Here is a 144,179-nt window from a genome sequence, read left to right on the forward strand (position 1 = left end):
ACTGTCAATTGGCCCTTTCTCTATTGCTTTTTCCCTCTCTTCCACTGATTCTTCTTGCCTCGCTTTTCCTGCCCGTGTTTGCGATTTGTGGCTCCTGCTTCCCACCTCCAACAAGCCCTGCCCACCACCACCAAGCACCCCTCCCTCCTCCCACAACCTACTTAATGGAGGCCGCAGTGTGACCCCCATTGAGCAGGCCCTGAACCAGCTCTGCTTGCTGCCTGGGTAGCACACTTCTCCACTGCTTTCAGCTCCGTTTTCCATTGCCTTTTGCCTCTTTTTTACTGACTGCTGTCATTTCTCTGTTTCTTTCTGTCTCTTGCCACACTGCTTTGTGCTCCGCTTTATGTTGCCTTTTGCCTCTTTTTGTACTGATTGCTGCTATTTCTCTGTTTCTTGTTCTCCTTTTCCCCACTGCTTTCTTCTTCATTTTCATTTGCCTTTTTTCTCTCTTTTTAATAATTGCTGATGTTTCTCTGTTTGCTTCTATCTCTTTCCCCACTGCTTTCAACTTCATATTCTGTAGCCTTTTTTGCCTCTTGTTACTGACTTCTGGCCCTTTCTGTATTGCTTTTTAACTCTCTTCCTCTGATTCTTCTTGCCTCACTTTTCCCACCCATTTTCAGCCACCTCTCTATGGCTCCTACTACCCACCTCCTGCAAGCCCTACCCACCACCATCAAGGATCCCTCCATCCTCCCAGGACCTTCTTATGGACGCAAAAAGCAAGTCCATTTAAGCCCATCCACACCTGCACAGCACCCAGCACCAGGACCCCGGTTCTCCTGCCTACCGCATATACACCGCCACTTAGCTCTGAGCCCTAAACAGCAGGCTCTGCAACAATAACTGCTGCTGCACCCCTCCTCAGTCAATACTTGGACAACACCGAAGGATCCGTGTGTACATCAACCACTGCTACCATGCAGACCATGATATTAGACCAAATTGACTGCCTCCTGGTCAATGCCCGATCACTCTGCAAGCACACCACCCAGATCTGGGACACCATCAGCTCCCTCACCTCTGACATCACATTCCTTACCAAGGCCTGGCTCAACCTTGTTTCCGCACCTGACATTGCTTCAGCAACCCTCGTCAGATACAAAATAACACACTGGGATTGAATCATCAAACACAGAGGTAGAATTGGCATCATCCACAAAGAAACCATCCTTGCAGACTAATCCACCCTGATCATGAAACACCTCAACTTTCAGCTCTGAACTGACTGCAAAACCACCATATAAGGCACCCTTGCCTACAGACCTCCTGGACCGCACCCTAGTTTCTGTGACGCTAACCCCAAATTCATCACCTCACCCGCCATTCACTCCAAACACTACATCTTTCTCCGAGACCTCAACTTTCACATCAAAGACCACAAGGACGCCAATACTGCGAACCTCCTCGAACGCATGAACAACATCGGGCTCACCCAGCTGGTTACCTACCCCACGCACTATGCATGACACAGGCTCAACCACATCTTCACGGCCAGCAACTGAGTCAAGTACAGCCATGTCACTGAGCTCACCTGGACAGACCACACCATAGCCCACTTCACCAATACAGATTCCCCAGGCACCACCACCAAGGCCCCCAGCAGTTCACTCCGCTGCTGGAACAAAGTATCAGAGTACTAGTGGACTGGTGACCTCACCTTATCCCACCAGGACACCTCAAACAACCTTGAACAGGCTGTCAAGAATTTTGCCATCTGGATCACGGATTGCCCTGACAGAGTCACTCCTGTCAAACCCACCAAACCCAAGTGATCCACCAAGCAGGCCAGCTGGTACTCCACAGAACTGAGAGATGTGCAATGGAACTGCAAGAGACTAGAAAGAAAATGTTGTTGAAGCAAAGAGCCTGCAGATGGAACTGCCTTCAAGACATCCCTTAACCAATACCACCCTCTCCAAAAAGAGATGCAAAGAAGCACCTAAGCTATCCGCATCAAAGCCAGTGCTAACCATAACAAAGAACTCTTCAACATCATCACAGATTTTTCCAACGTCGCGACCACCGAAAATATCATCACCTCTTCCAATGAACTCTGCGATACCCTGGCGGACTTCCTCCACAACAAGATCACGACCATCTACTAAAAATTTGAACCCCAACTCAACGCCAACAACTGTCTTCAATGCATCTATCACCTCAGCCACTTCCCCAAAAACTGGAAGTACGCAGAAGTCAAACCCCTTCTCAAGTAACCTTCCACCGACTCCAGCAAACTCAAGAATTACTGTACCATCTCTCTACTCCCATTCCCCGCAAAAGTTATTGAGAATGCCGTCAACCGCCAACTCACGGAAAACCTGGGGAACAACAGTGCTCTGGACTCCTCCCAATCCAGATTCAGCTCAAACCATAGCACCGAAACCGCCCTGCTTGCTGCCACCAATGACATTAGAACCCTCCTGAACCGGGAGAAATAGCAGCCCTAATCCTCCGTGACTTCTCAGCAGCATTCAACTCCGTATCACACCACACCATCATGAAATGGCTTCATCACATTGGAATCTAAGAAGATGCCCTCAAATGGATTGCTGCCTCCTTCCTCATTGGAAGAACCCGGAGATTCCACCTGCCACCATTCACTTCAGAATGTAAGAACATCACTTGGGGCATTCCCCAAGGTTTGTCCCTCAGCCCCACGCTGTTCAACATCTACATAACCCCCCACCCTGCCCAACACTGTCAGAACACACAGACTAAATATCATATCCTATGCAGACAGCACCAAACTTGTGGTCTCGCAATCAGAAGACCCCTCCACCTCAAGAGCCAACATCCACAGGTGCATATGAGCATCACTGACAGGATAAAGCACAACAGTCTAAAACTTAACACCAGCAAAACAGAAGTACTGGTCTTTAGGAACAACACCTCCCCATGGAAAACCTCATAGTGGCCTTCCGAACTAGGACCCTCTCTAACACCACCAGACCACGCCTGTAACCTTGGCATATCTTGGACAACAAACGCACCATGAAGAACCAGATCAATGCAGTTTTCTCGGGCAGCTTCCTCACTTTTCACATGCTCTGTAAGATCTTCAGATGGCTCCCCATCAACACCAGATGAACAGTCATGCATGACCTGATCACCAACCGGCTGGACTACGGAAACGCACTTTACATAAGGATGTCCATGTACCTACTGAAGAGACTGCAGATAATACAGAATGCAGCAACTAGACTCATCCTCGACTTCCCCAGATGGACGAACATCACCCACCACCTTAGGAAGCTTCACCGGCTCCCAATTCAGTAAAGATTTCAATTCAAGATGTTGAGCCATACCTACAAAGCCAATCAAGAACAAGCTTACATTAACCACCGCAAGAACTTCCACCAGCCACCCAGACTCCAGAGCTCTACCTCTTTTCCCCAACACGTACCCCCAAATCCGCTGAAGCAACAGTGGAGGATGCTTCTTCTTCCACCTCACTGCTAAGGCCCACAACAACCTTCCCATGCATCTCAGGACCTCAACTTCTTTTCAGGAATTCAGGAAAGGACTCAAGCCCTGGCTGTTCAACTGAAACTCCCTGGAAGCAGCATACCTTGCAGCACTTGGATATCCTCAGGAGTGATTAGCCATGCTTTACAAATCCTGATTTATTGATTACCACCCATTATGTACCTTTTGTTGGCTTCATTGTCATGCTCATTTCCTTGCTTCTCATTGGTCAGCACCTGCTGGTTTAATTTTCTCTTTCCATGTGCTTGTTCCTTTGACGGAATAGACTGCAAGTGTTGATTAATGTCTTTATTACTGTTCTCTTGCTCCGATTCAGATATGTTTTACTATATCTTTTATTTGCAGCACTGTATTTGCAGGCCTTCTCCTCCCCTCCTGCTGCTCTTCACCCGTGTTCCAGCATACACCCATCCTTCCTAATAATGGGGCTCCTGCCCACTTCATTCAGACTCCTGGTGGGCGTTTGCCAGCCCAACTCCCCCCCCTTCTATTCCCATGGTTCTCTCTGAATACAGTGGGCGGGATTCTGAAACATTTCACAGTACTCCTAGTAACTACCACACCCTCATGGCACTTTGCCTGCCACTACCCCTAAGGAAATAACATATTTTTTCTTAAGAGGATTTGGTTATTGAAGGTTCGTCATGAAGACCCATGGGCATAGCTGTAGTTGCACATTTCTGTCTTAAAGCCCTGAACATGTAAGGTCCAGAGATCCATTTCTATTTGCACCTGTGTTGCCCGTGAAAACAGCTGCCGTTACCAGAGAACCTCTAAAATGTCATTTTTTATTCAAGCTGCTGTGAACACGTCATGTCTGTGAGCATCAGTGAAGGGAGGGAGTTATCACGCTGGCCACATGCGGATTCATGCACATTACCTCCTTGTTAGCCTTCCTTGCCACATCCATTACGCAGTAAGCTTTAGCTCCCCCACAGAACCATTGAAGCAAAAATTAGTGCTCCAGCCTTTCCCATCCCTCGCCAATATGGCCGACCTCCCCTATCTCTGAACACATTCATAAAAGGAGGCTTGACCCACTCCACTTCCTGTTTTTCTAAGTTCTGCTATGCAGAATCTTCAAGCAAGTTTGAAGGTAAGTGGGATGAAGTTGCGCTTTAGTGGGCCCTAATACTCAGTTTGGAGGTCCAGCATGTCGGACTCACTGCTTTCCAGCATTGTCTATATGCAATTGTGCGGGAATGCAATATTTACTCCCTGTGAAGCCCTGTGGTAGCAGGCTCTTACCGGTGGCAGAAGGCCTTCCTGTAGCTCGCTCAAAATTGTCTGATGCTGTGCACCTACTGCCTTAGGCGGGCTCCTGGGCGGTGAGTGTAGTATGCAGCTGTGAGTTCAACAGCCCCTGGGATTGTTTATTCATGGGACTTGCAGATAATCGGTGATCGCCTGCAGCAGTAGCAGAGTGGGTTGGTGAGAGTGGATGAGCAGCAGCTTTCAGCTGTCAGAGCAGCGGCCCACAAGAAAGACGCATTGCTGATGTATTCCGAGTGATTTGGACGGCGGCGCAGCACAGGGAAAAGCAGCTTGCATGCCATCTGTATTTTTTTTTATATTGCGTGGCAAAGGGGGAGCTGATTTGGTTCCCGGCGTCCTTGTTGCTAGAGGTCTCTTTAAGCCAACAAACTGGGTAGTTTGGCTATTGTTTATGCAGTTGGCATTATGGAGACTTTGGGTCAGAACCCCACACGAGGTAGCCCCTTTCTGGAGCAAGAGGCCTCACACACCCCAAGGGGTGCCATGCTTCATCATCGGGCAGCTCCATGTTGGCCCAATGCTGAAATGCCCAATGGTCCCCACTGGGGGACTCCTTGTCGGAGATCTTTTCTGGTTGCTGATGTGAATGGTGAGGTGCAGTAGAGGTGTGGTGTTATGAGAGTGAGTAGATTGGTGCTGAAAAGGTAAATTAAAAATGACTAGAGGAGATGCAAAATCATTTTATTGTGTAGGAGCCCCTGTCATGATTAAAAGCAACAGAGTGAGTCAGTAATGGGAGCAATGATCCTTCTGACTCTGGTGTATGAATGGAATAAGGTCGAAATGTTTCTTGCATGGCAAGACCCTCTATAGGGCTCAAGAGAGTATCTCCCCTTGTGGGACAGGCAGTGAGAATGACTGCCGTTTTAGATTCTTTAAGCCTTGGGAATAGTTTTCTTTGTTTCTCTCTGATTACCTTTCCTTTCAAACTTTTTAGGTGAAACACACAAGGGCGTCCCTTATGCCACTAGATTGAACTTTTTAAGCAATCAAGTTGATAAGCTAGATTTAGCCTTGTTAATATACTGGCTGCTGTTGTTTTCATGACTGCACTGCATGAGGATTTATTTGCTGTATGTTACTACTGTGTCTGTGTGCTTTCTATGAGAGCATTTCCTCATTTGATTGTTTGTGTGCTTCTTTGCAGGTCAGCTATTTACAGAACAGTTATACACTACACACTTGTTTTGCAAGCATGGGATTACATAGGGATATCCATTAAACATAACCCACTCCCCCTCCACCCCCCCAGAGAATAGGTTAGGTTCCTGGCCCCGAAGAATTGCCATGATCCATGTGGGACATTAAATAGGCAAGAAACATGTCGACCTTATTCCATTCATACACCTGAGTCAGAGGGATCATTGCCACTCAGACCAATCCTGGCACTGCTTTAATGCTATGTTTAGCATAAAAGTAGTGTCAGGATTGCTGGGGAACCTGTGCTGATGCTCCAGCATTCAGACACCAACCATTAGGAGCAGAGAAGCGAGGCGGCAGGAGTCCGCGGGAACAGCGGAAAAGGTACGTTTTAATTTTTTATTGTTTCTCATGTCCCCCACACCCTCTTGACATTTGCGGCAGCCGTCGCTGGGACAAGTGTACCTTAATTATGGGCCATGGCTTTTTTGATTTACTCAGATGGGGCATAATGGGCTTGTTTTCATTGATTGTGTTAGGGATCTAAACATTCTTCTTACTCATAAGGCTGGGCCTCCCTTTTCAGGTAACAACAAGATATTGTGCACACACGTCCAGCTTGCTAGTGTTGGGAGCACTCAGGTGATTGAAATGTGAGAGCCTTAGCGAGGAAGCACGCTTACTGCAGATAGCTGTACAAAGCCACGCTGGAGCCGAATGTGCGCTAAAAGAGCTGGGGCATTTTGTGATAGGGAAATTTGGTAAAGTGGATCAGCGGCCTAATGCGCTTATTGCAGTGGTTATTCAGTAATGGAAAGGTTCTGCCCTTAATGAAGCTGTCACAGCATGCTACCTTTCCACGCCCGGTAATGTATTTCCATGTGCTCTAGGTTACTTCCATCTGTAATTTGCGTTTTGGTAACGTCGTGCTCGGACAAAATAGTGTATTTTCACCAATTTAATGAAGCTATTTGAATGGAGCGAGTGCTAGGAATATGACAAAAGGAGGCCTCAAACTTAGCACTGCCAGGTTTTCTAACTCTGTTTGTGATGTGCTGCTCCAGTCCATCAGTTTTCTTCGAATTCTAGGATTTGTAGCATTTTCACTTCACAAAACAGGACTACAACTCCCAGAATTCAAAGAAAAAGCATGGACTAGAGCAGCTCATCGTAATTGAGTCTAGGAAACTTGAACCCTATGCGTATTTTAACGTGATCAATGGCCAGCTTCAGAAGGCGAATGGGGTTCAGTGTTACTCTTTCCCATCTTACGAGATACCACTGACCTGTTCAAATGCGGGGTCTTTGATGGTCACTGAACCTAGTGTCCTGTGCCGAGGTGCACCATGTGCGGCACAAAGCAACCAACCCCGAGAAGCAGGAGTGTCTCGTGAACCACAATGTGCATAATTGTCTGGTAGGCGCTATGCACGATGTTACCAACTGTCCTGATGGGACATGGCTTATGTGACACCGTAAGGACTGTTTTTTTTCCAGTAGCAATTTGAATTCTGGGACTTGTGGTTGTCTTACTATCCATGATAAATGTGCACCTACGGTGGGCAGAAATGCAACGAAAAGTAGGTAAACAGCTGCATTTGTCATACATACAATGAGGCCCTTGGCAACGACATTTGCATTGCGAAAGGGAAAGACATATGTTCAACGGTGTGAATTGTATTAATTTTGTGCTATACACATAGCATTTGCTGCCTCTGGTTTGCAGCTCCAATGCATTGTATTAGTTGGCATTGCTATTCTCTAACTCACTTTATTATCCTTTTGGGGAGCGTGCCTTTCTAATTTTTTCCCACCGTGGATTTGTACCTGTGGCCTGCAGGGTGCGTTCAAACCTCTGCTGCAGATGTTTCATAGTGAAATATGTGTATTAATAATTAGTGATTGTGCACTTTGGGTTCCATAGTGAGTTTTGTAATAACTAGCATCAGGCGCTGACGTGCCGGTGTTGGCTTACTCTGCAGTGATGGGAATGTTTATTGCAGACAGCGGCAAGCCCGTCCAATCTCCTCTTCCAGGTACTGTATTGTATTGTATTGTATTGTAATCGTATTTATATAGCGCTTACTACCCCTGACGAGGCGTCGAAGCGCTTTTCGATGAGTAGCACGCTACTCCGGTACCCAACAAGAATTAGTGATGGATTAGTATAATTTAATAAGGAGTACAGTTTTAGTATTATTATGAGTTAATTTGAGTTGCGGATATGAGAGTTTGTTAGTTAGATTGACTGGAGTAATGGAGGGGTGGAGGAGGAAAGAAATCCAGAAGTGTTAATTGGGAGTTTATCCTTCATTTACTCAATCCAAAGGCTTGAGATGAATAAAAGGGGGGCGGAGGGGAAAGAGGATGTGGAAGGGTTAGGGAGAGCATAGTAGCAGGGTGAGATGAATGCAGGAGAATTTAGTAGGGTTGTGTGGGAGGTCACAGAGGTAGAGTGAGGTTTGGTGAGTTAGATGTGGAGGTGGAGGGAAGAGCTTAGGCAGAGATATTTAGGAGATGAAAGTGGTCGAAGGGATTTGGGATGAGTCCGAGTGAGAATGGAGGATAGTTTGATAGAGACATGACATAAGAGTGATGAGTAGATAAGTGTGATAAAAGGAGAGCAGAAATTCATAGATATCTAGTATAACAACCCAAAAAAATAAAAATAAAAACCAGGAGCCATGCAATGATCCACAAACATGCCAGGCACAGAAACAACATATACACATACATACACATATATATATATATATTTATACACACACACACACATGACTACACACACATATGCACATACAATACATAATTAGAATCATGGGTAAAAATACTTAGTCATCCATCCATCATCCTGGTAAAAGGCGGGAATTCCTTTACCTACTTCGAGGGTGGACGGGGTGTGGCTCAGCGGGCGGAGCTTACAGGTGCTTTATAAAGGGAGAACCTTCTACTCTGTGTCTCCAGCAGAGGAAGATAGAACCCGCGCGTCTCAGTCAGATACAGATTATGCTCCAGTACATCATCAGTTCACCTCCAGGAAGGATTCTAGATCTTTTCTGCTATGGGATCTCTGAGCGCACAGCCTTGCTTTATCTTTGCCAAGCCCAAGAGTTAGGGTGGCTTGTCCTTTCCAGAAGGTGAGCTTCATCTTTGGTTCACACGTATTTGTGCTTCTCAGTAAAACGTTTCCACAGAAATAACCCCGCGAGGCTCTGTTACAAAGAGCGAGAAGAAAGTGAAACAAAGGAGGCACAGAGAGAGGGAGGTTCAGCTGCGGTTATCACAGCTGTGGGCAACCGTGTATAAAAACATACTTCATATAGCGTGCACTTACCAATATCAAACATAAATTTATAGCTCGGAAACGTGAATTAGTATTTCAAACAGCATGTGCACAAACAACATTTTATTTTAGATAAACTGAAATGGTTTGGGGTGGTTTCCTTTTTCAACTCTTCAGGGCGTTCTGCAGACACAGGCCTCGTTGCCGGGTTATGCTGCTCTCGGCATGGTAGTCCTGGAGTGCGCACAACAGAGGCACAAATAGATGTGAACCTTCCACAGCTGGATATCAACAGCCACAAAGACATCCCCTAAAAGCAGCGGCAACCACCACATGTGTCAAGGAGGGGGGTGGGAGACGCGACGACTAACGACACGGATATATATATATTTTTTTAAAGAAAAGAAACCGTTTACCTTGCGCTGCCCGTCTGGTGCACCAGCACAGGTTTCCCAGCAATCTTGGCGCTGCTTACATGCTAAACATAGCATGTAAGCACCGTCAGCATTGGTCTGAGTGGCAGTCACTCCACTCACGCACAAGCCTGGGGTCTGTGCTGTTTCTCCAGCCCGGCTGTATATATAGCTGGATTGGAGAGACTTAAGTGCGCATGTGTGTTTGGCAGGCCTGAATCTGCTGGGAATGCTAGCATTTTTCCACATGTTCATGCATTCAGGAACCTGCTTCTGACAAACAGAAACAGACAAACATACTGGCGACCAGTCCTCGGTCCGCAGTGCACAGCCATGCTGCTGCGTCTGCGTAGAGATTGCGTTGGGCTTATGTAGGATGCCTGCACAGCTACTGTATTACAACCTGCTCTGCGTGGGTGATGTAAGCTCCCTGTGCTTCTGAATAAGCTGCAGTAGTTGTCTGTATGTGAGCAGGGGCGTAACAAAGACCACCTGCGGTGTGTGTGTGGGGGGCTGAGCCCCAGGGGCCCCTCTCAGCACAGCCCCAGGCCTGAGTGAGTCCGGAGTGGGGCCCTGTCCATGTTATTTTCAGGGGTGAGGGGAGGCTCCAGCTTCTTTACGCCCCAGTGTGTGAGCAATAAATGCATGCCTTATCATGCCCTACTTCTGCTTGCTCCTTGTGTGATGGAGTGGTACTCTTTTGCTGACTAGTTTGTAACCGGAGTGTGTATCGCTGATCACTTAAGTATGTCTTCATCTTCAGTCTAGAACTACAAGATTGCAAATTAGTTCTTTACCCTTTGTGGTTCTGTCCTCCTAACTGGGACCCTCGTAAAGAGTCGCGTTCCACCCTTCACTTATACTGTTCAGTGCAGGGTGGCACCTTGGTTGCAGGGAGGAGTCACCTTCTCCTTGTGAAGTGATGAAGGGGACCCACCAGACCTCAGCTTCTAGTCACTGATAGTCAAACAGCAGCTTCATGGGTCTCATGCACATGGTCAGGACACAGTGGTAACAGAGTTTTCACACAGTGTTGGCATGGCCTGGTCCCCTCTCAAAAGTGAGTGTGTGACCCTGAAGCATCCTTGTAGATACTAGCAAGAGCCTATATTAAACTCAGATTACTGTGCTGCTGAAAGCTTGCATATGTATGATTTCTGTAACCTGAGTGATACTTCCTTTTTGTAAAGTAAGAACCCCATTCTCTAAAATCAGAACCTGTGAAACATGTATCGACTCCAACAAGCTCTATATATAAAAGGTTTAGACTAACCAGTACATTTATGAAATAAGTACGCTTCACTAACATGTTGAAATATAATCCACATTTTGCTGCAGTGAATTAAATAAAATCATAAATATCCACCATGTTACTCACCTTTTTATTTTGAGGGGCATTCTAGAGTGACTTCTTTGTCTGTTGACCTGTGTTTGTCACCTTTTTCTTTCAGTGGCCTTGAACCTCAAAATAAGGCCAGGGCCTTCTTGCACAGCAGGATGTTCACATAATCCAGAATTACTTTATGTTTAGAGGGCCCTGCCGTATTTTTAATTCAGACCAAAAACACATGCTGCAGAATTGCTGTAAAGTTATCAGACTGCCCAATGTTATTGCTAATGCAACACCTAAAATCCACGTTCCACGCAGTTGTCTCTTGTATTGGTTAGGCCAGTGGTTCCCAACCTGTGGTCCGGGGACCCCTGGGGGTCCGCGAAGCCTCCTCAGGGGGTCCGCGACTGCTTAGAAAATTAAACAATACTAAGAGATTAGGTCCCCAATTTACGGTAATGAGTCAGTGGGGGTCCCCGGTTCCAGTTATTATAAATTGGGGGTCCACAGAAGTCAAAAGGTTGGGGGCCACTGGGTTAGGCTCTTACCTATCCTCTATGTATGTGTATATTGGCCATTGATAAACAATGCATAACACATAATGATGGCCACAGCTCTTCACACTGGGTACTCACAGAGGGAACATTTTACGGGTCACAAAGGCACTGTGGTCCAATATTCAGAGACAGAGCTCCATTATATAGCTGAGAGGCATGGACGTACCCAAGCACGGTTGAATCGAAAGGCCTTCTAGTTATACTGGATGGCACAGGATGGTGGGTGGCAGTTTTTGAAGTTTTTGGACAATGGAGAGAGCTAGCTTTAGCAGATGGGTAGATAATGCTGGTTTGGGAGCACAGGGACAGGTTCTGCTGACCCTGCATGAGACAAGGATGACAGCTGCTGCTTTTCTTTTTTTCCAGGAGCAGTAGATTGTAGGGAAGAGAAGTGATAAGTGCATCTCAGACTGGCCAGCGCAAGACAAACAGCTAAAGTGACATGCACACTTTAAACTGAAGTGCCCACCACTCCTCCCTGCTGCTGCCATTTGCAGCAATAGCCCCTCCCCGCCCTGATGCTGGGCTCGAGAGTAGTGAAAAATAAAATGGTAATACATTTACTTTATTACCATTTTATTTTTTTACTTTGCAGACTTAATGGAGGAGCCGCTGCTGTTTGAGTCATGATGCAGTTTATGAAGAGTATTGCTGATGGGTCACTGTTTTATAAGGTTCGATGGGTTATTCACACTATTATTGTTCCAATTATGAGTTTATTGACTCGTTAAAAGGCATGGTGCAACTGACTGCAACATAATATGTCAGAACGAACATCATAAAGAAAAATCAGTACATCGAACATTTTGCAACAATTATTATCTTCTAGGCATGGGTCTAGAAGCTGAGTTTCGATTAATACATAGGCATTCATTGGGACGTATGCAACACAGAAACAATGGGAATGAAGGGTGTAGAAAAAAGCAGACTGTAGGATGAGGAACAGGGGTAACAGCAATCACAGTACTCCAAAGCAACACGTCCTGTCTTAACATGGAGAAAGTCCACAGAGCAGTTGCAGAGTGTTCTTCTGTGCTGATGCAGGCAGTGAGGATTGCTCACAAATGCATTTATGCTTCTTCTTTGGTAGGCACCAAACTGTGTCAGGACAGTTCGGGTTTTGGGACCATATATTTCTGAGCTTTATCACTGGAATGATAGCAATGTTCATGCATATGAAATTTAGTCAATGGTTCAACTGGAGGAGACAATTGACCAATAGACGTTTCCCAAGGAAACAAAAAATCAATTTCTTGCCGTCCACCAAACAGCTGGGCGGTGGCATCCACTTTTAGGTGACACTTGCTTCTTGGTGTGAATAAGAAAGGCGACGAATCAAACCATAGAGCTCACCAATAATAACTTCAGCACTAACACTGAATTCATGAATGATTCCCATGTTTAATCTCTACTGATCACCTCTGTATAGGTCAGGCATATAGCCATCTGTGTATTCAGGTGAAGGTGTGACCTGGTGTGGCGCAGGTATTAATGCTACCAGGCAGGAGTCACCGTAACCTGTCAGCTGGAGTTGGCACATAGGGCTGGTATGGCTTATTGTTGGCTCGTCGAGGGGTCATGTTCATGTAATCACTCTGAATGGTTTTGCTAATTTTGCTCTTCCGCTAAAGATAAAAACAAGCAGACAAAGGTTAATAAGAGTTAAAATGGAGTAAGAAATAATAGTTAAATAAGTGCAATAGTAACGAATGAAAGAAACACAGTTCTATTTACATAGTGCTCCTCTATGGGAAATAAACTATCATTACTGAGAAGCCACTACATCATCAGCTACTACCATATCTCATCCATTAAATCTACATGAAGAGCACACTGTCAGGGAAGAGCCAGAGTAAGAGTAGGAGGAAACGCGTTAGGCTGAGTTTCAAGCAAGGGGTTCTGTAAGGATGGGGTAGACTCAAGTTTAAGGGTAGGCATTTGGTTTAGTTAAAGGGTGTGTTTTACCCCAAGTTGATAGTTAAGGAAACCTTTAGGGATAGGCCTAGGGCTACCCTTAGGTTTAAGAAAACAATATCGTTAGGTTTAGGGTTAGATCTAGAATATGGCTAGGTTTGGGACTAGAGTAGTATTCATAGGTAGTCCCAAGTTTTGGCTTTCTGTAAGCCTTAAGGTTGGTGGTAGAGCAGCATATTAGTGTTAGGAACAGTATTCATGTGTGGAAAAAGTTTAGGCTAGGGTCAGGTTTAGCTAGCAGAAAGGTTTGTTTCAGTTTAGCGTCTACTGATCATGTATGTATTTATACCAATATGATGCCCTGATTTTTGAACTAGTGATGTTCTATATAATCTTGCACAACCAAAGCGTCATGGCTTTTGCATATGAGGAACTTCTTATCAATCTCTTTGTTACAAATTGTTTTTGTGGTGTGTTTAGAGTGAGAAATGGCTGTTCTTCAGAAGATTAGCATTGTAGACTTGTTTTTCTTCTGAATAAATGAATGATTGATTTATAAACCTCACAGCTACTCAATGAGTGTCTCAGAGCAATGGCAGAAGACTGAACAGGGAGAAAGACTTAAAGAATAAGCAAGTAGGCTTTCAGTGCTTTTCAGAAGTTCGCTTCATCTGTGAGGGTTCTTAGTTGAAGTGGGAGAGGGTTCGAAATCTTGGCAACACCAACCAGAAAGGAGACACTACCTCAGCGCTTTCTTCTAAAATGGGGGACAGAAATCATTCGAGCATTCTTAGAGCACAGGGCCCTTGCCGGACAATATTCAATGATCCTCTCATTAAGATATTTGGTACCTGTGTTGTAGAAAGCTTAATGCGCAATTGCTAAGGCTTTGAAAGTCACTCTCTTATGGACTGGCAACCAGTGTAGTTGTTCCCGGAGTTGGGACACCGAGGAACATATAGACAGTTTGAACAGCAGGCAAATTCCTGTGTTGTGCGCTGTCTGCATCCGGTTCAATAGAAAGTCTGGAATTCTCAGGATGTTGACATAGTCCAATCTTGACAGCATTAGCGCTCTGACTACTGTTATATGTGCATTCATTTCTTCAGCATCCTTAGAATCCAAAAACAGGATTTCACTGCTGCTGCTATCTGGGCTTCTTCAGAGTGTGGTAGGTGGCTATACTTTCCCTATGGTTCCAAAGCAATCTACACTACTAGGACAAGGCCCCTGGGATGATGATGATGCAAACCTGTGTGTGTCTGTGTGTGCCCTTCAGCATGTGGAATATGAGATATAATGTAAAGGATAATATTGTGCCTGTCTGGGGCCAGGGTTCAATTTGTTTAGAGAACCAGATAACAGAGTTACTGCTAAAAAAAACCAAAGTTGTGAAAAGGCAGGAAAGTGTTTGTAGTAGACTGGGGAAATATTTCCTAAGTCGAACTTTCAGAGACCCTTCTGGACAAAGCATGTGTGTGATGGAATGGTATGTTACCTTGTGAATCAATGACAGGTAGCTGTTGTTCACTTTATATGAGGTTATATTACATGGCATGATGATGCCCAGCTCAAAGGTGTTCAATGATTTTTTGGAGATCTTTGTACCTATGGTAGAATGAGGGGAAGGTTTCAAATAAAAGAATACTGGATGTAGGTTCAAAGACAAAAGTCTGCCGTACAAGAGTATGATGCAGCCTAGGGAACAAGTCCAATCCAATCCAATCAGTGTGAAGAAGAGGAAACTATGGCTCATATTTAAGAAAAAGTGGAGCATCAGAGCTGATACAACACTTTTTCTGCAACTGCTACCGGCACCTAACAACACCATGCTTGCACCGTGTTTATAATACAGCACACCATGGTGGTATTTAGCATAATAGCGTCACCATTTTTTACACTATTGTGGTACTTTGCTACCCTGGGGTCAAAACATTTTACGCCAGTGTAGCACAGTGCAAGTAGGCCCATAGGTTTCAATGGGAGGATCATTTTAGCACCTGCTCTGAGCAGGAGTTAAAAATGGGGCCAAAAATGGTGCAGTGAAATTTGTTAAATTTCACTGCACCGTTTTTGTGGTCCTCCTAGCGCCGGAATGCCCACTTGCATACATTATGCCTGGCACAGGCATAATGTGGTGCAAGGGTTCACAAAGGTGCGCAATGCATGCATTGCGCCACTATGTAAATATGGCGTGTTGAAAAAGCCACATTAGCACCGCCTTAGCACCAAAAAAATGATGCTATGGCAGCGCTAAGGTGGCGATAGGAGCTCTTAAATATGCCCCTATGTTTTCACAGTGAGACATGGTCCTGGTCTCATTATTTGCCACAGAAGTATTTGACTACTGCCAAACCTAAGGGCAAGGGCGCAGTAAGAAGACAGCATGCAAGGATCCTAGGTACCCAGCAGACGAGGAAGAGAGGAAGATGGCGGACAGATGCACATCTTTTAAAAAGCCAATCTTTCAATGGGGTCGTTTTACATCAATTCTGACCCAGCCTGAAATTTCAATTGATATGCAGTAGACAGAATATATGCTTAGCAGGACTGAAAGGAGTGAAGAGATGTTGAAAGAGGTTCGGCCCCTTGAAATGAGAATCCGATAGACAGGCAGCTGGGTGCAAAGATACAACCAGGGTGGAGTAAGGAGGCAAGCTGTTGCTCATGTCAGCTTATTAAGAAGCAATGTGGTGTGCTAAAGATACAAAAAACAGGCTTATGATCAGGAACAATGGATAAGGAATCACACAAAGGGGCATAAAACTATTACAATCCAGTGGTATGGACAGGTTATTTCAGATTCAGGCTGGTATTCTACAGCTTATCGAGAGCATATAACAGAAAAAGGAAGCCTCTTACCCAGAAGTAAAATAAAGCTACAGTCACTACTATGGTGTAACCAGCTAAAATCCCAACAAATGCGTGCATGATCCAAGTGGTGGGCTCCAACGTTGGGTAAAGTAGGTTTTCTGGAATAGAAAAAAAACACAAAATTACTGTCAATTACAAGACAAAAGTTAAATCAATCATCATCTTCCCATTCGGGTTCTATAGATTTCAAAGACTGTTGAAATAAGTTATTTCAACGAATATATATTTATGGCTCGTGAAAGCCTCTAGGTGTAGCTATTATTATAAGAAAATTATTTCTTCAAGCTACCCTACTAGAGAACTTTTTGTGGTCTACAACTCTCTAGTGAAAAGTACTCAGTCTCTACCCGGTCCCTCCAAAACAACTGTTTTGCTTAGAAATGGCAGATTTCTTTCATAATAAAATGTCTTAAATTTTATCATCATTCACCCCGACAGTGGAATCGGAAGAGAGTCTGCTCAGTATTTTAATATTTGGTTAGATTTTAGACTTATCACAGAGAAGGAGATTATATCAACACTTTCCATAATTCAAGTCTGGCTCTCCTCTTGACCCTTGTCCTGTTTAGGATTTTGAAAGAGCTAGCCTCTTGTTTTCTCTCCTATTATGACTATTATGTGTAATAACTCCTTAGAAAGGGGTGTAGTGCCTCCTTTTTGTAACTCACAATTAGTTACGCCTCTCTTAAAAAAGGAGACCCTAGACCATAGTATTTCCTCTAATTATCGACCAATTTCTCCTCTTCCATTTTTGCAAAAATCCTGAAGAGCTGGGTAAATACACAGCACACTTCTTACAGTGAGGAAAATGGTGGATTAAATAGCACCAGTCTGGATTCAGATCTTCCCTTAGCACTGAAACTGTATTTACAGCGGAACTAATGACATCCGTATAATCTTGGATAGAAGTTCGGTGGCACTCATCCTCTTTGATTTGTCAGCCGCCTTCGATACGGTTTCTCATGCTATTTTACTGAATAGGTTATTTGCTTTTGGCCTGAGAGACAAGCCACTGAGATGGTTTGAATCCTGTCTGGAAAATAGAACTTAGGCAGGTCAAATGGCGACTTTTTTTTTGTCAAATTTTTAAGATATTGCCTGTGTCTGTCCTCAGGGGTCTGCACTCAGCCCCACTCTTTTTAAAATATATGTTGCTCACCTGACAGATTTGATTGCCTTTTTTGACCTTCAATTTTATGGCTATGGGGATGATACCCAAGTAATCATCCGCATAGAGAGCAACATTCCCAAACTCCAGGAGAACTTCAAAGGCTGTTTGATCAAGGTATCTGGCTGGATGAATGTCAATTATCTCTGGCTAAATTCACCTAAAACTGAGTTTTTGGTACTCAGTAAATACTTCATCTGGTCCTCTATGTGGTGGCCCCAATTGCTAGGAGAATGTCTGGAACCAACATCAACTGCCCATAATCTGAATGTGCTATTTGATAACAGTTGTTAGGGCAAGCTTTGATTTTAAGCAGACTGGACTATTGTAATGCTCTGTATGTTGGACATCCAGATTACCCTATAATGAGGTTACAACTTATACAGAATGCAACAACTACGTTGATTTTTGGGAGGAGTAAGTTTGACAGCATTTTGTCTTCACTTGGCCACTTACGTTCTTTTACCCAGTAGCACAATTTTTGTATATATCTGATATGTTCAAAAACGACATTCCGCCCAGACTACTTCACTCGACGTCCACCTGTCTGATCATGGTACCTAAATACTGCAGAGTGAGATTGAGAGAAAAGGCTCTTTACAGATTGTCGCCTGAGTTACGCCTAAAGCCAAATATCTAAAAAGCTTTCTGTATAGACAGGCTTTGCCTGGAGCCGTTGAATATGCAAGTTGCTGTATAGTGTATTAGTTTGCTAGCGGCAGGACACCCTCAGGTAATTGCACCCTGTATAAAACTAATAAATGAATAAATACATCCCATAATCATGTAGAAAAGTCTACCAACACTCTACATTAATGTCCAAGAACCCTGATGAGTGATCAAATGAACACCAACAAAGAGAACATATGTTATACTGGGGGAAATGCAAAACATCTCAGAGTAAACACTCCGTTCTGTTTCAAGACCCTTCAAAAGCCCGTGCCTGGAAGGGAACTGTGCCTGTATGCTGAGTACCGGCAGTAACAAGCACAAATTACAAGGTAGTCACTTAATAAAGGGGAAGATGCTATGGAGTAGCTAGATATCAGCACTTAAGACTCCACCTTCTGGCCACTCCTTCCATTTCCATTAAATTACCTCCTGCACCTCCCAGATGATCAGCCTAAATCACAATAACTGCATTTCTTTGTAAGCATGGGGGAGCAATATGGTTTTTGAATTTCACTACTGTTGCAATTGCACTAGCAACTCTTATGTGTGTACTGTAGCAGCAAACAAATATGTCAACAACTCAGTTAATCAACTGTTTAACCCCTTCGCTGCCAGGCCTTTTCCCCCTCAGGTGCCAGGCCTTTTTTTGGCTATTTGTGGTAGTTCTCGCTTAGGCCCTCATAACTTTGTCCACATAAGCTACCCAGGCCAAATTTGTGTCCTTTTTTTCCAACATCCTAGGGATTCTAGAAGTACCCAGAGTTTGTGGGTTCCCCTGAAGGAAAGCAAGCCATTAGCCAAAATACAGCAAAAATTTTGTTAAAAAAAAAAAAAAAAGGAAAAAAGGGCTGCAGAAGGTTTGTGGTTTTTCCCCCTGAAAAATAGCGTCAACAAAGGGTTTGCAGTGCTAAAATCACCATCTTCCTAGCTTTCAGGAACAGGCAGACTTGAATCAGAAAACCCAATTTTTCCACACAATTTTAGCATTTTACTGGGACATACCCCATTTTTACTATTTTTCGTGCCTTAAGCCTCCTCCCAGTTATTGACAGAAATGGGTATGGAACCAATGCGTCATACCAGAAAGCTAAACATTTCTGAAAAGTAGACAAAATTCTGAATTCAGCAAGGGGTAATTTGTGTAGATCCTACAAGGGTTTCCTACAGAAAACAACAGCTGAAATGAACAAAATATTGAAATTGAGGTAAAAAAAAACCAGCAATTTTTCTCCACGTTTTACTCTGTAACTTTTTCCTGCAATGTCAGATTTTTTAAGCAATATACCGTTACGTCTGCTGGACTCTTCTGGTTGCGGGGATATATATACAGTGCTTGTAGGTTCATCAAGAACCCTAGGTACCCAGAGCCAATAAATGAGCTGCACCTTTCAATGGGTTTTCATTCTATACTGGGTATACAGCAATTAATTTGCTGAAATATAAAGAGTGAAAAATAAGTATCAAGAAAACCTTTGTATTTCCAAAATGGGCACAAGATAAGGTGTTGAGAAGCAGTGGTTATTTGCACATCTCTGAATTCCGGGGTGCCCATACTAGCATTGTAAATTACAGGGCATTTCTCAAATAGACATCTTTTTTACACATTGTCTTACATTTGGAAGGACAAAATGTAGAGAAAGACAAGAGGCAATAACACTTGTTATGCTATTCTGTGTTCCCCCAAGTCTCCTAATAAAAATGGTACCTCACTTGCATGGGTAGGCCTAATGCTCGCGACAGAAAACGCAACATGGACACATCACATTTTTACATTGAAATCTGATGTGCTTTTATGCAAAGTGCCTAGCTGTAGATTTTTGCCTCTAGCTCTGCTGGCACCTAGGGAAACCTACCAAACCTGGCCATTTTTGAAAACTAGACACCTAGGTGAATCCAAGATGGGGTGACTTGTGGGGCTCTCACCAGGTTCTGTTACCCAGAATCCTTTGCAAACCACAAAATTTGGCCAAAAAAACACTTTGTCACATTTCGGTGGCAGAAAGTTCTGGACTCTGAGAGGAGCCACACATTTCCTTCAACCCTGCATTCCCCCAAGTCTCCTGATAAAAATGGTACCTCACTTGTGTGGGTAGGCCTAGTGCTTGTGACAGGAAATGCCCCAAAACACCATCTGGACACATCAATATTATCAAATACAAAACTACCTGTGTAATGGATCCCCCAATATTTTTTTACCCAGAATCCTCAGCAAACCTCAAATTTAGCTAAAAAAATAACATTTTCCCACAATTCTGTGTGGGATCACTGCACCAGGACAAATTTCCTACCACACAACTTTCCCCTCAGTCTCCCGGTAAAAATGATACCTCACTTGTGTAGGTGGGCCAAGTGCCTGTGATAGGGAAGAGCCAAAAACATGTTGAAATTGGGGGGAACCAAAGCAGGTCCCAAAGGGCAGTTTGAAAAAAAAAATGTTTAGGCTGACAAGTGCAGCAGAATTTTTATCGGCATAGATGAGACAATGTTGGGTGGTAGGAAGTTTGTGGATTCCTGCAAATTCGTGAAGGTTCCATCACAAAAATGTGATTTCCAGCAAAGTTGGAGGTTTGCAGGGCATTGTGGGTAAGAAAATGGTGCGGTGTGCATGTGAAGCACACCACCCTGGATTCAACCAGATGTTTAGTTTTCAGATGTGTCTAGGTCTTGTGGATTTCTCGACATGGCAGCGTCCCAAAGTCCAAAAAGTGCAGCCCTCACTATTCCAAGTGGGACGATTTTGAGAGTTACCAAGCTCTCATGGCCCAAATGTAAAACCAAAACCCAGAATAATCAAATGTCCTCTTGCTTGCTGTGGGACAAGATGTTTTAGTGTGTGGGGGAGAGCTGAAAGACTGTTACCCCCTTCAGTTGGTGTGGAGGCATAACCAAGCCCATACTGGTTGGTAGCCACCACCACACTATTTTTTTTTTTAATTCAATGGCATATAGTAGACTTTCTGCCCCCCTGTGGTGTGGATCGGGGGTAGTTGCCCAACCTGCCCACTGGTGGGCAGAACACCTTTAGCCCCATTTATTTGGGGTGGGGGTATGGCCATTCCCCCACCCTCTTGTTTTGAAAAAAAAATCTTCCTTGGTCTCTGTTGGGCTTTCTGCCCCCCTTGGGGGCAGATGGGCCTTCCAAAAATAGGCTGATCTGCCCCCGAGGGGGGCAGATATGACCAAAACTAATGTGCCCCCATTGGGAGCGACCCTTGCCCAAGAGTCTGCCCCCCCAAACAAAACACACAAATACACACACACCAATCCCTGGTGTCTAGTGGTTTCTGCCCCCCTTGGGGGCAGATTAGCCTAACAACAATAGGCCGATTGGCCCCCAAGGGGGGCAGAAATGGCCTAAACACAATTTGCCCCCAAGGGAGCAACCCTTGGCTATGGGGTCACTCCCCATACATAAAAACATAAAGGAATTAAATATATATATATATATATATATATGTCCCTGCTGTCTAGAAGTTTCTGCCCGCCCCTGGGGGCAGAAAAGGCCTAAAAATAATTTGGCCCCCCGGGGAGCGACCCTTGCCTAAGGGGTCACTCCCCACATATAAAAAATAAATAAATAAACAACAAAAAAATATCCCTGGTGTCTAGGGGTTTTCTTCCCCCCCCCCCCGGGAGCATATTGGCCTAATTATATTAGGCCGATCTGCTCTCACAGGGGGGCAGAAATGGCATAAAAAATAATATGGACCCCTAAGGAGTGACCCTTGCCCAATGGGCCGCTCCCCTTATGTGTCAGCATGATAAAAAAGAAAATTCCCTGGTGTCTAGTGGTTTCTGCCCCCCCCGGGGGCAGATCAGCCTAATTATATTGGGCCAATCCACCCCCAGGGGGAACAGAAATGGCCTAAAAATAATTTGGCCCTCCGGGAGAGAGACCCTTGCCTAAGGGGTCGCTTCCCACATATAAAAAAAATATATATATTTTCCCTGGTGTCTAGGGGTTTTCGGTCCCCCCACCGGGCGGAAATGGCCCCAAAGGGAGCGACCCTTGCCCAAGGGGCCACTCCCTTTATTAAAAATACTGAGAAAAAAACAATTCCCTGGTGTCTAGTGGGCATTTCTGCTGATCGGGCAGCAGAAATGCTGTGAGGCAAGAGAGGAAAGGAAAGGCATTTCCTTTCCTTTCTTGTCTCTCCCGCCCCACCTCCCAGTCGGAAGAGAAACGCAAAAGCATTTCTCTTCCGGGATCGCGCTGGAAGCATGCTTTCAGAGCGATCTGATTTGCGTGCTGACGTCATCAGACGTCATTGGGCGTGTGGGGAGATCGGGGGTGGGAGGGGAAGCGATTCCCCTTCCATCCACGACTGGGGAGTGTAGGAGGGAGGCCCACAGGGGAGCGCTAGCGCTCTCCTCATGGGTCAGGTGCAGGACGAGCTGGTCTCATCCCACGCACATGGCAACTGTGTGCTTGAACGAGACCAGCTTGTCCCGGGCATGGGAGGGGTTAAGCAAGTCAATATCCCAATTAATGATAAAATTATTAAATACCTGTGTTCTTTCAAATTAGCTTTAATGTACATGTTCAGCTCAAAACACATACGATCGTTCTAAACCATTTGGCCAATATGCCAAAGAAACACGTCTGAAGCAGCATGTCTGCTCCATTGGGTTAATATTATTTAACATAATGACCCTCATTATGACATTGGCGGTAAATCCCACTTACTGCCACGCTGACTGCTGCCTAAATTCCGCAGCTGCGTCGGATATCTGTTCACCATATTATGACACACATACACCAATCCGTCAGTATTCAGCCACATACACAATTCCGCCACACCAAAGGTCAGTGATAAAATGTCAGTATCAAAATCCACACCGTTACGCCTACCACATTATGACCCACGAATCACCACAGCGGACATTCAACGGCGGTAAACCATTGGCGGTGCATACCGCCGCACTCAAAGCTCAAAATACACACACGCACACAAACAAAACAACTCCACATTGGACAATTCAAACAACACACACCTGACACCCATACACACACCACACCCACCCACTCACACGACTATAAAACACACACCCACAGTACCCATAACCCTTTACCATTACAAACAATTGCCACCAGAGAAAGACAGCAAGACCACAGACACAACCAGAGCCACACACTACTCACACCTATACATCACTCACACATCGCAACACATTACCCAACACACCCTCACCTACACACCTCACACAACACCCGTTGCACCACAAAGACACCCCTGATTCACGGAGGAGGAGCTACAGGTCATGGTGGAGGAAATCATCAGGGTAGAACCTCGGCTATTTGGAGCAAAGGTGCAGCAGATATCGATAGCTAGGAAGATGGAGCCATGGCGGAGAATCGTGGACAGGGTCAACGCTGTGGGACAGCACCCAAGAACTAGGGATGACATTAGGAAGAGGTGAAATGACCTACAGGGGAAGGTACTTTTCATAGCAGCAAGACCCCAGTTCGCTATACAGAAGACTGGCAGTGGACCCCCACCTCCTCCCCCACAACTAACTAACGGTCTTGGCAATCCTGCATCCTGAGGGCCTGGTCGGAGTAGGAAGAGGACTGGACCCTGGTAAATCAATTCCCCAGTATTATCACCCCCCCACACCAACGTACACAAGTGAAAGCTGCCAGGGCTAATATAACCAAAGAGACAAGTCACGGATGCACAATATGTCAGACACAGAAACACATCATTTACATCCCGACAGGTACCCCAGCCAATGTCACCGGAGAGGAGGTGCCAGCACTATCCAGTCCCCCAACTGAAGAGGTCCACAGTGATGACAGCAACTCTGGTCTTCAGGATCTGGATGACCTACCTGGCCCATCAGGGACCTCTGGACAGTCGGTTACCCAGGCCCAGTCACACACCACCACAGAGCCTCCCCCATCAGGAAACACCACCACAGCACCCACCCAGCGGACCCATACCTCTGTCCCCAGGAAACATCAATCAGCAGTGTGCCCACCTCTACAGGGTCCCCAGGGCACACCTCCAACCCATGACAATCAGGGACCTGGGGTCAGTGGCAGTGGGCAGGCGGTTCAGGGGACAGAGGCACAGGCCAACAGGGACACTGGGAGGACCTCTGTATGCCAGGGGGAGGACAGGACCAGGGAACCGACTCTCTAGGAGGCACTTGCAGAGATCCTGGGAGAATATCAACATTCTCAGGACACGATGGGCCAGAGCTTGGACAATGTTCAGGAGAACAGGCGGCTGCAGAGGGCAGTACCAGGGTATCAGTGAGGACTTGCAGGCCATCAACAACACCCTCTTTTCTCCATAGTAGGGGTGCTGGCAGACATGGCCAATATTATGAGGGAGGCATGAGGGAGGCAGTCAAACAACAGCGGGCCCCTGCCACTAGCCAGACATCGGAACAGCCTTCCACCTCCGCTGCCGCTAGTGGACAGGAGGCCCTACCACAGGACTTACAGGCCACCAGCACTCCTCCCCCTGCAAAAGGAGAACCACCCCGCAAACATTCCATGCGATCCAGACAGAAGCCGGAGGCTATTGCCAAGAACCCCACCAGGAAATTAGACTCTCCTGATTGTCACCCTTGTGTCCCACCCTGTCACACTGTCCACCTTGAACTGCCACTGCTCCCCTTCCTATGTCCCCTTGGACAATGCATCTGTGCTACACACAGACTGGAACAATACCCTGGACTTTCCTCCATCATCACCCCATCCCATTGCACCTGCCCCTCAAAATGTAAGCACTTCAATAAACACCCTTGCAAAAAAAAAAAAAAAAAAAATTGGGGAGTATGTCAAATGTTTCAAGTATATTCATTCAAACAGGTACAAACATTGCAATTCAATTGTACAGATACTGAGCATAGATTAATGACTTGTAGCTGGCTGCAGTGATCACACCAGGAGCATATGTGAGGTCACCAACATCTGCAAAATAAATTGCCAAAGGGTACAGTAAGTGGGCATAGAAGTGGGAAATAGCAGCATGCCAGTGCCACAGAAATTTCAACAAATACAATAGAAATTCGAAGTAACACTGTCTTACCTGTGGAAGTATTGTCTGATCCCTGATATTCTGTTGTCCTCATCCTCTGCCTCCTCATCCTCACTGTCCACAGGGTCCACTGCTGCCACACGGGCATCTCCAGCCTCCTCCTCCTGCAGAAAAGGCACATGGCGTCTCAGGGCAAGGTTGTGCAACATGCAGCATGCCACTACTATCTGGCAGACCTTTTTGGGTGAGTCACACAGGGATCCACCTGTCAGATGGAGGCATCTGAACCTAGCCTTCAGGAGGCCAAAGGCCTTTCTATTGTCCTTCTGGTTCGACCATGTGCCTCATTATAAAGTTCTTCTGTCCTTGTCCTGGCATTCCTCACAGGGGTCAGCAGCCATGAAAGTTTGGAGTAATCAGAGTCGCCTGCAAATATTGAGGGACAACGTTTAGCCACACACTATCCCATATGGCCAACACCATACCCATACACCAACATCTACTGGGTGGGAACCAAGGCTCACCTATTATCCACACTCTGTGCCTCTGTAGTTGGCCCATCACATTTGGGATGCTGCTGTTCCTCAGGACAAAGGCATCATGCACCGACCCAGGATACTTAGCATTGTGAATGTCATCCAGGGGCTGGCAGCCCAGATGCCACAGACTAATACATTTCTAGAGGACATTCACACTGGATTGGCGGCCCAACAGAGATCGATCCAGGTTCTGGCCTCCTCTCTGATGGCAGGCATTGTCTTTGTTTCTACCCTCCCCCTCCAACTTCCTCTTCCCAGTCCCATTCTCCTCAACCCCAATCCATCCCAAGCACACAGGCAGAGGAGCATGCACACAGGACAACACCCAAGAGTGTCACAGGCTAACACAAGCACTGCACTTCATCCCACAGGCTCTCACACAAACACCAGCCAGATGCAGACACACCAACATCCACTATTTCCACTGTCTCCCCCTCCTCCTCCTCCTCCTCCTCTACCTCCCTCCCAGTTCCATCTACACTCACACCTGCATGTATTACATCATCTTCCACTTACAGCATCATCACCACACCAAGCAGAACATACACCTCACTGGCAGTCACCTCTACAACAGCCATGCACTCGTCCTCTGTGTTCTCTCCCACTGTGTCTGCACCCCCTCCTAAGGTACACAAAAGCAAGCACTCAGACACTCAACAGCCATCCACCTCACTACAGCATTCAGGCCATGCACCTGCACCCAAAATCAGCAGACAGACACCTCCAACAACTACTCCCTCTTCCTCCACTCACTTCCTTCTCCCTCTTCCCACCCCAATATCCCTAAAAAACTGTTCCTATCAACCACTGACCTCTTCCCTACCCCTCCCCCGTCCTGCATGTATGGCTAGGGTGGGAAGAACCCAGCCAAGCACCTCAGCCACCAACTCCACAGGCCCAGTCGTTACCACACCCACTTGAGGTGGAAAAGGATCCAGGCCACATGTCCTGAAGGTAAAAGAGCCTGCACTAGGCAGCCTCAAGGGAAAGGAGTCTGCCCCAGCTGCCAGAAAGACCAGGGAGCCTGCCCCAGCAGGCAAGAAGGGAAAGGAGCCTGCCCCAGCTGGCAGAAAGAGCAAGGAGCCTGCCCCAGCAGCTGCTAAGACGGTAAAGGAGCCTGCCACAGCTGCCAGAAAAAGCAAGGAGCCTGCCCCATCAGCTACTAAGAAGGTAAAGGAGCCTGCCCCAGCTGCAAGGAAGAGCAGGGAGCCTGCACCAGCAGGCAGGAAGAGCAAGGGGCCTGGGACAGGAACTTTGACGAAACCCCCACCACCAACCATGGCTGTGCAGCCGTCCGAGGCTACAGGGGATGGGCAGGCACCTTCCCCCACCAGCAGCACCACCACCTCCAATGGGCAGCCGTCAGAGGCTGCAGGGGATGGGCAGAAGCCTCCCCCCACCAGCAGCACCACCAACTCCAGTGGGCAGCCGTCCTAGGCTGCAGGGGATGGGCAGGAGCCTCCCCCCACCAGCAGCACTACCACCACTGAGCAGCCATCATCACCGGCGGACAGTATGTAATCCTGCTTCCATGGGCTGCTGTGCGGCCTGCCCCCTGTAAATCCAGTGGGTATGACACCCACCTGAGAGACTGTGACCTTGCACTCCACAGGATCAAGAGCACAGGGCATGAGGCCCCTCCAGAACCAGTGGGTAAGACACCTACATAGCCAAGATACCCCAGGATCAAGAGCACAGGGCACGAGGCCCCCTCAAGAAGCAGTGGGTAAGACACCCACATAGCCAAGATACCGCAGGATCAAGAGCACAGGGCACAATGCCCCTTCCAGAACGAGTGAGTAAGACACCTACATAGCCAAGATACCCCAGGATCAAGAGCACAGGGCATGAGGCCCCCTCCAGAACCAGTGGGCAAGTGACCCACTTAAGAGACTGTGGCCTTGCACTCCCCAGGACCAAGCACAGGGCATGTTGCCCCCTCCATATCAGGTGGGCAAGTCACCCACTCAAGAGACTGTGGCCTTGCACTCCCCAGGACCAAGCACATGGCATGATGCCCCCTCCAGAACCAGTGGTGTTGTTCCATCTCCCGGCTGAGGTGCCCCCCAGTCTGCCGCCCCCCTGAGGTGCCTGCCTATTTACCAACTGATGCCCCTGCATTTATCTCTCCGTGTTGATGCAGGTGGCATGTGTGGCCTTGGACTTTGGCCTGTGGCCATTTGGCCTACCAACATTGTGGACTGGGCTGTGTCCCTTTTTGTGTACATATGTATATATTTATTCTCTTGCCTAAAATATTTTTCTAGATGTGTTGCTCTCATTACATTCACTTTTTCAAAATAGTTTTGTCCTTGCATTATTCATTGGAGTTGCGGGGTAAAATGTTTTAGTAATGCAGCTGATTGTGTGTATGGTGTTGGGGGGGGGGTTGCATGTGTGTGTCAATGTCGTTTTCCTCCCCCCCCTTGTGTGCTAGGCGGCTGTATTACCGTTGTCTTCACCGGCGTTGATGTTCATGGTGGAGCAGCACGTAGAAGATCATGGGGAAGGCTTGCATCTCCGGCTCCATGGCGGCGTGGTTGTTCGCTGTGTCTCCAGTGGCGAGTCCTTTCCCTTCTGAGCTCTGTTTCCGCCAGGCTTTTGATGTCATTGGCACCGCCCCAGAAAAGGTGGGGGATTGATGTGTCTTAATATGGTGGGTGAAACATTGACTTCCGCCTGGCTGTAGGCGGCTACCGCCGTGGTGGCTGTTGTTTCCCCCCTGGCGGTTGGTGTGGTACATTGGCTGTCTATTGGAGATCTTTCTGCCATGGTCATAATTTGGTGGTAATTACCGTCGGCCTGTTGACGGTATTACCACCACTTTAACACCAACCGCCAGGGTTGTAATGAGGGCCTATGTGTTTTAGTAAATCGATTCATATAGCCAGCTGTTTCAAATGGGATTGCATTGGTTACCTTTTCCAAATGCTCCATGTGCAGCATTTGTTTGGGCCAGTTTACTGGGGGCCCTGGGCACCATCATTGTGAAGGGTGAGCCATTGTGTGTTTTTTACCGGTGTAGCTACTGGAATAGTCAGGTTTCATCTCTGTACCCCAGGGCTGTGCTCAAATCTGGTGAGGACTTGCTCTCACTGAGGTATTTTTTACTGTTATGGTGCAGGTGTGGTGTGGATGCTGCACAGTCATTGCTTGAGTGGTTTTAATCCAGGGCTGGAAGGAGACATGAAAGTGGATGTGCTGATCCAGGACTTTTAATTTTGTTTTATGTATGTTAGCATGAATAACTGAATTCTAAATCCGTTAATCCACTGCTGTGATTTAGCAACGGTGGGTATCTACGTCATAAAGGAATTCCTGGCTTCTCTGGCTGGGCTCTGGGAGAAAAACACCTTTATTAATCAGTCCAAAAGGATGCAACTAAACACAAACAGGACCGAGAGCAACTGCAGAGCTGTCACAGGAGGTTGGGGGGGGGGGGGGATGGGAACAGCCGGAGATTTGCCCCAGTTCCTGCTCTTGGCAGGGCACTCCTCTGCCACTGCTATATGCATTTATTTGACATAAAAATAAGGTAGGTGATGGCGACCACCACTATATGGCACCATAAACTGGTCCTGCTCGAAATATATTCGAGGACATTGTTTTCCTTTTGAAAACAGTCTTCATGCACCAGAGAGGTCATGCCTTTCAAGGAACTTCAACTGGGCCCAGAGGAGTAGTCTCATAAGTACATGTTTGTCACTGCTGCAACACACTGCGTAAACCCACACTTTACTATGCCCATCCCCCCCATGTCTGCTCATGATTATACATTGCGCATCTTCCTTTTGGTCAAGTAGCCTCGAAATGTCCATCGAGATTTGCTTAAAAAATCTTCTTTCCTAATTTGAAAGGTGGAACAAACTTTTCTCATTTCAAAATAATACAATTTTCAAAGGATAGCTCCTGCCCCATCTCCCAGTTTGGCTGCAATCTCTGTTCCAGTGATTTCTTAGTAAGTTATCCTAAAATAGTGGATTTACCTAACTTGTCAAGTAACTCTTCCTTACTTATGGTCTCCGACTACTGTTTTTCTAAAATACAAAATCTTCCTCCATCTGTGACATCCACAGCAGCCACTCGGCAGTCCTCATTGTCATCCAAATCGAGCACACTCGCATCACCCTTAAATAGCATCTTGGACAAAATACTTCCACTGATACCTTCCACTTACAATGTATTGTACACAAAATTCAAATCTCAATAATATAAAATATAAGCAGATATTCATACCTCAATGCGTTGTCCACACACTAAAGGATGATGATCTGCTCTCAAGTAAAATATATACAAACTGTCTGATCTTACCCACCAACAATACACGCGCTAGCAACTCTTTTTTACCACAGAGTACACTTTCTTGGTTTGAGTTAAGTTATGTGAAGCAAACCCAACTGTGTATTCTTTGCTGCCATCAAATTGGAACAAAACTGCTCCCAAACTACAGCAGCTGGCACACTCTGTAAAACATTCCAGGTTTCCATGCTACACTTGCACCGCTGGGTGCTCACTATCTCCTTCACCCATCAAAACATTCTTAGTGTACTGTTGTCCACTCAAAGCCCTGGCTATTGTCCAGTTAGCGTCGTTGTGACCCTCTTAACAAGACCTTTGGATCATTGAACTGGCTCCCTATGGAGCAACAAATCAATGTTACAGCAATATGTGTCTTTCACAGGGGTATTTGCAGTGCAGCAACCCTCACACTTTTTTGAATGCCAAGCTCATTCCTAATGTTCCAAGCCAGGTATTATGGTCAGCTTCTAAGCATTTTATGAGGGATCCCTGGTAGCCAGAGCAGTGATCAATGGATGGCCTTTTATCTTCCAAGCAGCAAACTCTGTAACTCATATTCAGATCCTATGAGAAGGAATCAGTGTTTTCTGAAGACCGGGCATCATTTGCCACTGCCATTTCCATCCTGCTCTCAAAGCGGCCCATGGTTCAGCAGTCACGCACAATAAATTCATTAAAATGTATTAAAAAAATATTTTAAAGGAAGACGTTTTAGGAGCTGGGTCATTAGTATCCCAGGTGGTATTGGAAAATGAAAAGGTGTTTGGACAAAATATCGTTTTAAAAATATTGAGTTGCAGAAATATCGAGTTTTAGATATCGTGACACAGAAATATTGTGAACAAAAATATAATTGACCAAAGTGTTTTAAGGTAAGAAATAACGTTTTTTAAGTTACTTTATGTGTTTAATTGTCTATGTTTTATACTGTTTGTATAATTGTTGTTATTGGTTTTAAATATAGTTTGTATTTCTAAGTTATTTATATTTTTAATTTAATTGATAGTAATTTACAGTGTCCTAGCGGGTTGTGAGGTTTGTAGGGGTACAGGGTGGGAAGTTAAGTTTACTAAAATTATATATATTTTTATGAATATTATTTATTTGATTATTAAGTATGTAAATTGTGTAAATAATATTTTTAAGTTATATTTTAGGTGCAGGTCGTTGGGTTTGTAGGGGCATAGGGTGGGAAGTTAATTAATTATTTACAAATAATTAATTAATTGGGGGGCATGGCCAACAGCCCAACATGGCAGACATGTAGTTTGCAAGCTCCCAGACCCAATATACTGTGTCCCTCATGTACTTGCAGACAGCATCAGACCCTCCTCGGCTCACCACACTGAGCCTTGGTCACAAGGTGGTACCCACGCCCGCCGTGATACCCAGGCAAGCTAGCAAAGGTGCCAAAGCCTCTCACGCCAACACCTGGACTTAACATGGTGGCTGGGGCCTGAGGCGGTGAGCAAGAGATGGACCCAGAGGTGGAGGGGGCAGTCAGCCCCAATGGCCAGGCACCACCGTGGCCTGTGGCAGAGGACGGCACTGCTGAGGGCAGGACCTACCTGACTGAGGACAGTTGTAGTGAGTGCCTCGTTCGCTCAGCCATACAGAGGCCTGGAGGCTGCCAGCCGGGATGGCGGGCCGCAATGGGCCTGAGCACGCCTAATACACCCGACGGACTATAATCAGACTGCGAGGGGACACTCCACTGAGCGGAACTGCCACTGGGGAAGCTGCTCCCCCCTAAGCCAGTATGAACAACCACGTTCCAGGTGCCAGGGCATAGAAGCATGAGCAGCCTTCACTGGTACTGCAAAGACCCAACCTGCATGACTGGCAATCGCGCCTGCATTCTTGCGACAGTGGATGCCCCTCAAGCCCTGGTGAACCTACAAACTCCTAAGCTCGGAACTGCATAACATAAATGGGACACACTAAGTCAAGGGGTGACAGACAGGCGGCCCGGTCATGCCCCCGCTCCCCACCCTCAAACTGCTCACCAGCCCTAACACCAAAAGACTGGAAGCCTTCAACTCCTGTGAACTCTGCCATGGATGAACTGGACCTTATCCTGCTGGAAATTATGGAATCCATGGCAGCAATCGAGCAAAAGTTAGGGGCCATAACTACAGACATCAGCCTGCTAAAGGATGATCAACGCAAGCTTGCGGATAGGGTCAAGCCCAATGACCAGGCGCTCTCCGTCCTCTCTCCCGGCCATCAGGAACACACTACTCAAATTGCTCAGCTGAGGTGGCAGGTGGAGCATTTCCAAGAACAAGCCGAGGACGTGGCAGGAAGTGCCTGCAGGAACAAGTTAAGGATTGTGGGAGTCCCGGAGGGAAAGGAAGGCCCCCGCACCTTGCAGTACGTGGAAGACTGCCTTTGAGATATGGTAGCCCCAGCTAGACTCTCTGAATTGTTTACTGTTGAAAGGGCGCACCAAATCCCCACAAGAAAGCCCATTCAACAAGCACCCCCACAACCCCTAGTGGCCAAAGTCCTCAACTTCAAGGACCAGGATGTCTTGCTTCAAACTGCTCGTGAAAAAGCCCCTATTCTGATAGACAATTCGAGGATTTCACACTTTCCTGGCTACACAATCGCAGTACAATGTAAGTGTGTATCTTTTCAGGAGGTCAAGCTGCAACTGGCCTCATGCATGCCTTACTGTTCCCAGCCAACTTTAAAATAATCCATGACCATGCTAGTCACTTTGTTGAAACTCCTGAACAGGTGTGGGAATGTCAGGAAAAACATTTCCCAAACTCCCACAGCCGAGGGTCAGGGGGCCCACTCTCACCTAAAGTGTACCATGTTCTGCATCCTGGCCGGTGTAGAACAACCAGCCAGGCTGTCATGGAAGGAATTCCCTCCCCACAACAAGCACTGGAAGGACAATTGGAAGCCATCCAGTTGTCGACCAATTTGAGAGTAACTAAACCGTCCATCAGTTCGAGTTCATTGCAGGGCAGCACCTCGTACTCCAAACCAAGGGCAGCATGCCACTGTTCCCAGAAATTACTCCACAGACTGCCAATGATCTACTGGGGTGACTGGTGCAGCCATTCCAAAAACTTATCACCTACTGCTACTGGTGAGCTGCCACTACTCACACACCATACAGGGCTATGTTGTGCTCCCCACACTGGATTGGGATCCTGACAGAAGCCTAAATTATTACTTAATCAAACTAAATGCTACTACCATTGAAAGCTGGATTATCTGGGGAACGAATCTTTATTCATCAGCTGTACATAGGCTTAGATCATATTCTCCCAAAGTAGAGGTCCCAGCTCCATGCGGACCACATTGGCCGAAATATGCACAATGCACGATTGCATATCCATTGCGGTCCTAGTGATAATTCCCTTATTGGTGAACGCACATGATTTGTAATGTTCCAGTTGTTTTTGTTAATGTTTCAGTTTGGTCAAACGATGAAGCATCATTGGATCCAGAATTAGGAGGGGAAAATTTATCAAAAGTTCAATGTTTTCAACTGGTGTGTGGTTGGTTAGGGAGGAAGCGGGGTGAGAATGCATGAAATGTCTAATAATCTCCAATTTCATTTATATTGGCCGTAGCAAAGGCGTATAACATAATCACCTGGAATGTACATGGTATGGGGTCTGTAAATAAAAGACACAAAATATTAATACAATTCCATAGATGCCGTGCCCAACTCATCTTCCTCCACGAAACTCATCTTGTAGCTTCTGAGGCACACAAACTTCACAAGCAGTTGCAAGGACAATTATTTCATATGTCCTATTCTGTCTACTCAATAGGGGCAGCTTTTTGGCTCAAGGCTGGGGTCCCATTGCAGGCACTGCATACTAATATAAATACACAGGGCTGTTATGTTTTGCTCAGGGGCACTCTAGACGGGTCACAACTAGTGTTGAGGTGTATTTATGCCCCCAACACAGAACAGGATGCTTTCTTCAGTCACCTATCTACGGTCCTATCAGAATGGGCTTCATACCCCTGGATCCTGGGGGGAGACTTTAACACAGTCTTAGACACAACTTTGGACAAATCACACCCCGCTACCAGGCACAGGTTTGGAACGGCAGGCTTGAGAACTGCAGTGTTGGGTGGAAGGCTGGGACCTAGTAGATATATGGAGAAAGGGCAACATGGGCATGAGAGAATATTCCTTTGACTCACACCCACATGCACTTCACTCCCTCCTTGATAGATTCCTGGGTCCTCCACGACTGCAACCTCTCATTACACATGCCAAGTATCTAGGGAAAACAATCTTAGAGCATTGCCCGCTTCAGGTCACACTGTCCTAAGGTGCTGTGCCAGCCCCAATCCCAACATGGCGTCTGCAACCCCACCTATTGGAAGATGCAGCGTTTAGCGAAACACTGGCCACAACCATTGATGAGTAATGCTGGAACTGCCTGTACACCTTTAGTGGAATAGGACGCAATCAAGGTGATAGTATGTTGTACCTCGATTGGTGAAGTGGTGGGTGCGAGGCAGGTAGCGCATTGAGAACTCAAGCAAATAGAAGATACTCTGGGACCCTTGGAGAAGGAAGCAGTTGGGGATGAAGACGCAGCAACCAAATTACAAGATGACCAAATAACATAAGAGGAATTATGAGAACACCTCCGAGTGGTAGATTACAGGGCTTATATGCCGAAAATACACACAGAGGCAGACAAGTGTTGCGCACTTTTGGCACATTTAATATGTCCAGATCCATCTCCCACACCTATCTTTACAATCAACACACCAAACCAACAACCTACAATAACGAGGCAGGGGATTAACTTAGCTTTTCATGAATTTTACTCTGAATTATATACAAACCCCCGCCTCCAAACCTAGCCGAAATTGAGCAGTTTGTAGGACAGGTGGCACAGCCAAATGTGTCTACTACTGAGGCAGAGGCTCACGCTGCCTCCATTGTCACTGCTGAAATTAAAGGAGCCATTAGGGAATTGGCCTGAAATTTAAAAAAACGGGCTTGGATAGGATCCCAGTGGAATTCTATTACACATAGGCTACTAGACTAGTGCCACAATTAGAGAAACTGTACAACATCTCTTTAAAATAAGGTAGACTACCCCTCTTCACTAGAGAATCATCACTGACCTCTGTGTTCAAGCCAAGTAAACACCCTACAGAATTATATTCATACAGACCATTTTCCCTGCTCAATACTGGATATAAAATACTCAATAAAATTCTAGCCAACAGGTTACTCCCATTGCTACCGCACTTGGTACACATAGACCAATGCAGTTTTATTCCTCGCCGTAACACATCCCTGAATATACGGTGATTGTTTAGTGTCATGGATGGAGCTCAAGATCAACACCCTCATGCAGGATGTCTCTCCCTACACATGCGGCAAACCTTCGACACCATAGGGTGGGACTACATGTTCTCTGTCGGGCTATACCACCCCAGACACCTATATCCAATGGGTGAATATGCTGTATACAACACCTACTGTGAGGGCCAGAACAGTCTCATACTTGTCTGACTCCTATGCAGAAAAAGGCTGCTCCCTCCCCCACTCCTCTTTATTCTAGCAGTCGAACCCAAAGCACAACAGATACTTCAGGAGGCTAAACATAGAGGGCTCTCAGCACATACTTCAATACACACCATTTCATTCTACGCAGGTGACATGATATTATACTTCAAGGATATCATGGAGGGACAAGTAGAGATAGCACAATTATTGGAAACATTTGAGACCCCGTCTGGAGTCAGATTTACCTCAGATAAATCACAGGACTATTCTTTCATTGGCACTTATACAGAACCCATGCTACACTTTGGAGATTTACAGATTCCACTGGCCCCACACACATTCTGCTACCTAGGAATACAAATATACAGAGATGGCCAAGATCTCTTAGACGGTAATCGAATACATGCAATTAATGCCATTAAATCCCAAGTTGTTTTCTGGACAACATTACCCATATCAGCTGCGGGCCGCCTAGCTTTGGCAAAAATGGTAATACTGACACTCTTTTACTATTTTGTACATTTGCCAATCTTAATATGAACATGGGTGTTCAAACTGCTAAACACTATACTGCTTGACCATATTTGGGGCAGGGGACCCCATTGGGTTAGTTTTGCGAAACTGCAATTGCTAGCAGAAGGGGGTAGCATGTCAGCACCTTACTTCAAATCCTATTGTATAGCTGGACAACTACAGTGGCTAGCATACTGACTGACAGCGATGGATTACATGACAGTCCAACTCAATAAAGGCCTACTACATAGATCAAGGTCAGGTGCCACACCTCTGCCCACAGGCCCGCTTCTATTGCGTGTAACCATAACATATTGGAAGATTGCAATAAAATATACTGCCTCCGCGACGCCTTATGCGCCATATATACCATTATGTGGCCTAGGTACATCTGCTGGTCCCCTTCAATGCGGAGGCAGGTCCAACGGAAACAGGCAGGGATGACCACAGTGGGCGTGTTTTTTAAGTAGGGCATGCTACTACCACATATATATTTTGTACAAGAGCATGATTTAACAGACAGATTCTTTTTAACACATGCCAGTTTACTTAGATATGACTGTACCCACTGGGCCCTGGATGGCCGGGTACCTAAAACACATGAGTTCCTCCAGTCATTTCCCACCATGGGACAAGTTAGGCATCTATTACGATGGCTTTACCGGGGACTACAGGCCCATCTTACGACATCACTTGCTCCTCACGGATAAAGAATGGGCCAGTGTATTAGAATAACCCCCGCAAAATCTCACGTAATTTGAGATTTAAATTCATCCAATTATCTATCTTACATAGAGCCTACCTAATACCACACAGGCTCCAAAAATGTTTCCCATGTTATTGACTGCCTATCCCTGATGCCAACCCCAGAAGCTGAGCTACTCCACATACTGAGGTATTGTCCTTCACTATACAACTACTGGAAGGGGATCTCAGAAGCACTGGTGTAATTGATGGGTCTACGACACTGGGACATGCCTGATCTATGCATATTGAGATTATATCTGAGGCCCAAATGCCCGAAGACAGCTGCTTGCTTTGCAAATTTAGGGCCTGATTGGGAGTTCGGCGGATGGGATGACACATCTGCTGAACTTTCAACGGGGAGCTTGCCGCCATACTGGCTACCTCCCCGCCAGACCCATTACGACTTTCCCGCTGGGCTGATGGGCAGAAACAAAGGTTTCCGCCCATCAGCCCCTGGGAAAGTGGCAGCAGCATTGTCCCTGGCTCGTAATAGAGCCGGCAGCAGTGCTGCCGCCACCGCAGGGAGCACTAGCACCCACGCAATGCTCATTGTCTGCACAGCAGACAGTGAGCATTGCAAGGGTGCTGAACTGGGGGACCCCTGCACTGCCCATGCAAAGTGCATGGGCAGTGCAGACCCCCCCCATCATCCCTGCACCTGTTCCCAGCCAGTAATTTCAAGGTGGTGAAACTGCCATGAAAAGGCTGGAGGAGAACCAGGTCATAATCAGCAAGGAAACCCTGGCAATCTGATTGCCAGGATTGTAACGTGGCGGTCGGCCCGTGACAGCGAGGCTGGCAGTCTTAAGACTGCCAGACTCTTAATGAAGTCCTTAGTGCTGTTACTGGTGAAAAGATTACACGTGAGATTCTGGAAATCCCCAACACCCCCCACAGTAGATATATGACGCAAAGAGGTATCACATAGGGGTCAGGCAGACTGCGAAGCAATACGGCAAGATGATTATAGGAGACTATGTAAAAAACCCATCTCAATTGAATGAGGCACACTCCTAGAGCGGTTCAAAGCACAAACATTAGAAAATAAGACAGAGGGACAAAAAACACTGCATGTGAGCCTGCGCTGCTTTGAACCCACCGATGCAATCACACACTTTTGTAATGCTGTATACGCCACACCCCGAATTGTCAGTACATATCTACCATGCACATAAACCACAAGCCAACCACACACAAACATGCTTCTCCATGGTGCCAACCCCGTCTGTGCACTAGGTGTTACATGGAAGGGAGTGGTGGGGGAAGTTTATAGTTATTCTAATTGTAAGCGGCAGGCAATGTTTCTCACCATTGATAGTATATATCCAGGCATTGGATGCAAAGGAGTCATTCATAATGCAACGTTTATTGCTGTAATTCTTTGATGAAAAGCAATCAAGTTTGTGTTAAAAAATAATAATAATTACTCAATCATTGTGTAAATTGTGTAATTATTATAATTTTACATTTTAGTATGTTTAATGTGCTACTTTAGTGTGGGAATTTATTGAAATAATTATTAAATAACATTTTTTACTCATTAATTATTTAAACAATTGCTCATTATTTTAATTGTTTAAATGCTTTTTAAATCTATTTATTTAATTTTATGTTAATAGTTTTATAATTGTATGAAAATAATACTTGTATTAAAATAAGGTTTGTGTTTAAAGTGAAGTACTTTCCCTACTGTTGCACCGACTGGAGTGAGAATGGTAAATTTTACCCCTCTTGAGTCCAATGCTTTCCTTACTGTTGCACACACTGGAGTGGGAATAGTAAATGTTACCCCTCCTGGGTCCAATGTATTCCCTACTGTTGCACACACAGGAGTATGAATATGAGATTTTACCCCTCCTGGGTCCAATGCTTTCCCTACTGTTGCACAGACTGGAATGGGAATAGTACATTTTACCCTCCTGAGTCCAATGCTTTCCCTTTGGTTGCACAGAGTGGAGTGGGAATATTATATGTATTATTCCTAGAGCTGTATAGTTTTGTTTATATTGTTTAAACTATTGTTATTATTATTATTATTAATATGTTTCTGTGTATTTTTAATTATTTTTAATTAGTATTGTTTGTAATATAAAATAATTTTAGTAAAATGTATTTTTTAATATTGTTCACTTTATATGTTACAATAGTATATAAATTAAAATGATTATTTTAATAATAGTTCTACATTATATGTGTAAATAAACTTACATATATATGTATGTATGTTTGTTTAAATAAGTATATATTCATATATGTTATATTTAAATATATTTTTAATTGGCATTATATCACTGTTACATGTTAATGTTTTTAATGTTTACTATTTTTAAATATATATATATATATATATATATATATATATTTTTAAAATGGGATGTTTGCCTATATTTTTCGATATTAGTGTAAAGCAAAATTTTTCCGATAATTTTGTATTTTGAGTTATAAGTATAGCAAAATTATATTTTTGTGCTAGATATTTTTGACACAATATTTCTGTATCCCGATATTTATGGTTTCGATATTTTGACAGTGAACCAAATGAAAAAGCCTTATTGAGAAACTCACAAGTTGTTCCTGGAAAACCAATCAGGCAAGAAGAAAATGGAATACTTAGCCAACACTGAATAATAAAAGGCGGCTTGAACACATGATCTAGGGATGAAAAGGTGGTAAAAAAAAACCTACCGACTTGCAGAAACTGGGACATAATTAGTTTGCATTTTTGTGTGATGGAATGTGTTTACTGGGAAGAAATGTTTTTATGATTTTGTAGTGAAAATGACTGGAACATTGGAAATCTTCAGAGAAAAGGGTTCAGGTTGTGGGACTACATGTGAGAGAATTTATCACCAATTTTGTATGTATGGCTGTATGACTGAATGTATACGGCATTTCTGTAGCGCAAACCTAGCCAAAAGGTGGCTTAAAAACAACAACATATGGGACAAAAATAGGACAGAGGATGAAGAGAAGAAAAGTAATAATGTTCCAACAGAATTTCCGTACATTTGAATGTCAGGACTTTATCTTCAGTCTTGCAACCATGTAGCCTTGTCCTTTACAAAGTTCCTCGTCATCTGAAGTTATTACATCAAGTTTATTGCATGCAGGGGATTCACATGCTACACAATAATGTTCAGGTGGCATGTGAAAAGGTGCATAATTGTTGAGCCTCTGTGCTGGGTTGCTTGGTGAATTTCGCACGCGGCTCAAGCTATTTGATTGGATGAAGTTGCGCATAGCTCTTCTCCTCCTTGCATGGATAGAGCACACACCGGTGATGGTGGCAGTGCTGCAATAAATGCCAACTCTTCTTTCAAGCCAGTAGCCTGGAAATGGCTCAAAAGGCAATGCAGGCTTTCCAAAATCTTTCATGCTACCAAAGCTTAGTCAGGTAGTTTGCTGAATAGTTCTATTTAGGATTACCGTCTCCCTGAGTATTATGCATGCTCTGAATAGGGCTTCTTTACCTTGTATTTACCAATATTTGTATGCAATATACTTTTTTATGCCTATATTTTCCTTTCAATAATCATAACCCTGAATGTTAATTTGTCTATTAAATTCAGCATAATAATTGAGTTTAGTGCTTGTCATTATGGCCCTCATTACGAGGCTGGTGGTCATAAGACTGCCAGCCTTACCGTGGCAGTCCCACCACATTAAGAGTTGTGAGGCTTGTCAGACGCCAAGCCTCCACAACCCCGCCAGGCCCGCCGGTGTGGTCGCACCCCCGCAGCTGGGGGAAAGCACCTCCAACCCGGTGGCAGGCCTCAGCGTGCCGTCCGGATTACGAGGCTGCAAACCGCCAGGCTTTCCGTGGTGGTCACACCCCCATGAAAACCCTGACGGTCACACACCCAGTGACAGGAATCTTCATTCCTGTCGCCGGCACACACATACACACATATCCACACACATCCCCCCCACCCGTCCACACACTTGCATACACCCCCCACACCTATTCATGCACGCATGCATACACATGCACACCCATTCAGCATACATGCACTCAGACACACCCACTCGCTCATTCATCAACACTGACACCACATTCACATGCACATACATGCACACACACACTCACATTCACTTGCATACACGCATGCATTCAGCATCCCCGTCCCCCTCCGCAAACATGCCCACACGCACTCAAACACACAGACTCCCTCCCCCCATTCGGATGCCCACTTTCCCTCTCAGTCCAGGGAGACGTCCGGAAGGGGATGGGTTCTGGCGGTCTTCCCTCGCTGCCACCACCACACCAGCAGGACCCACCTCTACAGCGCCGACCTCCAGCACAACTGCTGGCTGCTTTTCACCTCAATAATGGTGGAAAGCAACCAGCACTCGTAATATGGCGGTCTGCTGATCACCAGCACTGGCGGTCATCTGGCGGGTTGGGGTTTGGTGGTCAGTGAAATTGACCGCCAAAGTCCAAATGAGGGCCTATGTTCTTTCGAACTGCCTCAACCTTTTGTTTGTAATAGAAAGTATAGGGATATGTGTTCACCATTAAAATAGGAACATTTCTTCATGTGCTTTGGAGTGCTGCCTGCAGAGGGCATTATGCAGTGTTTCACACTAGTTCTGCGAAGGTAATAGTGTGCTTAGTGATGATAACAATAGATGTCTTTAAAATTATACTCATTTAAATAAGGATCTTCATTATCAAGGGTGGTATGAAAGTTAGACATCATACTCTAGTGTTTCTATATCCAAAATCATCTGAGATGGAACCAGTAGTTATAATATCATCCAGTGACATTTTTATAGCATATAGTAATTACAAGATTTGCTCTGGATTTTGAGGCTTGATATTCTGTTTGTCTGAACAAAAACACAAAAAGGCCACTGTCACTTAATTTAAAACAAAAACCTCTTGTTTCTAGCACTTCATCTGACAGCCAGTCATGGTGCGTTTCAGTAATCTCACCTATTAAATAGTCCGCTCAAACTGTGCAGAGAAAACAAAGAAATGACATAGAGGAATGTAAGTCATTATTAGGGCTCCCGGATTTGTGGTATTTATTTTTTAAACATTTCTGTCTTTATTTCTCCATATTTATTTTTTGCCCATCTTATTGGTATTTATCCATATTTATTTTGTGTTTTGTGAACAGATGAGGTCATAACTCGTATTTTTATGCATTAAATGGATAAGCATGCCCTCATACTTTGAAGCCAGTGAGATTTTAGCGCATTATACAGCCAAAAATAATAAAATAATAAACCCACTTCAACAAAAATAGTATAACAGTATAGCACATATACATGTTGAGATATGTAGTCATTTAAGCAAATCTCATTGAGCTTTGTAACTTTCCATGCTCCCAAAATGTACAGCTATTGGCCTGAAAGTCATTAATCTCAGCTTGGTGAGTCACTCAAAATATGCCAAAGATTCTGTATTTTTTTGCTTTTAAAAATCAATACAGACAGGAAAGACAATGTCTGTATTTATCTGTAAAAATGGAAAACAGGGAGCCCTAGTCATTATTAATAAGTATAACTGGTTCCTTGGGTTCTCAGCGTTATTTTTATCGATTGTACTTGTTTTGAAGACTTGTGCCCATTCTAAGACTATTTTTTGTGTTGCTGTCTCAGGTCTCCTTTCTTCCTTCAACACACCCTGTCCTCTGGGCTGGTGTTTCAGGATGCTCCGCATCATCTGGCCACCTTACGTCCTATTGTTGGTCCTTCCTTCCATACCTTCACTTCTCTAGGCTGGTGCTATCAGCTGCTCTGCTATCTTCTGGTCACTGCATATCCTGTGCATGCAGCATTTTACAGAAGAACCCACCAGGTGGTCCCTTGGCATTGTGGGACCTGTAGTTTTTGTCTCCTTGACAAGCGAAGAACACCAACTTCCCCACTATTGTATGACCATCATACGTGCAGTGTATTCCAGAATGCTATCACATGATTGCCTGGTCCTGTGGGGCCTGTAGTCGCTTATTTATTTATTTTTCCTTTTTGCGATATCATATTGATAAGGGGAGCTATATCTCTTTGTTTTGAAGTAATACCACTGCAATCATACTGTTTTTTTTCCATTGAAGTTTATGAGTTTCAGGTGTGAAGTTTTACATTGATTATACACCACTCCAGACCCTCTATGGTCAGTTTGCACACCGCACAGTTACGATGATTGCAATGCCCCTTAATATGGGGTAGGCAAGCATTGTAAGTAACGTAGTTGGTGCCTTCTGTTTTTTTCAACCATGCACCTGAGATTTTTGTTGCGTTTGAGTGCAAAAAGAGGGTTCCTATTGTGGGACATTGATTCTTTATCACATGGCAGTTTTTTCAGATGATTTTCTTGATTTAGTTTGCATGGAAGTTATACATTTTTACACACATCAATCTGTCTTTGTTTGGTTTATTTTTCTCCTCCAACAGAATCTCCCTTTGGAGTATGCTATGCACTTTTTTAATGATTTTGGTATGTGTAGATGTTTATAAGGGTGGTTTCTAACCTGCCGTTTTCTACGTAGTTAATTTGCATTTATGAAATAATCTTTGTTATAACAGTTTCTTCACATCCTGAGAAACTGGCTGTATGGTAAATTATATTTAAGATTGTGCTGATGAAAGCCTGAGTAGTGGAGAAAGTAATTCCTATCAGCTGCTTTGTGTACCATGATAAAGATTCTCACATCCTAGTGCTTTATGGATAGGTCCATGACGTTTATTTCATATTTGCTCAAGTTGATTGGGAATTTGATGTCAGGAGGCAGTAATATATTCCAGTGTTGAACATTATTTAATTACTCTGTGGTGCCCTTCCAAATTAGCAAGATGTTATCTACATGTCTTTTCTAAAGGGTAGTACACTCTTTGTTGATAGTACATACTCATTTATCCTCGTATTGTGCCATAAAGTCCACTGACACCTTTGGTGCGAAGGGGTATCCCATTGCTGTCCCCTTTACTTGGATGTAATATTCTTGACTGAATCTAAAATTATTTTTTTAGACAAATTCTCACCAGATGAAATAGGAATTCTATTGGGACTGGGTGAGCACACGTCCTACTTTCCAGGTACCACTCCAATGTTTTGAGTGTCCTGCGGTATGTTAATACATATGTTTTTCACTTTCATAGTTACTAGGGTATCAAGTTCTTCGTTATATTCCAGCACTTCAACCTTAATAATGGTATCTGTTGTGTATTTGTTATAAGATGTTACCTCTTATAAATAGTTTCAGGGAGATGTTAATATGTTTAACAAGGGTTTCTGAGATAGAGTTTACCCCTGATATGATTGGTCTTCCATGGGTAGACCAATCATATCAGGGGTAGGCTGGTGTACTTGGGTTGCTATTACCTGGTAGTTTGCTTCCTTCTTTGAGATTCATCTTTTTTTAGAGGCTTTATCAATAATGGTTTTAATCTCTTCTTGGATTTCCTTTGTGGAATCATGATCAATTTCCCGGTAATGAGCTGGATTGCCCAGTTGTTTTATTGTCTCTGCTTTATAGTCCTGTCGACCCTGTACTACAATGACACCTCCTTTGTCTGCTGATTATATTATAATCTCTTCCAACACCTTTAAGTTGTGTAGGGCCCCTGTCTCTGACTTCGTTAGATTGAATTTAGAGTACTTCTCTGTGGCTTCCAATTAATCCCCCTCTTTAATCTCTGCTTGCATCTTATTAGTGGGTGAGCAGAATCTCAAGGGTTTCCTTAGGTCCATGTAGTTTATTCCATGAGGTAGGTCCACATTTCACAAAATCTAATCTTTCAAAAGAACCTGTGTGAAGTCTGTGAGTTGAACTGGGACGAATGATAACCCTTCTTCATGTACCTTCCTTTCATGTTCCTCCAAGATTCTACTGGAGATAATATACATGGGAGTTAAGTCTCTGTCCCCCATCTGTACGTTTTTTCCCTTTTTCCTCACCCTCTCCTTGTGCCTCGTCCTGAAAACTCCTTCCTGAGGGGCTGAATGCAGTTCATTGTGTGTCCTAATCACAATTTGAGTCCAAAGACGATGAACTCTTAGAGAAGTTGATAAAAATGTCTTTGATTTCGGCCTTGGTATTGATGCAATGCCTGAGTGTTTCTATTTGTATTTGTAAAGGTCCTTTTGCAGGTACCAATATAACTTCTCTATGCTGAAGTTTGCAATGTCATTTTCGAGTGTTTTCAAATTGTAGCCCTAGGTATTTAGCCTGAACTCCCCTACTTCCTTTTCAATCTTCGCAAGCGGGGCTTTGGAGTGTTTGATTGCTGTATTAGTTCTAATCAGTTCTTCCAGTTTATTTGTAGCTTCCATTTCCTTTTTGGCCAGATGTTCTGCCATTTTTATTGAAAGGAACATGCAATCACGGGAGCATTTTATGAAAGTTCAACTGAAGTCTTCTATGTATCCAGTCATCAGTGACAATTGCCTAGATACTTCGAACTTGTATACTCTGAGGGATAGTATTAGCTCTCAAGTGTGCCAACAGAACCTCACCATGTAGTACTGTTGGAATCTGTTTCTTCTTTAACAACAATTTATCAGCTTCGATTTGTTAGTGTTTGTTAGTGATCACTGTATTGTTTTTCAGTACAGAGGGGCAACTACGTAATTCTTCAATGGCTTTCTCTGAATAATTTATATTTTTAAGTTCTATCATTTCCTCTACGAGTTCCGTTATTTTAGGGTGCCTTGCTCAAATCTGTTATTTTGAGTGTTTTCTTTTTATACACAAGTAGCAAGCAGCCTTTAGTTTCTACTTCTATTTTTGTATGTACTAGGTCTCGTTTGCCATTGCACACCATAGAATTACTGCTACTAAAATGAAAATATTTCAGCTCACTGATACGAAGATGTCATATTTGCACTTGTTCAATTCAAATGTCATTTGTGCACTGGTCAATCATCGCAAATGTTTGTGAAACTTCTAGAGTACTTCAGGGCTTTGTAGCTAAGACTGACCCTGAGATAAACGAGCCAGTCACACATTTTTGCTTCCCGACCTGAACTGACATATGTTGCTGTTCTCCCTTGGCAATAGGGCAACGTTTGCTACTTTTATTTGGAATCTCATCCCACCCTCGTTGATGACACAATTGGTGTCTAAATAGCAGTGCTTTGCCCAAGAACTAGCCTTAAAGCTGACTGAGCCTGGCCCGGAGCCAGGACATTGTTCACTGTGCCTTGCTGTGTCCGTGTCCCTGACCCCCGCCCACGCCGCTGCTAGCGTGTTCGAGGCCCTCCTCCTTCTGCCGCGTTTCCCCGCCGCTGCCTCCCTGCGGCCCTGCGCCCCTCGCGCCCCCATTTGCCGCTCCCTCCCGCCTCCCAGCTGCTCCTCCCTCCCCCCTCCCTTCTTAATGGCTGTCGCTGCGTGGACGCGCCGCTGGCGCGCCGGAGGCAAGCCCGTCTGCGCCCGTCCGCGCCTGGACCACGCCCAGCGCCACCCCCCCCTGGTTCGCACGACCCCCGCACCACCAGACGCCGCTACTCGGCCAACCAGCTCATCCCCCTCAAACCCGGTTGCTCCACAACATGCTACCAGGCCTCACCAAAGTACACCAAAGGACCCTTCTCCTGCCGCGCCTGCAACTTCACCTGCGACAGAACAAGGAAAACTGCAACAACCGGCACAAACCACCTCCACTGCATACTCCTCAACACACGCTCCTCACGCAAGCACGCCATCGAGCTTTGGGACCTGCTCGACACCACCTCCCCAGACGTAGCCTTCCTGACCGAAACCTGGTGGAATGACTCCTCAGCACCTGACATCCCGGACGGCTACAAGATCATCAGAAGGGATCGCCCCAATGGAATCGGAGGAGGAGTAGCCATCGCCCACAAATCCACCCTCAAAATTCACACCCACACGGACGACACCCTCAAGACCGATGAACACCTACACTTCCGGATCCACATCGACCCCAACACCACTCTCAGGGGAACTCTCATCTACAGACCCCCAGGACCACCAGCACCCTTCAGCGACTCCATCGCTGACCTCACGAGCACCCACGCGCTCTCTTCTACGGACTACATCCTCCTTGGAGACCTCAATTTCCACTTGGAGAACAACAACGACTCCAACACCGCATCTCTGATTGACAACCTCTCCAACCTTGGCCTCAGACAACTGGTCAACACACCCACCCACACCGCCGGCCACACGCTTGACCCGATCTTCTCCGCAAGCAACCACGTCACCTTTAACCACACCACCGAACTTCACTGGACCGACCACCACTGCATCCACTTCACATTCAAGAAGCACACCGAGCACCACCGCACCCAACAACCACCACACCGTCGCTGGACCAAAGTCACCGATGACCAGCTGACCAGCACCCTCACCCAGAACCCACCCACCGACTCCACCGACCCAGACACCGCCGCACTCAACCTACGACGGTGGATCAACAACTGCGCCAACACCCTCGCACCACTCAAGAGGTCCACAGACAATCAAGAAAGAAAAAAAGCCGCCTGGTTCACTGACGAACTCCTATCCCCCAAACGTGTCTGCCAGAAACTAAAGAAGAAATGGCTCCTTGAACACACACCCGACAGCCTGTCAGCCCACAAGGAGGCCACCCGCAAGCACCACCAGCTAATCAGACTCGCCAAACGATCCCACTTCACAGAACGCCTGAACAACAACGCACACGACAGCAAAGAACTCTTCTGCATCGTGAAAGAGCTCTCCAACCCCAGCGCCAACGTCAACGACATTCCACCATCCCAAGAACTCTGCGACGCCCTGTCCACCTTTTTCTATCAAAAGATCACCGACATCCACGACAGCCTCAACACCACACCTCCGTCAGACCCCACCCCCAGAAACTCCACCTGCACCAACCGCCTGACCACCTGGACCTACGTAGACGACACTGAAACACGCAGGATCATGAACTCCATCCACTCAGGATCCCCTTCGGACCCATGCCCCCACCACGTTTACAACAAAGCCGACTATACCATCGCCCCCCAACTTCGAAAGGTCATCAACTTATCCTTCGAAACCGCAACTTTCCCGGAAAGCTGGAAGCACGCCGAAATCCACGCTCTCCTTAAGAAGCCCAAGGCAGACCCCAACGACCTCAAAAACTTCCGACCGATCTCCCCGCTCCCTTTCCCGGCGAAGGTCATCGAGAAGATTGTCAACGCTCAGCTTACCCACCACCTCGAGGACAACTCCATCCTGGACTCCTCCCAGTCCGGTTTCAGACGCAACCACAGCACCGAGACAGCACTCCTCGCCGCCACAGATGACATCAGACAGCAAATGGACAATGGCGAAACATCAGCCCTCATCCTCCTTGACCTATCCGCAGCCTTCGACGCGGCCTACCATCGCACCCTATTAACACGCGTCCACGAAGCCGGAATACAAGAAAAAGCCCTCAACTGGATCTCCTCATTCCTCTCCGGCAGAACCCAGAGAGTCCGCCTCCCACCCTTCCGCTCCAAAGCCACCAACATCATCTGCGGTGTACCCCAAGGCTCCTCACTGAGCCCGACGCTGTTCAACATCTACATGGCCCCCCTCGCACAACTGGCCCGTCAACACAACCTCAACATTCTCTCTTACGCCGACGACACACAGCTCATCCTCTCCCTCACCAAAGACCCACACACCACCAAAGCCAACCTCCACGAGGGAATGAAGTCCATCGCCGAGTGGATGAGACACAGCCGCCTGAAATTGAACTCCGACAAGACGGAGGTCCTCATCCTCGGACGCAACCCCTCCGCCTGGGATGACTCCTGGTGGCCCACTTCGCTGGGAGCCCCGCCAACGCCAGCCAACCACGCACGCAACCTGGGTTTCGTCCTCGACTCCGCCCTCACCATGTCCAACAGGTCAACGCAGTTTCCTCCTTCTGCTACAACACCCTCTGCATGCTCCGTAGAATCTACAAATGGATCCCGATTGGAAACCAGACGAACGTGACCCAGGCCCTCATCAGCAGCAGACTAGACTACGGCAACGCTCTCTACACAGGCATCCCAGAAAAAGACATCCGACGCCTCCAACGCATCCAAAACGCCTCCGCCCGACTGGTCCTTGACATACCCCGCCGCTGCCACATCTCCCACCACCTGAGAGACCTCCACTGGCTCCCCGTGGACAAGAGGATCACCTTCAAGCTCCTCACCCACGCTCACAAGGCACTCCACAACGCCGGACCAGCCTACCTGAACTACAGACTCAACTTCTACGCCCCCACCCGCCAACTCCGCTCTGCCAACCTCGCCCTCGCCATCGTTCCCCGCATCCAGCGCAAGACCTCTGGTGGCAGATCCTTCTCCTACCTTGCCGCCAAGACCTGGAACACCCTCCCGACCCCCCTGCGACAGACCCAGGACCTTCTCACCTTCAGGAGACTTCTTAAGACCTGGCTCTTCGACCAGTAGCAGCACCCACCCCCCCTTTTTCTTCAGAGCCTTGAAACCCTAACGGGTACGTAGTGCGCTCTGTAGAAATGTTGTGATTGATTGATTGATTGAAAGGGATACTGGCAGGGCCAGACAGCTCTATAAAAAAGTCCCTGGCAGCAAAATAAAAGTTACCCCCTTTAGTGGATTAGATAGCTAATAAGAAACCCATGTTTGCAAACAGGGACAGTTTTGACAGTGTGACCCTAAGGATTTTGGGGGCCTTGGGCAAGACATACTTTAGAGCCCCATGTGTGAAACGGCTTTGTATTTTCCCACCTATTTTCTGCTAATTCAAGCCCCATGATGCCCAACAATACTGAATAATAAATATGTTAACGGTTGAGATGGACAGATAGAAAAGTGTGACCTAGAGAGAACTTTTACTTTCCCAGGGAGCCCAGTGGGAAGTGGGGTTCATGGGCAATTGCCCTATTTGTCAATTTCTTAAAACGTCTCTGAGTTTTGAACTTCTAAAGAAATGCTGTACAGATGTTTTGCAAGTAATGGAAGGCTGCATGGATTTGAGATTACAACAGGCAATGTTTCCATTAATATTAGCTAAATCAACATTACAAAATGGCCGAGCAGACTATAAAACAGCACTTAAACAGCCCAAAAAACGCCCGCACATTAACCTGCCATACTAGCCCATCAGGCATTCCCTGATTGCCCTGTAGACCAGTCTGACACTAGATATTGGTGGAAGACACGCAGCTTATAATAGAACATACATATGACCTGTGAATAGACTTGTCTCGATTTTTTATATTTACCTTTCACGTGAATGATTGTCCCATTATCAACGCTGCAGGAGTAAGGAGGTGGCGACATGAACTCAGTGTAGCAAAAATAAATATCTGTGTGGTTCACCTTGAGATCCGAGAGTCGAAAGGTAACATTGGTTTCACTCGGAGTACCCAAACAGTTAATTCCCAATAGTGACTGATTAAATGGTTTATAGGTCCCGTTAGAAAAGTATCCAGAGCACACAACCTCGCTGATCCCTCTGTGCAGTGACACCCGGATATCCGTCGCCTTCCCACCTTCCCTGGTGTTGCATTTGTACTGACAGGTGAGTGTCGCGCTCTTCTTAACAACCAGGAGAGAAGGTTGCTTAGCTGAACTACATGGTTCTGGAAAGGAGAAAGGTCACTATTATTTCATTGCAGTACATAAAATATCATTAATGCATAATTAACAGACACATTGATCAGTAGGGGTTTTGAAAAAGTACTACAATAATGCTTAGTCCTGATATTTAAAAGCTGTGGAAGATGAGCGTGAGGTTTGATTCTTAGTTTATGCTGAATTGCAAGCTGCCCATTAAGTACTTACAAATGCACCAAGAAATGGCACAATTCAGTTAGTTTTGCTTCACAAAAAGGCGCAGCATGGCAGATGTTTTTGCGGGTCCTGGTCAACAGCTTCAGTGGGCCCTCCCATTGAACCAACCCCTATTTCTAAGTTTAACACAAACATATCCTTAAGGGAAAGTCAAGACCCGGCAGATACAGCATCTGGCGCCTTCTAGTGTTATTAACTCCTTCATCATTATAGAGCAGGTTAGGGTTACAGTAAAAAACAAAAATACATTTTGCAGATTGAGTATGAAGTCTTGACAAACCACCGACCTGGGGAATGAGAGCCCCCTCTACCCGCGCTTCTGATGACCCTGAGAAGGTGTGTCTTACTCCTGCAAACATCCAAATAAGTCAGGAGTATGTGACACCTCCTACAGTAAATATTCCTTGGGAATCAAAACTGTGAAGTATTTTCTAGTTTACTCCTGAATTTCCAGGTGTAAAACAATTGGGAGACTCTAATATATTTTTTGGGGGAATATTTTTTGTTTGGTTTTAGACAGTCATTACAAAAAAAGAGCACCAACTTGTGTCCACACATACAAAAAAGCGTGCGGAAGGGCAATTGCAAGTCAGGTATCCCCACAGTAGTGGAGGATAACATCTTACTAATACACAGTATAAAAAGAACAATTAGGCAGGCACAGTAAATCATGATACATGGGTCAGGAATGGCAAGGCAACAAGACTTCAGTCGCATTCTCATACACATCTAAATCACCGCATGGAATCCAGCCGCTCCAAATTTGGAGAGTCCAACATTTAACAATCGAAAGTTCTGAGAAGTCCCATAAAAACATATAAACAAATGTGCATACGATTTCACCTTCTCCCGATATTTGAAGTAGTAAGAGCTTGGAATGGTCCTTCCCATGTAAAGTGTTTGGGTCGTTTGAGTCATCCTTGAGCTAGTGATATTGACTCCTTGGATCATTTATTAAGGTTTTGTAATTCTATACATTTTCTATGAAATGAAATATTTATCCTTTCTCAAAGGAAAATTGGTTTTGTTGTTTGGACGTATTCAATCCAAGTTTTTTTTTTTATTGAAATCATCTTACATTTCTTCTTGAAGGTCTACTGGGTATTAATATGTTTTATTAGATATTTTAGAACTCAATTACTTTGCACGTTTACAGTATTTTAAAAATAAAAATAAAACACATTTTAAATAAAAATTAAATGAAATGGAAAGTTTGAGAACTGTGGCAGTAACATTTAAGCACAGTTAGCTGACTTTAGCAGATGGCTTAGTTACTAAGTTTGAAAAAACAAAATAGATTTATTATGAATTAAATAATAGAATTCCAGTAGACCTGGAAACATGGACTAATCTAATGTATCGGTATATGTTTCTTGGAAAGTATTATACATGTTTTTAATCTGGTGTTATAGAAGGCATGTATACCATGTCCAGTGTCTGTCTGGTCTGTAGAGCAATCAGGGAGCACCTGATGGGCTAGTCTCGCAGGACAAGGCAAACGTTGTGGTGTGGCTAGCTCATGTATATTAGATAAGCACTAGAAATCTTACTATTCCTGCTTCATGGAAGGAATGATGCATTGTCTCAATTGTTACAAAAACAGGATGACTCTAGAGAAGTCACCCACATGCTAATTACCTTGAGTACAGCATTTCATTGGGCAGGGACACGTGTTTCAGATGAAGACAGAGTGCTTCTATTGTACTTTTGCTTTGTGTGAAAGCCCAGACTAAGTACAACAGGATTGAGCTGATTATGATGCCGGTTGAATGATAAAAGGAATAGACCGGATTCCTTTTTTATTTGAAATAGCAACAAAGGCATTAGGCTTGGTGTATTTATAGTGAAAAGTGGATGTGAAAGTCAATAGGCTTTAAGGCTTGTAAAGATTTTTTTTTTAATGGAATCCCACAGGTTACCTTAGTAGGCGAATGTTTTGATGTTGGTTACACACCAAACCCTTTGTAGAAGATATGTACTGTGATAATTCATGTGAGGCCACCTTAGGAAGTTTGACTCTATTTTTGTATATATTTATGATGTTTTTACTGTATTTTTAATGGCTGTTTGTGGAACAGTGTAGGCTCAGTGTAGTGTTGTGAGACTGTGCGCTAGGACTCTTGCAGTTCTAGGCGGACTCAACAGAGGAATTATGTAACTTGCGGTAAGATATTAAGATGTGTGTTAGAAATAGGGCCTCTAGTTGGCAGTGGTGTGTATCCTGTCAAAGTGGGGATCCTCACTCTAGTCACAGTGAGGGAACCACACAGCTAAAATAACCTCTTTTCACTCCCTTGGTAGCTTGGCTCGAGCAGATGCTTGAAAAATCCAGATGTGCTGTGTAGATGGGAATGCAGTGACACAGGTGCTGTGTCTATTCTGCAGCCGTGAGACAGACGCTGCAACGATTCTCCAGCCACGGGGCAGATGCTGCGTCAATTCTCCAGCCATGGAGCAGGTGCTGTTCAGTTCTTCAGCCGTGGGCAGGTGCTGCTTCGATTCTTCATCCGTGAGGCAGGCGATGTGTCGATTCTCCTGACGCAGTGCATCGATGCATGAATTTTCTCCTTCAGATCACCAGCTTGCATTGGACTGGAGTTGGCACCACTTGGCAAGTCAGGACACTCATCAGAAGAGTTGAGGCCATGGCAGATAAAGTTGTTGATGTCACTGAGACTTCTTAACAGGAGGCAAGCTCAGTCCAAGCTCTTGGAGAACCTTTGGAAGCAGGATGTAGAAAGTCAAGTCCAGTTCTTTCACTCCCAGGACAGCAGCAGCAAGCAGCAGGCCATCATAACAAAGCAACAGGCAGAGAGGCGCCCCTCTGACAGCATCCAGCTCTTCTTAGTGGCAGAATTTGCTCAGTCCAGAAAGATTCTAACTATGTGGTGTCAGAGGTGCAGTACGTATACCCATTTCTCTCTTTGAAGTCGCCAAACTTCAAATAGAAGTCTTTGTGTTGCACAAGACCCTGCCTTTTCCTACCCTGACCCAGGTACATTCTAGGGGGGTTGGAGATTGCTTTGTGTGAGGACAGGCACAGCCCTCTTCAGGTGCAAGTGTCAGCTCTTCCCAGCGCTCTAGCTCAGGAACACCAATCACGATATGCAAGGCACACCTCAGCTGCTTTGTGTGACTGTCTAGAGTTAATGAACAAACAGCCCAACTGACATCCTGACCCAGATTTGTATTCAACAGGCAGGTAACACAGAATGGTTAATCAAGAAAATGCCCACTTTCTAAACATGGCATTCTCAAATTTACAATTCAAAAACCAACTTCACCAAAAGATGCATTTTAAATTGTGGATTGAGAGACCCCAAACTCATAACTAATATCTCTATCTGCTCCCAAGGGAAATTTCACTCAAAAGATATTTCAAGGCAACCCCCATGTTACCCTACAGGAGAAATAGCCCAGCCTTGAAATAATGAAAAAAATTTAGCAGTTTTTCACTATCAGGACACATAAAGCACACCAGTACAGGTGCTACCATTTAAATACACTGCACCCTGTCCAAGGGGCCACTTTTGGGCTACTTTAGGGGTGGCTTACATGTAGTAAAAGTGATGGTTTGGGCCTGGCAATTAGGTACACTTGCAGGTCGAAGTAGCAGTTTAAAATTGCACTCACAGACACTGGAATGGCAGGCATGAGATATGTTTGCTGGACTATACATGTGGGTGGCACAGTCAGTTCTGAAGGCCTACTGGTAGCATTTGATTTACAGGCCCTGGGCACACCGTGTGTAATATACTAGCAGCAGTAAAGTGCCCAGAACCCAAAGCCAACAAAAACAGGTCAGAAAAAATAGGATTAAAAAGGCAAAAAGTTAGGAATATCCCTACACAAAAGTTAGGTCCAACAGTGTGTTTATTAATGGTTATGACGTAATCAGAGTGCAGTCTGTGATCATATGCTGAGAAATAAAAACATCTGTTATAGAGCCCTGTGTGTGGCGTGGTCATTTCCATGGACTGGAGAGGACACTAAAACTGGCAACGAGCAGGAGATACATACCTTGAAGAAACAAGACTACTCTCTCTGAAAGCTTGCAACGATACAGCAAACTGCACATGCGCGCCATGTCCACTCAAATCAATGAGAAGCAGTTTGAAGTTGGAATGTGTGGAGATGAACCCCCACCTCAGCCATATACGGCCCTCGAAAAAGTTGAAGGCTCTGCAGAGGACAGCTATTGAAAAGCCCACCAGAATACGTTGGTAAGGCTGAAAGAAGAAATACTTAACTGGACCATAACACAGAGCCATCCTCCATGTAAAGCAAACACTAAAGGCAGTTATAACCAGGTACGAAAGTACAAACATACTTAACAGCACAAGCAAGAGAAGTACCACACGACCTAGAATCAGGTAAGATGACCCAGGCATGGTTGAGAGGCCGATGCATACAATGGGCTGAGTGACATCCTTTGAAATGAAAGCCATTGGAAAAGTGAATTTTTTCAATGGCTGCTGAAAAGAGCACGAAGTATGATGCAGCTGTGTTTCTGAAACCACCACTGCCATTCAACACCACCAAAAAGCAAAATATTAGCGCCAGCTGGACCGCATGAATTGAGACTATCAATGACTTCATAGATGCCCTAGAAGAAGAAGATGATAAGAAAATCATTAAGTATTTGAAGAACCTTGCTAGTGACAGAATAAAAGAAATGCTGAGGAAAATCTTGCAGACTGATGCAATATCATACCGTCAGATCAAAAAAGCATTGGCTACCAAGTTCAGTCCGATGTCAAATTTCGACTATGAAAGGTACATTTTCAATCAAGTAAAAGAGCAAGCTAGTAAAACTATGGATGAATTTGTTAAAAGACTTGACATGCGCATTAAACAAAGTAAGTTTAGTGAACTTATGATGAAGAAGCCATACTCAGATTTATCGATGGCTGTCTTTCAGACTCTTTCAGAAGACGCATGTTGAGAGAGATGCTCAATTTAGAGAAAATACTAATGGCTGCACGAGCTGATGAAAGCAAATCGACAAGCTGCGATATGGAAGCTGGAATAGCAAAAAATTTATCCGGGTTGGTCATGAAAAGCAAGCACATGTACAAGGTAGGTGCATTCAAGCCGATGTCTTCAAAGAAGAGAAAGTTGTCGTTCCGATGTGGGTTTTCATTTTTCCGTGATGGTAAGTGTCCAGCCATAAGATAAACATGCAAAGGTTGAGGGAAAGAAAAACACTTCACTGGTTTGCAAAGTGAAAGAGAAACCAAACACATCACAGTAAGAAGAAAAAATGGATGCCAGAAGGTTCCAGAAACATTCCTGCTATGCCACAAAGCCAAAAGGCAACATCAGTTACGACAAAAAGCAACCAGACAAAGTCAAGCATCATCATCAAGCTCATTCTACAAAGGCTCTTCAACTTCATTATCAAGCACCATTGAAGAAGATGGATGTGTAATAATGATATTGACCAAGTAACAAAAGATGCAGGTCAGTTTGGCTGCTTGACAGGAAGAACAAAAAACAAAGACAAACCATGAAACGAAACAACCGAATTCATTGGGACTGCCCCAAATTACAATAAAGGTTAATGATTGCCCCATAACCTTTATCATAGACAGCGGTGCGTCGATTAACATCATGCCAGTTGAGAAGCCTGTCTACCGTGCCACACGTCACCCTGTCAAACACAAAGGTATACACGTGGGCTGCTTCTAAACCATTGCAGATTAAAGGGTCATTCACAGCGACAAAGCAACATAAAGCAAGACTGAGTGAGTGCTGCTAACCAGGCATTAGCCCCAGTGTTCTTCCCACAATTGGCACACCTCTGGTACACAGCAAAGTCCCGTGTGAAAGGTACCAATGGTATGAAGTGCTCTGTGGCCAAGGAGGGTCCCTAAGGGATGCAGCATGTATTGTGCCACCTTAAGGGATGCCTCACCAAATACAGGCACACTGCCATTGCAACTTGTGTATGCTGGTGGGTAGAAAAAGGTAAAGACCACATGGCCATGCCTGCCAACCACTGCCTGTGACATAGGAAATTCACCCCTTAGCAGGCCTTACAGCCCTAAGGCAGGGTGCCCTATACCACAGGGGAGGGCATAGCTGCATGAGAAATATGACCCTACTATGTCTAAGTTTTTAAATTCTTAGACATTGTAAGTATAGTGTGGTCATATTACGTACATAGGCTGGGAGTTTGTCATTACGAACTTCACAGCTCCATGATGGCTTCACTGAAGACTGGGAAATTCGGTATAAAACTTTTCAGCACACTAATCCGACACTGATGCCAGTGTTGGATTTGTGGTAGAATGCACACAGAGGGCATCTTAGAGGTGTCCCCTGTATTTTACCTAACCCTCTAGTGTAGGGCTGATTGGTCAGGTGCCAGCCTGTCACTGACAGACAAGGTTCTGACCCCATGGGGTGAGAGCCTTAGTGCTCTCTGGGGTCAGGAACAAAGCCTACTCTGGGTGGAGGTGCTTCACACCTCCCAACTGCAGGAATTACAACATTCAGGCCTTCTGTTACAGTGCCCCAGGTTCCTGGCAACCTCAAGACAAAAAAGAAGGACTAAAAAGCCTACCCCCAGCAGCGAAGACTCCAGATGACAACTGAATTGGACCCAGCCCTACTGGCCTATCTGCAGCTTCAAGACTCCACGTATAAAAAGGCGATGCATCCTGCAGGACTAGTGACCTCTACAAAACCCCCAGAGGACTGCCTGCCCAGCAGAGGACCAAGAACTCCTGAAGCCCCCTGCCCTTAGGGAATCTAACCAATGGTCCAGCAGTGTCCATGAGACACCTCTCCTACTTGTTCAGCCTTTGGGTTTTTTGGAACCGACCCCCTGGGCCCAGCCTGCAGCATCCTTGTGACCCCGGGGTTCCCCCAGTGAAAAGGATTGGGCGTTCCTTGCAGTGTTTACATCCTCCACCAGGCTGCCCCTGTGCCACTGAGGGCCTGTGTTTGGTGCTGACCTGTGCCCACCCCGGTGATCAACTATACCCCCAGGTCTGTGCCCTGAAGTCACAGGTACTTACCTGCAAAATGTTTTCTTCGAGTGCCCCAGTTCTCATAGGATTTCATTGAAAACCCAACATCAACTTTGACCTCTGCACCCTGCTGGACCCATGTTGCTGGTGGTTCACTTTTTGGGTCAACTTTAACTTTGACCTGTGGACATCCTAACCCCCAAAGACTAGGATCGCAAGTCAAGTACTTACCTGTAAACTGTGCTAATACTTTTACTCCCCTAAGACTGCATTGGTTCCTATGAGAAATTGCACTAAGGGCCTGATTATGACAAAGTGACGGTAGGACTGCCACGGTTGCAGCAGTCCGACTGCCACATTATGAGGTTGTCCCCACCAGGATCTTCAATCCTGATGGGCTGATAGCAGGTGCAGGTTGCAGAGGGTGGCTCTGAACGAAGCGCCATCCTGCTGATTACAACCTTGTTCTCCACCAGCCTTTTCATAGCAGTAGCACTGCCATGATAAGGCTGGTGGAGAACAGTTGCAGGTGGCCCCTGCACTGCCCTGTGGCTTGGGCAGTGCAGGAGTGCCCCTGCCCACCACCCCTGAAATGCGCACTGTCTGTTGTGAAGATAGTGCTAATTTCAAGGGTACGGGTGTACCCTGCATGTGGCAGCATTGTTGCCAGCTCAATTATGAGCCGGAGACAATGCTGCTGCCACTTTCTCACTGGGCTGGCTGGTGGAAACCTTAGTTTCCTGCCAGTCATCCCAATGGGAAAGTCGTAATGCACCCAGTGGGGAGGTCGCAAGCATGTAGGCGACCACTCGGTCGGGAGTTTTGCGGACAGGTGTTCCCGTTCACCAAAGACAGCTACTTGCCCCCCACAAGATGTCAGTTATTGCTCAAGGTACATTTGTGACTAGAGTGAGTGTCCCATTGAGAGACTTAAAAACACAAAATGTCCCTTTCCAGTGCCATGCTGAATGTGATCAAAGTTTCAAGAGAATAAAACATGCAATTGAAAAATGCAACTGGCCTATTTTGCCACCAAGTTCCATATTGAGATCACAGTAATTGTGAGCCCAGTGGGGCTTGTTCAACATAATGGTCATCGAATGCTTAGAAATACATTGTGGCCTATACCAGTTAAAACCTGTCTGACACACAACGTGCCTATTCTAAGCTGGAGGAGAGTCTGGCTCTAGTATAGGCCTGCAAACATTTTTAGGGTCGAGCCTGCGTTGCATGCGCTCGCGCATGCGTTTCGCAGGGAGACTCTGTTGTATTTATAAAAGTGCTCGGAGCCCTGTCAACTTCACAGCAGTTTTTTTTATTGGTTGGTGGGCTTCCCTAAAAAAATCTGCTTGCTTTCATTAGTCGAAAGCACGCATATGTCATGCCTTTTCCGGTGGCTAGCCCTCCTCCAGCGCAGCGACCAAGTACAGAAAACATGCGAGGCTCTCTGTTTTCCATCGGGCTCGTGGACTTATTTTTCTCTAATTTACAAGCGTGATCTCGCTTGGCAGAAGTCGAGCGCTTTAGGTACTTGATTTCACTTTTTCGGGTTATGTACATAAATGCACTTTTGCCCGATAGGTGAAAAGTCGGGTTAGGAGTTTACAACGCGATCAGCTCTAACATGAGCAAACGCGAGACCCGATGCATTGTAAATGCTTGTTATGTGTTTGTATATGGAAACATTTCACTATTATTACAGACATCCAAGCTCACTATGTTTGGAAACGCAAAAGCCAAAATGCCCACTCATATTAAGAGGTGGGGATTGTGCCTGCAAGAGTACGACTATGCTACTTTACACAAGCCAGGTGCTGATTCTTTTTCACAAGTCCCACTACATCGTCGCAGCAAGACATCCAAAATGGCTGAGAAGTACATTAACTTCATTGTGAAGTCCAACACACCAGCAGCCCTAACCATTGAACAGATTATTGCTGGTACTACTGCCAATAAGAACATGCTTATTCTCAAAGACATCATTTCAACTTAATCTTGAAAGAAGAGAACTCTACCTTTTGCTGATGATGTTGGATGTAAAAAAATCAAAAGTGTACAGGATGAACTGTCTGTGAAAAGGGAAGGCGTTGTATTGAGAGGTTTGAGAATGGTCATACCTGAGAGCCTTAGACAGCAAGTCATTAAACTAAGCCATGAAAGGCATGGAGGCATTCTAGCCACCATAACAGCCTTTGGATGAGCGAATTCAGAGGGAAATAAACGAGTGCCATCTTTGCAAATGCCTTTCCCCTAAAGTGATGCAGCATCAATTAACACTGTCTGACCTTCCTGCACAGGTTTGGGAAAGAGTTGCGGTTGATTTTTTGGGCCCTTAGGAAATGGATATCATCTCATGGCGGTCATTGATAACTCCTCTACTAATAAAAAAGTATGAATACTTATCATGACAAGTTATCAGGACAAGGTCATTGAGTGGCTGGATGAGATCTTTGCAGCATGGGGTATCCCCACCATTCTAAAATCTGACAAAGGTCTGCCATACAATAGCAAAGAATTCAAGGAGTTTCTAGTCAGACTAAGGGGGTGATTCTTACCTTGGCGGGCGGCGGAGGCCGCCCGCCAAAGTACCCCCGCCAGAACACCGCACCGCGGTCGTCAGACCGCTGCGGTGATTCTGGGTTTTCCACTGGGCTGGCGGGCGACCGCCAAAAGGCCGCCCGCCAGCCCAGTGGAAAACAACCTTCCCACGAGGACGCCGGCTCTGAATGGAGCCGGCGGAGTGGGAAGGTGCGACGGGTGCAGTGGCACCCGTCGCGTATTTCAGTGTCTGCAAAGCAGACACTGAAATACAAAGTGGGGCCCTCTTACGGGGGCCCCTGCAGTGCCCATGCCATTGGCATGGGCACTGCAGGGGCCCCCAGGGGCCCCACGACACCCCATACCGCCATCCTGTTCCTGGCGGGCGAACCGCCAGGAACAGGATGGCGGTATTGGGTGTCAGAATCCTCCATGGCGGCGCAGCTCGCTGCGCCGCCATGGAGGATTCATTTGGGCAGCGGAAAACCGGCGGGAGACCGCCGGTTTTCCACTTCTCACCGCGGCCAAACCGCCGCGGTCAGAATGCCCTGCGGGGCACCGCCAGCCTGTTGGCGGTGCTCCCGCCAACCCTGGCCCCGGCGGTCCATGACCGCCGGGGTCAGAATGACCCCCTAAATGCCAAGCATTAAAAGAGTACACCTCTTTGGCTCTAAGCCACTGGTGTTGTGGAATGATTCATAGGAACCCTCAAGACAGTAATTCAATGAGCATCAATGGAAGGGGTTGAGTTAAACAAAACCTCTGTGCTTACCGTTAAACTCATCACTTCACAACTGGTAAGATTTCTGCCACCTTGCTATTTGGGAGAGCCACTGGAACCAAACTGCAACAGTGTGCATACCCTTGAATGCTGATAAGGTTTGTGTCACCGACACTTCTCGAAAATGCTAAATGAAAACATGCTGATTGGCATTGATGAGCTCAGGAAACAGTCTTCGATGAAGGTGACGGACTTCTAGTCCAACAGAAACAAAAGTGGAAAACAGACACTCCATTTGGTGTTGATCCTCTGAGAATGGTGACATGCAAAGGAGCCATGATGATGGTGCATCATCCTGGAAAGTCCATTACACAGGACTTGTCACACTTACACACCTACCTCAATGTTTGTCTGTGATAGTATGCCGAGGAATAAAGATGTCTGTTATAGAACTCCATGTGTGGCGTGGTCATTTACATGCTTCTAGGGCCGGATAGGATGCTACACTCATTACAGTATGGCAGAGCTAGTTATGGTTAGAAACCAGTGATAAAGTATAGGCCTCACTGGGAAAAGGTATGTCCGAGAAGTAGGTCTGATGTGGTTCATTCATTGTGAAAATCATTTGTTAATGACAACAGAGCTCTATGGATGGATGGTCATTACAGTATGTAAAAGGCTTTAGACAAGTATTTTGATGCATGGAATCTCACAGATTGGCATAATGGGAAGGGGGTTTGGTGTTAACAAACCTTACTAAAACACCCTGGAGGTAGCTTTTCACTGTTAAAATTCTTGTTAACTCCTCTTAGAAGCAGTTGTATTTTGTTTTGGTAGATGTAATTTGTATTCAATTTATTTAAGTTAATGACTTTATGCTAAACGTTGGAAAGCTTATACTTGGTACAGTGCCTCTGAGCTACTTTATGGTGACAAGCCCATGATAAACTCTATACACCTTAGTTGGTTCATTGGAAAAAGTGATGTCAGACCTGACCTATTTACTGTGAAAAGCATACATTAAAGCAATAGGTTTTTAAATGTGGATTGTTATTACACTGTGTTAAAGGCTATAGAGAGCTATTTTGTTACATGTACTCACAGTTTACTCTACTAGACAAGGGTTTTGGTGTTAGTTGACTGCTCTGGCCAAACTTTGGGGTTGTAATTGGAATGTGATAATTTGTCTTGGGCCCTGCTGAGAGGTGTTGCATTTTGTTTTGCCGGTAATAATTGTATACATCTATGTAATGATAGAACTGTATGTCAGATGGTTACCAGGTAATGGACAAAACAGTAGGCAGAGAAAGTTATAGTGACAAGAGAATGATAAAGGTGAACAGCCTAACTGATAAATGTCATGATAGAAGCCGTTGGTCTGATCAGTTTATTATGAAAAAGTATGACAAAGGTTATATGCCTTAATTATTTATTGTGTGATAAGCATTTGTTATACCCAACATGACATTAAGGGTGGTTTGGTATTCCACGTGTTAAAGATTATAGATGGTTATGTTGTTACATGGAAAGTCACAGGTCACTGTCTTCATAAAGGATGTTGGTGTTGGTTATCCCCTTTGACAAACCTTGGGTGTTGGGGATTTGCCCTGTTTGCTAGGCCTGTGTTAGTTCAGGGTGGTGTATTGTGTCACCAACTATAATTTTGTACATTTCTATAATTTTTTGACTGAAAGGATGATGGCGGATGCCAAGCCAACTTTAAAGGATTTAGGCATGATTGCATCATTGAGAAAATGTATGTCAGTTTCCATAGGTCTAATCTGTTATGAAAAGCTATTACAAAAGCAGTAGGCATGACCTAGTTATTATGAAAAGCATCCTGTTGGAAAATGGCCGTCTCTGAAGGGTCATCCCAAACTTTTTGCCTTCCTCCTCCACTTTTTCTGACCTAGTTTTTATTGGCTTTGGGGTCTGAGAAGATTGCTAGTGCTAAAGTGCATGTGATCTTTCCCTAAAACATGGCAGGCAACTTTTGCTCATACCCAATTGGTATATTTAATTTACTTGTAAGTCCCTCATAAAGTATACAACATGTGCTCGGGGCCTGTAAATTAAATGCTAATAGTGGGCCTGCTGCACTGATTGTGTCATCCACATAAGTAGCCCCTTAACCTTGTCTAAAGCCTGCCATTGTAAGGCATATGTGTGTAATTTCACTGCCACTTTTACTTGGCATTTAAAGCTACTTGCCAAGCCTTAAACTTCCCTTTTATTACATATATGTCACCCCTAAGATAGGCCCTACATAGCCCACAGGGCTATGTAAGTAAAAGGCAGGACATGTACTTCTAAATTCTGCATGTCCTGTTGGTAAAAAACGCCCAAAGTCGTTTTTCACTATTGGGAAGCCTGCTCCTCTCAAAGGCCAGCATTGGAAATTTCCTTATTTACCCTTAAGTGGTCATTTCTGATCTGAAAGGAGTGGCATTGTCATGGATGGTATGGTTGGAATGATAGTGAGAAATCCTGATTACTGGTGAAGCTGGATTTAACATTACTATTTTAGAAATGCCACTTTTGGAAAGTAGGCATTTCTTTGCACTTACTGCTCTCTGTGCCTTACAGCCTGTCTCCAATCCATGTCTGGTATTTGCTGGTTGACATCTCACCTTGTGTATTCCACCCAATCAACCATAAACACAGGACACTCAGCTGCATCTACATACTGATGGGTCTTCCTGGGCAGGAAGTGAGGATGGGCTCCCACTTACACTTCAAAGGCTAGTGATCCGACTTCATACAAAAGATGGATAACCCCCCACAGATCTCCTGGCAGACAGGACAGGGTTGAAAGGGTAACTGGTGCACTTCAAAACAACTCTTTTAAGTTTCCCCCTCTTCAAATGCATATTTGGGTATATATACTGGGTCTGTAACCCCCTCAAATCAGACACTTCTGGACCTACAACTGGACTCTGTCAGAAGGCCTGCCGTGCTCCCCAAATGACTCATTTGAACTGCTTTTCTGGAAGGACTGCTCTCCTGCTTGTTGCCCCACTGCTCCCTGACTCTGCTGGAAGGACTTTGCCTTCCCCCACAAGTGATCTCCAAGGACTTGGACTGAGTTTGCCTCCTGTTAAGAAGTCTCGGAGCCATCAAAAACTTCACCAGGGAGAGAGAAAACCCACTGCACTGGAAAATTGTCACAATGCCCATAAAATCGGCAAAATGCCTGGAGAATCGACGCAGCTTGTGGCTGTAAAGTCTCCATGGCACATAGCGAACCAACGCCCGATTCATCATCACAGCATGTTTGTGATTTTTTATGCATCGTCTCTGGGCTGCAAAATATCCAGCACTGCAGAAAGGAGCCAAGGCACCTGTAAATCAACGCACCACCTCGCCCGTGGGGAAAGAATTGGCACATCACCTCCGCCACACTGGAAAAATCGATGCATCGCTTTACTTTCCAACGCATGACCTCCTCTGCGACCCTCTGCATCATTATTTTTCATGCATATCAGGTCCTTTGTGCTAAAAAGATGCAGTGATATCTTGACTGTTACATATTGGATTCTTGTCGTTTTGGTCTTGTTTTATTCACATTAATATTATGTATTTTTCTAAACTTGTGTGTAGTACTTTTTTTGATTTTTTTCAATGTTACTGTATGAGTTATTGCACAAATACTTTACACATTGCCTGCTACGTTAAGCCTGCCTGCTCTGTGCCAAGCTACCAGAGCGTGAGCGCAGGATAATTTAGGCTTTATTGTGACTTACTCGGACTAGGATTGTGGTCCCTACTTGGACAGGGTACATACCTTGTCAATTAGAGATGCAATTTTTAACACATACATTAAAACTTATAGGCCTCAACAATGTATTTATATTTCGCCTTTTAAATCCATTTTGTAGAATGGTATTTTGTTACATGGAATCTACCAACTTAACTTAGTAGGTAAGTTTTAGTTGTGATTACTCCCTTGGACAAAACCAGAAAGTAGGCATTTGCAGTGTAGTAATCCTTGATAGGCCCTTTTAGGAGGACCTGAAAGGTAAAATCACCTGTTAGGCTCTTGTCATAAAAACAACTTTAAAAATGCATGCATACATGTATATACACACATATGATACCCAGGGGGCTTTGGGTCTGTCCTCTCATGCAATTGGTCTGTTCGAGTGTGATTATCACTTTGCATCCATCCATGACAGTACACAGACTGGGGCAATAGGCTTAACCAAATTTAGCAATTGGCTTCATTGCTCTATGATAAAAAAACATTTTGTCTGATCCCCGGAACACCTCTGCCTTACAATGAGTGTGCTTCAGAGTCAGGGCTGGTGAGCCAGTACTTTAGTTTTCAATTTTCTCTTTGATGGGTTCCCATTATTGTGTACATTTGTAACTGGGTTAATGTTTTTAGAGTGTACTGCAACTCCCCAGAGAGTGCTACTGGGCTCCTCTATTGCTGCCCATTTCATCTCCAATGCTCCACATTTAGTGTGGCTTCTGCTTCTAAAGCCGACAGCCACCTTGGAATGGTATTGCCCCTAGTGTTATTTTGTTTACTGTACTAAATTGGCCAATACATTGCTTGCGGTGGATAAGTTAGAACTTTAAAGCAATGGTGTACTGTGTACAAAATCATTCCAAGACAATTACCTGCTGCTGTGCTTAATTTTATTTTTTTATTGGTAGCATACTATTTAGGCAGATGCATACTGTTTTCTACTTTTCTTCTAATTTATCTTGCATATGCTTGCTGAGTGTTGAACAGGGTAGATTTTCATGTAACCCCTGACGTCACAATATCGATCTATACATGACAATATTACAAAGCATAATGTGTGAACTAATGTAAAGTGGTGCACTTGAATCATGTAATGGAGCGCATTCACTGTAGTGTTAGGAAAAAATGTACTGTGTGTCATAACCTTATTCACTGATATATAATCATGTATTATAATTTTACAACCATCCTCAGGGTATTTGAGTCATTTAATTTAAATCGATAATAGTTCATGTAACATGTGCACTAATGTTGTTGATTTAACGTTGATTTAACGTTGAGAAAAGAAGTTCCCTACTGTACTCAAATACGTGTTAACAATTTGTTTATATTAACTGCATTGTTAATCTACTTGAATGAATGTAACTGATGTTACCTGAGTGTAGAATTTAATATGTACACAGCATAACATGAACTAAATTTGCCATTGAAGTAGTTTAACTTGACTAGGCTTGAATCTTTTTACATGAGAAACTGTTGTCCATTTCCTACTAACATATCATTCGTTTCCCATAGAATATTTGGAAAAAGATGTGCTATTCATAAATAATCTGAGAAAGCAACCTTGAAAGGTGCACAGAGGCACAGTGAGAAGCATATTCATACACTTTGCAAATGATGTTCAGGAGACCAAGGACAGTGATGTTCCCAGAACTACAGTGTGACCTAATGCTAATGTTGCAAATTACACCATGAGATGGGGGAAGATGAAGTTTAAAGTGGTGTGATAAAAATGGGGCATTTCTAACTGATTTTTCAGTATTTACCGATAGTAGGACAGATTCCCTTGGACTTTGAAAGGGTACAGACCCTTGACTTTCCCCCTTGGCCCCATGCTTTTCTAAGTGTGTCTAAGGCTTACGCCTAACTCTCTGAAGAAAACTCTTGACCAAGCTTCTGAAATGCTGACATCTTCCCCATCTTCTTCACTTTCTCTTCATATTTTTTAAATTATTTTTGTCCTATGTTTGCTCCTCACCTTTAGTTCTTATGTCCTTTAGTTGTATTTTTTCCAATAAAATACGATAAAGTGAATTTAGATAAATAACGGAGGAACATTTGATAAACAAATTTTTAAATTAAGAAATGTATTGGTACCCACAAAGTAAAAATATAGCGGGGGAATACAAAGATACTGTCAACAAAATTAAATCCTTATGTAAGAGTATCTATTTACGGCGTTTGTAGTTAAAGCTATTGGCATATTCTAAAAAAATGGCAAATAATCTATAAACCTGGTATTTTAGGGCAACGAGAATTTATGTGTATATTAGCTAAAATTGTATTGTTTGAAAAGAAAATGGTTAGGACCTGTTTTTAACAACTATCAGATGATTTTCGAGAGAGTGAAATCCGATTAATTCGTTTTATTTATTTATTTATTTAGTTATTAATTTAATTATTTTGTTATTCATTTATCTTGCTTATAACCCATGCAGTTCCCCTTATGTGTTCCCATTTTAAGAATGATCAAAAGTAAATTGGTGTAAAGAAAGTTCCAGGCCTTATTACTTTACTGAAGGCAAGGTGGTAAATGATGACTTGAAATTTAAGACGGAGGCAATTCCAGTGTGTAGTGGCTACATAGAAAAGAAGTGGCCACCAGTGTCTGTTAGCTGCAATTTATTAATATGATGAAAAGAAAAAGTTGCTAACCCTGTGGCGCATGTTGATCTCTGAGAGTGAAAATGAGATTGGAAATACTGTGGAGCATTTCTGAAGAAGAGCTATGCACATTAGACATTTTGCCTGATCCAGAAAGATTTTTCTGTGAAGACCTCTTGGCATATTGCTGCAATTCTTCTATATTCCAGGAATAATTCAGTTCTGCTCTTGGCCTACTCCTGGAATGCAAAACGAAGTCACAAGTACAAACGTAAGGCACATTTACTTGCAGTACAATCTTTGTGAATAAGGCCCAAGGTGTTTACTAACCAGGATTTAGTGTTGGCTTCCCAAGTGAATGCAGACAGGGGATGGGAGATGATTACATAGTACGCAGTCTGTGCATTTCGGTTGATCTGAGGTGTGATAAGCAGAAGGTCCGATAGACCCAATAATATGGTCTTTCCGTCGTCCAAGCAGTAAGATATGATTGCTTAGACAACCTACCTTTTGCCCTCTTAGAGGAAAAAGAGGGGCTCTTTTGCAGGATTTCAAGCAAGGCAAAGCAAGTCGTTTGTGTTGATCATGCCATCTGAGTGACCCCTGCATATCTTGGATCCACCACCTTGGACTGCACTGGCCTATTTCAACTATGTTTAGTATATAGAAGTCTTTCCCTTGGGAGGCCATCTTACTAGATTTTCCTTCTCGTTTGCCAGACTTCATAGACACAGACAAAGACACAAATGAATCCATGTTTGGTAACCTGAATTGAACTGGCACCATGCTGGTAATTTTCCTGCCTTAAAACGTAACCTATTCGTCTTCTACTGGTGAAGTTGTGGGTTTTTTTTTGTTTTTTTTTCGGCATCAACAAATTAAAATAATTTAGGAATGTATTTTTCTGTTAATAGCTGCACTTGATTGTGTTGGATTTTCTCTGTGACTCAAGGTTATAGTTTCTAGACCCCGCTCTGTCGAGTTAATATTAGTGCATGAGGAGTTTGAGATATTTAAGTGTAACTTTTTCTTCTGAGCACACAAGCGGCATGTGGTGCCAGTAATCCTGGAATCAATGTGTACTGACTGTGGCTTTAACTACTGCATTTAAGAAATATACCGTTCCCTGATGTGTCAAGCCGATGCCTACCCTTCATGGGAATAGTGTAGCTCACTCGGTGCCCTCCCATCTTGCCAGGCTGTCATACTCTGATTTCCAACATGGGCAACTCATCCACTTAATGCGAAAAATCACATGAATATTTTCACAACGTTTTTGACACCATGCGCTGCTGGATATCTCTATCGCTATTATTTTCAAAATTCACTGTCCTGCCAAGCTTCTCACAATACCAACTGCTTCACATCCAGCCATCTCACCGGCCTACACTCAACTCAGCACTCCACGTGGACACAGCACGTATCACTCAAGCTAATCTACCTTCCTTGGCTGAATATCCCACAAATGTATTGTTTTATAAAGACACAGGGGGTTATTCTAACTTTGGAGGACTGTTAATCCGTCCCAAAAGTGACGGTAAAGTGACGGATATACCACCAGCCGTATTACGAGTTCCATAGGATATAATGGACTCGTAATACGGCTGGTGGTAAATCCGTCACTTTTCCGTCACTTTTGGGACGGATTAACACCTCCTCCAAAGTTAGAATAACCCCCACAGTCTGCGTTCTCTATTTACTTATGGAATATATGGTGCTGTTTGTAATAAAACCTTTATATTACAGAACATTTTGATTCTAAAATTCGCCTTTCACTTTACATCTACCACTATATGAGTGTTGAAAGAGGTTGAGATTGTTGTTAAGTAGTATTCCAGCAAGGACGGTGTAAGTGGGTATACATTACTGCCCTCTAGCACAAAAGTAGGTCTTTGACTATATCCAGGGTGGAAGTAGGTGTCACAAACTTTTGTGAATACTCGCAAATTTGCAATTTTGTGTGTTTGCCTGCTCTTCAAAGGGTTCCTAGCCCTCCAGCACTAACTACTGGCAACCGTGAGAAGATTTTGGCACAATGCATAAACACATGCCATGATGGTGTAACTTTATGCGTAAGGGAATTGATTTAGCAGTGTGAACCTCTTGGTTTTGTATTGATGTACTTAAATTAGTGCCCTAAGTGTAATGTCTTAACTTCCACTTGGACTGAGCATCACATCCTGGGTGCCTTCCTTGCACTCTGCTGGGAGACATGGGCATCAGTTTAGGGGAACAAGTCAGAAGTGCATGAGCACTGAGGGAAAAGAATGCTCGCTACTTAACTAGGGTGCAGAGTGCATGTATACTGGCCTTGTGATCTCTCTCACGGTGTCAGCTTCTGCTTAAAGTGCACAATGATTGAATAAAGTTATCTGTTCTAATAGGTACTTCATTGCCTCTCCTGTTATTTGGGGTCATGGACTGCACCCATTCCCTGTTCAAAGGACACTGTCCAGGGCCATATGATCTGCAAATCAGTCCTGCCCTTAGTGCCCAAAGGGCCTTGTTTGTGCCAATTCTGTGTAATGATACAATGAACAAACAATTAATTGAAAAACATGCTTCTCAGAGCAATTAACAGTGGTTTTATTCCAGAACTGCTCTGAATGATGATTGGTTCTAAGAAAATCATGAGTATGAAAAGTGGGTACCGAACAGGGCAGTAATGGTACAGAAAAATACCAGAGATATAGAGAGGAGGCCATGAATAACTAACGGAACGAGACACAAAATAAAGTTTGGATGCAGCTGAACAGTTTCAAGGAGGGATGAAAGCTTAGGAGATAACATATACTACAAACCATGATTACCTAAGAAAGGTAAGAAGAAATTTAAAAACCATATAGTACGATATTTCTCATTTGTAATCCCTTAAACTTCAGAGTCCTATAAAAATATACCTGCTGCAGTTAACGTTTGGCAGAGTGCAAAGCATTTGAGGCTCTCTCCATATTTGGAAAGCTAACTGAGGAATTCACACCACTACAAGTTGTATTATCTGCAGAAGTCGTGTGCTGAAGCACCAGAGGAATTTTAGTGAATTTAATCACTCTTCTGAACCGGCATTTCACAAGTGTTAGGGCACTTCCACTAAATAAAAACCTGTTGCAAATGGAAGCGTGCCGAAACAAATGTGGATCTAGAGTGACATTGTGACCCATACTAATTCTATGTCAACCTCAGTTAGACCCTCAGGTAAATCAGAAACTATATCTAGTAGAAACAAGACTGAAAACCTTACATAGGTTATTGATAGAAGAGTTACAGAAAATTTCCCTAGTAACTTACAAAAAAAGCATATAGTCAACAGGGAAACAAGTGGCTGTATTTTACACCTGAATACGCATTTCAAAGTAACAATGAACTTCTAAATAGTGGAAACAACTGGAGGCTGATTAAAAATTTGAGAGATCATGTGCATTTAAACTCCTCTGACATAATCGCAATAAAGTCTATATAACAAAGGAGCAAGGTCATTAAAGAGCAACCATTGCTTATTTGGGTACTGATTTAGAGTTTGGCAGACAGGGTTCTCTCTCACACATATGAGAGAGCATCCTTTTCACTAAAGTGATAGTCTGTTCACCTCATTTAGAGATGGGTGGACTGCCTACTTTCTGTCAATGGAGACCTCTTGGCTCCATCGATGCTAAGTTACTCCCAACAGCCTGACTGAGTGGGGTCGTCTGACTAAACTATCACACTACCCACTCTATTTAGAGTGGAAGGTCTGATGGGATTTTTGAGTATGTCACCACTTGGAAAAACAGGCAGTGAGGGACAAAAAAAATTATGTGTACCTCACGCCAGTATCTCCCCCCCTCACCTGCCTCACTGAGTGAGACAACTCCAAAAGTGGGGGGGTTATTGCTTTTTTGCTGTTCTGTAACAAACTCTCCATTTGGAAAGGCCATCCAACAAACACTTTGGCCCTCATTCTGACCTTGGCGGGCGGCGGAGCCCGCCCGCCAAAGTCCCGCCGTCAGGTTACCGTTCCGCGGTCGAAAGACCGCGGCGGTAATTCTGACATTCCTGCTGGGCTGGCGGGCGGCCGCCTTCAGGCCGCCCGCCAGCCCAGCGGGAAAGAGGCTTCCACGATGAAGCCGGCTCGGAATCGAGCCGGCGGAGTGAAAGCTGTGCGACGGGTGCAGTTGCACCCGTCGCGTATTTCACTGTCTGCGCAGACCGCCGGGAACTGGATGGCGGTAGGGGGGGTCGGAATCCCCTCGGCGGCGCAGCTAGCTGCGCCGCCTTGGAGGATTCCAATGGGCGGCGGTACACTGGCGGGTGACCGCCAGTGTTGCCGGTCCGACCGCAGCTTTACCGCCGCGGTCGGAATGCCCATTGGAGCACCGCCGGCCTGTCGGCGGTGCTCCCGCGGTCCTCCAACCCGACGGTCATGGACCGCCAGGGTTGGAATGACCACCTTTGTATCTTGGATATGAACCACCATGCAGCTGGTTTCTATCAAGGTACAGAGATCACTGCAGACCAGCGGTGATCTCTAACTTTGGTGGACCTAAAATCCTCTGCCAAACTACAGACTTAGGCGGTCATTATGAACATGGGGGGAAAGACCGCTGACCGCCGTGGCGGCGGTGAACAGAATCCCGGCGGCGGCGGTGTATGGAAACCCGCCATATAATGAACAAAAAACCCAACCCCGCCAACAATTCCCACACCACCACTCCCCGCCAGGACCCTGTCGGCGGGAATCCCGGATCACCCCACCCGCCACCGCCAAGCACACCCACATCCCGCCCTCCAAATAATGATGCACAAATCACCTCAGTGGACAGTTGAGCCTGGATGACCATTGGCGGCTGCGACCACCACCGGCGGCAAGTGGGCCCAACAGCAACCAGTGCACACATTGGCTAGGCTTAGCACCCACACACCTGACACACATCCAGAACACCATAAAACACCCCCAGAAACACCACACAATCCCTTGAAAGGAAACCAGGGCCAGAAGACAGTGTAGCAGTGCAGCAGAGCCAGAGCGAGAACTCCACACAAGAGCACCCAAACACCGTCCCCATTCCCAACGCCATACACCACCCTCACCATGTCCCCCACAAAAATCCACACTTCACTGAAAGGGAGATAAGGACCATGGTGGACGAGATCCTAAAAGTGGAGCCACAAATATTCGGTTCCAAGGTGCAGCACACACCCATCGCCCGTAAAATGGAGCTGTGGCAGACCATTGTCAACAGGGTGAATGCAGTGGGACACCATCCACGCACCGGGGACGACATCCGCAAGAGATGGAACGACCTGCGTGGGAAGGTCCGGGCCATGGCATCCAGGCACCACATCGCAGTGCAGAAGACTGGGGGAGGACCACCACCCACACCACCCAACTACACTGACTGGGAGGAGAAGGTACTCGCCATCCTGCACCCAGAGGGACTCACTGGACTCACTGGAGGAATGGACTCGGGTAAGTCGTCTACATTTACTCCATATACACCATACCTGTAATGCATGCACCACCCCACCCCACCCACACCCACCTGGACCCACACCCCTCCCAGCCATTACCCACCACATCCACCACCCTGCATCACCCACAACTCACTACCAGGCCCACATCACTCCCGTTGTGCACAGCCACCCACCCCTGCACGTACCCACAATGGAATAATAACCCCCACCACAATGTAACGCCACCACTGCCACTAAATGCAATGTCCACCTCACAATGGCACTCCTGAAGGCCACTGAAAGGCACACCAGCACTAAAATGCACAGTACAGTCTACCTCAAACCCTCATGCATATGTAACAAACATTTTTATGTCCCCCAACAGGCACCACCACCCATGCAACCCTAATGGAGGGGACAAGGAGTGCCACAGCATTCCAGGGAGACAGAGGCACATCACAGGACACTGTTGAAGGATCCCTGGACACTGATGAGCAGGCAGGCCCCTCACACAGCCCTGGAAGCTCACCATGCAGCAGCCCCACCCAGGAAAACACTGTCACCCCTAACACCCAGTCAAGACCAGCAGGCCAGGGGAGGTGTGCCCACACCAGTGGACCCAGGGCACAAATAGGTGGAACCCAGCAACAGAGGCCACAGTCTTCCACCCGCAAAATGCAGGAAGACAAGGGCCCCAGTACTAGTGGCACGTCAAGACCTGCGCAAGGGACACAGGCAAGGTCAAGTGCCCCAGTGGGTCAGGGGGTAGGGCACCGATAGATGCAGCAGCCCAGGATGTCATGGCAGAGGTGGCATACCAACATACCCAAGACAGGTTAGCACAGATTGTAACCACCCTGGAGCAAAGTCAGAGGATGCAGCTGGAACACCACCAACAGGCCATGGAGCAGTGGAAAGAACACAATGCCACAATGCTGGAGCACTGCTGCAGTTGGTCAACAAACCCTCAGACACCCACACCGGAGAAGAGGCCCCCACAACAGCCCTGTACAACCAGAAACCATTGTCCCAAGCAGCTGAAACAGCACAGGAAATACCCTCCCAGGAATTACAAGGGCCAACCATGTCACCCCAAGTAGCTCCACAGCAGGCGCCCAAACGTAGTCTCAGGCCAAGATATGGCACTGGAAACCCAGCTAAGAACAAGCCCCCTTCCAACAATTGACACTGCCACTACTGCCAAGCAACCACCCCACCGATTCACCAACTGCACTTAGTTGAGGGCTAAATAAAGTACTAAACAACAAATAGGACCCACCTATGATATCAAACAGGCCTGCCACCAAGTCGGTTCTGAGGACACCCAACCATTACGACTTCCATCACTGCATATAGCACATTTCACTGTATTCCACCAATAAACAACATATCTCACCTGTAACACTGTCCCCTGTCTTCAATGTTGAACAAAGTGGAGTAATGATGCAACAGGCAGGGATAAACTTTATTGTCAAATTGTGCATGGTGGTGGTACAGTGTGTTTCAAAATAGTCAAGAAGGGAATGCATATATATACATATAGCACCCTCCACCTCCAAAAAGGGGATTGAATGTCTCACTGCCACGTTGTGCAGCATGCAGCACGCCACAACTATCCTACACACCTTATCAGGCCCATAAGCCGGGGAACCCCCAGAGATATGTAGGCACCGAAATCTAGCCCTCAGGAGACCTATAGTACGCTCTAGCACCCTCCTAGTACGTCCATGGGCCTCATTGTATTTCCTCTCTGCATCCGTCCTGGGATTCCTCACTGGTGTCAGGAGCCAACGCAAGTTTGGATAGCCAGAATCACCTAGAGAAGTGGTCAATAAAGAGTCGTCATTGGAATGTCCTTAGTCTGACAGGCTGTTTTTCTGCAATGTGTCAGTTAGGGACAGGCACACTTACCTATGGTCCACCCTCTGTCCTCTTGGAGTTGTTCCATCTTTTGTGGCACACTACTGTTCCTCAAAACAAATGAATCATGGACTGAACCCGGAAACATGGCATTCACATGGGATATGTACTGGTCTGCTGTACATACCAATTGGATGTTCATGGAGTGAAAGTTCTTCCTGTTTCTGTACACCTGTTCACTCACTCTTGGGGGGATGATGGGAATGTGGGTTCCATCGATGGCACCAATAAAGTGGGGAATGTTTGCAAAGGTATAGAAGTCTGACTTGATGGCAGGGAGCTCAGCACTTTGGGGGAAATCGCACATAGGATTGCAGATATTGTACAAATGCATTCAGAAATCTTGTCAGCACCGGGCTGAACATTGGCTGTGAGAAACGAACATCCATGCCCTCTGTCACTTGAAAAGAGCCTGTGGCCAGGAAATGGAGTGCGGAGAGCACCTGCACCTCAGTTGGAATGGCATGCTGATTACGATTTCCGGGAGTCAGTGCAGGATCCAGTAATGCATATAGGTGCTGAATAGTTGCACGTGTGAGTCTGTAAGTGATAATGATCTAACGCTCCACCATGGTCCCCATATCCACAAGTGGCCTGTACACAGATGGTGCCTCTCCTCGCCACAAGGGTTGGTACCTGTGGGGGTTAAGAACAAGGAGTCATGTGCACACCCCCTCCAACCTCCTCACGCAAGTCTAAGTCCCACCCCCGTCGTAAATCCCCACCCCCACCCCTCCTGCCCCCATTCCGTGAGGTGCCTGGATCCCGCTATGGTGCCCTGTTGAGTGGAGTACCCAGCACTTGTGGGAGTCAGGTGTGGTCAGTTGTGGCCAAGGACAATTGACTTTTTATGGACTGGCCATTGGTCCTGTTATCATCATTTAGCTCACTGAGCTACTGAATAAAGTTTCTGTGTGGCCTGTGTTTGGGCTGCACGCAGTTCCACCCTGGTGTTTGTTTGATTAATTTATGGCTGTGGTGCTATTGTATGTCCTATGGCCAAGTTGCAGTGGCCTTCGGTCGGGTACGTCCCTCTTGGTGTGGGGTGTCTGACTATTGCTGCTGGGAAGGGTTGGGGGGCTTTGCGGAGTGGGTGGAGGGGGTGGGTATGTAACTTTGCCCTTTCCTCCCTTGTTTTGTAGTTTGCAGTACTTACCGTCGTCATCTTCGTCGGCAGTCTCGGTTGTGTAGATATATGACAAGGAGCAAGGCTAGCATGATGTGCAGCTCTCTATCAATGGCTGCTGCTGCCCGTTTTGTTGACCTCCGGTGAGTGTTTCCTTCTATTTGTTTCTTTTCTGCCTGGCTTTGTGTGGCGGTGGTTCCTGCCCCGGAACTGGCGGCGGAATGGTGGTTCATAATTTGATGGGCGGGTTGGGCCTTTCCGACGGCCTGTGGGTGGTCTCTGCCGTCGTCAGCGGGACTCCTTTCCTGGTGGTGGGTGGTGCGCGGGATGCGTGAGTTTCGTTTGGTTCATTATTCGGTAATCCGGACCGCTCCTCTGTTGGCGATTTCTACTGCCAACGCCGGCGGTGCGGAACCGACCGCCATGTTCATAATGAGGGCCATAGTTCTATAAAATGTCTCATGAATTTCAGCGATCATCCTTCCTATGAAATGGATGAAGGATCAGATCCTTTCATGAATCAGGAACATGTCTAGAGTCTGTACAGGACTTAAACAGTTGGATGGCACATGACTCCCAGTATGGGGTTCCTGATTTACATTTCAGCGCACCTCTTGATTTCCAGTGTTATATTGACTCCTTAGTAATTGTAAGTATGACAATCACTGTATTCAGTTGCACCATTTGAGCATGTGCATAATTTGCTAACATAACACCACTCAGCTGCCTCGATGCTACTTTAGTTACAATGAACCTTAGTGCCATCCAAAGCGATAATAAACTCTCAAAATTTCTTTTTTTCAAATGTTCAAATTTCATGGATTTGCATAAATTGTGCATCAATGTAGTTGTTTTCCTTTGCCCAAATCCTTTTCTTATACATTTCATAAGTGTAGTCACTTTGGATAGAATGTACACACTATTCCAGTGGGGAATAGGTAACTTCTGTTCGATTCCGGGATCCTCTCTCCTGGCCCAAATCAGAGGGAATTTGAGATTTGGTAGCATAATGTTGTGATTTCACAAATGAAGGAGTGTAATCTGCTTGTATAAAAGAATCTCTAAGGGAGTCAAGCATTCTCTATCAGGTTGAAAACGTGTTATGTTAAAAAAACATGTATTAAAATTCTTCTTAACTTTAGAATTGAGCCAATCCATTATGTTTTCTTTTACTTTTAGATTCCACTTAATTTGTTTTAATTGATGGATCACATTTTCCCTACCACAGGCAATATGTTCTTCATTCTGCCAGCAAATAACCTTGGAAGAGGCCACCAGAGGAAAATGGTCATTTTCTATACAATGACAGTGAGTTTCAGTTTTCATGCCACTCCATAAATACCTTAAGAATAATGTGTGTAATATTAACTTATTAAGTTGCTTTCCATCTTGTTTTTTTGTTTTTGCAGCAGACATCTTGTCCAATTTACGAACAGTGTCAAACAATTTTAGATCCTCAGCCTCCTTTTACTTGTGCATCAAAAATTGATTTGTCTTTAGTTATTATACCTTTTCTATCCTCGTGTGTGTGTATGTCTCTCTCTCTCTATATATATATGTGTATATATATATATATATATATATATATATATATATATATACATATATATATATATATCACTAACGTAATATCCCTACAAAATCATTCAACAATTGATTGTATATTTCCATGCATCCTTAGGAGAAGAACATTATAGCTGACACAATCTCCTAACCAATTTTTAATTTTAAAGGCTTTAATATGGTACTTAATGAAATAATTCGAGGGATCAGGATGAGCCTCGCATTTAAATATGTCATTATCTATTTGGCCAGTCCCCCAGATGGCCTGCCAAAAGATTTCCTTTTTGGTGTCTTTCTGAACATCTTGGAAATCTGTTATTGTAATAGATGTCGTACTCTAGGTTTCCTGAATGCAGTGAATGTCCCACTTTTCAAGCAGGCCAAGTACTCCTTCAGCTTGTAAACTTTGTTCCAGGCCTGCCAATATTCCAAGAATTTATCGCTTATTTCCCAGCTTTCTCCTTCTAGTGGATTGTGGGTTAAGTACCAGGTATCTACTGCTAAACCTCTAGCAGGCCAGCCCCATTCTTGAACATTTGTTTGCTCATTGTTTTCTACCACACATTTCCTTCAATTATTATGTTTGCATTTTTTGAACAATTATTTATGAAAATTCTCGTTCTTTGATGTTGCTCCATAAGCACATTTTCAAACTGACTATCTGATATAAAAGATTTTCTGTCTTGTGAATTACTTAAAATTGAAACGTAGCTCTCTTCCTCCTCTCTGTTTACTATAGCACCCTATTTTGAAAATGTATCTTTTTTATTGAAAACCAACTTTGCTTATTCAGGTGAAAACTATAGGTACATAGACACATTTTCAAAATAGGGTAGAGAGGAGGAAGAGAGCTACGGTTCAATTTTAAGTAATTCACTAGACAGATAATCTTAATATATCAGATAGTCAGTTTGAGTATGTGCTTATGGAGCAACATCGGAGCAACTATAGGCCAGATAGTGAACTCTGTAGCCACACTGCATTAACTATAACTCGAGCCTACTCCATACACAGCTTATACCCTTTCATATTACACCCCTTCTGTGATCTGAAATTATAGCATTTATAAAAACACCTATGACATTGCAAATAACATAGGTGGTCATTATGACATTGGCGGTAAAACCCGCTTTCTCCCGCGGTGACGGCCACCAACATACCATCGGGGAGGCGAACATCCGTCTGCCATATTAAGACACACACCAGTTAAACCGACAGAATACTGCCACAAACACATATCTGCCAGATCAAAGTTAAGAGTTAAACTGTCGGTACGAACACCCACAATGTCATGCCAACAAAACAACGCCCTCCATATTATGACCCAAGAATCACCACGGTGGACATTCAACGGCGGTAAACCATAGGCGGTACACACTGGCATGGTCAGAATGGCCACCCAAATACAAAACAACACATCATTAGCTTACCAAAAACGCACACCTGACACCAATACACACACCACACACACCCACCAACAGCACTATAAAACACAAACCCATATTACCCACAATCCTTTACAAACACAAAAAATAGCCATGAGACAGACACGCAAATCACAGAAAAAATTACACACACCACTAACACCTACAATCCATCATGCACCCCACACCCAACCACTTTATTCAACACGCAGTGCACAACACACAGCACACAAAACCCATGTCCCCACAAAGGCACTCCTGTTTCACAGATGAGGAGTTGTGGGTCATGGTGGAGGAAATAGTCAGGGTAGAGCCACAGCTCTGTGGATCACAGGTACAGCAAATATCCTTTGCAAGGAAGGTGGAGCTATGGCGGAGAATTGTGGACCGGGTGAATACTGTGGGACAGCATCCAAGAACAAGGGACGACATCAGAAGAGGTAGAACGACATATGGGGAAAGGTATGTTCCATGGCAGCCCCACCTCCTCCCCCACAGCCAGCTGACAGCATGGGAGGAGCAAGTCTTGGCAATACTGCATCCTGAGGGACTCACTGGAGTAGCCGGAGGACTGGACACTGGTGAGTCAAAATTTATGACCTATCACCGCCCACCATACATGCATGCCATCTCACCCCCTCACCCTGACTCCCATCACTCCACTCCATCCCACACAGTTCACCTACACATATGACTAATCCCAATGCCAAGCCCTGCATGCCATACCCTCTGCATGTACAGCCCTCCCAGCCCTGCATGTGTACCCTCCACCTATGCCTGCACAGCATGGAGAACTAACAATCCTACAATACATCATCATACACAAACAAAGGTGGCAGGGCAACAGCAACAATATAGGGGAAGCTAGGAATGTACAATATGTCACAGACATAAAGCATAAAACATCACTGTTGGACCTGGCTCTTTTACAGGGTAATTCCCCAGACTTTTTGCTTTTGCCTCCTTATTTTTCTGACCTTTATTGGCTGACGTTTTGACTCTGAGCACTTTTTCACTGCTAACCAGTGCTAAAGTGCATGTGCTCTCTCTAACAAATTTGGTATGATTGGATTATACCTAATTGGCATATTTAATTTACCTATAAGTCCCTTGTAAAGTGGTATCCCTAAACCCAGGGCCTGTAAATTAAATGCTACTAGTGGGCCTGCAGCGCTGCTTGCGCTACCCACTGAAGTAGCCTGTCAAACCTATCTAAGGCCTGCTAGCGCAGAGCCTGTGTGCGCAGTTTCCTGCCACAGGGACCTGGCATCTAAATTTACTTGCCAGGCCCAGAACTCCCCTTTTACTTCATGTAAGTCACCCCTAAGGTACGCCCTAGCTAGCCCTTTGGACAGGGTGCCAAGTATGTAGAAGGCGGGACATGTGCCATGTTGCGTGGCCTGTCCTGGTAGTGACAAACAGCCTAACTTGGTGTCTCACTGCTGTGAGTGCTGCCCTCTCATAGGATTGCATTGGAAATGCCCTTCTTTAGGTGTAAGGGGTATTGTCTGATTTATGAGGGGTAGCGTAGGCATGTTTGGTATGGTTGTGACAGTGGTAAGAAATGCTGCTTACTAGTGTAGGTGTATTTTTCATTACTATCACAGAAATGCCACTTCTAGAAAGTGCGCATTTATCTGTGCTTAGGACTTTGGTGTTTTTCAGCTTGTCTCCAATCAACGTCTGGGCAGACTGACAGTTGGTGCTTTGTGCATACGTCTCAGACAGCCTGAACACAGGGAGGGTGGAGGTGACAAAGAGGTGCATCTACATATTGTAAAGCCTTCCTGGGCCGAGAGAAGGAAAGGCGGGGCACACCTACATTTGTAAAGACTGTGCCCTGGCCTCACACAATAGGGTTGTTAACCCCCCACTGATGTTTGGAGCCTGTGCTGAAAGGAGAGAGGGGGCACTCCCAGAACCAGTTGTAACTGGCTGGAACCTCCTCTCCCTACCATTGAAAAACACTGTAAGAACTGACTATAAGTACAGGGGAATTTTCCCCACAATTTGAACATTCTTGGAACTTGAAACTGGACACAGAACGCTGATGAATGGACTCACCAGGAAACCACCTTGGACTGCTGCTGTTGTGCTGACCTGTGACCTGCCTGGTCACTAGGAGGAACTGCCAGCACCTGCACCCCTTGTGCTGGCCTGTAGCTGGGCCCACCAGCCCTGTGCCTCTTCTTGTTTTGGTTGCTTCCAGGGGCAGGGTGTTTTGGCCCCTCACCCCTCTCAACCCTTCTACTACTTTGCCCACAGCGCTTTCTAAAAGGTGCTCTTTTGTTTCTAAGGAAAAATCACCGCTGCAGCCCAGGCTGCAGATTTGACCTGAGCGCTAGGAAAAGCGCTTTATTGGGAACTTTAAAAATCACCGCCGCTGCCCGGGCTTATTGGAGTGCCCCTCACGCTCTGCACGGCGCCTCTCCCCTGCTGGGAGTCACCACCGCAACCCGGCTCCTGATCTAAGATCCAGCGTGCCGGAGCTGCGCTGTCTTCAGTGCCCGCAGGGCACTTGTAATTGGAGGAATAGGAGCAAGCACGCTCTTGTCGTACCCCCGGGGCGAGCTCGCTCTCCGGAGCGCCCCCAGGGCACCAGCAGGCACCTGCTCTGGGTGCCTGCCCGCTGCCGTGAGCCGGAAAGGCTAATTAAACTGCTTCTCAGTCGGGCGAGGGGACGGAAGCCTCCTCCGAGGCTCCCCACACCCCACCAGGCCCACAGTATTGTGTGAGGCCCTGTCGCCCCCCCTCCCAAGGAAGGGCCGGACGAGGCCCAGGGGGAAGCTCCCCCAGAGGACGCGGCCCCCAGAAGGGCGAACATCGAACCGGAAGAGCAGGCGGGGTGGAAGTCTCATCAGAGGCTCCCCGCGCCGCCAACGATCGACCCTGTGGGCATTTTTGTGGCCCCCCCCTCCTTGGCTAGAGGGGCCCGTTTTGAACCTCAGAGAGGGTGCTGGCTACCCCTCTCCCCTACAGGACAGCATGTGGCCCCCGTTGAGCACATAGGAGCGCTGGGGGCCCCCACTACGACCTTCCAGGCACTGGAGTGCCTTACCCTGGGAATTAAGGTACTCTTGGGGTCACTGGGAGGGTGGGATGTTCTAGGGTAATCCACTGAGAGAAACATATTTTTATTTATGCCTTGCCACATGTTCACTACTGTTCCTTCTAGGGGTACTTAGGAATTATTCATGACAAGTACATATACCTCTTATTGTAATTCCTGACTACTGCTTATGTTGCAGAATCCTGAGTACTTACGTGGTCTAATGTGACAACTGCATATTCTTGCAGAGTATTAGTAACTTGTGTAACCCTCTGACCACTGCTGAGGTAGCAGGGTATTACTTACGTGTAATGTTGGTCTAATTCTGTTTTGTGCAATACAGATTATTTTTACATAGCTCAGTGTTGTGTTTACTTTGTTGTGTACATTTTGCGTCACGTGTGTTGTGTGTTGTGCAAACGCTTTACACATTGCCTCCAGGTTAAGCCTGACTGCTCGTGCCAAGCTACCTAGGGGGTGAGCAGGGGTTATCTTGGACGTGTAACTCCCAATCCCTGACTAGAGTGGGTAGGTTCTGCCTGGCTGAGGTGCATACCCTAGCCCAGTGTTTTTCAACCTTTTTTGGGCAAAGGCACACTTGTTTCATGAAAAAAAATCACGAGGCACACCACCATTAGAAAATGTTACAAAATTTAACTCTGTGCTTATATTGACTATATATAAAGTAATTCTCTTGAATAGGAATCAAATAAACGCAAAGAAAGTATTTTATAATTACTTTATTATGAAATAGTAAGTAAACAGAAATATGAAAAATTATAAAATACTTTATTCAGTGCGCAACCTGGGCCTGTTTGGCTGAACGGGTAATGGTGAGGGGTCTCTAATTTAGTGCATCGTGCTCCCAAGTGGACAGGAAAACAAGACTGTCCTCGGTTGCTGTTATTGTGCCCCTACCCTTTCTCCTCTCCCAGCTCCCCTATTTCCTTCCCCAGTGCCCTTTTCCCTCTAGGTTCCTGCGTCCCCAGGAGGGACCTTACCTTTGCAAGCCACGACCCTCCTGGGTCGTGGCTGGCTCCTCGGCTGTTCTGCTCCGGCTCTTCTCCGTGGTAGACCTCCTTCTCCTTGTCTCTCGTTACTGCCGCTCTCTCGTCCTCCTCGTCCCGCTCCTCGACTCCAGTTCTTCCTGACTTGACCTCCTTCACTCCTTCGTCTCGTCCTGACCTCGTCGCGCTCTCCCTCTCCGCGTCTTTCGGCTCCGGCCCCTTTTCACCGTTGCTGCCCCGGAAGTCCTCAAGCGTTTCCCTGGAAACAGGGAAACGCGTCATCGACGCCCGGAGCGTTCCCATGGAGACATGGGAACGCGGAACTGACTCATCGGGCTTTCCTGGCGAGAAGCTGGTTGGCGCTGGCGTGGACGTGGTCATAACGACCCGTTCACAATGTCCTACTGTGATAGGTCCAGGCTGGAGTCTGGACCAATCACAGCCCGGACATCAGAAAAGTGGAGGGTGTCCCCCTGAGGAGCGCCAATCGGCGCCCCTGCTGGCCGAGGGTGGGGTCAAAAACCCCACCCCCCCCCATACCCAGGACACAGTCCGGCGCCCACCTAGTGGGCGAAAATGTGACTTTTTTTTTTTTTTTAATCTTTCGAATTTTTCAATTTTTCCCACGGCACACCAGGCAACATCTCGCGGCACACTAGTGTGCCGCGGAACAGTGGTTGAAAAACACTGCCCTAGCCAACCAGAAACCCCATTTCTAACAATCACTTACATCCCGCAGGTGTCCCAGCCAATCCCAGCAGCGAGGAGGTGCCACAGCTAACCAGTCCCCCAACAGAAGATGCCCCCAGTGATGACAGTAACTCTGGACATCTGGATGAACTACCTGGCCCATCAGGGACCACTGGTCAGTCATCCATCAGTCATCCCAGTCCACCACAGAGCCTACCCCCTCAGTATTCAACACCACATCACCCACCTGATGTCACTCTTTCCCCAGGACACGTCAATCAGCAGTGTGCCCACTTGTCCCCGGGACAAGTCAATCAGCAGTGTGCCCACCTATACAGGGACCCCAGTCCAGATCAGATCTCACAGCCAGGACAATCATGGTCCTGGGGTCAGTGGCAGTGAGCACTCTGTTCAGAGGACACAGGCACAGGGGTTCAATGACAATGGGAGGACAGCTGTGCATCAGGGGGAGGACAGGCTCAGGGTACTGACTGTCCTGGAGGCTCTCACTAATGTCCTGGGATCTTTCCAACAATCCCAGGCCAGATTCTTGACATAATGCAGGAGAACCAGCAGCTGCGGGAGGTACACCATTAGGAGATCAGGAAAGATTTGCAGGCCATCAACACCACCATGGTCCCCATAGCAAGGGTGCTGGCTGACATGGCCAACATGATGAGGGAATATACAGCAAACCAGTGGGCCCCTTCCACTAGCTAGTCAATTGGACATCCCACCACATCTGATGCAGCTAGTGGACAGGAGGCCCTGCCACAGGACCCACAGGCCACCAGCGCCCCTCCCCCTGCAGAAGGTGAACTACCCCGCAAACGGTCCCTGAGACCCAGATAGATGCCAGAGACACTTGCCAAGACCAAGCCCACCGCCAGAAAATGAGACCCTTCTAAATATCCCCCTTGTGTCGCACTCTGTCACTTTGTCAACTTTGAACTGCCTATAGTCCCCTTCCTATGGCCCCTTTGACACTGGACCTGTGCTACAAACAGACTGGACCAATACCCTGGCCATCCCTCTACCATCACCCCATTTCATTGCACTGTTCCGTCTATAAATGTCACAACACCCTTGAACCCAACTTGAGTGATAGTGCTTTATGTTAAGAAAATGTGCAATTATGTTAACAGTTACATCTTGTGCAAATGACCTGAACTCTGTGATAGCATACAAATAATGACCTGTAGCTGTCTGTAGACATCACATCAGTACACCGTAGTAATAACACCAACATCTGCAAAATGAGAAGGCATATGTGACAGTCAGTCGAGATGCAAAGGAATTGACTGCCATCATGCTACACCCACACTGAAAGGATAAATAATCAGAGGAATGGTTAGTTCCACTGTCTCACCTGTGTGCAATTGGAAGTACTCCTGTATAATTGATGTTCTGTTGTCCACATTCTCATCCTCTGCCTCCTCATCCTCACTGTCCTCAGGGTCCACTGCTGCCACAGGGGCATTTCCAATCTCTTCCTCCTGCAGATAATGCACATGTCGTCTGAGAGCCAGGTTGTGCAACATGCAGCATGCAACAACTATCTTGCAAACCTTCTTAGGAGAGTAGCACAGAGATCCACTTGTCAGATGGAGGCAACTGAACCTGGCCTTCAGGAGTTCGAAGGTACATTCTATGATCCACCTGGTGCATCATTATACCAATTCTCAGCCCCTGTCCTGGCATTCCTCACAGGGTCAGGAGCCACAATAGGTTTGGGTAGCCAAAGTCACCTGCAAGTACTGAGGGACAAACATTCGCCTTACACAATGGTATGGGGGATGACTCCTGAAGGCATACAGTGGGTGGGGACTCTGACTCACCTATTAGCCAAACCCTGTGCCTCTGTAGTTGTGCCATCCCATTTGGGATGCCGCTGTTCCTCAGGACGAAGGCTTCATGCCCTGACCCAGGATACTTGACAGTGATGTGGGATATGTACTGGTCAGTCAGGCACACCGTTTGCACAATGAATATGTGGAAACTCTTCTAATTCCTAAATACCTGTTCATTGTGCAATATGTGTTCGATCAATCACATCAATAATACTTGGTATATGTCCCATTGCATAGAATCCAGCCTTCGCAGTGGCCAGATCTTCCACTGGGGGGAAAGCGATGTAAGTCCACATGTGTTTGACCAAGGCAGACAAAACGCTTGCCAGCACTATTGAGAACATTGGCTGTGACATTCCTGCTGCTAAGGCCACTGTCACTTGGAAAGAACCAGTTGTCAGGAAATGGAGCACTGATAGAACTTGCACAAGAGGGGGGATCCCAGTGAAATGATGGATAGCTGATATCAGATCAGGCTCCAATTGAGTACACAGTTCTGTGATTGTGGCCCTGTCCAGTCTATAGGTCAGTATTATGTGCCTTTCCTCCAGTTAGCCAAGTCCACAAGTGGTCTGTACACCATCTCTTTTCTCCTCATCCTATTCCTCTGCAGTGGTAGGTATCTAAGGGACATAAGAGTGAGTAGGGTGTCATAATCCGAACAATGGAACCACCACCTCAATGTACATAGAGCATGTATATAATCGGAAAATGTGAATGGCAATGTATGTGCAATTTATAGCAATGACTCAGTTTCCAATTTCTGAATGTTGTCCAACATTATAAATTGTCCATAAGTAGGGACAGGTGGAAGTGATGTAACTCTGCCGGCATTGGGCGTCATGGGGGAAGGCGGTCTTGCACCGCCGTGCTATTCCTCATTGGCTAAAATGGGGGTCTATGGAGTACAGTGCAACGATGATGGTGTACGCAGACGTGACCGCCATTTTCTGTCTAAAACCTCACTTGTTTCTGACTTTCCATAGGACAATACCGCCACTGCGTGTGCTGCTGTGACCTGTGTCTGGATCCTGCCACAGCCTGTGTGACAGGGCAAAGGGCCCCTGCCTTCAATTTGGAGGAGTTAGAGCGCCCATGGGCATGATGCATGTGACAAGGCTGCATGGAGATGTGTGTGCTAGCAGTGTATAATTTGGGTGGGGGTATATTAATTTGTAGGTGGTGCATAAATTACAGATGTAGGGTACAACTTTTTAATTCTACTGATTATGTAGTTCAAGTTTGTTTTGTATATAACAAAACTTTAACCTTGTTTTTTCATTGAATTTTAATGGCCTTAGTTTTTTTTTAATCAAAAAGTGTTTTGAATTAAAGAGTGAAATATCGCTGAATGGAGGCGTCATTAAGTGGAAGGTTACAGAGTACAGTAGAAGAGAGTATTGTAGAGTGTAGTTTTGTTCAGTGGAGTGTGGAGTGGAGCTGGATGTCATATGGTGGAATAGCATAGACTGGAGTGGCGTAGAGTGCAGTGGTATACAGTGCAGCAGTGTACTGTAGATAGACTGGAGTGGCATAGAGTGGCGTACAGTGGAAAGAATAACAGAGTGGAGTGGAGTGGAGTGGCATAGATTGGAATAGCATGGAGTGGCATATGGTGAAGTAGAGTGGAGTAGGATACCGTGGAGTGGGGTAGAGTGGGACACTGTACAGTGGAGTGCAGAGATTGGAGGGGCATAGACTGGAGTGGCATACAGTGGAAGAATGTAGAGTGGAGTAGCTAGGAGTATAGTGGCCAACAGTGGAGTGGCCTAGAGTGGAAATGCATAGAGTGGGGTCACGCTGAGCTCAATAGCATACAGCAGAGTGGGTTACAGTGGAATGACCTAGAGTGGAGAGGCATAGAGTTGAGTAGCATGCTGAAAAATAGAGTGGAATGTCGTAAAGAGGAATAGTATAGAGTGCAGTGGCATAGAGTGGAGTGACATAAAGTTGAATACCATAGAGTGGAGTGGCATAAAGTGGCACAGAGTGGAGTAGCATACAGTGTAGAGTGGAGGGGAGTACAATGCTTAGATTGGAGTGCAGTAGAGTGCAGTGGTATACAGTGGAAAAGGGTTCAGTGGGTGGAGTAGAGTGGAGTGGCATACAATGAAATAGCGTAGAGTGAAGTTACGTACAGTCGAATACTGTAGAGTGGAGTGGCATACAATGGAACAGCATAGAGTGGAGTGGCGTACAATTGAATAGCGTGGATTGGAGTAGTACAAAGTGGCATACAGTTGAATGGCGTAGTCTGGAGCTGTGTAGAGAGGAGTGGCCTAAAGTGGAACAGTGCACAATGAAGTGGCATATAGTGGAGTGGACTATCATAGGGTGGAGTCATGTAAAGTTGAATACCCTACAGTGGAGTGCATAGCATGGTGTGTCATAGAGTGGAGTTGTTTGACATAAACGAGAGTGTCGTCTAATGGTATAGAGTGGGGTTAAGTGTCATACAGTTAAGTAGAGGGGAGCAGACTGGAGTGACATAGGGCCTCATTATGTGGCTGGTGGTCTTAAGACTGCCAGCCTCACGGGGCAGTCAAGACTGCCACATTAAGGCCATGGCGACAGACTGCCAGGGTACTGCCAGCACCGCTGCAATCCATGATCCCAACGGCCTGGCAGCAATGGCGATCGCAATCAGCCAGCCCAGCTGATTACGACCTCGTTCTAAGACAGCCTTTTCATGGCGCTTTTACCGCCATGAAAAGGCTGGCAGAGAACAGATGCAAGAGGGCCACAGGGCTCTGCAGACAGTGAACATTGTGAAGGTGCTGGTGCACACTGCGGCAGCAACATTGCCACCGGCTCGATTACGAGCCAGAGACAATGCTGCTGCCAGTTTCCCACTAGGCAGGCGGGCAGATACCAAGGTTTCCACCCGTTAGCCTAGCGGGAAACATCTAATAGGTTCAGCGGGGTCGTCCCCATTACTGCAGTGGCCACACTGTTGGGTGTTTGGCAGACAGGCTTTCCCATCCACCAAGCTCAGAAAAAGTGTGATAGAGTGGAGTGGCATGTTATACGGTAGAGGGGAGTGGCATAGAGTGGAATAGCACAGAGTGGAGTGGCACACAGTGAAGTGTCATAGAGTGGACTGGTGTAGAGTGCAGTGGCGTGAAGTGTAATGCTGTACAGGTGAGTGGAGTTGCATAAAGTGAATTAGAGTAGAGTAGAGTGGCATATAGTGGAATACCGTACAGTGGAATAGCACAGAGTGGAGTGGCGTACAGTGCAGTTACATACAGTGGACTTGTATACCATGGAGTGGCATAGACTGGAGGAGCATAGAGTAGAGTAGTGTGATCATACAGTAGAATGGAGTAATGTAGAGTGGAATACCGTACAGTTGAGTGGCAGAGAGTGGAGTGGCAAATGGTGGAATACCAAAGTGGGGTGAGGTACAGTGGAGTGGAGTTGAGTGGAGTAAATAGTTTAGAATGGAGCGGCACAGAGTGGAGGAGACTTGGGCCACAGAAAGAGGAATACCACAAGTTCCTAAAGAGATGCCGGAACATGTCCACACAGTAGATGGCTCCCCGCTAACCTCAGGACCAGTGGTGGATACTACACCCACCTATGTCTGCGTTTTTGGAAAACATCAGGAACACATTACCTTTGATCTAATATCCTCTCCAAATCATACCATGATATTAGGAATTCCCTGACTGACTTGACACAACCCATATATTAATTGGGAAACAAGAACAATATCTTTATCATCACAGTTTTGCCAACAGAACTGTTACTCCACAAACTCTTATTGGTCCCCTAAAGGTTTAATCCTTTCTTCCAAAGATATGAGTTGCACAATTAACATGATACAGGGAGTACCAAGTTGTTATCAAGAATACTGTGATGTATTCCAGAAGCCTAGCAAACCCATTTTACCTCCACATCGGGTCTGTGACTGCGCCATTCCTATGATTCTCGGAGAAGTGGTTCCGTTTGGACGGTTGTATTCGTTGACCAAACAAGAAAAGAAGGTACTTAAAGTATACCTAGATGATAATCAAGAGAATGGTTTAATTGCCCCCTCTTCATCTCCTGCTGGGGCTCCTCTTTTTTTTGTTCCAAAGAAATCAAAAGATCTGCGTCTCTGTGTTGACTTTCGTGGACTGAACAAGATAACCATCAAGGATCGATATCCCTTACCTCTTATTAGGGATATATTTGATGCAGTCCAAGATGCCAAGAGGTTTACAAAATTGGATCACCACAGCACAGAAACCGCCCTCATCACATGCACTGACGACATCAGGACCAAAGTCAACAAAGGCGAGACCGTCGCACTCATCCTCCTCGACCTCTCCGCAGCTTTTGACACCGTCTGCCACCACTCACTCCGCACACGCCTCCACAACATAGGAATCCGTCACAAAGCCTTAGACTGGCTCACCTCATTCCTCACTGACCGAACCCAGAGAGTCCGCCTTCCATCCTTCCACTCCAACACTACCAAGATCACCTGCGGATTCCCCCAAGGGTCCTCCCTCAGCCCCACACTCTTCAACATCTACATGATCCCCCTAGCCAACATTCTTCAAGCACACGGAATCACTATCCTTTCCTATGCAGATGACACCCAACTCATCCTCTCCCTCACCCGCAACCCCACCACCGCCAATACCAACCTACACGCCGCTCTCCTAGACACCGCCAACTGGATGACCATTAACCACCTCAAGCTCAACTCAAACAAAACCGAAATCATCATCTTCGGCCCCAACAAAACCACATGGGATGACTCCTGGTGGCCCACCGCCCTAGGTCCCGCACCCACCCCCGCAATCCATGCACGCAACCTCGGCATCATCCTCGACCCCTCCCTCTCCATGACACAGCAAATCAATGCTCTAACCTCCTCCTGCTTCCACACACTCCGCACTCTAAAACAAATCCTTCAAATGGATCCCCCCAGAAACCAGAAAGACAGTCACCCACGCACTCATCAGCAGCAGACTGGACTACGGCAACACCCTCTACGCCGGCACCACACTCAAACTCAAACGCAAACTCCAAAGAATCCAGAACATAGCCGCGCGCCTCGTCCTTGGCCTCCCCCGCCACAAACGAATCTCACCACACCTCAAATCCCTTCACTGGCTCCCCATAGACAAGAGAATCACATTCAAGATCCTCATCCACGCACACAAATCCCTCCACAACACCGGCCCAACCTACCTCAATGAAAGGGTAAACTTACACACTCCCACACGCAACCTCCGATCAGCCGACCTCGCCCTAGCCACAGTCCCCCGCATCCAGCACACCACCACAGGAGGCAGGTCTTTCTCCTACCTCACCCCCAAAACCTGGAACTATTGGTGCAGTCTTACTTCAGAAACAAGAAGACAATAGCCTGCAACATCCTGTCTTTTACTTATCCCACATACTGATTGAAGCTGAACGCAATTATTCTGTGTTAGAACAGGAATTACTTTCTCTCAAGGCTGCCTGTAAAGAATGGAGACATTTCCTAATGGGTACTAAAGAATCGTTCAAAGCAAGAACTGATCTCCGAAATTTACAATGCCTCCAAAAGTTTCCAGTGTCAAAATAGCCGGCAGGCAAGATGGGCTTTCTTTTTCAGCCTATAAGACTTTGTAGTGACCTATTTTCCTGGATCTCAGAACCTAGTAGCTGATGCCTTATCTCGTCGCTATCTAGAAAGCGCTAACAATTCCTCTCCAAAAATAATAGAACCCAGTCGAATCATCGGAGTTGCCCAGTCCTTTCTTGATCATGTTAGACAGAAACCAATATCTTCCATTTGAAGAATGGAATATCTTGAGTTCTCAATTACAATAGAATCAGGAATACTTCTATCATCAAAACTCTCTATTTTTGCCGACCAAGAAAGTACAGACCAAGGCTTTACAGATGTGCCATAATTCCCCTGTGGCTGGACATCGCGGAATCAAGAAGACACAGGAGTTGCTTTTTGGTGGCCTGCACTTAAAACCGATGCCGAATCCTATGTAACATCATGCCCTCTATGTGCTCAAACCAAGGCACCTCGGACCAAGCCAGCAGGATTATTGATCCCTTTGCCTGTTTCCTCTGCCCCATGGCACACCCTGCATACAGATTTCATATGTTCTTTACCGTCTTCTTCATGTCATTATGGTAACCGTTGATTAACTTACCAAGATGGTGCATTTCACATCCATAAAGAAATTGTCTACAGCAAAAAAATTAGCCATATTTTCATGCAAGATATCGTTCGTCTACATGGTCTTCCACAAGTAATCATTTCTGATCGGGGACCCAATATGTGTCACATTTTTGGAAGCCTTTTTGTACCTCATTACACATAAACGTCTCCTTTTCATCTGGATTTCATCCTTAGACTAATGGTCAAACTGAATGCTTGAATCAGGAAATCCAACAGTATTTACGTTGTTTCTGTAATGCCACACAAAGCAAGTGGTCTGATTTCCTTTCTGATTTAGCTGTGTTTTCATATCATATCACAGTGCATAATGCAACAGGTTCAACACATTTTTTTTGCACCTACGGCTTCCATCCCAAGACCTTCCCAACAATACCTTCTGTGCTACCTCCAGTTCCTGTGGTTACTTCATTTGCTCGGTGACTCTGCCATATTCAGGACATGATCCGTACCACTCTTTTGATTTCTAAATAAACTATGAAAAGAAGGGCCGATGGCCGACGTCGGGCTGCACCATCTTACCAGCCAGGAGACAAAGTATGGCTTTCTTCCAAAATTCTGCCTTTTTGTTTGTCTCAAAACAAATTCAAACCCCGCTTTTTTGGTCCTTTTCACATACTCCAGTTTTTGAATCCTGTTGCTGTTCGACTATGTTTACCTCAGACTTGGAAGGTTCATCCAGTTTTTCATGTCTCGCAACTCAAGCCCTTTGTTCCTGATCCTCACCATAGGCGTTTTCAATGTCCTCCTCCTCTTTCTGTGGATGGCCATCCTGAATATGAGGTACAGGAGATCTGTGATTCACGCATCTTTCGGAACAAGCTACAATTCCTGATTCACTGGAAAGGTTAACCCCTCAGTGACTGTTCATGGGAAGATGCTTCTTCAGTTCATGCTCCCCATTTTATTCACAGTTTTTTCTCTCTTTTTCCTGACAAGCCCGGGGCCCTGGGGAGGGGGCCTACTGTGATGTCGCAGACTACTGCAGGGTCCCTTTTTCGGGCTGCAGTCCGGCCAGCAGTCTGCGTTTCGGGACGCCGGAACCGCCGCAACCCATTTTTTGGTGCTCGTTTGGCGTTTTGTGCCGCGATGCGGCCCAGGGGGCAGATTTCATGCTCCGGGTCGCGCTGCGGCCCCTGGCAGCCTCCCTGACTTTCCTTTCCCACTTACCTTACTTGGGTGCTTTTTCTTTTTCTTCTTTTTTCTTCTTTCTGCTTTTTCTTCTGTCTTCATGTCTTCTTTCTTCTTGGTCATCCATATTGTCTTCTTCTGTGGTGGTTGTCTTCCCAGTATGCCTTGTTCCTTTTCGTTTTCTACTTGGCTTTCTTTCTCATTCATTTCTATGTGGCTTTTCCCAATCCAAGATGGTGTTGTACGTTCTTCCTGTTTTTGTCACTTCCTGTTTCATGGTATATAAGCACTGCAGTTCCCTCCTTCCTTGCGCTGCAAACACTTCTGTCCTGGTGGTGATCCTTGCTCCTGTTTCCAGTTTCTTCTCGCTCCTGCATTTTTCCCTGCAGATTTGATTTCTATTTTGTCTTTTTCATTGTTTTTTCCTCTTTTTCAGGAGTTCCTGTGATAGAGGTTTTTTCCCATTACTTGGGTTTTTCCTCTGGGACTCCTTCTGGAGGGTACGGTCTGCCTTGGTGTTTTTCTAGTCAGCAGCACCGTGGCTACTAGAAGGGGCTGATCTTATCTTGGCCAGTCCAGAACCAGTAAGAAATCAGGTATCCCTCCTAGTACTGCAGCCTACAATGGTAAGAGACGTGCAGACCATGACAGGCTTTTGCTCATTAATCCCCCCATAAGGGCATCCACCAGTGGGTCAAGAGCACTTTACAACCCCCTTCATCTTAGATCCTACCTCATGAGACAGCTCAGCTGCTCTAATCCTTACAATAGGGACATGTTTCAGCAGAGAAATTTGCTTCTCAGGTCGGTATTCTTTTTCCTGCTTACATAGCCTCCACCCTGGAAACACTTTCTGGATCCTGAAGCCTACATGCTGTCATGTGATGGGTCCATTCTCTGAAATGCCACATAGACCGTAACTGGGGACCACCGCTGAGCTCCTAGAATGCTCCTAATTCCTACTTAGATGTGTCATTCCTTCCTCATCAGCTTCATATTCAAGATTGTTGAGGATTTCAACCATGCAGAGTTTTGAAGGTATGGCAGTAACCTCAGTGTTAATAAATTTCCCCACAGATTAAGGATGGTTAGTATCTGTAAATGCATGCTCAACAAACGAATAGTCCCCTTCTTCAGGCTCCCAAACATCATAGTATGAATATTTAAATTGTACATAATATATATATATTGGAAGTGCCTTTTAAATACTATGCAACAACAATAGGTTGATGGATGGATTGCATGACTTAATCTCATACACAGCCAATCGCTCTGGGATGCATTCCAGTCCATTGTTTTTTCCCACTGTGCGAGGGTAAATAAACGTCACCTTATGCAAATCAGTGCAGACTCTGCTCCTCATAGGAAGTCCATCCTGAGCTTCCAGGCGAGGCCCCCTTCAGAAGGGGCCACAAGCAACCCCAAACTGGATTTTTGATCTACCTAGGCTTTATCAGTGAGGTATACCTTGAGACCTATGGCACAGTGTGCATGGGAGCCATGTCTGGGATTATCCTTCACACTTAGGGAGTAAACTGCAACAACAAGATGATGGAAAGAATTCTTGGCATAATCTCAGCCACCGGCAGTAACTCTGGGCCACATTCTTGTCTGTGGTTTTTCTCCCACCATGCCATTCTAGGCAAAGGCCCACCTTATGCATATCCCTTCCGACCCAGCTCCTCATGGGAACAGTCCGTCACAAACTGTCAGGGCAAAACCTGTCTTGGGTTGCTAATGTTCTGTTTCAGGGAGGACCTAGCTTGGCAGTTCGGGCTAGACTGTTTCTATTATGCAGGGTCAAGACTGATTTGCACATGGCTGGGTCCAATCTAAGGTGGCATAGTGTGCACAAGGACAATGGGTTGGATTGCTATGCCAAACAATTGGTAGTGAATAGGTTTATTGCAAGCATTTCTCCATTTGCCTTTTGCATGTTTTATAAAATCCTGAACAATCTAATGTGACCTCGCAATCTAATGAGATCATTTTTGAAAACATGGAGTTAAATGGACATGCTTTACTTCTAGAAAGCAATTTGTACATTTTTGATGAACCTTAGGAACATCCTAAAAAACAGATATAGACTTTGAGTCACATACCAACCATATGAAGCTGACACAGGCAAATAACTAGTTATATGAACACGTTATAAAATATTTTCTCCAATTGTCACAAACCCACAGATTATGGGTGTCGAATTTGGGTTCAGGGGAGCCAGATCTGCGCCAAATATCCAGGACAAACACTGAAAATATAGATTGTCATTGCACTGAAGGTAGATATGCTGAAATGTGTCCAGCCGTCCTGAAAATCTCTAGGACACACCTGCCCTAGGCGAACAAAGGTTCAAGATAAATAATGTTCTTTCTTTCCGAAAAAAGTAGTCTACCTAAAAAATTAGGAAATCACTCACTACTATGCCAGAAGTAGAAATCATATGCAATGTCATGCCTCTGTAGTTGAACCGCATTGTTATATTCCTGCTGTCATAGCACTTCTGCACTTTGGTAATATTACAGCATAAGAAGGTCTATTGGCACAAGCAAAACATTGGCGCTAACGCTAAGCTTTTAAACGCAGAAAAAAAAAATCTGCATGGTATTATCCCATTTAAAGCTACATTGTTGGTAATGCCACATTAACTGGGTGTGATAAACAAAGTCTCTTGATAAGTGTCCCAATGTAAGGTCCCATCCTTGTCGAATAATTGAATTTATTAAAGTCTCTCTGACGCATAAGGTCTTTGGGCACTATTGTGAGCTGTGGCCTATCCATGCCAACAAGGAACGTTTTTGGCACTTATTTACTAAAGGTTTACACGGATGCTCGTGCAACACTATGTGAGTCTATAATGAACAATATGGTGTGGGATATGATGGGAGGGGAATATGATGGTTATTGAACATGTGATTGAAAAGGTAGCAAATACCACGATGTTTTACATTTACATTACATATAATTAACATTTTATGGCAAGGCACTGGAGCCAATGTTATGCAGTCTGCCCTCATGCAGCTGCAATACACATATCTTGCCGTGTCTTTTTAAACCCCACACACGTTTGTTAAATTGTACTTTGTTTTTACTCCGGTTTTCATTTTTGCTCTCAACTATGATATACACATTGGCATTGTTTACTTCATCTTGATAGGACAGGCCTATCTTTTTATGTGTGGAGTTCTCTGCCGAGACTGCAGAGCCTTTGTAGTCCCAAACATACTATTTGTGAATACCAAAAAATGTAAACTTACACAAAATGTTACCTTTGTAAATCAGATCCCATGTTCATAACCGTGCCCACCTTAATATGTATTTGGATTGTGTAAGTGATTTCAAAAGGGCCGCATTGTGTTGTATGTACAGCGCCTCAAGTGTGAGATGATTCAGTTGCTCTGTAAAGTTTTTGCTGTTTTTTTGTTTGGAGTTAGATTTCTGATTCAGGAAATATCTAACATAAAAATAGCCTCGTGGAGAGACACAATCGCATATACACACAAACATTTGATAGCAGGTACATTACACCAGGCTATCTGGGTATGATCCCCTGGGATATGCAGGTCATTCATAGGTCGTCATAGCAGACGCTCAACCTCCTGACATACCTTGTGCACTTTTAATCTATAACATGGAGCTCACACCCTCTGGACACCCTGCTCTTGCCTCCTCTGCTCGCCACGCCGTCTTTCATAGATAGCTCCACTTCGGTGGCTGCTGGGAAATAAGAGACTCACACCCCACCCCGCCCCAAATCTCACAAAGACACTTTGCTAGGGGCCATAGGGTGGGTGCACCTCATACGACAACGGCTTTGAGCTTTGCGCTGGTGTGTCTCCTGTTACAGCCAGATCCTGGGCTCTCACACCAACTTAAATCCAGCAGATGTTCATGCATGTCTATTGTAAATGCATCTATGGCTTGCATTGTAGGCTTTAGGAGATGGACCACTATGCAGCTTGCGTGTGAAAGGCCCTCTGTGGAGAGACGTTTTAAGGCCTGGGCAAAGTGTGCTCTGGCCCAGGGCCACACAGTTTCAGGGGGCCCCTAAAAGAGCCAGCTCTGTTCTGCAGACAGTGCTTCTTTGAGTACCTTGAAAGATTTTTAAACAGATTGCTTTAAAACCCGTTTTCCTTTAACTTATTTTGAATCTGGGTGGCAATCTATTGCAGACATTTAGCAGAGAATTGTTCTGTTTGTTTTTCAACACCATGCAACATCCATAAAAAAGTTAGTTTTAGGTGGAAAGCGGACCTCACTTATGAGAAATGCGAGGGGGTCCACAGAGATGATTTCCAATAATATTCATGAGGTGCGGCTTTATTACGATATGGAAAACACGTCACTATCCCCGAGTAATAAACACATTTAGAATTTGGATCAGAATGCCTCTGCACTGTCAGTGACCCTGGCAAAATCCTCAAGATGTCCCTGCCTCTGTATTGAGATGGGGTGTGAATGGTGTGTAGGGCTCCCCTTGCTTACAACACATCACTGTTTATGGGGTCTTCCCTAAGTGCTTACCTCCGTAGCTCTTCTATTGTGGCTAGGATCACACCTCACACTGCATGAAACAGACAATATAGCCACAGTTACAACAAAGAGAGAACAAACACAGAAACACCATATTTCCTGTAGACCCAGACACTGCGTAACAACCTGTTAACCATCCAGACCGCTAATGCATCAAGAACTGCGCCGTGATTCCTAGTTCAGAAACGCGCTCACAGTGACCAGAGGAACAAGCAGAGCAACAGTACAAAAGCAGGCTCAGAGAATGGCTAACCATGGCCATGAATGTACAACTGAAAAAGCAAATTAAAAGGATGAGCAATTAAATTTTGAAAGAGTGGCAAAGGAAAAGCAACGTGTCTGCCTGAGTAGATAATACAGATCAGACAACAAGCAGCAGCGTAGGTATTGTTGGGGGAGAACCCAGTTTTCCAGTTCTTCAAAAACATTGGGGGAGTGAATGACAATAGGGGAAGCATGTAATTCTTCATCTGTTTTGTAAAGTGCATGGCTACCAGACAAAGGGCTTACCAGCGCTGTTGGTTCTTGCTAGAGTGAGGGTAAATAAAAATGATTAAGGGAAAAGATGTTTTTAGTTTTTTTCTAAAACTCATGAAGTCGTCATCCTTTCTCAGACAAAAACGTAAGAAATTCCAGAGATTAGGTGCAAGATTTGTGAAAGAGCCACCTCCACTTCTAGCTCTCTTGACTCCGGAGACAATGAGGCAATCAAGATTGCTGGACCTAAGAGCCCTGTTGGTCCGATGGGAGGAGCCCAGCTGATGGAGAACATATGGGCCCACTTTGTGTTTTTGCCAATGTGTACTACGTAGTTCCTTGAATTGTTATTTATCTATCTATCTACCTATTAACCTATCTACATATATAAACAAATTCATTTTAAAAACCTAAGGTAATAATTAGGTTCACATTTTAAATGTACAAAACCATCAAAATTCACCTGTTATAGTTAGAGTTATCTCACGTAACTATAACTTGTGCCCTAAGGTAACTATAACTCGTGCTCCCAGCCATGCAGTTTTTTCATCAAAACTTTTATGGCAAATAGTACATTGATATTAACAATGATGTTATCAGAGATTCATGAGTGCTGTCATTTGTGATGCAATTAGCAGTGCATGTGAGGGTACTTGCTGGAACCGGAGTGTTTGCTCTGACTTGGTGGGAGCTTTCAAAGCTCCAGCTAAGTCAGAGTAAACAGCTATGTCCCAGGGATGGGGTGAGCATCCCGGGACATAGCAGAAGCCATCCCTGGTGGGTGGCGGTCACCACGGTCATTATTGGCTCCTTGAGGTGGGCCCTCCTCCAATGTTAAGGAGCCTCAGCAAGGTGGTGGTCCCAAGGGCTTCAGGGGGACTAGGCGCCCCCCATTTTATTAATTCGATATTAGCCCCAGGGGGGTGGCGGTCCTTGCCCCTGCAGGGGGAAGGACGCCCCACCCCCACATTTCAATAATTAGATGTTAGCCCCAGGGAGATGGGGTCCCCTGGGCTACGGGGGGCCATGCAGCTCCCCCCCTCACCCTGAATTCAAAATTTCCATTCCACTAGGACCTGGAGAACTTCATTTAAACAAGTGTGGGAGCCCGCACTCTTTTTTTTTTTTTTTTTTTGCAGATCCGCCGTAGCTCCTGATGAAAATTTTTAAAAAAATGTTTTTCACTCTCGGTGGAGGGATCCCTCTGGGACCCTAGCCCCAGAGCTAAAGGGTCAGGGTGTCCCTACCCTTTTCTTTTTTATTTATGGTTTTTTTCTGGGACTTGGCTGAGGCCGAGTCGTGTTGGCAGCCAGTCAGATCTCAGCATGAGATCCGGAGGGTTCGCGGAGCCTTTGCATTCCTATATGTACAAATTTGTTTTTTCTTTAATTTCATAAAAACTACAGAATGGATTTACACTAAATAACAAAAAGGACGCTTTCTGGACCAAGAGCTACCTTTCTGCCAAATTAAGTGTCATTCCATCCAATGGTTTAGGTGCTATTCCTGGTCAAAATCCCTATGGAAAAATGCATGGGGGAAAAAGCGTTTTGGGAGCCCCCCTTTTTCTCTGCCCCCGCTTGATGGTTCACCCCAAAACTTTCCAGACAGACGCTGAAGTGAGCGTTGTATTTTTGTTGAAAACATTTGTGAAGATTCATAGGAAGTTTTGGGCAACCCTTCCAAACTAGGAAGTAGCCAGAAAAAAAGTTACCCCCCACTTTGGACCATGTTTGACCATGAGTGAACATGCAATGTGTGCAAGCCCAAATGTCCCTAAGGGAGTTCTGGGGTGAGTTTTGTGCAGTAAAAGTATTGAAGAATTTAGCCAAAAAAATCGCATTTCCATATATTTTTGGAGATGTGCTAAAAACAAATCAGAGTCCACTTAATGGGGCTGAATTCCAGAGTTTTTTGTGTGGTCCTTCCAAGAAAATAATAATGCCTATAACTTCAATCCAATTGGGGCAGCTCAATAATTTACCCAGATCACACTGAATAGTCACCTAATTTGTCATCATCCACTACCATGTTCACATTTTTGTTCTTATGGTCTGGCTTGATTGCGCAGCTGCTACCAGACATTATCAGAGAATTGCCAATAGAGGTGCTTGGGCTCCACCCACTTGTTGAGGGCCTGAAGAAAATCTTTTGAATGGGCAGAAGTTATGTGTTTCCACGAAAAAGTGCCCTACACAAGCTGCCCAGACATATCCATTCAGGGGAAAACGCATGCCATTGTAATCGTATTGTGTACTAGATAATTTAAGGTGTTTTTCTCTGGCATCAACACAGACGGGAGGAGGCCAGTCATTCACGTACATAGTGTTAGTTTTAGGACTGGCTTGATCGTGTATTCATAAGCCAAACCTAAGTGGCATTTCCAATGCTTTTTCCAAGTTTATAATGTAGCAGGCTGTGCATATGAAATTATTTATTAGTTACATATCAGTAACTAAATATTTTGGGTAATGATGGTCTTTGAAGACCTAAATCTTCATTCTTAATGCAGTATCCGGGTTTTCAAAAACTATCTTGCTTTTAGGTAACAGGCTGGCACAGAACAGTTCAACAATCTGCTGGGCATATTTTAATAGACTTCTGCATTCAAATTCACCCGCAAAATCGTGGACGAAAAACTAACATTTGCATAGCTGTATATTTGCAGTAGTAACTATATTTATTTGTACCAATGTTTACGTTTCAACTTTAATATCACTAGAGTGAAAATATCCGACAAATGTATGGCGCTCAGTTCTAGGGAGTGGCATGTACTGCGGCAGGGAGAGTGTGACCTTGCTGCACTTTCCACTCATGAAAAGCCCTCTGAAGGTTCTTGTTCTGTTTGTTAGTTCCTAGGACGGCTCGGTTCTGCGGCCAGTCCTTTTTCCATGTCATCAGCCTAGAGAGCTCAGTGAGAGATCTACAGCCCTACAGCCCCACACCCCCAAACCCCCTCCCCCCCTTCTGCTGGTGGAGCAGGGGCCTCGTGACGTCACTGCTTCCAAATACCAAATCAGTATCAGACGCATCAATGGTTTGCGGCCGTAATTCTGGACTCAAACATTTGAAAAGTTACTGGCGCAAACGACGGGGTAGTAAGTCACTGGCAAATGGGAAAGTGTCCCCTTTGGACCACTGCAAAATCTCACAGAACCGTTTACAAAAATTGAGTGAGGCATCCCTGTTTCTGTGAAGTGAAAATGGGCTATTTTGTTTTGTAAAAACAAAAATACTTTATCTGAAAACCGTCACAGACATGGATCATCGTCTGACTGTTGCAGGCCACCATCCCTGTGACTGTGGCCAGTCGTATTGAGTCACAATTTACAGCCTACCTAATTAATATTAATTAGGTGGGTCAGACTGCAACTAAATCCAATTCGGATTTGTGCAAATTGACCATTTGGGGCCATATGTACGAACACTTTTTCCCCATAGACACAGAATGGGGGAAATGCTTTTCTACATCTGGCCCTTAGTGCGTAGGCTGCTTCGCAAAATTCCATACTGGCCGCAAAAACACTGCGCACAAATTGACCACTTTTTGTGATCTGTGGGATAGTGCATCTTGCCCATTAAGTATGGACACCGTTCCTAAGTGCATATTTCTTGCCGATTCATATTGTGTCTGAGCCAGGCAGTTCCCGAGGGTGTAACCTATCAATCCACTTCACTTACCAGACTGGGTGCAACACTCTATATGACTTGTTATAATTTAAGATTAGTTTAATATATAAATACTGCAGGCCTTCCTTGTAAAGTACAAGTAGTTACATTCCCTTAGATAGCCCTACAAGGCTACTTGTATTGTTGCTGGTCCTAACCAGATGTCCCAGGTACGAAACTGTTTTTAACTTACCAACACTCTCATCTATATAATGAACTTGGATCTCACAGCAGAGATTCAACTGTTTGTGCTCAGGTTCTTCTTGTACGTGGCCATCATGTAGTTCAAATTGAGAATGAAGTCTGCATGACGTGGCAATTACTCTTATCGCTTTTTTCCATAAATTAACCCCTCAGTCCTTGGACTCCCGTGCCTCCTCACATTGCCATGGCTATATTAGCATGATGCAAGGAAGTGGAGGTTCCGTTATGTTATCGTAGTGTCCCCAGTTTTGCACAATGATCATGGAAGCAGCTTTTCCTAGTTGCTTGTATCATTTTTTCCCTTGTTTGGTGTATTTATATAGTTTGAACCTAGCACGGAGCACTGTAAGTAGCACAAGGATTTCAGGGTGTGACTGATTTCGTCACACTAGCATTAGCCAATGATTAGTCTGGAAACTGAAAAAACGTGGTACTTAAGGTGTCAAGGGTATTACTGTGTAGGCTCATGAGCAATACCTTGCTTCTATCAATGGGTAAGAGGAAGAGAGCTTGCCCGGCAGAGTGGACGGTGTGGCATGGCAGGAATTATTTGATCCTTTGTAAAAGTTAATGTTGATAGGATTACGTTTAGAAATGTCCACTGATTCAGTTGAGAATAAATTCCATGCTGAATCTTATGGGGTACATGTCAGATTGCAATAGCGTGTACATATGTGTGTAATCAACTTATTGACAGAGAGTGGAATCATTGCCCCACTCTGCCAAACCCTGGGCTCTTCTACCTCAAATAGAGATCAATTAACCTTTTAATTTACAGTGGTGCAGCCCTCACTGGCTACGCTGTTGAAATCAGCTGAAGGCCATTTACCACAAGGAAAACTCCCTGCATTTCAAGGGCATTTGATTTAGAGAAGCAATCTTCTGCTTCCACAGTGTGCTAATGAAAAAACAAAAATCATGCAGCGGGCGCCACGATATGTCAGGTGGCCCCGCACAGATTTTCAGCGACAGTGCTCCCGCCTTGCAAGCAGGACTACTTTCCGTCAAAAATTATCCCACCAAGTCCCTCAAATTTCCTCTGTATTCTGTCTAATGCTGCAGTTTATTCAGTTTCTATTTTTGACAGATAATTAAACAGCGGCTCTGGGAGATTGCGATTTGGCCCGTTTCATTATGAGGAGAAGCTAGAATTATCTTTTGACTTTATTCTTTTGCACTGGTATTCCCAGCCAGTTCTCAGGCGAGTGGTACAAAAATGGCAGGATACGCAATGCTTAAAGATATATTAAGTGGGATGGGTGAAAGCTTGGATTAATTTGGATCCTGCTTATCATAGACCATTGTATCTTATCTGGATTGATGCCTCCTCCTTTGTATAAACCCGAATACAGCAGGGCCGGACTGGCAGTGGCGGGCATCGGGCATTTCCCCGGGATGCTGAAAGGCTGGGGCCGGTTTTGCAATGGTGTGGCCCGATTTTGTTACTGGGGGCCGGTTTGGTAACAAAAGCAGCAGTTGCACCCCCGACTCCTCCCACATCCCCTGCAAGGGCTGCTCCGACAACTTTGGGTTCCCAGATCGGCCCTGCGATACAGATTTGAAAATAGGGATTATTATTCATGCGCACAGGTTCGATTTGATATTGAACATATCTGCCCTGTACATTTAATGTCAAACATGTTATTGTGACATTGCACGCTAGAGATGCATTGGCCTTGTTTTGGCTTGCTTATTTCGTTCTTTCCTGTTTAACTAGGGAGCAACTTTAATGTAGATGCAAACTGATGTAGTATAAAATGTCATTCAATTTAACAGTGAAGAAAAAGTAAAAGGGTAAATTATTGAGAAACGACAAAGAAATAAAAATAGTGTATAGAAAAAGAGGAAAAAAGAAAGACAAATAGTGGAGAAAAGAAAAAAGTTAAGAAAGAGAAACAACAATGAGAACAGTTAAAGAAAGAGAAAGAGAAAGAAAGCTAAAGAAAGAAAGCGTGACCAGAAGAATGAACAAAAAGGAAATAAATCACACGATTAAATGGAAATATGGATTTACCTTGTAACACGGCCAGTTGAAGGAAGCTGAGAGCCAGTAATATTCTCCCGAGTATCATATTAGTTACAAACATGGAACTGGGGCCAGCAGAGATATCCGGAAAGTAAGGATCCGAAGCTTGAAATGGCGCCACTTTGTCCAAATACCTTCTTCCCACTCTCTCTCTCGTTACTATCTTGAATATCAATAGTTCTTCAATCTCTCGTCCTCCTCATCACTCTAGCACTCTGCTGACCTGCAGGTGACAGTGTCTGAGGGTCTCACCCACTGCCCAGTGCTAAGACCTTGCGTGAATACTCTTGGAAACGATGAGGCCTGCTCAGGCCCTGGTACATGACAACTTTCAAGCGTCGGCCTTGATTCCTCCCTCCTTCATGTGACACGAAGCTCACAGGTGTGCGGAGCGTTACAGTTCAAACAGGAAACTAGGAGAGGCTGGCGAGGTTTTGGTTTCACGTTGTAGTTAACTTCAAAAGAGTCTAACCATGCACTTACAAATAACTTATAAAGTTGTGTCTTACCACAACTATTCAGCACTCCCCCACTACTGTACAATCATATTTTTTTTGTTGATGTACGAGGCAGTGCCAGAATTTAATTCCCAGCTGCCTCCAGCTGGTAGAGAGAGGCTAATTACCGGACAGTGATTATCAGCAGCTGTTGGGACTAGCGGTCAGAATCGCCAAAATTGAAGCTGGGGAACCAGATTCGCGCCCCGGACTCGGCCCAATATCCTCAAATGCTTAATTTCCTCATGTCTCAAAAATGCGCCCTGTAATCTGGTACATATGCAAACCGTTCTAATGCCCTTGGGTAATGTTTGCGCTTTATAAAACTGCAAAAAAGGCGTACTTCTCCACGTCCCCCTTGTATATTGGGTATGTCAGCAGAGGTCCATACTAAATATATCTGAAGAACTTGTTGAAACGCATACACATTGCAATCAGGATAATGACATCAATTTCAGAACTGGCTGAACAGAATACAAGAGCAAATTAATTCAAACAAAAACTGCATACTCGTTTAATAAAATTACAGAATCGTTTTTTAAACATACAAATTAGCTCTCATCAGCCAAGAGAATTAATCAGAGTGTATCTTCGATGCAAGAATTCTGTGACAAATTACATTTTTTCTTAAACAAAATAGAATTAAAAATAGCGTTATCTCTAGTTCGAGAACTGGGGAAGTAGTAGAACTTGCAGATTTTTAATTATATCCATCCGTCTTCAGCAGGGTTCCGTCCAATGCACAGTACTACAGGATCTGTGATCTTGTCAGTGGGGGATGGTCTTAGATGGGACAGTGATGAGGGATTTGTCCTAGCACTGATATTACTTGATCTACCTGCTGCCTTGGACACTGTCGACCATAATATTTTGGTCAACTGTGTGGAGGCTGCTGGAGGACAGGGACTCCCTTGAAATAGATACAATCTTTTTTTGAATATAGAGTCGAGGTAGTCCACCTTTAGAATTTATTTTTAGCAAAAGCAGTGCTGATGACGTGGGGTCCCTCAAGGTCCATCTTTACCCCCCTTCAAATGGATTTATATGCTAAACCCTAGATACAAGAACTAACTGGAAGAGAGTGTAGCCTCCACAGTTACCTGGATAATCCCCTCTCTTGCTAAATGGAACAATGGCCACTCAATTAGAGTTCCAGAACATTACGTGTTTTATTTGGAAATGGATGATCAATAACCATCTAAAATTAAACACAGATAACAGAAGGATAATATTAAACACCAAACTGAATCTCTGGAACCAATTCTATGGCCATCAGAAATGGTTGTGGCTCATAAGTTGTAAAATGTCTTGTAGTTCTTGTGTCCTGCATCCTTTCTATGAAACCTCAGGTTGGATCAATAGGCTCTACATGCATCGATGTGTTGAACATGATCAGGAAACCTGTCTCTTTCCTGCCTTTGGAAGGCCAAAAATGGTAACTATGGCCTCTAACTTTTCTGGTCTGGATTTTGCCAACACTGTTTCCTTAGGACTCCCAAATAACATTCTTCACAAACTGCAAGAAGTCCAAAATAAAGCTGCTCGCTTAATATATACACTTCCTAAAAGCACCCACTCTACACCTCTGTTGCAGAAATGTCGTTGGTTACCTGCAAAATAGAGAATACATTCCTACATTTCAAAGAAAATGGATGGGCAAATGTAGTTTTTCCGTGCAGGCACCATCATTGTGAAACTCTCTCCCAGATCATGTCCATCATGAAACAGATTTCAAGCTGTTCTGGAAAAACCTGAAAACGTACCTAGTTAGACAGGTTTACCACTTCTGATCAATTTTTTATTCCTTTTGATTAGCTCTACATATGTGTTTATTAAGCTCCAAAACAATTCTGGTGAACATAAATTATCCCTGATTGAGCAGGTCTCTAGAACAAGAGAAAAGCAGCCCACGACATAACCTGGAAACAGTCATGTCATGTAACCCTCCTGGGAGTGACAGACATGTAATCCCTAGGTATGCAGTGTATAGTATGTCAGCCATGGTAATCGATTTGAGTCCACCCAGGACTGATCACAAGTGCCCTAAATGCAGTAATAGTAATAGTAAATGGCATTTGAACGCTACAGAGGAGTTACAGGGATCCATATTGAAAGATGCTGCATAGGTTCCACCCAGGAATAACAGGAGAACGTCTATACTGGTATGCACTGGATACCCTGAGTTCTCTCAAATGATGTACATGCTCTATCCAGGAGTGATACACGGAAGCACAGAAGAAATACAGCCGTACTCAGTGCTCTTAAGAGTCTACCCAGCAACTATACAATAACAATTCCCAGGCGTGCACTGATTACAGACATCCAGAGAGCCATAAGGTCACAATTGGATGTGCAAATTTACAAAGAATATAAACAATCAAGACAAACAAATGTGGCAAGTCATTCTGCAAAAGGCTAGTGCCTAATGTACAATATTTTGTCTTTGGCAATGAGCAGTGCTAAGCAGATCTCAGGCCTCTGCTTGCTACCACCCAATGGGGAATCGTAGAGGAGCTGTCCACCATATGCATGGGTTACAGTCAGCCATGAGAGATCAGTGCTTAATTTGAGCTTGTGGTTTCCGGTGCGGGGCACCAGCACTTACTTTTGAAGGCCAGCACTTAATTTTCTGTATCAGGCATTTACAACGAATAAAAGAAACAACCAGGAAAAGCGGAAGAAGAGAAAAACTGAAAAGGCGTCACAAAGGGAGAAAGCTGCAAGACTCAGCTGAAGGGGCAGGGAGTGGCTGCAAATTGGTTAAAGATTCCTGAGGTGGCTTTAGGATTACGCTGTCTCAGTATTCTGTGCTCGTACATTGAAATGCAGCAGCTGCGTGTTTTAAAGGATCACTTTGGGCACCGGCATGTTTTTATTTACAAATTAAGCATTGTGATAGATACATTCTAGGGTCAAACCAGGAACAAAACGGGTACAGCATGCAGTAGCTACACACAGTCAGACTAAGTGCCCTTTAATATCCACCCAGAATTGACTGCATAGCCTTCTGCATGCTCTGGTTACATGGAGCCAGGATGAATGCATTCCAGGCTCCACTCAGGAGCAGTTCATGACACATACTGGAAAAAGGTAATCAGGCCAAGAGATCAAAAGGTATCAAAACATATTAGGTATCTGCTGCTGCTCGGACTAACAGTGTTGGTGTAATGTTGTGGAAGGAAAATACTTAGTAGGCTTGGTAAGTTGGAGAAGAAAGGTATTTGGAGATGGAGAGGGTGAGAGGAAGGTGAAGGGCCCAAGGCTTTACTTCGCCCAAACAAGGAGGACTCCACATGAGGCCCTTAACCCCTCCACTGCTTACCTAGAAGTCTAAGCTGGACACCTTGGTTGGACTCCCATGGAGATGAGGTTAATGAGAGTAGAGGAGGACAGCAAGGTCACTTGCATGACCAGTTGTGTCTGCCAGTGTTATGTTATTTATTATATGTTATGATAGGTTAGGCTATGTTATGTTATGCATAGATGTCACGTAGGGATAATCAGCAGTAGATCAGCTACACTTGGCCTACTCTTGGTACCCTTGGCACTAACCTTGTTGCTATAGTCTCAGGATGCAAGAGCAGGATCAGAAAGTAAATACGTCTCGAACACTCATTTCCCTAGACCCTCAGTAGCAAACCGGAGGCTGATCATGGGCTACGGGTGGGGCAAGGAGTCAAGCTTTGACGTCTTCAGGGTCAAAAGCATCATCATTTTTGCTACCCTTGGCACCTTTGAAGTTCGATGTTCCTGGTTATGTGGTATGTGATGTAAGGTTCCCATAACTCGAATACTACACGTAAGCTATTTGTATGGCCTGAAACCATTTTCCGGGTCGTTTGACACCCTAGCTCCCACAACCCCCTCCCCCCCCCCCCCTGCTCGGCGTTAAGAAAATAATGATTTAACGTCTATGAACAGAGTCCTTGAGACGTTTTATTTGGTGTGTTTTGTTGCCTCTGGGATGAACAGTTTTAGTGAACAGAGAGGGGCATTCAAAAAGTCCCATGTGGAATGAGGTAAGTTGTTTTTTATTCGACTCGTACATCGCACTCGTTTACCCCCCTCCTTTACCCATCTCGAGTATTACACTGTGCTAACATACAACGGGAACTTTCTAGAACACGGCAATGATAAATCTGGAAATGTACTACTGCGTCTTAGAACCACGAGTGTCGATAGACCTTGGTGAAGGAGTGTCACTCCTAGAGTGTAAAGAGAAATATTTGGTAAACTTCTGAGGTCTACCTTTGAATCTATCCAATAAAAAGGCGATTTACTAAAAATAAAAGTAAGTATATATGTTTGTTTTACACTGATACTCTCTTTCTTCAGAAGAATGCAACAGCAGCTTAAAAGGCAAAAGAGATGGGTTACAAGAATACTCAACTAAGAGATCATTAATTGCTAATGAGGGTATCATCAGCCAAGTGAATTTGCTCCAGTTAAATGTAAGGCATACTTTTTCAAAAGCACCCATTACAAAGTTAAAAGTCTGGAGACGAAGGGGCATATTTACAAGGAAGTGGCACACCAGTCCCGATGTGCCACTTTTCTTGCTTCGCCTCTGCCCCATCTAACAACACATTGTTGAGGCATATTTACAATACAGCACACCATGGCGGTCATTAGGACAATAGCGTCAACATTTTTTACATATTGTGGTGCTTTGCTGCGCTACCGTCAAAAAGTTTGACACTAGTGCAACAAAGTACAGGGAGGCCCATTTATTAAAATGGGTGCATCATTTTAATTTTAACGCCTGCTCGGAGCATGCGCTAAAATTGACAGAAAAAATGGTTCAATGAAATGTTTTAAATTTTACTGCTCCATTTTTCGGGCCTTCCTGCGTCGGAACGTCCCACTTGGATACATTATGCCTGGCGCAGGCATAATGTGGTGGAAGGGTTTAAAAAGTGGCGCAATGCGAGCATTGCGCCACTTTGTAAATACGGCACAGGTGAAAGGCCTCTTTAACGGCGCCTTAGCGTAAAAAAATAAATGACGCTAGTGCGACGCAAGGTGGTTCTAGGGGCTTGTAAATATGCCCATTAGCACACAAGAATACAGACTTCCCAAAATATTTTTGGGCCCAATTTGCAATGGGAAATCTGCAGTTGTGGATGTTTGCCTAGTAAATGCATCAATTTCCGAATGAACACTATTCTCATAGGATCAGTGTCATAACAAAGGCCCCCACACTGCTGGGGGGTGCGGAGTTTTGCGGGGTGAGGTAGGGCTCCAGGGGTCCACCTCAGCACAACACCTAAACTGAGTGAGACTGGAGGGGGACCCTGTCCTTATTCCGTGCATGGGGCTCCAGTTCTGTTACGCCACTGCATAGGATAAACTACCTGAATATTCCGTGGCAAATATCGATATATCAAAAAATATCTTAGCAAAAACATCAAGAAGTAAAATATTGTGAAAGGAGCTATATGTAGGTAAATAGAGGTTTAATGTTGTTAGTTCTATTTATGTGTACTTTGACTACATATCTTCAAGGTGCACAAGTGTGGAGTGAAGAATAGTAAATCGATACTTAGCCATACATGCTTACCTTCTTAATATTTTGGCTCTCCACATTTAGGCGACCAATCTTCATCTTCCCTGGAAAATGTGGGAGGTTGCCTCAGACTTTTTACCCAAACCTGGTTAAACATTAGGAAGGATCCTTGGGTGCTAGAAACCATCCAGAGATTCAAGATAGATTACCTGAAGAAACTCTTCCAAGCTGTCCCCCCAAGAGAATTAACTTTGACCACAGACCAGCAGAAAGTGGTAGAAAAGAGGAAAAATGTATGTTGCTGAAGGGTGCCATTATAGAATTTCCCTTAGAGTGCAGGGTTTTTGTAAGTACACTCTTGTGGAAAAGAAAGACAGAGGGTGGAGGTCTGTGATAAACCTAAGAGATTTGAACAGATTCCTTGTATACAGGCATTTCAAGATGGAAGGAATCCATCTCTTAAGGGATATGTTGCTAGAAAAGGTTTGGTTGGTAAAGTTGGACCTGAATGATGCCTACTTTACCATTCAGATGGCCAGGGAGTTCAGCGTTATCTTCAATTCACCTGATGGGGTCAACAATACCAGTTCCGCATGCTTCTCTTTGGCCGTTCACCAGCGCTTTACCAAGGAGATGAGAGCTGTAGCTTCCTACCTCAGAGAGAGAGGTGTGCATATGAATTTCTACTTAGATGATATCCTAATCATGTCCCAATGCTGAGCACAGGTTTTGAAGGGCTTGGAAACGGTTATGTTCCTCCACAACAGTTTGGGCTTCATAGTGAACAGGGAGAAGTCTATTCTTACTCCCTCCAGGTCTGTGGAGTTTTTAAGCTTCACAGTAGATACAGTTAATATGGTTATGCTTTCCCCCCTAAAGGAGATTACCAAAATTTGAAAAGACATAAGGTATGTGCTGAAATGAGAGTCTTTAACTCTGAGGGATCTAGCCGAACTCTTGGATCTTCTGTCTATTTCCATTCTGACAATCTTTCCAGACCCCTCACATTATTGTGCTTTGCAGAGAATAAAAGCAAAGGCCCTTCGGGGGAAGGGTTATTGTGGTATGGAGACAAGATATCTCTAGATCAGGAAACCAAGCTGGAGTTGAATTGGTGGTTGGAGAATTTGGATGCCTGGAATGGCAGGGTGATCTTTGGATACTCCCCAGAATTCATTTTAGAGTCTAATACAAGTTCAAATGGTTGAGGTGCTCGCCTGGGTGCACTGGACACTATAGGTTTGTGGTTGCACAGAGAAAATTGCATCACATAAATTATTTGGAGTTGACTGCAGGCCAGTATGCCCTTATGAGTTTCAAACATTGTTTGCAAGGCAGAGCAGTTTTGTTAAAGATGGACAGTGTGTCTGCAGTAACATATATAAATCACTTAGGAAAAACGAGATCCACAGACCTGTCAGATTTAGCCAATAAACTCTGGCTGTTTTGCTTGAAGCACAAGATCAGCTTGAAGGCAGAGTATTTGCCTGGAAAGGCAAATGTGACTGCGGACTGGAATTCAAGGTTTTTAAGGGATTTCAGCAACTGGAAATTGAGCGAGGCCTATTTCAGGAACCTGTCTCAGATTTGGGGTTCACTGGAGTTAGACTTCTGTACGAGCAGGTTGACATTTCAACTAAAGAAGTACTACAGTTGGATGCATTCCCACCTTACCCAATGATTCAGAGGGCTCTTCAAAAGTCGAGACAAGAGAAATGCTCTCTTGTCCTAATAACTCTCTTTTGGGTATCACAGGCATGGTTTCCAATAACCTTGGAGCCAGCTTGTGACATTTCTGTTTTCCTTCCTGCTGTGGAAAGTCTGTTGAGAGGGGCAGATGGAGAGGAACACCATGTGGTTCTGACAGGGACTTTGAGCCTTCTTGCTTGGAGAATATCAGGAGATCTAGAGAAATGTCAGGCCTTTCGGGAAGAGCTGAGAAACTCCTCGAGGAGTCCTGGGCTCCATGAACCCGCTATATTAAAGAATATGGAGATGGTATTAAAGAATATGGAGGGCTACTGATATGCATAATTGTAGCCTCTGGTCTTGTAATGAAATGGCGATTCTCCACATTATATGTCAAGAGAATCTGAATTTCATTAAAGACACAGAGGCTAAATTATCTTACCCTTCCAACCCAGATGTGGAGATTTAGCTTCTGCTAAAATTGTGATATAATATAAAAAAAAAGATAAAAAAATGTATATGCAAAATGTTATGTTTTAAGATGAACATTTAATCGTCGACTATCTTGTGTTTTCTCGTTCTTCAACCTTTCTTAAGCTGGAGCATTAATATTTCCATTTCTTTTCAGGTAATAACCAATAGATCGCCTCCTAGAAGGAGCTTCATTCCTCTGAGGTTTTGCATTTACAGTGGTTTCTATATCTTCATTCATCCACGAAGAAGGAAGCAAGTATTGCATATCAAAGACGCAGATTGTTATGTGCATGGACTTATCATATGTTATGGGTGTTCTGTTCCAGAATGTTTACTTTATGATGTAAAAGGTCTTTCAAGTGCTGCACGGTGTGGCATTAAAGGAATAATGCATAATGCTAGCCTCCTTGTCTTTAATGAAATTCAGGTTCTCTTGGCATATAATTTGGAGAATCGCTCTTTTATAACAAGACTGGATGCTACCAATATGCCCTCCAGTACCACATCAGACATGTATTCAATTGGTTCTTTCAGGCCCTTTAGACCTGTGCTTGGTTTCCACCCAGCTGCCCAAGGCAGCTGGATGGAGAGCTTCAAAGTGCACATGTCAGTTTGTCCGGTGCAAGTTTGACGGCCAAACTGACACGCTCACTTTGCAGTGTCTGGCCAGCACTGCTCTAGTCCTTGGTTCATCAGAGGACACACACCTCACTTCTCCTGGCTCTGGGTCAGGCTGGCGGTTGCTGCACGCCTTGTAAAAATTAAAATTGCAATGAAATCATTTAATTAGCATTTTATTGTTCCCATTTAGCGTGGCTCGCTGCTTGGGGGGGGGGGGGGAGGAATGCTCCCCAACCCTCAAGGAGAAACCTCCGCTGTCAGGGTTTGTTTTAGTTAGTAACCTTGTGTTTATCTAGCTCTCTATATATTTTATTTCTTTATCTGGTTCGGAAAATACCCTAATAGATTTTCACTGGTCGGAATGCCAGCATTCTCATGTTGCATTGAAAGACATTGGAGTTATTAGATTTACTTCCTAGCTGGAAAGTAGAGAGCGCAATTAATGTGGTGATATGTTAAACATTGTTGTTTTCCCTTTCTCCATTTTTCATTGAGTGAAAAATATACTTTTTATACTTTTGCGTGCCTCTGCGCATTTACGAATAAATTCGGGTTGACGCCTGACTGAGGGATGGTCTGGCAGCCTGCAGGAACTTGTTAAATTGGGGATGCCGACCGCTAAGTAATGTTACTGGTGTCAAATGACTAGCATTGTCAAAGAGAAACTCGATGATTTGACCAACATGCTTAGATTCAAGGGAGGTTGGAGGTCAGCGAGCTTGAGTTTGTAGGGTCCCTCTGCTAAATGTATACTTCTACCTTACCTAGTGAAATCTGAGGAGCGCCTTGCTTCCTGAGCCTATCTGTAGTAACACCAGACAGTAAAAGGTTTAGAAAGATATCCCAAACAAAAAAGTCAGCTGTTTGTCCCGTTGAAAATGTTTATTTGCGTTGTCACAGATGTATGTAAATGTATCATCTTCTGAACTATGGAACACCATTCTGTGATGTCTCTCGTTTGGCCATGAGACTGTCATAGTTGTTGGTGATAGAACAGATGCAGGAAGAAAAGACAGGAAAAAAGCCTTATTTTCTTTCCCTTTCTAAAAATCTCACTTTTTTAGACAACTGTTAGTATCTAAACTCCTGCGACATTCCTTGGGTTTGGTAAATCTTATCTAAGGTTATATGTATTATGGCAACTGTGGAGACTGGGGGGGGGGGGGCTGTCCAACTTATTTTATTTGTGTAAGTGATAAGGAGAGAATAACTCCATTGTTTCAGGAGGTGACCTTAAAGTCTTTTCTTCTGGTGAGTTAATTCTGAGGTTTGGTTTTACAAATAAAAGGTGTATCCTGTAGATTTAAAGTGTAATTTTTTTCAATATGTACATTTGGATTTTGGTGGTACAAAAGTAATTTATAAAGCTGTATATGTATGTATCTGTCTCTGCTCTACAACCCTTATTTTGAGCTTGAACGCCAGTGCTTCTGGTAATGTATCTCACATACAGTGGATATGACAGAAATTCTGTAATCCACTGAGGACCAATCTCACCAGTGTTTGTCCTCTATGAAGGATGTAGGGTATGCCATACACCTCATACAAACATCGCCTCTGCTTCAAGAGGAAAGAGGCAAAATTCAAACCTAATGATGGGCTAGCATCTCTTTTGTACTTGTAAGTGATGATAGTATTTCCGAATTTTGTATGGAAGTGTCTCACCACTTTCTCATGGATACCTGCTGCCCTTGCATGCAGCGAATCATTCTATTAATGTCATATAGATTAAATAAAGTTTCTCTTTCTAGTGACTCAATCCCATTCTTCAAATTGACACTCTCCAGGATATCTTCAAACCATGCCCTATGTTGTGCCACAATCGCATCTAATGTTTGGCCCTGCAACTTAAGCCATGTTACTGACCTCATTTTTGTTTTCAGATAGCTTCATGCTTTTTTTGCTTTGAATGAATTCCTCATTTCCTAATTCTATTGTTTGTGATAAGTCACCCCAGTTGTTTAAATAACGGCAATTTATGCCCTCTTGCCATGATCTCTTATTTCATTGACCAGTCTTGGTAATTGTAACAGACGTGCTAATTTCTGAACAGTCTGTCTCCTTTATCTTTAACCTATTAGTTCTCCACAGGTTGGAGCAAGATGAAATTGCAAGCACCCAGCAATAAAGGTGAACAACAGTTATGGGCAGATTTACAAGAAAGTGGTGCATCGGTCCCTATATGCCACTTTTCTTGCGTCCCCTTTAGTCCCCATAACGACAACAGGGTTGCACCATTTATACCATACAGTGCACCATGGCGGTAGTTACCTCAATAGCGTCAAAATGTTTGATGCTGTTGTGGCACTTTGCCGAACAAGCGTAAAAAATGATGACGCTAGTGTAGCAAAGCACAGTGAGGCCTATAGAGTATTATGGGTGCATCACTTTAACGCCTGCCCTAACAAGGCTTTAAAAATGGTGGAAAAAATAGCACAGTGAAATTTACAATATTTTTTTCGGGCCTCCCTGCGCGGGCATATTGTGGCGCATGGGGTGGCAAAGTGGTGCAATGCACTCATTGTGCCACTTTGTAAATATGGCATGGGAAATGTACAAATTAATGCTGCCTCAATATAATAAAAATGATGCTAAGGCGTCATTAAGGCGGTGCTAAGGGCTTCAAAATCTGCCCCTTAGATTTGTGCATTAGAGTCGCAGTACTCTTCCTGATCAGGTTTGAGCTATAACTATATCTCCTGCATTACTTTTCATACACAAGCCAAGATAATTGCCACCAAACAATGATGTTAATATTTCAAAATTGGGTTTGCCATCCTTTTTCACAATTTTCTTTCTTGGGGACAATGCATGACCACCAGAGTAAGGTTACACAGTCTTATAGTCTGCTTCCGTAGCTCTGTACCAGCCATCAGTCTTGGCCCCAAAACTCATGTTGGTCACAGTGTAGCCTGTGCCCACCTGTCACAGGACAAACACCCAGTCTCAATGCTGTTTGAAATTACACCTGCCTGTTATGTTCAAAGAACAACAGCCCCAAAAGCCGTGCAGTAGCCCTGCACAAACATATTGCCATATCTGAGATATTTCCGCATGAGTCCAGATATTGCCTCTTCTCCCCAGACATGGTGTTTGACCCTACTCATCGGGGGATGCAAATAGAAATTTCATAGCAGACCAGTTGGGCCCACCAGCCTACCGGACCAATGTTGAGGATCACTAGTCCTACAAGGTTATTGTGCAGACGGCCAACAGCTCTCTTTTTTCCCCATCCATTTTCTACATTCCCCAGTAGCGATGCAGTAGCTCAGCACAGAAACAACAGCAATGTAAAATGCTTCTACCAGACCCCAGTTCATTCTCAGACCAGTTGATTTGCCTGTCGGAGACCTACTAAGCTCCACTAAACCCTAAAAGGACATTTAACTAATGCTACTTTATACCAGTACATGGAGGAGATCCCTCAACTTCATCCTTCAGTTTGAGAAAGAGCTTTAGAGGACCTGCTAGTATCACTCCACTTCTAGGACATACACATACCTAATTTGGATCCCTCAAAATCTATTAAATGTGTAGAATAAAATAGTCCCCTTCAGTTGACATTAAGCGCTGGCTTTTAAGTTTGTCAGTGTATCATTCTGTTCAGTGACCTATCCTGAAATTTGAGGGATGATTCAATTCCTTCAGTTTGCCATTTCAACAAACTGGAATGCCAGATTCTATGAGCATTATACATGATATCCTACAGGTAAAATTCTGATGGGTGGCACATTTCTCATTAAACAATGCTTTCTCCACCACATATGTATGTATGTGTATATTAGATTTATATATATGTGTGTGTGTGTGTGTGTGTACCCCATCCACTGCTCCCGAGTGCTTTACATGAGCACTAGTTGTATTACAGATGGACACATTGATTTTTAGGCATGAAGAGATTAAGGGCCGGATTTAGAGTTTAGTGGTCCCACCACAGGACCGCCAACTTTGCGGAAAGAACGCCGTCACCATGGCGGTGTCATCCCCCCTGCACTATTACAATGTTACCTCCAGTCTGATCGGCAGGAACATTGCACTAGAGCATTCCTGCTGGACAGACTGGCAGAAACAGTGCTACAAGATAGCTTTCGGCTCCCTTAAAGGAGCCCATTGATATCTCAAAGCACAGAGGAGGCCGACCAGCACCCTTCGAATGCGCACTGTCTGCCCCTAGCACACCCTCACTGCCAGCCTTTCTGTGCCATTCATACTGCGATGGAAAGGCTGGTGGTGAGGAGGGTTGTAATCAGCCAGGTTGCTCAGAGTTCAACGCCGCCCTGGCTGAGTACAACTCTGTCTACCGTCATGCAATCAGTAACCATGTTATTGGCAGGGACGGCGGTCCACTGACAGGTCTACCCACAAGGGTTGTAATTGGGTGGTCGGACCACCTGAAGTGCGGTGGTCCCACCATCAATGCAAGTGTGGCAGTCCTTGGACCGCCACACTCATAATGAGGCCCTAAGTGATTTGCCCAGGTCCACATGAACATCAATTCACCTAAATGCCAATGGTTGCAGAGGTAACATCACACACCATTTAACCTTTACTTTCACTCCCACATGAATGCTTACACATACACACACATTGTCACATACACACACTGGTTCTCACATAAACAAATTCTCACCCACAAGCATGAACACAACTACATTTAAAATCATTGTTTACTTACTTCAGCTGCCAGGGTGGGTCATATTCCAGCAAACTGTAGCTCATTCTTTATTACATTAATTGTGAATAATAACATATTATTCACTATTAGTGTAATAAAAAAATTGACAAAGCACAAAGACAGTGAGACTGATTTTGCCACCTCTGAAGCTGGAGGAAGCAAGGGCAGTGCCAGAGGGAGACCCCTAAGTCCATGAAGATCCAGAGGATGTGTGAGCTTTCCACAGAGACTCGAACCCAGTTCCCCAACTTCAAGGTCATCCACTCTAGCCATTGCACCACATCTTCTCCCCTTCTCTTTCCCCCTTTTTTATGCACAGGGGAAGGCAAGCTACATTAAGTAGAAAGACAATTTCGCCTTGCAATAGGATTTTTTTCACTTACAGTGCAAATGAGAAACCTTTATTAATGAAATTCAGAGAATCATTCAGCAGAGAAGCATTTGAATATTGAGCTATATTCAAACACCAGAACAGCTTGACTGGGCTTCAGGTTTCCAGCCTGGACGTTTCACACACACATAGGAAAGGGTCAGGATGTGTCCCAGGTAAGATTAAGAAACACTGGCATTATTAGCGCTGGGGAAGGTGATCTCCTAATTCCGCAGGTCAGGTGACATCAGTGAACTTCAGATGTTTATTTATTTGAATTTTGTAGGCTGGACCCAGCGAGTGACAGACCATTCACATTATAAACAAGCTGCCATTTAACAGGTTTCAGAAATAGAAAAATAAGCCTGCAGGCATCGGGTGAATGAAGAAAACGTTGTCAGGAGTGTTTAGCATAATGGTGTTGGCCTGCTTGTGTATTACTTCAGGGACAAAACTGAAGTGGCCGCCATACCCTTAGGATTTTTACATGACTTTCAGCCATGTTGAACAGCAGGCCTGCTGCTATTCGGCATGGCTAAAAGACATTATCATTGACAATACCAGTAGCTCTCGAACTGCTGAGACCTATTGGCTTTGTCACTACTTGTTACAGAAAATGGATCCAACAGTCAGTCAGATCTCTGCATTCCCGAGTTCCTGGCTGCTTTTAAGTTTAAGTAGTCTGAAGCCTGCCTGGTGGTGCTTTGGGTGGGAGATGAGAGGGCTGCCGCTCTGCTCCCGTAGGTAAGATAAACAAATACATTTTTTTAATTGCTGCTAATGTGTATGCGAGTGTGTGTGTTTGTGAGAGTGTGAATAGGACTGTATGTGAGTCTGGGGTCCTTGAGTGTGTGCATATGAGTGTGTGCAAATAAGTGTCTGCATATGTATCTCTGTTCATGTAAGTGTATGTGCAAATAAGTGGGTAGAAGAAGGTATCAATGGTTAACCTCTTGGTCACAGGTTCGACCCCAACTGGGTCTTCTCAGACTTTCAGCATTGTGAGGTCGATAAAATAAATACCATTCAGTTGGATAGCAGTGAGCATCTGTGTTTTAGCAATAAGATATATCAAGAGGTGAGCATGCATATTCACAAATACTCGGTTTGTGACAAAACGTGTCCTAGGTAAAACTGAGTTCGTTGGCGTTGACTGAAAGCTGGGGTTTGACTCTGTCCTGGTTCATGCTTTAAGCCAGGGTTGAACCAGTTGTTTGCTCCTTCTTATATATTTCTTGCTACCACAGTATCATAGTTTTATATTGCAGGTAGGATGTGCCAGATATTTAGTATCGGAGGGGTGGAAGCTGTCTTATAATGTTGTAAGTAGGAGTAATTATCCTGGAACGTGGAACTCTTCATGCGTCAGCTGATCTGTGCATAGCAAGTTGTAAAGACGCCATAGGATGTCTGAAACGATACCACTAATGAAAGATATGTTATAGTGCACAACTTAGTGACACTTGTCAACAAAACAGTGTTGACCCTTTTTCATTTGAATGTATGACCTATATGCTGAAATCCTGCATCAGCAAGCCACAGATAAAGAGTAATCATAATCAACATTCATTGGAGCATCCTTGCCAGGCCAGATGCTTTGTGTCACACTAACTGAAGAAAGAACACATTGCAGAGATCTAGGTTTTGCCTTCTTCTGCGCCAAGCAGTAGTGTGAATTTCACTGTAGTGTTGGACTTTGAGCGCATAGACTAGTTAGCATTGAGGTGAATTGAGGGAATGGGGTAGACACCCAAGAGGAAGGATGCTATAGGTGACCCCTCTTTTTATCTCTAGGTATGATACGTTTGTCATTACGACCTTGTGTTATCACAGCACATTAAGAGTTAGAACTCAAATTCAGCAGAGGCTGGTTTCTGTGTGCCAATCGATGTCTCCCTCACGAACTGGCTACTTGAAAATCAGTAGTGGATATGAACCTAACCTAATATAAACCTAAGGTTTCAAACATAACTTGCAGAACGTGTACAGTCATCAGCACATGAAACTGTATGTAGCCCTGACTGCCTTCAGCTGGAATGCACTTCAGTCCAAGACAACTTGCCTCTCTGTGTGCTGAAGAGCATCCCCTAAACTAATTTCCATAACTCCGCCAATCACAAACCATACCCAAGTCTACCACATGTCCTTTTTAGTTGGGTGCGCTGCATCCCTTGTTGGGAAATCTAGTACTCATATCCCCCAAACATAACTGAATAAACCATGACTCTGGTGATAACCTTACATTTTTATTTTACTTTAGTGTACTGATGATCCTTGGCAGGGAGGCTCTCCTGACTTCTGCGGTTTGCTGAAGACAACAGAAAGTGTTGGAGCTTCTCTTCCTTCTTTGTTATTTAAATCAACTGATAGGCATCTAGCACTGACCACACTGGGAATGGCCACTGCTAATGAAGTATTGTCAGCTGTTGTTTGTAGCTAGTTGCTGCTTTTGCCTGCCAAGCTGCTATTAATGGTTTATATCTGTTTGCGTATTATACATTGGGCATACCAACTGATTGACCATCCTTCGAACTTTAGTTCACCTCATTTGGTTTCTATTTATCAATCATTCAATATGTTTTTACCTTCAATCACTCTTGACCAGTGGGAGTCTCAGACCATGCCTTCACACCGTGAAACCTACCTATTGCTGCCTATCAGCCACTAGATCATCAATGTGACTCTTAATCAACATGGTTTCTTAATCAGCGAAAAAAACGTTATTTTGCAGTTTAGCAGATTCATGACTTTTTGCTGACAGAGGGTCTGATATTTCAGACCTAGTCCTGCGACAGGATGGGACCTAAAGTCACGTAGGGATGGTATCCATCATAAACAATTGTCACCTATTCGACTCTTAGATACAGTGACAAATGGTGAATTTCTGTTGGTCAATATCCAAGTCACACCTAAATATTCCACTGCCTGCATTCCTTTGCTATATTCCCCAGGGATGATTACTACCTATTTACTATCACTCTTGGGCCTGATTGCAGACCTAGCTATTTGGAAATCTTCCTTTACATTTCCAGGAGTTTTTAGACTCTAGTTAGAAGTCCCCACTGACCATTTTGTCTTGTATTTTACAGTGGCAATGGAGCTCAGTCCAGTTCTGAATGCCCCACTTATTCTCAGAGTCCCAGCTCCCAAACCAAACACTTCAAAAAAAGATCGTTTTCCTATCACGAAGCAATTAAAAGCAAGCATATTCCATGGATTGGTTTAACTTCAACTTGATAAAATTAAATTAGCTAATTATAGGATTGAGTCTTAATAGAGAAAATATTGGAAACCATGCAAGATAAATTAATCACAGTATGATTTAAGGTTCCAAAATGTCCATTCAGCATGCCAAAAAAAATAATTCCACTAGTCCCATCACAGCACTTCAGTGCCAAAGAGAGATCTATTCAACCTAGACAAAAAAACGGCTTCTCCAGCTCATTACTATTCAGCCCATAGTCCACCTTTGTGAGGATGTGAGCGCTTTCTCACCCATCAAAATGATAAAAATAAAACAAGGAATGTCTTGGCAGGATATAGAAGTCTGTTCTTTACCCAAGGCAATACATGTAGACACATACTTTCCACAAGAGCTTACCATCCCTTTGTCAAATGACAGACCCTTTGCCTCATCTGTTGACCCATTCTTGGCTAAATCACCCAAATTTAGGGCATATATTTATCAAGGCTGCATTTCTTCTCTCTGCAATTAGGATACCATTTTCATTGCCAGAAAGCATATTGCACTCCGGACTAATGACATTTCCTTTGACATACGTTTCATCTACTACATCAGAAATCCTATCCAAAGTGCCTAAACCACCAACTATCTGCCCTGGCATTGTTTTAATAAGTGTTCTAACCCTTTCAAAGGGACCCCTGCTAGCTTAAATAAATAAATAATTAGCTCACGATCTAGATTTGGCTCCATGGTGTCCTTCTCGCCAATAATTAGCCAAGAACAATCTGCTTTCTTTATTTTACTCTTCTCCCTTTCTAAGGGCTTTCTTATCTTTTGTTTTATGTACTATGGGCATGGTCCAAAGGCCACCAGTCCAAACTCCTTGTGTGTTTCACAGCCTATGGATCAAATCATTTCTGTCTCAATGGGCACTTTACAGTTTCCCTGAAACTGTTATATTCTCTTCACTGTCTCAACTGTGAGCCCCTGTTGTCAATTTAGTAATTCAGTGCCTCAAAGAAACTAACAAATTGGAGCCCTTTACCTATCAGTGCTCACATTTACCAGTGTAAGACTCTGACGTAAAGAGGCAAAATGCAATACCCATGATGACTGATCTACTAGTTGCCAATTAGACTTCCACTAGACTGACACAAAATGTGAATTACACTGCCAGAAAAGCAATGCCTCAGGACCACTACCCAAAGCCCTTCGGTGCATTCTTGTATTTACAAAAGCTCTGGCAGGCAGATAAAATTGTCTATATGGCAGCCCTAAAAAATACTCAATAAGGTATTCTATAATACACTAACAGTGTAGAGGACAATACACCAGAGTTGAACAATGGAGAGAGAGGGTGGGCACATTAAGTTATTGATGTCTGAGGTACATGGGCATCAGAGGAGATGCTGTTGTATTAAAATGGATCTTGGGTGGAAGAGCGAGTCAATAGATGGCTTCAGCTACATATCACATTTCTGCACAAAGATGCAAGGTGTAGGGCAAGGGCTGCAATGCCAGAGAGGAGTGATATTAGAGGATGAGTAAACTGTGTGTTATGCCTGCAGCATAAGGACTATTGATCAGAGTATGCATCTAGGCAGCAGTTGCTGGTTGCAGAAATGGAAAGAGGAAAGTACACATCAGCCTTTGGATCAAACGTGAATAGGCAAAGTTAATTGTGTACCACAGCATGTAAAACATTTTCCAGGTGGTGATCCTAGCACAGAGTGAGCTAGAACCTGGTCTGTCCCCATGGACCTTTCACAGCACATTAGTCATGCCCATGGGAAGTAGAGGAAAAGCTCCAACCCCAAGCCTGCATTAAAATTGGTGTGGGAGGTTTGGTGGTAGTGGGTATGCACCCTGAATATTAACCCCAGAATACTGATGACACAAAATATTGAGGACAAAATACTGAAAAAATATATTGCAGGTAAGTGAGTCTTGATTTTCTTTACCTAACTCCGCATACATGTACCTGCTCAGAGCCTATATCTTCAAGATATGTAGATGTCATGTTAGGAATAGTAAATCTATACTTCTTTATATGCACTTACCCTTTCAAAAATTTGCCACTCGAAGTTCTGTTCCTCATATTCTTGTACCACAATATTCTTGGAGGCAGTGTTTAGTACAATCATCAAAGTGGATAGCAGTATCGAGTGGCCAGGTGATCACTTTGTGCAAATTAGATGTTTTATAAAGCTGTTTTATAAAGAGATGATCTAGTCAAGGTGCAAAGTGTTACAGTTCTGCCATCTGTATGCAATATCCATGTTACTTGCTAATACCAGTCAAGGAATAGCGGAAAAGGTTTAAAAATTGATTTAAGAATGTAAAAATTAATTTACAAGCTTTAGGTAGCTATTTTAATGAACGCAATGGGAGCTTAAGGACAGAGAGAATTTGAATTCATGATGAAGTACAAAGAAATGTGATAGGGGATATCTAACAAGAAACTGTGAAACAATTTAAACTTCATTATGGGAAAAGTGTAAAGTTGGCTATAAAATAGCACAGGTTTTATATGATGCTGCAAAGAGGTATTTAAAAGATATATCAATGTGTAACACTTTTGAAGGAACTGGCAGTGACTCTTGACTTTGGTGGAATGAGAGATGAACTAATGAGAGATCAATTAATTGTTAAATTCTATGATAAAAAGGATACAGGATAGTTTGCAGTCAAGTAGAAATTCGATGTCACAAAGGGTGGGAGTCCATTGCTAAGTCAGTATCGAGTCAATTGCATGTAGGAAGGAAATGGTAAAGAGAGAGGACTAACATAGTGTTGAGATGTGTGTGGAAAAGAAAGAGGCAGCAGGAAAAGGCACTAATTGCAAGCATGGTTGATAAAGGTAAGCTTGAGATCAGAAATCAAGAATGAAACTGTGACCTTTGTTGAAAAGGATGCTTATTTCTGCAAAACGTATGTGGGAAGATACAGAGAGAAAGCTTAGGAAATATAGTAACTGAAGTCCACAACTTGGTTATCTCCTGTGGTGATCACCTGCAGTGCAAATACAAAATTGCAATTTTGTTAAGACTGGAGAAATATGAATGAATCTATCTTAGTAGATAGCTTTCCTCTACTCAATATTTTGATGAGGCACCTTGATTAACATAAAAATTAATTTAGAATCTGCTTACTGTCAGATTCCTCTTTAGACAATTTCCAAGGATCAAATTGCTTTCATTACAATATTCCAATTTGCATGACTGATGTTTGGTTTAGCCGTCAGGTTTAGCTTTAGTGACTTTGATCATTTAGAGAAAGATGGCTACTTTGTTTAAGGTGCAAATACTTCAAGACTACTTTTAGGTTTTTGGACAAGTTTACAAAAAGCAAGATAATAACGTTGAAGTGTATGTTTTGTTGCCAAAAAATAGAAATTTGGTGTGGAAGGTGGTGCAGTCCTCAATTTTATCTGATTCAACACAAATAAGATGCATCTGTACCTCTAGACAGTTTGATCATAGAATTTACAGGGGTTAGCACAGTACTTAAAGTGTGTCCATCATTTCTTTGCATTGACCAAACTAATACATATTTTGCTTATATTTTTCTGGGGGAAACATCAATAAGCATTTTCTTCAGGTGGACAATGTAATTTTGAATGGATCCTTTTGAGGTTATTTCTTTGCCAATGAAAGCAAGTGGACAATTTGTTCTGGCTTTTGGCTTTATTTACTGGAAAAGGTGGAACGAAAGAACTCTGTAAACTGAAAAGAGACATCAGCCTGCGTTTGAGCTGAACATGCCTTAAATGGCGAGTATTTATCCTAAGATCATACGAAAAGTTCTTTTACATGCTTTGAAGCTGAAAGGTGGTGACAAAGTTTTACAAAGGTTTGCATGGTTGGCTGGAAAACCTCAATACTCTGTTTGAGAGTAAAGCAACTTGCTGTTTTAACTGTTTGTCACAAAGAATGACATTGATAAATTGTTTTGTTTCAAGAAATAGATTATTGGAAGCACAATAAGAAGATGTTATACTGAATGAGGTTCAGAAGTATCTGAATGAGAGTTGAACCACAAAAAAGAAAATATGGAGAGGCTTGGAAGTTTTGGGGAAAGGTCCCGGAATGGGGTGGGAGAAAAAAATGTGTTACTGAGGCGAGGGTGCTTTGTGATTCCTTTAATACAAAGGTTCAGAAGAGGTATTTGGGTACAACTTTGACAAAAAAGATTGAAAGTGAAATATTAGTGGTCTGCCTTGGATGTGGAAGCTTAGGGGTGAGTTTATTATGTGTAGAATGTAAGAATAGGGACAAAAAAATAGATGAATTTCATGCAATGCAAGTACTTCTTATTGTCACAGTAAAGAGTGCAGCAAGATTGGTTTGGTGACAAAGTAAACCATGTATTAAAATCAAATCATACATAGGGAACTGAGTACAGACTGCCAGTATGATATGTGTTATTTGCTCTTGGCAACTCTTCCCCATTTGGAGTTGTGTGTCATCTGAATCACCTTCTGCTGCACTGGTCCCCTAGCCAACACAGCATTAAAATATGATCCTGGCTCTAAAATGCGCTAACTTTATTCCACCAAAAATTGGTAACCTTAAAGTTACGCTGTTACAATATATCAATGATATTGTCCTGCTAGATCTTTCCAGAATTGGGCATCAGAAAGCACTAACAACCCTTAATGACTATAACGACATGAATAAAATGAGAGTAAACACAGCGAAGACAAAAGTGATAATTTTTGGAGGGTTGCCCAAATAACTTTGTTATCATTGGAACATGGGCCCTCTACAATTCATGGGGGCTAAATCATATAACTACTTAGGAGTATAACTGACCATGGATGGAAAATCTAAAACCCACTTGTTCCATCTAAAAGTCAAGGCTGAGCTGAAAATTACAAGAATATGCCAGCTTAGTACTCTATTTCAAAGTAATAAATTCTAATTCGCCATGTGCTCAGGGCCTCCCTTCTATGGGCGCTGAATTATGGCCATTAAGCCCTCCCCATGCCGCTTACTACAAAAATGGAAATACTACAAGTAAAAGTCTATAAGAGAGTGTTCAAGTTACCTCTATTTGTAAGAGGCTGTTTGATCAGATAGGAATTTGGCCTAGAAAGTCAGACGCTGGCCAATATTGGCACCCTCTTTAAGTATTACCCACGAATCATTATGGCTACACCCAATACATTGAAGACAGCTCTACGTCCAATCTTCGATTAAAGAATGAACCCTTGGACAATCTATCTATCTAAAGCATTTAGAACCCTTCAAAGAGCCCAGAAGGAACTAGGCAAACTGAGGCTTTCTCATGCTGATCTTAAAAGTATGATGAAAAAACAGATACAAATTCTATCCATTATAATTTACCTGGCAGAATAGAACAGCATACTAGTGACAGTGTCAGTGGCACTATCCTATGATAAATATCCACAGCCCCTGAGGCCACGGCCATATCTAAAGTGCGCAGTGAAAGCTTGCCTGACACAAATTATGGCAGCAAGATTGTTGGCCCTCCAGACTAAGGACGTAAATCCTAGCAGCATTCCATCTCTACTATCGTGAATTGCAGGCTTTGTGGCTACCGTTCAGAGTCTTTTAACTATGTATTATGCTGCTGTCCGTCTCTACTGAATGCACATTGCACTTTATCATAACCTCTCTTTTAAAATTATGGAATAACGGTTTGCAATGAGGCGAGGAACCTTTTCCTCTGAAGGAGCCACCTGATCTGGCCAAATTGGAAAGTATGTGCACCAGTCTGGCTTGTGGGGCTGTATACAAATACTGGCCAATTATGCCTGAGTCTATCTGGCAGGCATCTGTCTAAACTTGGACTTATGAGAGGAGTATGCGGATTGTCCCGGCTCCTCTGGGTACACTGCTGTGGATATGAATTATTATTTCCCAGAAGTGATTTATTATCATTTTTAACATGTCTGTTGGGTTCCTTTTTTAATTTGTCTGGTCTGTGACATTTAACATGAGAAGAGATGTGTTGCTCTGTTTCGCTTTGAAAGTACGCTCACTGTTTTTGTTTGATCATCTGCCAAGACCTTTCACTTTGCTGTTTCTCTTTTTTTTTTCTTTTTTCTCCTCTATTTTGAAAGAGGATGGCAACTGTTTGCAAAGATTTTGAATAATCAAACAATAAAATGTTTACTACTACTTACTACTACTCGCTGAATTGTTGCTTAAAAGTCCTAGAATTTGGGCAATGTAGTAAAAGTGGGTTACTTGCAACAGAAGTGCTGGTTTTAACATTCTGTCTTGTTCTTTCCTCTCACTGTTATCAAAAGAAGAACTTTGTGAATTTATATGTGTGCATTTGTTTTTACACTACATATAGAATATGTAGATTATATAATAGCATAAGGTGTTGATGTAGTCTATCCACTAATTGAACATTTAGTAAACTAAAATAAACAGTTCACATACCTATTCATATATATATAGAGCACTATAAGATGTTGATATAATCTATCCACTAATTAAACATTCAGGAAACCTAAATATTCAGTTTACATACACTTTCATATATCGAAACAATGTTTGATTTAAAGCTAGTTAACATTAAGTAGGTATGATGGGGGGAAAGCTGGGCTTTATCTTGATTCCGTTGATATAAACCTTGTTGGGTGATAGAAAATATGCGCTGTCTGTGGTTGATTATTTTTAGAGAGAAGGCTATTAAGAGAGAACTATATCAAACACTATTCACATACTGAGTTAGATCTGCAGAGAAGTTGTCAGCTAACATAATAACAAATTGTGAAGTCCAGTCTTTATTTGAAAAACTAAACATTCATGAGAACATGTTGAAGCCAGCATAGTTGAATAACAGTATATGACTGATTCTTCACGTAATGAACAAGTGCAGTGCAGCAACAAACAATGGCAAAGCAAGTAGGTCTGACCTTGGCAAGCTGGTGTGAAGGCCAATTATTTAAATAAAAATGTTATTACCTATGACACAAAAATAAAAAGAAGAAACAAAAAATGTGCCTCCACCTAAACATAAAGGTCACCTCATAATTGCATTAACAATTGTATACTAAACTAAATGAACTATGGCAAATAAATTGAGTAGAGCACTACAAGTGCTTGCTTCTGGTGGGTACACTAACACAAATATAATCCCTTTTATTCTAAATGTACATCACAGGAAAAAAGTCTAAACAATCTTAATTTGGCTGCCATGCAGCCATAAAGAAACACATAAATAAATACATTCATAAAACAGCCTGAGTATAATAACTGTAATCCTATCGAGATCATAGGTATGCAATGCACCTGAAAACAATTAGAACAAGCATAAAAAATGAGTGCTTGGTACTTCAAATGGCAATGTTGCAGTACGGAGTTTAGTGATTACTTAAATGCAAAAAAGAACAGTGGCTTAATCAAAATGCATTGAGGTTCTCGAGCATACAGCTGTCCGAAAAAAAGATCTCACATAGAAACACGTTTCATCATCATTGAGGTGTTTTTAAAAAAGAATTAGTGATTGCACACAATGTTTCAATTCTCTGGATTTAATTGAAGGGATTTCAAACATTTTTGCATATTTCTGATAAAAACCTTAGAAGAAAGTAAAATGGAGCATGGCCTATTTAGAGAAATCATCACAGGGACAAACACGTGAATCCAGATTATTCTGAAAACTGAGTGGGAAACACAATAACTGTGTTATCATATCAGCCAGAAATCGAAACATTAAAGAGCATTCCCACCTCATTCTCCTAGATCGTAAATAGTTACTGAGGGTGTTTCCTGGATTCACTGACAAGTAGCTGGTGATAGATGAGTTTAAGGTTTCTATGCTTGACTGTTTCCCTTTGGCATAAGTTGGCAATACACTTTGATCTTGCTTTCTGCCCATAAGAACAAGTTTCAACATTAGTAAAGGCCTGTGGTACACCAATAACTTCAAAGGATTTTTTTTACAAATCCCAACCATGGAATACTTAGACTTTTTCCACAAGCTAGGCAGTCTTTGATTATGTTTCTCGTTAGGAGTGCCTCATTATTTTTCCAAATAAAAAACCATACGGGGGCAAATTTGACTACGATCACCCAAATAACTCAGCCCTAACTCACTGTGGCAAATGAAATGTGAAGTGGAGAGGGGACAGATAGAAGCTTCGAACAAAAACAATTTTCCTTGACCTCTATGGCTGAGAGATCTCTGATGCCCCGAACTCCCACCCCATATGCAGCAACCGGGACACATTGAGAAGAATAGATTTGCAACATGAGAACAAATGCTCGACCCCCTGGTGGAGACGACAAACTAAAAAGTAAGCCAACAGCCTAGCTTGATCCTCCAATCGGCTATATTAGTTGTCCACGAATCTGTGGAACTAAAAAGCACCGCCAAATACAAAAAAGTATTAACACTGAGTAAGCGGCTTAAGCCCACCAATATACTCAATAAAGATGTACTCTTTGGGCCATGACAAATGTTTTTGAAACGATGGTTAACAAATCAAGGGAGCCCATAAATTCCGCAAATGAGTGGACCAATAATCGCAGTGCTCTAGGCATGCGAGTCAATAACACTGCTTCATCTGCATATACCAAGACTGGGAGTGCGGAGCCACAAACCATAGGAACATCCAGTGTACATGATGCTAGATATGGACCAAGTTTATTAATATACAGGATTGAACAACAGGAGCGCAAGTACACAACACTTTATCACCCCCTGCTCAGATTAAATTCCTTTAGAAAGATTTTCGTTGTGACCGATCCTTCATCTGGCCCTAGTGTTGACATGCATAGATGCCAGTAAACGCACTAGTGGCTTCTCCGTTCCCAACTCCAATAAAATTTGCCATAGCCTAGCCCGAGTCACACAATCGAATGCCATGGAAAGAGCCATAAATTCGTAAAACAGTGCAGTATGCTTCGCCAAAGTAGATTTGTCTAATAACATATTGAGATTCAGGTATTGCTCCGGTGTTCCTATGTATTTATAAAAAACATATTGACATGCATTCAGAATGCTATTATCCTCCACCCACTCAGTGATCCTATTATACAGAACCCTCCCAAGGATTTTAGCTGGAATATTAACGAGAGAGATTGGCTGATAGCAGCCTGGAGAATATCTATCACCTTTTTTAAAGATCGGTACAATGGTGGATAATGCCCAAAGATTTGGCAGGGATGTATATCTTAAGTTGTTAAAAACGGTCAGCAGGGGCACCCATATATCAATATTACTTCAATGGGTATGCCATCCATGCCGGGTGCCTTTGCCCCTGTACTCTGCTGTATTGCAGCAAAGACTTCATTTAAGGGCACAGTCACAATGGAGTTTAGATCAGTTGCCCTACTAGCACATACAGCCTGATTCCCTGCTGAGTAAATATGTGAAAAATGTGCCTCCCATACCTCACTGCTTATGTGACAACTAGTTGGCGTCCCCTTTCTATTGGTTGACTGCAAAGCTGAAATAGAGGTATAGAATCACTTGGTGTTCTTTGCAGTTGCTGCACGTGCCAGATTGTCCCACTGCCAAAGGATCACCTCCTCCCACCTCCTCTTTTTTACTATTTTTTTCCTTTTCTGCAAGCTAGTCACCTGTTTTAGATCCCTTGGCCAAGCAGTTAGTGCCTTGCGTAAAGCCCGGTTGGCTGCTGAGCACCCATGGTCAAAACATCTGGAGTCTAATTGGGCGGGATATGGTAGCTTTAATGGTTTAGAGGGTTCATTTTTAATGTATAAACAGAGATCTTCAAATGAGCTTACAATACTCCCTTTCCCATTGACAGCATTGTCAGATAGACAGTCCAGAATTATTGATAAATTACTCTGGATTATTTCTGCCAGTACCTGTGTGGGATTCAAGAGTTTCCATCAGACTCTCAGATTGTCTGTAGAAGCCTGCAGATTACTAATCTCCGGTTGAGTTTTAGAAACCGCTCTCGATCTCACAATCAAATCAATTTCCATAGGATTAAGATCACCAAATTCCATAGACACAATAGACCTGACAACAGCCAATCACATAAATTAGCAGATACAAATATGTAATCAATGGTAGCTGAGGAATTTCTACCTGTAAAAGTTTGCAAACCAGTATCATCAACTACCGTCACCTCCAATACATTATGTAGGTCCACGGAGGTTAAAAATACCTTCATCTCCTTGCCCATCTGATCAGAACACCCTCTCATCCATGGCTGATTACTTCGGGTGGAGCTCACTATTTTTGCATTAAAATCCTCTGCCAAGCACAAATTATCTGACCGCCCTTTACCCGTTTCTGTCCTAACAATTAGATCAATAAAACCGAACAAACCAGGTAACTTACTGTTTGAGTTATTTGTAAAATCATTAGTATAAAAATTTACAAAGTACATTTTAGGATCCCCCTTATAAACCACCGCCTGGTAATCACTTCCTGTGGGTTCAATGGCTTCAACTTGTACTTGTAAAGAAAGATTTACCCAGATGGTTAGGCCCCCAGGGGTACGATCAGAGCAAGATGGAATAGACAGTTTATTAAAACATAAATACCCATCAAATACAATAGGGGTGATAGCCCAAGTTTCCTGAAACCTAACAACATTGTGCCCACCTATCAGGGATTGCCAATCTGTGAGAAGCATTTTGGATTGTCATCATGCAATGTTCCAGCTCATAAACTTCAATATATGACCCTTGTCCCCAATTATAGGTCCGTGTGAATTACTGGGCTGGAGGGCAGGTGAAGTCATAGCATCTACCGGTACACACTCAGGTGCCCCTTGGCCATGCATTGATGGTATGACCGGTGGCAGAGGTGGTACCAGAGCAGTGAGTCAATCACACAACTCCAAATTGCTCTTTGGAGCATACCTATTTTCCAGGGGCAAGATGGAAAAGCCATTGGATTCGAGGTGAGGCGACACCTATGAATCAGCCGTCCTCGTGCCGAAATACACAGGACTTGCTGCACAATTTGTGGTCTATAGAAATAGCCCAAGGGTAGCGCCTAGATGCCTGTTGGCCTTGCTAGATTATACAGACTCAGAGTTGACAAGAGCCGTGCAGCAATCATAGGGGTATTAAAGTAACTATCATGTAATCCCCAGACCAACTCTTAACATCTGGGCCCACTCAGCCCACCTATCTTACCATGATCATTGAGTTGTGGACTTCCATACTATTGCTAGAATTTACCTTGAACCAAAGTCCCACCTTGTTTTTTAATTCCTCATAAGATTCCGGAGCATTGTTGTTATGCGGATGTACATCCCCCAGAACAACTACATCCGTATTAGAGTCTGGAGGCAAATTAATTACATAAGTTACCCAGGTACTTGGGGGTTGTGTCACTATAGAGGTGTGCATAGGGCGTGGGGCATCCAAATGTGCAATAGGGGTCTGAGCTGTGTGTGTTGTAGTGGGAAGATTTCTTGGTAGCTGCATAGAAGACGAAAGCGCCTCTCCAGGATATACTGTGACAAAACTGGGCTAATGTTAATGTTAGCGTTAGTGTTAGTATCAATACAGCCCAACCCAACTACAGGGTTCTTATCTTTCTGCACTACTGCTAGCCTGTGTAACTGTGTCATTATTTGTGCAACCTGTTCTTCAATTAGACCCAATCTAGAAATGATTAGTTCATATTTGCTGCTTAACTCGTTGTTAGATTCCTGGGCTGTAGTATATATAGACTCCGTCTGGGCCTCTACAGTCACCAAGTTACTTTTCGGCTTTGGGGCAGCTGTAAATCGCCTCCGTTTGCAACTTGGGCTAACAGTAGGGCTTATGTGGTTATTCCCCACCTGGGATTTCCTTCCTGAGTATCACCCCTTAATAATACGGGCAAAACCCCTAGTTCTCATCGCAGATACCTCCCCCGTACTTGCTTTGAGTAGGCAATGTGTATCTACTTCTGTAGTAGTGGTCCCCATGTGACTAGAAGCTCAGGACCAGCTGAGAATGGATACTCCCTTGGTAATGATACCCTTCTCTCTGCCAGCTCGATTTCTTTCGAAACCACAGAGACTTCCCTAGTCAAAAATCCCTCAATAGTAGAAACTTTTTTGGTACCGTTTGGTGACCTGCCAACACTCGCCTTACTTTTCCGAATTCTCTATTCAGGGTAGCATTGCAGGTACAGATAGTTTCCACTAAGATCTACACTTTGAATTGAAATCTTTCAAGGCTGCACATGGGATTATGTTACCAAACAATGTGCTGAGATTTAACAGAGGGTAATCCAGCGAACCAACCCGTTATTAGGAGGTCACAGTGTTATTTAACAGATCCACAATGCTATCACAGTCAGACAGGAAAACAACAGGAAAAAACAAATGCCCCCAGTTGTTTTAACAGCTCGCTATCTGGAATGGTCCCAGCACAGCGGATGAAACTTGTGGCGGTATAACTTGTTGCGACGGTCCCATGTCTGGAAAGGTGATGACACAGTTAATTCCCACACCAGAAATGCGCATAAGATGCAGTTTCATACAGGGCGATTTGGGGCAATGTTTCTCAGCACTGTCAGCTTCACGAGGCCCGTTTGTCCAGGAATTCTGAAAATTCTGATGGACCAGCTAAGTTTATTCAGATCAGGAGTTGCACAAAGTTGCACTATATGACTTCTGCAGGCTATTAGTGTAGTAATATGATGTAGTCATGCCCACAAATAGAAGTTATAACCGTGGGACTCTTTGTGAGATGCAATACAGTACAAGAGTTCGAGTCCACGTTTGAGGTTAGTGACTTTTAAGTCAAATCGAGTGGGGTAGATATCATCCACCGTGCTCAGGTACAAAGCAACCCATGGGGCAGCTGTAGGCACCTATTAATACCCTAAACCGTTAAGTTGAATTGTGTTGTAATGAAGGGGTCCGTACACTCATCCACTGTAGCCCTCGCAGTAACCCACACAGGGATCCAAATTAATTTCTCAGTGAGTTTAAATATGCAAAAAAAAATGTCATAGGGGATGAAGCAAGGGCTCTGCTCACAACATTAATATAGCTGTCCTGAAGACACATTCCAAGGTAGGGCCAAGAGGGGTGCCCTGACTTGCCTCTTTCTGGAGCGACGGGCGCAGGACAGGCCTGCCCTTGGCCCCCGTGCATCCCGCGTGGCAGGAAAAAAAGGATGATTTTATAGCACCGCAGGTGGGTCAACGATGCTGGGCGGCCTCCTGGGGCCTGAAGCAGCCTTGTAAATGCAGTCCAATGTCCCACACGGTGGGAAGAGAAGACGTGCTTTATAGCACCTTAGGTGTGTCAAAGACGCTGGGCCGCCTCTTGGGGCACGATGCAGCCTGGTAAATGTAGTCCAATGTAGCGTGCAGCGGGAAGAGAAGACATGCTTTATAGTGCCTCAGGTGTGTCAACAATGCTGGGCTGCCTCCTGGGGCCTGATGAAGCCTGGTAAATGCAGTCCAATGTCGCGTGCGACGGGAAGAGAAGAAGCGCTTTATGGTGCCTCAGGTGTGTCAATGATACAGGGCCGCCTCCAGGGCATCAATGCAACCTCGTAAATGCAGTCCAATGTCCTGCGCAGCGGGAAGAGAAGCCTCGCCTTATATCACCTCAGGTATGTCAATGATGCTGGGCCGAATCCTGGAGCACGCTGCAGCCTGGTAAATGCAGTCCAATGTCCCGTGCGGCGGGAAGAGAAGAAGCGCTTTATAGTGCCTCAGCTGTGTCAATGATACAGGGCCGCCTCCGGGGGCCCCAATGCAGCCTCGTAAATGCAGTCCAATGTCCTGCGCAGCGGGAAGAGAAGACTCGCCTTATATCGCCTCAGGTACGTCAATGATGCTGGGCCGACTTATGGAGCCCGCTGCAGCCTGGTAAATTAAGAAAAGGTACTATTGCCTTTGTTTTACTGTAACCTGTAAGATATAGGTTAAATGTGCATTGATAACTGAACAAAACAAAAATGAAAGCAAATAGTAAAGAAAAGCATTAGTAGAGGAAAGCTGTGGCCCAGCAGCCTAGGCACTAAAGTGCACTTATTTTTAGGTAGATGTGCATTTGTGATCAGGCACAGTGCCATCACTTACACTGTGAAAAATAGAATAGCCAAAGTGGGCCCATGTGTGTGTCGTACTGAGAGGAAGCAAAATGAGAATGCCAGTTAAACAAACCAATAAGGAACATTGACCCAAACCCCTCTATATATGCATATATGCATGCACTTTTTTATTTTTGAATTTTGTTAATTGCATGAGGATGGTGGAACAGCTAAAGCTCTCTCTAGGCCAGACCTAGTCACAAGGGGTTGATGCAGATGGTCATGGCAGACGAGGGGACACAAGATATGTTAAGTGTTGGGATAGATACCTTAAATGAGGTGATATTTTGCCCTAAACATTCTGAACGCATTATTTATCCCAATTCTAAAGCTGATGAAGTAACTGCATGTGACTGGAAACTGTGGTTAGCAGCAGCAGGTTCGAAGAACTCTTGATATCATCTCCACCTCCAACCTGGCATCGTTTAGCGAGAAAGAACAAAGTAAGAACAGGAACTGAACTGTCTTATGCACTTTTCCACTCATCGCCACCCACAACCTTCCCATCAAAGACGCTACCTGACTCTCACACTGCAGGAAATAACAACCTTAGTCTGTACTGTTCATTGTTTTGCTTCTTAAAAGAAGAGAGCACCCTGAAATTTCTGCACGCTTGCAAAGTGCCCTGAAAGGTTGCTACATTTTTACTACAAACGTATGTGTTTCTAGGATCACCTTCAGCTAAAAAGTCTTGGGCATTAATATCGGACAGCCTCACGCAAGGGGCATTGGCAGTAATGTCACGCACAATGTGACCATCGGTGACTTCATGGGGCTCTACATTTGCTGCCATTAGACGTCTATAGCCTATCTACTGCTGGGGGAGTAGTAGACATAGAAGAAATGCAAACAAAAGGCAAAACAAAGCTGTAGGAGCCGTGTTTACTTTCAGTTCCTGTTTCACAAGGCCTGCAATATGTTAGCAGCACCAGACACCAACTCCGACTTTAAGTCACTGAACATATCGCTGCTGGCAAGGAAGAACCAAATTTCCAACACTGTCAGAACTTATCTCCAACGACATAGTGTCAATTGAGATTCTGGGTCATATTGAGAGGAGGGTGCAGGAAGCCATCATGGTCTCCTTCCAAAATAACTTATTAGCATAATCGGTAATGAGAGAAAAAGCTACATTGGCAGCCTGGTGGATTCAATTATCATTAACCCCCCAGGATATATACCCAGAACCGTTTGTGCTGGCTAAATCCAACATAAACATGACTTCACATGAAAAGGCAGATCAATTATATTCAGTCCTTAGATTCGCAAGAGGAAGGACAGACAAGGCGGAGGAGATACTGTATCCCTCAGGGCCAGAAATAAAGGAGAGGGCCAGACAAATAAATGTAGGCTGGTTAACAGAGGCATTATATGGGAAACGCAGGACATGACCTGTGGAGTGTAATACTATTAATAGACAGTCTGACGTACTAACCATTAGTTCTTGGAACATTAATGGAGCACATGCAAAGTCTCAGAAGAAAGATTTACCCGTGTTGCTTAAAGGGAGTCAAATAATATGCCTCCAGGAAACATGGGCTATTGAAGCCTTTGACATAGGAGGATACTCTGGTTATAACAGTCTGGTGGTTGAAACAAAAAACCAGGGGCAGCCAAAAGGGGGCATAGCAATTTTTTATTGAAATAGCACAAAAAATTGAAGGAGTTATAGTACCCATAGGAAATAATAACATTTTGGTGCTAAAATTAACTAACTGGATGGAGGACATAAACATGTCGTTATACATAATAAACGTGTATATCCCTCTGAAGGCAAAAATAAAGAAGTCAAAAGTATTTGAGCTAAGCGAGGTGATAATGGCCTGCCAGAAGGAACCAAGCACACCAGACATTTTAGTAACTCGGGACTTTAATATGGACATGATGTGCCATTATGAGCGGGAAGAACAGGTAATCCAGCTAGACCTCATATGATCAATTCCTCCCCAAACGAATAGGGACACCAAGAGAAGAATATATGACAAAAAGGCAAACACACTAATAAAGGACTTGGAGGCCTTAGGACTGAGAGTGCTAAATGGGAGGTTTCAATCAGATAGTCCATCAGGGTGGACTTATTACTCAGTCACTGCATGCTCCATAATTGACTACTCAATGGTAACGCTAACTCTCTGGTACAGGGTAAAATCTTTTAATATAAATAAAACCCAGAGTAGCGACCACAGGCAGCAAAGAATCGCGCTTTCGGTGCACGTACAACAGTTTAAACAGGCTTCCTTCTTGTTTGGGGAAGACACTGCAATTAAGTATCACAGCCTAATATGTTCCAGTAAATTCGATGTCCCAAGAAAGGAGCTAGCTGAAAGATTAGTATAGGAAAGTATAGCTAGAAGACAGGGAAATAAAGTGAAACAATGGGAGAATTTCCTTAATAAAATAATGGAGAAAGGAACAGTACAGAGGCCCCATAAATGTACTTGAAAAAGGTTGATGCAGGGAATCAGGGGTAAAATAGAACTCTCCATTTCTACTCAGAAGTTACGGAAAAAGAGGAAGGAGCGTATCAGGATATTAGGAAAGATCCACAAAATAGACACCTAAGCTATACCCTCCCAAATTAAATAGGACCCTGCACAGACAGGTGTGGGAAGAAAAAGGGGAGGTAAATGACATTTTTGGACCAAAATGCTATACATATCAAAACAAAAGAACGCAAGGCAGTTCTGTAAAGTTGTAAATGGAATAAACTGCCCAGAAAGCCCAGTAGTTAATTTCAATATACCATAACAGACATGGGTAAAACATTTTAAAGAATTATTTAAATGATCAACAGTTAGGCCGCAGGAAGATGAACCTAAGATTGAGAATATTAGGAAGGGGGCTATAGGAATACATGCTCCTGATATAGAGAGATTCCCAGAGAATCAGATAAGGTATATAGGTGGTCATTAACCGCCAGGGATAATGTGGCAGTATGACCGCCAACACTGCTGGCGGTACATACCTCCACATTATGACATTGGCGGCTTGGCTGCAGCCAAGCCACCACTTCTGCCACCGGGCTGGAGATATCTATCTGTAGCCCGGCGGCCGACATTGTACGGCCATGGCATTATGAGCCGGCCTACCACCATGGTTTTTGTGGTGTTAGCAACGCCATGAAAACCATGGTGGTAGGCCCTACCGATGACAGGGAATTCCTTCCCTATCACCGGTAGGCGGCTCCCTCATCCCCCAGCACCCACCTGACACCCCCTCCATCCAAACTCATGATACACAAACTAACCCCCACCCCACTCCGATCCACTCACTCACCCCATACACGCACACACCACACAACTGACCCCAGCCCCCACAGCCACGCACGCACACATCATCCCCCTCCCCTCACCCCACTATAGTCACAGCGCCCCTCACCCCACCCCCGCATACACACACACAGACACCCACACCCACCAGGCATTCACTAACACTGACATACACGCATTCATTCACACACTGACATACATGCATTCATTCATGCATACTTCCAGACATACTCACACACATTCTTACACACAATCATACTGACATGCAGACACGCACTCACTTAACCATTCTTACACGCCTTCACTCACACGCATGCACCCATGCAAACAACCCAACACACACTGACGCATTCACACACACACTCAGACATCCATGCACACACTCAGACACACACACACAAAAACCGCCACCCTCTGAGCCCCCTCCCCTGTCGGAAGCCTGACATACCTTGGGTGAGGAGGTCTTCCGGCAGGAAACGGGAAGGGGCACTGCTGCTGCCAGCAGCGCCCTGCCAGCAAAACACAGTCAGGCCGTATTACTGTTCATAATATGGCTGGTGGCGTACCACTGGCGTGGCGGTGCTGGTGGTAGCAGTGCCAACTTACCACTACCATGAGCACTGCCGGATTTCCACCCTTATTGTGGCGGAAGTCAGGAAGTGGTCATAGTATGGTGGACAGATGGTAGCAGCGGTGGCTGTATGTTGGCGGCCATCACTGCAGCGGTAGGCGGTATGTACCGCCAATGTTATAATTAGGGCCATAGTGTTAAGCTCCAGGAAAGATGGTGCCCTGGGACCAAATGGGATTTCCCAAACTTTGTATTCATCAAATATAGATCAATGGGGCCCTATACTGGCAACAGTTTATAACTCTGTGACACAGGAGCAGATAGTGCCAGATTCAGGGTGAGGGCCCATAAGAAAGGAAATAGAAATGCAGCAGAAATTACCGGCTGATAACGTTCCAAGACATAGAAGCAAAGTATTTTGCGAGCTTATTACTGGACAAATTGAGGGAATGGGCAGTAAACAGAAAGATAGTTCCATTAAATCAAACAGGGTTTACACAAGGAGCAGGAACAGAAATCAATATTCCAACTTTGTCCCTATTAATGGATAAACATATTCTTGAGAAACAACAATTGTACCTTAGTTTTATTGATCTTAAATCAGCTTTTGATTATGTGAATCAGAACTTACTCTGGAAAAAACTTACAATACTGGGCATCCTAGCTGACCTTCTTAAGGCTATTCAGTTCTTATATACTGAGGATACGAATAGGGGACGGATCTATTCTGTCAAGGAAAATATACACCTTTCAGGGATTAAAACAAGGCTGTGTCCTGGCACCCTATTCATTTAACCTGTTCTTAGCAGATTTGTCATATGAACTTGAAGTAGTAAATTCTCACTCCCCTAGATCAGGCCCGATGACTATATCAAATATGCTATATGCAGATGATGTTGTTCTTATAAGTCAAACACGGATTGGATTACATAGATTAATGGGAATGTTAGTAGAGTATTCAAAGGATAATGGGCTAACAGTAAATCTAAAAAAGATTAAAGTAATGCAATGCAGTAGAAAAATACGTAAGACGCATAAATGGTTCCTGAATGGAGAGCAGGTTGAGCAAGTTCAATCTTAACAATATCTGGGAGTAGTGTTTGATGCACAGGATGTTTTATCCAACACAAGGTTGAACTAAGAAGAAAAGCCTAACATTGTGGCTAGCTTTTTCAACCTTAAAAAGAGCCCTCAATGGCCCTAGTATTATACCTCTATTAAAAGTGAGATCAGCTAAATTGGCACCGAGCCTAACTTATGGTAGTGTGGCACTGCATGGGCGTGATGCAGCATGTTTAAACACGGGTATATTAATTAAAAACATATAGGCAGCAATTTTTCCTACCGCCAAACGCATCGCCTTCACAAATACGTCTGGAGTTTTGGCTACTGAACCAGATAATAGCCAAGAAAGAGGCCTATGTGAATAGCTGGTATCGAATTAAAACAGACAATAGGAATGACCTATGCCAGGTGCTGTGGAAAGAACTTCAGAATAATGGCGGATACTCTGCCTCACTTTACTTGGACGGGCAATAAAGGATTTAGGGGGTCATTATGACCCCTGCGGTCAGTACAATAGTGGAGGTAGTACCGCCAAAAGGCTGGCGGTACATACCTCCACTATTAGGACATTGGCGGTTTGGCCAAAGCCAAATCGCCAAGTTAACACACCGACCGTCACAGCGGTAACGAACGCCGGGCTTCAGTCTCCAGCCCGGTGGCCGTCACCAGGCTGCCCATGGAATTTTGACCCTGCCCACTGCCATGGTTTCCATGGTTTCTGTACCACCACGGAAACCATGGCGACAGGCACTATCAGTGCCAGGGAATTCCTTCCCTGGCGATGATAGGGGTCTCCCCCGCACCCTTCCCCCTCCAGAGAGTCATCCCCCATCCTCAACCTCCCACTCCCGACCTCCCCATATACAACCACACACGCACATACATACACACCCGTACACACACGCATACACACAATCACCCACGAATGCATACGTTCATACACACTCACACCAACACTCACGAACATACATCAAGGCACACACGCACTCACACAGCACAACATGCACGTACACACCACTCATGCACACACGCATTACACACACATGCACGCATTCAAACACAGTCACACACACCCCCACACAAGCACACAACAACCCCCACCCCCCTCTCCTGTCGGAGAACCCAACTTACCTGCTTGCAGGGGGTCCTCCGGTAGGAGACGGGATGTGGTGCTGCTGCGAACAACATCGTCCGCCAGCAAAACACCGCCACACTGTATCATGGGACATGATACGGTCAGAGGAGGTTTGCTGGTGTGGCGCTGTGGCGGTAGGCGGCATTTGCCGCCAATGTCATAATGAGGGCCTAAGTGTTGTACGAAAGCTGGGAAAGTGATTTATCTACAGCAAGTTTTAAAAGAGTAGTAAATAATAGAATGAAGAGGCTATCCATGTTGACAGATAAAGGAGCACTATCAACAAGATCACATGCATGGGGGGTTGCTAAATGATTACAAGTTCCTTCAATACCATTTGTAGTTTGAAATAGGCTGGTTCCCAGTTCTAAAAATGGAATTCTGACATATCCGATTAGGGAAGTTACTGGGTGATAATGGTGATTACTCAAGAGGAAGGGGAGTTGGAATGAGTTGGAATTTGATACTTCTCCTATGTTTGTGCCCAGCCGTAATGCAAGAAATAAAATGCCTGTTAAAAACTATTTTCAATCACCGTGGTATACGAACTTGTAGACAAGCAGTAATAGTATGTTTAGAGCCACACAATCCCAAATTCCAGTATGGTGAAATTTCTAAAGGGTGCAGAGAAAAAAACATTACTAAGCAAGGTAACAGAATAATAGCAGCATCAGGAGAGAGAGAGAGCACAAGATTCTGCGAAATGTGGACTAACCCTGGCATAGGTTATGAAGTATATGAAGGTTATGTTTTAAGTCTACTTTTTAAGTGTTATTTTATTTTAAGGAGGTTTGAATATTCATGTATTTTATGTGGTGATGCTATGATTTTAATGATTGTAATGTTTTTTATTCACTATACAATAAAGATTCATTCATTCAACGTTAACCAGAAGCTGTCCGTTTTCATGATAAATGTAATAAACATTGTTGAAATCTGTGGGTGTCTACAAACAACCCAGACATCAAAAAGGTGGTGATTGTGAACTTAGGCTCTGATCTGGTGTTTGGTGGATGAGATACTCCATCAGAAACGTGACAGATGTTGCGTCCCTCATATTACAGATATATTACATCCTATGGCGCTTGTAATATGGTGGACGGAACATCTGTCAATTGTGTGACAGAGTATCCCATCAGCCAAACTCTAAATCAGGCTGGAGCAGCGTAATTTAGGCTTCACCCCCTACAGGTCACAAAAGCAATACACCTATGTACTTGACACCAAATGCGTATGGAAGCCCCCCCCATATCAGCTTCAGATGGGATAAGAATAATTTTTTAATTTGTCTCTTATCTGTGATATGCAGGTCACAAGATAAAAGCCAAAGATGATCAATGTTAAAGGAAAGAAGAAACATTGAAAAGTTGTGGGGTCGGTTACAGGGGTGCCAAAGCAGTACAGAAAGAAAAAGAAACAATGGCAGTGACAAAAATATGTAAGAGGCTAATAGAGTGAGAGCACAGGAAAAAGAAAGAAAAATAAGACTACAAAGAAAGAAAAACAACCAAAAAGAAAGGAAGCCCATCTGAAAGAAGCCACAAAAGAAGAAAGGAAGGAAAGGAAGGTGGAAAGAAGGAAAGATAAAAAGAAAGGCTAAAAAGAAGATAAAACATAGAGGGAAAGAAAGTAAGACAAAAATAGGAGGGCGGCAGGAAGGGAAGGTAGTAATACATTTATAAAAGAAAAATAGGAAGGAAAGAAAGAAGGAAAACAGAAAAAGAAAATGAAATATTAAAAAATATCTGAAAAAGAGGAATGAGGAAGACAGGAAAAAGGAAGGAATGACAATGAAACGAAGGAAAGAGGAATAGAAAGAAAGAATTAAAGGAGCAAGTGCATAATGCAAAGAAGGGGAGGTGGACAGACAGGAAATTATAAGTAAGGAATAAAAAACATGAACAAGGAAAGAGAAGAAAAAAGCAAAGAGGGAGAGAAGCAGAGGAAATTAAATAAAGGGCAAAAAAGTTAGCAATAAGGCAATATGAATGCAAGAATAATAGAGGGAAGGAAAGTAAGATGGAAAGAAGGAATTAAAAGAGAGTGGAAGGAAGGAAAGAGACTACTATATAGTGGAAAGTAAAGAATGGTATAGGAAGAAGGAAAAAAAGCTAAAAAGACAGACGGTGTAAATAAAAGGCAGAGAGAAATAGAGAAGGAAAAAAGGTTTTGGCCCTCATTACAACCCTGGCGGTAAATGCCGCTTACCGCCGTGCAGAAGACCGCCAACATACCGCTGCGGCCGCGGAATTCCGCTACAGCTATTACGACCCACAGCTCGGAATCCGCCATAATCCAGACACCCACACAAGTCCGCCACACCAAAGGTCAGTGATAAACTGGTGATGCCAAAACCTCCACCGTCACGGCAACAGGAATACGCCCACACTATCACGACCCACGAATCCACGCGGCGGTCTTTCAACCGCGGTATTCCATTGGCGGTACACACCGCCGCGTTCAAAATACACACACATCTACAAAACACAACCACATTGGACAATTTAAAATATACACACCTGACACACATACACACACCACACTCACACACCCAATCCAATATAAAACACACACCCACATCACCCACAAACCCTTACTACCAGAATTCTGAAACCACGCCAGAGAGAGACACCACCATAAACAACACCAGCATCCACAGACACACAACACCATCACTTACACAACATCCACGCACCTCAAACAACACACAACACATCCCCTTACACATCACAACACACACCACCTCACATATCACCCACACCACATCATGGCACCTAAGTGACACCCCAGGTTCTCTGAGGAGGAGCTCAGGGTCATGGTGGAGGAAATCGTCTGGGTAGAGCCACAGCTATTCAGATCACAGGTGAAGCACACCTCCATTGCAAGGAAGATATAGCTATGGCGCAGAATTGTCGACAGCGGCAACACAGTGGGACAGCATCCAAGAACAAGTGATGACATCAGGAAAGGGTGGAACGACCTACGGGGGAAGGTGCGTTCCGGGGTCTCCAGACACCAGATTGCTGTGCAGAGGACTGGCGGTGGACCCCCACTTCCTCCCCCACAACTAACAACATGGGAGGAGCAGGTCTTGGCAATACTGCATCCTGAGGGCCTCGCAGGAGTAGCAGGAAGACTGGACTCTGGTAAGTCAAAGCTTTACTACTATATCCCCCACCCTACCTGCATGCATTCACATACTCCCACCCTCAAAAGAAAAGGCACATGGCATTGCAAAGCCAGGTTGTGCAGCATACAGCAGGCCACGATGATCTGACACACCTTCTTTGGTGAGTAGTAGAGAGAACCACCTGTTAATGGAGGTACCGGAATCTGGCCTTCAGGAGGCCGAAGGTGCATTCAATCACCCTCCTAGTTCGCCCATGTGCCTCATTGTAGCGTTCCTCTGCCCTTGTCCTGGGATTCCTCACTGGGGTCAGTAGCCATGACAGGTTAGGGTAACCAGAGTCACCTGCAAATATGGAGAAACAACTGTTAGACACACACTAACCCGTAGGGACAACCCCATACCCAGACACCTATTCACACTGTATAGGGTCCTTGCCCTCACCTATTAGCCACACACTGTTCCTCTGGAGTTTCACCATCACAGAAGGGATGCTGCTATTCCTCAAAATGTAAGCGTCATGCACTGAGCCAGGAAATTTGGCATTCACATGGGAGATGTACTGGTCTGCCAAACACACCTTCTGCACATTCATAGAATGGTAGCTCTTCCGGTTTCTGTACACCTGTTCACTCCTGCGGGGGGT

The 144,179-nt window shown here is 44.5% G+C and overlaps 1 protein-coding gene across 1 annotated transcript; it reads right to left on the bottom strand.

Annotated features, from left to right (window-relative positions):
* Window positions 1-12,219: 12,219 nt before the first annotated feature.
* CD28 (CD28 molecule) lies at window positions 12,220-104,062 on the bottom strand. Its single transcript, XM_069221427.1, has 4 exons — window positions 103,324-104,062; window positions 49,897-50,256; window positions 16,267-16,376; window positions 12,220-13,115 (listed from the first exon to the last, which is right to left on the bottom strand). Exons 1-4 carry the CDS (start codon window positions 103,394-103,396, stop codon window positions 12,999-13,001), a joined length of 660 nt encoding a protein of 219 aa, XP_069077528.1. The 5' UTR covers window positions 103,397-104,062; the 3' UTR covers window positions 12,220-12,998.
* Window positions 104,063-144,179: the final 40,117 nt, after the last annotated feature.

Source organism: Pleurodeles waltl, chromosome 3_1, assembly GCF_031143425.1.
Source record: "Pleurodeles waltl isolate 20211129_DDA chromosome 3_1, aPleWal1.hap1.20221129, whole genome shotgun sequence".
Lineage (NCBI taxonomy): Eukaryota > Metazoa > Chordata > Amphibia > Caudata > Salamandridae > Pleurodeles > Pleurodeles waltl.

What these genes read in the sequence shown, in the direction of transcription:
- CD28 (XM_069221427.1), bottom strand. Translation starts at nt 103,396, where the DNA reads ATGTTTGTAACTAATATGATACTCGGGAGAATATTACTGGCTCTCAGC. An exon ending in TCAACTGGCCGTGTTACAAG is followed by an intron (nt 50,257 to 103,323) that starts GTAAATCCATAT and finishes TCTCCTTTCCAG; the next exon opens with AACCATGTAGTTCAGCTAAG. An exon ending in GACAATCATTCACGTGAAAG is followed by an intron (nt 16,377 to 49,896) that starts GTAAATATAAAA and finishes TTTCTATTCCAG; the next exon opens with AAAACCTACTTTACCCAACG.